The sequence below is a fragment of the Protomyctophum bolini genome (assembly GCF_963924005.1).
Source record: "Protomyctophum bolini genome assembly, chromosome: 10".
Taxonomy (NCBI): domain Eukaryota; kingdom Metazoa; phylum Chordata; class Actinopteri; order Myctophiformes; family Myctophidae; genus Protomyctophum; species Protomyctophum bolini.
This window is the reverse complement of record NC_137871.1, coordinates 6532209-6670923: the sequence shown is the minus strand read 5'-3', so window position 1 is coordinate 6670923 and position 138715 is coordinate 6532209. Positions and strand designations below refer to the sequence as shown.

Genomic DNA, 138715 nt, shown 5'->3' with positions numbered 1-138715 from the left:
ACACACACACACACACACACACACACCGACCGACAGTCAACTGACTCAAGGAGCTCCGTAACAAAACAATTTCAATAGGCCTGCCGCCTACTGCAGGCATTACTACACTAAACAATGTTGGATTCGTAGTGCAGAATGCAGATAAGCCTATGTGTTCTTATTATAATTGTGAGTTTGTTTTTTAACATGCGCGAGAGCCGATCTACAAGCTCACAACCGTTGCACTGCGAGTAGAAAGCTGTCAAGTGAGAAGCGCAATCGCGCATGCTATAGTAATATCCTAATGAATAAATAAAAAGGTGTCGGGCTTGCAGGGGCAGTTTCTGTATGGGGAAATGCATGCATTTAGGCATACAACTGCACTCAGCTTTTATTATATAGGCTATCATTTATTTTGTGCTGATCGACCAATATGTCATGGGGACACATGCCTACATATTTTATCTGAGATTTGGGAACAATTTATTGATTCAGCATGAAGACTAAAGCCTTCTGAATAAATCTCACGTGTATGCTTCCGCAAATGTCTCCCGTCTGGGCCGTCTCCGCCACCTAAAGACGTCCCGTGGGAATTGACGGAGTTTCCGACCAACGTACGTGAGCGTCAAGTTCACGGCCATTTCCATGAATTCCAAATTAATGTGGGAAATCCACGTAAATGCCTTTCCGCTAGCTTCACGTCATGTTATCACCGTAAACGCCGTTGTGAATCAGGCCCTAGTTGCGGGCCATTGTCCGAAACCAACTCTTCTGGTAGGCCATAAGCAGCAAACAGGCCCCTCAGAACCACAATGGTGTTTTGAGAGGTTGTGGAGGACATTGGGAAAACTTCCAACCACTTGGAGTGGCTATCTATGACAATTAGAAAATGCTGCTTGTCTTTCTCAGCAAAATCAATGTGAATCCTCTGCCACACTCTTTCTGGCCATCTCCAATGGTGCAGCGGCGCCACCGCTGGCATCTTCTGCACTGCTTGGCATACTGAGCACCCTTGCACAAGTTCTTGGATATCAGCATCACAGCCTGGCCACCAAAGATAACTGCGGGCAAGAGCCTTCATACGACAGATACCTGGGTGCTCATGGTGAAGGTCTTCCAGTACTCTCCGTCGATGAACTGGGGGTATGACGACTCTTTGGCCCCAGAGAATGCAGCCTTGCTCCGCTGACAACTCCTGTCTGTGCATGAAGTACGGTCTCAGTGCTTCATCCTGCACATGATTAGGCCAGCCATTCATTGTGTAGCTCCACACCTTGCTAAGAACAGGATCCTTCATTGTAGCATTCTCAATGTCGTTTGCACTGATTGGTAATTCCTCCACATGAGAGAAATAGAATATACCTTCCTCCTCTGCTGTGTTGTCACCCGAGGCTTGGGGAAGGCGTGACAAAGCATCAGCATTTGCATGATCAGCTGATTTCTTGTATTCAATGACGTAATTGTACGCCATGAGAATGAGAGCCCAACGTTGCATCCTCAAAGCTGCCAATGTTGGAACGGCTGTTTTCGGCCCCAGGATTGCCAATAATGGCTTGTGGTCTGTCAGGAGAGTGAACTTTCTCCTATACAAATATTTGTGGAATTTCTTTACTCCAAAAATGATGGCAAGCGCCTCCTTTTCAATCTGGGCATACTTCTTTTCAGCATCGGTCAGAGTCCTCGATGCAAAAGCCACAGGCCGTTCCTCTCCATTTTCCATCACATGGGAGATCACAGCACCAACTCCATAAGGCGATGCATCACATGCAAGTTTCAGCGGCATGCGAGTGTCGTAGTGCACCAACACTGTATTCTGCTTCAACAGTTGTTTAGCATCCTCAAACGCTTTAGCACATTCAGCAGTCCAAACCCACTTCACATCTTTTTTTAGCAGGTTATGCAGAGGCTTTAGAGCGGTAGACGGGTTTTCCAAAAAACGGGAATAGTAATTGAGAAGCCCCAAGAACGACTTCAATTCTGTGACATTTGTTGGTGCTGGTGCCTTCGTTATGGCTGCCACTTTGTCATCCGTGGGGTGAAGACCCTCTTTGTCAATACGATGTCCCAGATACACAACACTGCTCTGAAAAAAATGGCACTTGGACAGTTTCACTCTGACCCCATGTTTCTCCAGACGTGTGAGCACTTCATCCAGCCTCTTTAAATGTTCCTCCTCCGAGGATGCAGTGATGAGGATATCATCCAAAAAGCATGTCACACGCTCCAGCCCTTGCAGCATCTGGTCCATGACTGACTGAAAAATTGCAGGTGCACTGGAAACACCATAGCTAAGGCGGTGGTATTTGTACAGTCCCTTGTGAGTGTTAACGGTCAAATATTTTTCTGACCTTTCATCCAACTGCAGCTGCTGGTAGGCATGTGATAGATCTAGTTTGAGGTCAGCATAATCCATCCCACTTGGCACATTAGGAGATACTAGGTTCTTCAGCAGCTTGTAAGTGTCCGCCCCAATCACGGAAAGAAACACGGGCACCCTTTTGTCATCAGCAATGTCATTTGCCAACATCCACTGCTCCAGACGCTCAACATACGACTCAAAATCCTCCTTCGAGTCATCGTAGACATCCACATGACCGATGCGTCCAGCCATGGCAACGTGCAGGAGAAGAAAATAAATGTACCTGGTTCCTTGACAAAAAACAATGTCCTTTATACGACCAGTGTACAGGATTTAAACAAGTCCTTCACGCAGAGACGTTCAAAAACATCCTCGTCGCCACTGTAATATTCTGGGACTTGGAAATAACACACTTGGAGAGCATTCAACATAGGTCTTTACTTCACGACTCTTAATGCAGAACTGAACACACACAGCACATTTAGAGGCTACCACAGGCTGCAGGGGATCTTGCTAATCAGCACAAATCAGTGGCATGAAGACACTCTATTACAGGGGCCATATTAGAAAATATTAAAACACCCAAGGGCCAACCTTACTATATCTCCTGACATAATGTAGCGTCGGACTAGTCTATAACAAAGTCACATAATGTAGCGTCGGACTAGTCTATAACAAAGTCACATATACACATTTAAATGATTCTATTGAACTCATCATATCATCGTCAATATTTCAAATCAATGGTCTTTTATCGGGTGTGTGCTATGAACAAAAAGTATCTCTCAGCCTTTTTTCAGCCATATGTCACATTACCAAATGTAACCAGAGGAGCAACGTAAAAATAATAATACAAGGAAGAAGGAACAAGGAACACTTGAAAATTATATTCTGGGAAATGCCCAGGTTAAAAAATTTGAATGCCTCCCCCTAGCCAGCCGGGGCGCCTGATGGAGGGGAAAGGAACTGGTTCCTCCCACGCACTACGTCCAACCATGGGGAAACTCCCCCTGTCAGGTGTAAAGGAGCAACTTGGACACTCAGGCATGAAGGAAGCATGAGTTAAAGTCTGTTGCTCTCCCCTTGTCCCCCATATATGGGGACTAGGTTGGTGGAGGCTGTGTAGAGCCAAGGATCACATTAAATAATTGACACACGGGTGAAAAATGGGTTACAAAATCACGGGATAAATAAAAAAAAATACTGTACTGTTGGGCAGGGCCGTTCATAATACAATTGAGGTATGAAGCTGCGGGCCGCATGACATTTATCCCAGGGCCGCATTTGGCCCGCGGGCCACACTTTGGACACCCCTGGTTTATTCTATTGGCTGATCGCCACAAGTTGACTGAAACTTCTTCACGCACACATGCAATAGATGTTGCAACTATTCATGTATTATCACCCCTGACACACATTAGCTGAGAGTCACACGCATAGAAATATGAATTCATTGTTACCTGTTGATTGTTTAGCCTACCTTGCTAGACCAGTTCATTGTGTTATAGGGCATAGCGGTGGCAGCCATTTTGTGGTGTAAAAAAGGTCATTGAGATTAAGATGGCAAAAAAAAGAAATAAATGCGTATGTTTAACTGAATCTAATGTATCATGGTCATGATTCACCCGGATCCTGGATGGCTTGAATACTTGTGTATGAATGTTGCAATATTAGCCTCCATGAAAGAACCAATTTCCTTCTTAATTGAGAGTGCCATAACTTAAGGACTCGGTATCCAGTCTCTGGTTTCCTATTATTCCTATGATAGGATCTATGCACAATACTTAGGCCTATACTATAAAATTTGGAATGTACATTATATGATAAGTTAATAATAACGTAAAAAAAAGTACTTAGTGTTGAAGTAAGCTAATACAATTTATAGCCGAATTAGTAAGTAAGTAAGTACATTTTATTTATAAAGCACCTTTCTTAACAAGTTTACAAAGTAAACAATAAAATCAATCAAAATTAAAACAGGTCAAATAACATCAGGAATATGTTTCTGAAATAAAAACGTTTTCAGCAAACTTTAAAAAATATTGACAGACTCAGCATTTTTTTAAGTGCAACTACTGCAAAAGCACGGTCACCCTTTGTCTTTTGCTTAGTCCCGGAACCATTAGGAGGCCTTTGTCAGAAGATCGCAGGGATCTCACATTGACCTTGGGGGGCAGAAGATCACAAATATACAGTGGGGCCAGTCCATGTACAGTAGGGCTTTAAAAGTAGTTAAAAGGATTTTAAAATCTATTCTAGCCTTGATGGGCAGCCAATGGAGTGTGGCTAAGACCGGGGTGATGTGTGCTCGACGGTTGGTGTTGGTGAGAATTCTGGCTGCTGTGTTCTGTACAAGTTGAAGTTTGGATAATGAGGAGCTGCTTAGAGTGGTATAGAGTCCGTTGCAATAGTCAAGGCGGGATGAAACAAATGGGTGCATATTTTTTTCTAGGTCAGTGGGAGTGAGAATAGATTTTATTTTAGAAATGTTGCGTAATTGAAAAAAGCATGCCTCATGGGTAACTTTTTTGACATGGGGCTCAAGGGTCATCCTACTGTCAAAAAGGTACACCCAGGTTTTTGGCTGTTGATTTGACATTTGCTGCCAGTGGGCCAATAGTCCAGTAATAATGTCACTTGACCTGCTCTAACTAATTGCAAAAAAAACCAAACTCAACTGATTTTGTATCCTAAATGTGTCCTGAATGAGAGGAAAAAAGTTGCCTGTAATTGCATGGGGGGAAATTAGTTTTAATTCAAAATGGCCGCCAACTACACTATTATTACATAATGCTATTACATATCTTGAAAGCCGAACACTGTATGAAGTCGACATTTGACAGGTGTGTTGCTGAGGACCCATGGAAATGCAGTATCAAATTTGAACTTGTTTGGATGAGCGGTTCTTCAGAAAACTGCAATTACAGTAAGTGGCCCATTCAAAACAAGCATATTATGTCCAACGGACACCGGTTTCATTCAGATTGAATGTAACAACAAAGGTTTACTGTCTGAGGCAAAGATCAGGTATGTGACAAAGGTATAAATATATCCTACTACTGTTAATTTTTGCCTTGATATTGATCCACTTTAGGATTGGTTAAATTATGCGCACACACACACATTATGACAATAATGACACTACAAAATGTCATTTTCATCCTCGTCGTCATTGTGCATCTGAATTGAGTTAGTGCAGCTGCACCCTCTGCAGTGTCCACATGCCGGAGTGCACTCGATATTGTTCTTTTTGCACGTGCATCTCAGGGTGCTGCAGTCAGACTGGCAGTTGCACTTGATGACCCGCAGAAGCTTTTCTGGAGCAGGTGGTAGGGTTGTCTGAATTGGCACAAACCCTTCATCACATTTCTGCCATCCCCACTCTGTAGGATTTGGTCCTTCTGTAGATCCCTGTGCATGTTCACTGTGTGCAAGCTTATGCTGCATGAGGTCAATTAGATAATTTATGGTGATCTGCTCATCATCATTTTCTTCAATATACTTAGCAACCTCATAGAATGCTGCTATCCTCTCATCAACTTGAGGCCGGCCAGCCTTCACCCTCTTGGACTCTTGTGTGTTTATGTCATGCGCTAATGGTATCTGTTTATTAGTGCGGAAATTCACATTGCAAGTCTGGTGGTAGACTGCATCTGCTGCGTGTAGGTCATGCACATGCAGAGTCCGTGCCTTCACAGTCTCTGACCTGCAATCGTCACCTCGTTCGTGACAGATTTTCAAAAGTGTACCCTTGGTTTCAATTGTCTTGACTTCGAGAACACCATATTTCTTTTTCTTGTTTACAAGCTGAACTGGTGTACCACAAAAGAGGCAATGAGTTTTGTAAGAGAACCCCGTTGAACTCGATCTTAGTGTATGACTTTCACTGCTTGTACTTGATTCTGACTCTTGTTGCCTCCTTAGGGTTAGGACTGGCTAACCCTTTTTTAGGTGAATGTATTTTAAGCGACATCCTTTGTGTACCTTCTCTCCAGGTACAGTATGGATATTGTCTCCCCTTGTTTTACTGGCCTGGTTTATAGAATAACTTCCCTTCTCTCCAAGTGTTGATATTGATGGCCCTCCTCCATCCACACTTTTCTTGCAAATTACACACTTTTCAATTACCTCCATTTGTGCAAATGTAAAACATAGAAGTGGGGTGTGTGGGGGGATGACTCAGAATGCAGACAAAATGGGGACCGTACCCAAGTTCCCTCAGCCCTATGTTCCCTCATTCCAAAACAGACAGGGGGGGGGGGGGGGGGGGGCTGTAAGGCAACCCTGCAGCAACAGAACACATTACAGATACCAAGTTACAGCAATGACACTACTACATGGGGTCTAGTCTATCTACTTTGCTCCACAACAACACAGTGAAACAGTGAAACATTCCTTTAAATCTCATCATGTACTTAATTATCTGTTTTGAATCTCAGGTATGTTTCCGTTGCAATTGTCTCATCAACCTAGAGTACACAACTTAATGAACTGACACCAACTATTTAAGCTACGATGACAAACAAAACTAGTTTAGCCTGTAGAACTTCCTGTCTCCTCATGTCCCCAAGTAACACTGTCCTCTGAAAGGCCATCTGCAATAACCTAATATGAAGTATAATGCACACCCATTCACCTTTGCAGCTAAGGGTCCTTTTCTCGGACTGCAACTGTACTTACTGTATAAGACCCATTTATTGAAATCCCAAACATGGAATATACTTGGACCATGCATTATGCCACATATAATGCCTTTCTCAGGATGCCACCTGCCAGTATACAGTGGATAACTTCCCAGTCTTGCTGGGTAAGTTAGTTGGGTAACTATATATCTGACTACTTTAACCCTGACATCCTGATTTTGGGCATGTCATTATAGGCTAAGAAGAAAGGACAATTGCTGATCTACAAGGTAACAACATGACGTAATGTGTTGTGGCTTTTCCCCAAAAATAAGTTTTGATAAGTGACTTATTTTAAAATGTGTAGCGCAGTGGAATAGAGTATAGACAATATATGACACGTCAAGAGTATTAGTACTGTAGGCTATACATTTGTGTTCTGGTAATATCATTGATCACTTGTTTTGCATGTCCGTGGCAAAAATAAAACATTAATGCAAATGTCGATCACATGCACAAGCTGGCATAGTGATGCAGATAGCTGCTGTACTATCATGGTTATTGGTGGTGAAGGCAATACTAATAATGTTAGTCTGGATATATCAAATCCTGTGTTGAGGATCACACAAGAATAGCATGCACTTTATGAACAAAATAACACCCAAACCAGACAATTAATTAAAAGGTTTCATAATTACAGTCTGCTTGAGGTGTAATGCAGCTTTAAACAAAATGGCACTGGTGGCACTGGTGGCACTGGTACATATCTGAACTCATCTTCTCCTCCTACAGTGCGTGTCAACCAAATTAATCCCCATAGCCGACACTGGCATGGCCCTTCTCAGCTTCAACAATGTTTTTCATACCAATTGTTGCATAGAAGCAGCATGGTTTTGTTATGCGTACACACCCATGGTACTGTGCCAAGAGAACTCACGAATCAAGATAAACACACGCACACGCAGTCAAGTTGTCTACCGATGTTAACCATCTTAAACCCTCACCCTAACCTAACCTCCCACGGGACAGCACACCTAAACCTAACCTAACCCTTAACGCACCCCTCACCAACCTCAATCCGGTCGTCTTAACGCACCCCTCACCAACCTCAATCCGGTCGTCTTAACGCACCCCTCACCAACATTACAGTATGTCTAACCAAAGGATGTGTCCTGTAAGGGATTGAGTGACATGGTTAGGGTTGCTAGACGGACCCGAATGTATGTAACACCACTCTGCTTCCGCCCAACCTAAAGTAAACAGTTAACTACAACAGCTCTCTCCGTCTCTTATTATATGTGAACTATAATAGCCTAAGGCTTACACAACATGGTGTCAGAAGCTCGGAATGAATTTAGAAGAACGCACGGAAAGAAGAAAATAAAATAAATAAAAAAAGGAAATAAAAAGACGACAGGATGGCAGACGCAGCACCCTCGCTACCACAGTTGGCTCCGCTAGGCAAGTTTGATTTCAGCAACATTAATGACTGGCCGAGATGGATGAAGCGATTTGACCGCTATAGAATAGCGTCGGGATTGGATAGACAATCAGAAGAATTCCAAGTAAATGCCTTCATGTATGCAGCGGGGGACGACGCCGAAGACATATTAAGTGTGTTGCCGCTCACGGATGCACAGAAACAAAAATACAAGGACGTCACGGACGCTTTCACTGCACATTGTGTCGGTAAGAGGAACGTCATATATGAGAGGGCACGTTTCAACAGACGGGACCAAGAACCAGGTGAGAGTGTTGAGTCCTTTCTCACTGCTGCACACACATTCGCTGAACATTGTCAGTTTGGAGCCTTAAGAGAAGAATTGATTAGGGACAGAATTGTAGTAGGCATAAGAGATGCCAAGCTATCAGAAAGCCTGCAAATGGATGCGGATTTAACTCTGGAAAAGGCAATGACCAGAGTGAGGCAGAGTGCAGCAATAAAGAAACAACAGCCCACCTTAAGAGGCACTGAGCACCAGGCAGCAGCACAGGTAGAGGCGATACAAAAAAACAAGTGGCAGAAAGCACCATACAAGTCTGACACACAGTCTTCAGGATGTGGCAGATGTGGAAATATGAGGAAACATACGTGGAAGGAATGCCCTGCTCGTGATGCCGAGTGTAGAGTGTGTCATAAAAAAGGACATTTCGCAAAGTCATGCAGATCAGGAAAAGGAGTCCATGATATCACACTGGCACACACAGAGTCTTCTTATGACGAAGAGGAGGAGGCCTTTGCATTCCTGAATGTAGTGAACCTAGAGGAACCAGAAGATGAATGGCTGGAACTGCTGGAGCTGAATGGACAGGAGGCTATATTCAAACTGGATACAGGTGCCCAAGTCACAGCTGTACCGAGCAGCATGCACTCGGTTGAAAAACATGGAAATCTACAGCCACCACGCAAAGTACTGTATGGACCTGGAAAATACAAGTTGAATACAATAGGGTGCTTCGGGGGTGAGCTGACCATTAGAAAGAAAACAACAGAACAATTAATTTATGTTGTTGAAGAGCTGACCAGGCCCCTCCTAGGCCTTCCTGCGATAGAGGCGCTTGGACTCATCAAACGGCTGCACACGGTTGCAGTCCAGCAAGAGGATGTCAGAGTTCAATACCCCACAGTGTTCTCGGGCTTAGGGAAGTTAAAGGAGCCCTACAAGATTGAGCTGGAGCCCGATGCTGTCCCATACGCCCTGTCGACTCCACGTCGCGTGCCCTTGCCCTTACGAGAAACAGTGAGAGCAGAACTAGAACGGATGGAGAAGATGGGGGTGGTTACTAAAGTGACACGCCCCACACCATGGTGTGCAGGCATAGTCGTGGTTCCCAAGCCAAAAGGGAAAATACGGCTGTGCGTGGACATGACACCGTTGAACAAGTATGTCAGACGTGAGAGACACATTCTTCCGGCGGTAGATGAGACACTTGCTATGCTTGAAGGGGCGAAGATATTCACAAAGTTGGATGCTACTGCTGGCTTCTGGCAAATCCCATTGTCGGAAGAAAGCAGACTACTCACAACCTTCATCACCCCGTTCGGGCGGTATGCATTCAATCGCCTCCCGTTCGGGATTTCGTCGGCACCAGAGCATTTTCAACGCTGTATGTCACAAATGTTGGAAGGCTGTACAGGTGTCCAGTGTCATGCTGATGACATACTGGTGTATGGAAAGGACATACAGGAGCATAATGAGAGGCTGCACAAAGTCCTAAAGACACTGCAAGCAGAAGGCCTGACACTGAACAGGGAAAAATGTGAGTTTGCAAAAAACAGCATCATGTTCTTAGGGCACCGCATAACGGCAGACGGAGTGGCCCCGGATCCAGCTAAGGTCAGAGCAATCTTGGAGATGCCTGAGCCTACCGACGTCGAGGGAGTGAAGAGACTTATGGGGATGGCCCAATATATAGGGAAGTTCTTACCTCATCTGGCCACGTACACTCGTCCGATCAAAGACCTGCTGTGCGGAAATAATGAATGGGTCTGGGAAGCTCCACAAAAGGAAGTTTTTCATAGACTGAAGGCAGAGCTGATTTCTCCGAGGGTGTTAGCCCCGTACTCACCTACAGCTGAGACCTGCGTATCTGCTGATGCCTCGTCCTACGGTATCGGAGGCGTTCTGACACAGCAGCAGGAGGATGGAGCGTGGAAGCCGGTCATGTTCATTTCTAGAAGCCTGTCGAGCGCGGAGAAGAATTACGCACAAATAGAGAAGGAGGCGTTAGCGGCCACATGGACATGTGAGCGGTTGTCATCCTATCTTCTGGGACTCAAGTTCAGACTAGAGACTGATCATAAGCCGCTGGTGCCGTTGCTGAGTTTCAAAGCACTGGATGAGCTCCCACCCAGAGTCCTGAGGTTTCGGCTGAGACTGATGAGATTCACATACGAGGTTGTGCATGTGCCCGGTAAGCATCTGATAACGGCAGACACATTGTCAAGAGCTCCTGTCGAACACACTTTCACACAAGAGGAGTTGGACAGAGAGACAGAAGTTAAAGTGTTCGTGGATGCAGTTGTACAAGGCCTCCCAGCCACGGAAGCCAGGCTGAGGAGCATTCAGGAAAAGCAGAGAGTTGACCCTGTCTGTGCAAAGCTCATCAGGTACTGTCAGACACGTTGGCCGGAGAAGCGTGACCTCCCACCAGAGTTGGGAGCATACTGGCCAGAAAGGGAGAACCTCACTCTGGCGGGTGAGCTACTGCTGCGTGGTCAGAGGATTGTGATTCCCCAAGGTGAAAGACAGGAAGTGCTGAAGGATCTACACACTGGACATCAAGGAATCGTCAAGTGCAGAGCAAGAGCACGCCAGTCAGTCTGGTGGCCCGGACTGTCAGTTCATATCAATCAGCTAGTGGACAAGTGTGACACATGTTCACAACACAGGGCAGACCACAGAGAGCCCTTGGTCCCTACACCAGTGCAAGAACGGCCCTGGCAGAGGGTTGCTACAGACTTATTTTTCTGGGAGAAACAGATTTATATTGTGATAGTGGATTTTTTCTCGCGCTACATAGAGGTTGCACACCTCAAGGTGGCTACAGCGGAGACTGTTGTGGCAGCACTGGTGGACGTATTCAGTCGTCACGGGGCCCCTCAGACCGTGGTCTCGGATAACGGCGTCCAATACAGTGGGTCGTCCTTCCAGAACTTTGCTCGCGAGTATGGGTTCACCCATGTGACCAGCAGTCCACGGTATCCGCAGGCTAACGGTGAGGCTGAGCGGGCCGTGGCTACAGTGAAGGGGCTGTGGAAAGGTGGGGGCGACAAGGCAAAGGCGCTGATGGCGTACCGTGCAACACCCCTGGAGAGTGGTTATTCCCCTGCACAACTGCTCATGGGGAGACAGATTCGCTCCAACATACCACAGCACCCAAAGGCCCTGCTTCCTCGCTGGCCAAACATCAGAGAGTTCAGGAAGTCAGAGATGCAGGCAAAGGAGGATCAACGTCGTCGCTACAACCTGCATCACAGAGCCCGTCCCTTACCTACGCTGCAGTGTGGCCAAAAGGTGTGGCTCCCCAGGGAGAAGAGAGAAGGAACGGTCATACAGCAGGCGACAACGCCCAGGTCATACGTCGTGGAGACGGACGACGGACAGTTGAGGAGAAACCGCGCCCATCTGCGCACTCTTCAGCAACCTGCTCCGCTGACGACGACACCTGTGGTACCTGGGACAACCGTGGAACATGGTAACACAGAGACACACGCATGCCAACCAGCTCAGAGTGACAGAGATACTAGGCATGACGGACATTCTGATAACACCAACGCACCCTATGTGACCTCCTCTGGTAGAGTGTCACGCCCTCCGGCTAGACTGGACATGTGAGAGACTGGGGGGGAGGTTTAAAAAAAAAAAAAGAATGTGATGGTTTGATTATGTGTTTTGAGAATGTGAATTGTTTTTTCTGAAAGAAGAGAAAAAGAAAAAAGAGAAGTGATACAGAGGGAAGGGGAAAAGAGTGATGTGAATTGTATGTGTTTTTTGGGAACTGCAATTGTTTGCTATTTTGGTTTAATACTGGTTTGTTATATTTCTTACTAAAAGGGGAAGGTGTCCTGTAAGGGATTGAGTGACATGGTTAGGGTTGCTAGACGGACCCGAATGTATGTAACACCACTCTGCTTCCGCCCAACCTAAAGTAAACAGTTAACTACAACAGCTCTCTCCGTCTCTTATTATATGTGAACTATAATAGCCTAAGGCTTACACAACAGGATGCCTCCCGAGCCACTTCCAATGTGATTGAACTATAGGCTCTGGGGCTGACAAATATCAGACCCAATGTTGAGTAAATCAACAAAGGTGTGGCAGCACCAGGAGAGTGTGACCCAACTTAATGTGTTTTAAGAGTCTGTTTAATTTAAAAAATCGTTTTATGAAGGTTTACAATTAATACTGCGTATTAATACGGCTTTTATCAAATTGTTATATGGGTTTTCCCTGTTACTTCCGCCCATGTGTCAAATATGCTAATTATCTAATTAATTATGCACAATACAAAAATGTCCATTGCAGAAATGGATTCTACAGGAAAACATACACAATACATCAACTGAGAAAAGTTTGGTAAACCCTTTTATCAAATTGTTATAGGGTTTAGCATAGTGGAATCTATCAGAAAGGGTCATACTTTACAGGCCATTTTCAAAACTTTCCCCTCAGACAATTCCAGGCAACTTTTTGTATGTTATTCAGGACATATTATGTAAGATACAAAATCAGCTGAGTTTGTTTTTTTTGCAATTAGTTGGAGGTTGACCCCTTTTTTCCCATATAATGCCTGTACAAGGGACTGTCAAATGGTGTGTGAACTAGCCTCTGGGCCAAGGATGAGGATTTCCGTTTTGTCTGCGTTGAGCTGTAGAAAGTTTTGTGCCATCCAGTTGTTGATAGCGGACAGGCAGTCGTGCATAATTGAGATTTTACCGAGGTCGTCTGGCTTGAATGAGAGATTCAATTAGGCTAACATCTTTAGGACTCGATATTATCAGGACAAAATATCAATTACACATTATTGCATTCATGTCTTGTTTACATGCCGAGTTCAACTTTGTCATTTGAGTGAAATGTAGCCTGAAATTGCAGGATTACTAAAAAGATCCAGCGTCACCCTCTATCTATTTTGCGCCTAGAGGTGTGATCATCCCCTAAATTGCTATTTTGGTCACACACATTTGGGAAAGTGATAGTCAGACAATTGCTCCAAACCGAGTCCCAAGCGAGTAGCAAGTCATTTGGTCCAAGTCTCAAGTTTTTCTGTTGTGGGCAAGTCAATGTCAAGTCAAGTCGGGTCGAGTCAAAAGGTTGTCCAGTCCAGTCCAGTCACAAGGTTATGTCAAGTCAAGTCGAGTCAAGTCACAATGTTGTCAAGTCAAGTCGGGTCGAGTCACAATTGGGTTGTCGAGTCGAGTCAAGTCGAGTCACAAGGTAGTCAAGTCGAGTCAAGTCACAAGGTTGTCAAGTCAAGTCACAGATTATATCTCAGGTGTATATCTTGGAGGAAGCTTATTTTCCTAAAGTCAATGTCAAAAATACCATGCAGACTAGTCTGCAACTCTGCATGCATTAAACCAGCATCAAGCTTAAAAGCTATACATTTATCCGTTACATGTTTGATCATTTCGGCCTAGGTAGATGGGAAAGGCTACATTCCATTAAAGAAATGGCATGTTTGACACAAAAATGTTTATTTTGAACATTTTGCAACAACATTTAAATTGTAGGGTATCATTATTATCATTTTTACATTTGAGGTAGCTATACCTTTACAAAGGCAAAATGATCAGTGCAAACAAGGTGCTTAATCTGCTTTGTAAACTAAACAGCAGTGCTTACAAACATAACTTAAAATAAATAACCATCCATTCACTATCAAGGACCACCAATGGAAACGTGTGACGGCCGACGGACGCGACGGACAGCTTCACGGACGCGCTCTCGGGCGCGGAGGTGGAGCTTCTTTTCCATGATCCACCAGCTGTCTAAAAAACCCACGAAGAAGAAAACTTCAGCTACTTCTGACCTTCAGTTCTGACGCGTCCAGTGTGCCCACGGGGACACTGGTTCCCAGCTCCACTATGTCACGCAGTGACACTAAAATAAAGTTTCAGTACATTGATTCCTTTGTCAAGTGAAATGACACTACGAGTCCGACAGTTTTCTCTGACTTGTGATCTGTTAAATCTGTAATGTCATTTTTGTAATTCTGACAATCCAAGTCAAACACAGATATTATTGCACTATAAAAAAGAAATGGATCTATACTATCCATAGATTACTTTTCATTAATGGAATAATCAAGATAATATATTTATATATATATGGTATATATATTTCACTCTTTCATAACAAGTGTCATGCAAAAATAGTGAAGGTACGCAATCTACAAAAACACATCAAGTGGGGTGTAGATCAGTGATACTCAACCTCAGGCCCGCGGGCCACATCAGGCCCGCGGGACCATTATGACTGGCCCACCAATGAAAATCTAAAAAAAAGAAGAAAAATAAATCTGGAAAATGAAATAAAAATAAATAAATCTGAATGAAGTTATCTTTAATTACATTATTATAAGTAATACTATTAGAGTTGTACTATTACTCGAACGAAAATAAAAGCTTGGGGGGGGGGGGGGGGGGGGAGATGCAATGCAAATGAAAGACATATACTGTGTATCCCTATTCCCTGACATAATTTTATAGCTAAACGGACAGAATTCTATTTTTTTTGAATGATGAAACCCAGCTGCCATTAATAGTTGGAAATGGAAATGGAAATTGCGGAAATTGTAATTGCGGAAATGGTGGAAATGGAAATTGCGGAAATTGCGGAAATGCGGAAATGGAAATTGAGGAAATTGCGGAAATGGTAATTGCGGAAATTGCAGGCAGGCAGACAGCTACTCAGACAGGCAGACAGACAGCTACTCATGGACAATTGGACAGGCAGGCAGGCAGGCAGACAGACAGCTACTCATAGACAGGCAGGCAGACAGCTACTCATAGACAGGCAGACAGTAAGACAGCTACTCATTGACAGACAGACAAATAACTACTCATGGACAGACAGACAGACAGGCAGGCAGGCAGGCAGGCAAAGAGCTACTCATGTTATGTTATTATAACAGCTACTCATGTTATGTGCAATAATTTGTGCAGTTATGGAAACAGCTCTTTGTGTTTATGCAAGAAAATGTAACACATTTATTTATTTACATATTGTGTGCATGCACATTGTACTTTGATACATTTTGCGAAAATAAAGCAATTGAAAGAGAGAAGTTATCAAGTATCATTAATGTCGTAATTTTATATACTGGCCCCTGGCCCCTTGCCATTTTTGTAATGTGGCCCACAGGTAAATCTATTTGAGTATCCCTGGTGTAGATTGTAGCTTTGGCTCTTCATTTGTTTGTTTCTTTCATGTTTTATTATGAATGTATTATTTTATTGAAATATCAAGTTTTTAAATAATCGATTATGTCGGCTTTGAAGAAGCACGTTGTTGGAGCCAGTTTTATGTTTTCTTTATTTGTTGAGAATGTTATAATTTGGATTATTAGAAGCCTCCACCTCAAATTAGATTCCCTGGTATGTCATGTTAATTTAGTGAGCTCCTTCGCACTTCCTGTATAATTCCGGAAACGGTACATTTTTTTGCATTGACCCCAGTAGAAGGGCTCCAGCTGTGAATTTTACACCTCTCCCGCTTAGCGGAGACTGGGGTGTGGTACAGGACATCTCCCCGAACGCGTGGGTATGTCCAGATAGTTGCCTCGCGGAGCCGTCTTTTGTCCAGTGTCCATTCTGGGTCCGGAAACGGTAAAAAAAATTGCATTGACCCCAGTAGAAGGGCTCCAGCTGTGAATTTTACACCTCTCCCGCTTAGCGGAGAGTGGGGTGTGGTAGAGGACATCTCCCCGAACGCGTGGGTATGTCCAGATAGTTGCCTCGCGGAGCCGTCTTTTGTCCAGTGTCCATTCTGGGTCCGGAAACGGTATTTATTTTTGCATTGACCCCAGTAGAAGGGCTCCAGCTGTGAATTTTACGCGTGGGTATGTCCAGATAGTTGCCTCGCGGAGCCGTCTTTTGTCCAGTGTCCACTTTATAAAGTCCATGCACTCCAGTGATGAGCATTTATGCATTTAGATAACTTTATTATTACTATTATTATTATTTAATTACTTATTTTTACACAGAAACATAATGTGTGTCTTCTAGCATCATATAGCATCATTTAAATGCTTAATTTGTAGTTTTAATGTGCAAATGAAACTTTTTTTTCATACTCTAGAGGATACTCTTATTTTGAAGAGATCGTCCACCGGAAGTCTTAAATCTGTTCATTAGATCTGTTCACTAGACGCTGCCAAAGGTCACTTGACAGGCATTTAGAGAACAATAGAAAATGTTTGGTGAGGCCGGGAAGGCATACAGTTTTTGACCGCACTTGCTTACTTATTTCATATACTTATTATTTCATGTTTTGTTTGTAGATATTTGGAGTTAATAAATATTCTTCAGTTGAGCCACACTTCTTCTCTGCACCTTTTTTCTGTTGGATGGAGTACGAGTCAAAACACCCCAGGGCCGTCACCATGTGGAGTTAGAGGTTTGGATATCGAATGCCTCTACACACGTATTGCTGTGCTTGATTTGTAATAATAATGAACAGTAAGCCACAATGCATTAAAAGTGACATTTATTTAACATGAAGCTTTTCTTTTACAATAAAACAATATCATAACATTAAAACCCCAAGGTCGCAGCTCTACGGCAAACAGAATAAAATATATGGTTTTGCATTGAAGCTCTGGTTGTTGTACCAATCAGAAGAGAAGCAACTCTGGACTGGAACGATGCAGATATAGAACTTACAGCGTTCAACCTTCTGTGGTACAACCAACCAACTAAACACAAAACTGTAGCAGGTTAGCTAATAAGTTGGATTTTGTCATGAATAACAGACTAATAATGTTACAAGCTCAGTACAAAACAGAACCAACTCAATGAACCGCTTCAGTCTGACACTCACGTATGTAGGTCAGTAATTATGAACTCGTCTCATTTCAAAGACCCCCAGTTTGATATGCATTAAGCCTGCATTTGATAAAACAAAATTACAATTCTTTGTCTTATTATAACTCTGAGTGTACAAATGGGACCAAATGGACTGTTATCGGTCCATTTGGTCCCACTTGATAAAATCAGAGTGGGTTCCATATGTATGAGTTACAGACCTGTAAGGGTCCACATGGTTCCATTTGTTCACTCTCAATAGTTACAGACCACCTGGGGGGACCCCTGGGCGTCACAGGAGCCCATGTTAAGATTGAGAACCACTGATGTAGGGAGAAGCCTGTGGGTTTTAATTGGTTATGTTTCTAAAAGTGCACCCGTTTACAACAATCTTTGATATCATAGTTTTAACACCGACTAAATTACTCTTAACATACATACTATGCAATAAGTCACTTTATTAATCCCCCGCAAACTGAAAAAATAAACATCTTCCCCTAAACATCCCATCAGAGACAATTCAATCTTTGTGTAAAAATCCACCCTAAAACAGATTAAAAACAATCTATCTCTAAAATTATGAACTTTTACTTAATTGTATTTTTTTTTAAATCTTGAGGGCATTGTAAGAATAAGAAATTGTATGCTGACTGAAGTTTTCTCAAGTATTTAGTGTACATCAAAAAGAACCTTTTCAATCATTTTAGCGGCAAATGTATAAAGCAGGAAATGTTCCCATCGGTGCAAACACCATTCACAAAGGTCAGATCAGGATGGAAAACTTAACAGTGAAACACATTATGCTCTAGAGTGGACTTTCCCCTGATTTAATGCACTAATTTCTGATGCGTGGATGCAATTTCATTTTTCATGTTCTTTCCATATTTTACTTGGGTGTATTGTACATGAATTGCATGCATGAATGTTTGTATTATGACATGTCTCTTTATGAATAGTTTCTAAAATAAAAAATAAAATAAAAAAGAAGAAAACATTAACCGGTTGGAGACACTGGCTCCGATAAGGACACCACTATACTTAAAGCCAACAGGTGAGTGAGAGATATAAACAACCGAATGATAAATGTGGTCAATTGAAGACATCTTATAATAGTCAACACATAACGGTGACAAAACATATTGCATGCTCATGGGAAGTGTCTCTAAATTAGCCTGGCATGGCCGGACTAATATCACTGCGTAGATATTAAATCTGGATTTATTTCCGAACAGATTCCAACATCACAACAAAAAAAGTCTCACTTTGAACTTTGAGTGGGCCTGATTGGTCACCCACAACTCTGGGGTGAGCGAAATGTAATTCAAACTGAGGAGTGCCAGACCAATTTCAACAGGATATATGTATATAGATTCATCCATTCATCCCTCATTCCAGGCGATCTCAATCAAAATTACACGAAAAAAAATACCTGTTGGCTTTCAGCAAAGTGTCATCAATGCAACACTGATCCCTAGTGGCGGGAGGGGCAGATGCATGCTAGTACAACTACCATCAAAAATGATATCATAAGGCATTATTATTATTATTATTACTCATACATTACAGATGTGAAAGTGAATAGCACTTAACATTCGCCACTAATGAGCACAGAACTACTACTGTTTCAGTTTTTCCGTTAATAAAGTTTCAAACATGACAGAACACACATTGTGACATGGTTCCTGAACGTTAATGCATGCTGTCATCGGTTGCAACTCGTACGCTAACCTTCCCCCGGCGGACCCGGCGATGACGTGATGGCTTCCGTTTAGTTTGAAACGTTTAGAAGAGTCGTTGGCTCTGATGGTATATTCATCTGCATCCAATGTTCCTAAATCCACGTTATGGAAAGTTCTGCCCCATTTGAAGAGAAACACAACAAGTCAAACCTGGTTATGGATGAAATGGACTAAATCTTCACATTGCATTAAAACATTATGCCATGATAAAAATGAACTGTGTGTTGGTAAGATCAAACTATGGTCACTATGATCAAACTTCGTTTGTCTTTAGATGTCTCGATGAATTGAATACACAGGACCCTAACGGAAACAAGCTCTGAGAGCTTATCTGGGTTATCCTTTCAGCATTCTTTTGCCACCGTGCAATTGTGTTTGTGACATTGAAACATATACTGTAAATTAAATTCTGTTCACCTTTTACACAAACATAGTTTGTAGATCTGCTATTTACGCTACTAAGATGTATGAACAATTTGTCAACAGATGGATTTATAATGGCTAAATTATTTGATTATCTCAAATAATTGCATTCAGGCAATGATATCATGTCATAACTGTGATAGACCTACAGTATGTGTTGGGCGTTTAAATGAGATATTAGTGTGTACTGTGGCCATTAGGCATGTAACGATATATCGTATATAGCAATATATCGATATTATATCCCGACGATATGTATAGATTTATTTATTTTTAAATCGATTAAAAAAAAAGGGGGAAAAAAGAAGGGGGGCTAGTGTGTGATAAGAAATGTCAGCTGTAATCATATTCACATGATTTTGGAGAGAAATGAGACAGTAGAGGCCTGGAGAGGGGAGCTGTATATATGTGTCTGTGACTGTGCCCAGGTGATGGTCGTTATTGATGCTCATTAATACATCAAGGAAGGCAATTATCTTTGCATTGTAGTTAAATAAAGATTGTGAAAAAAGCTTTGGGGGGGGGGAAGATAAATCATTAAAAAAAAAAAAGGTAATTTGTCTGGAAAATCATTGTGTTGAAAATATCGTGAAAAATCGTATCGTGAACCTCATATCGTGATACGTATCGTGAGTTGAGTGTATCGTTACATGCCTAGTGGCCATTCAACAACATAGTGTACCGGTATCTGACCTTTAGTAGATAAACAGCACCCTTGTCCGGGGGAGGGTGGCGTACGCAGGGTCCGCCAGTTTACGAACTCTGGAATAGTTGACGAACCCTCGGATGAACAGCATGAAGCCTGCAATTAAAAACACACGGGACATATTAACAATATTTGAACCAGGGCTTGAAAAAGGTTCAAAGAACGAAAGTGGAATTTGGAAATAGTTTCCCAAAACGTTCTTGTTTGTAACTTCACATGCAACGTACCGGTAATACACATTTTATGTTAATATTATCTTATCTCCATGCTGATGCACTTCCTGCGTACGTGCAAAATTGTCTGAAAAAATTAACCCATGTTCCAATGGAACTTATGTAGATAATATTTGGTCAATAAGCGACTTGTTCATGTTTTTTCATTGGTTAAATATTTATAAACCCCACAGACTGAAACCTCTATAATGTTTGTTTGTCACATTTATTTATTTAATTTCTATAAAAATCTCTCCTTTACATCACTGGTTACATAATGTGACCTAAATAAGGAGGAGCAGGATATTTAATGGTGGGTAAAATTACAGTTTTCATGCAGGTCTGCTCTAGGTTATTTTTGTAGTAGAGATTGGTATGCTGCTTCCACACAACAGCTACATGAACATTCAAAAGATATTTCTTAAGACAGGAGGAACTGAAACATGTTAAATATGTCATAGAAATGAAACACCCTACTTTAAATGTAGTAGTATGTGAGCATATTTTAAAGATTATAATATCAGTGGACAGTGGTACACACAGGGACAATGTGACTCAAGGTTTTACAGGGTGGTTTAAAGGTAGGGTAAGTGATATTATTGGGTTAAAACAAAAAGGTTTTTGTTGAAAGATAAACAACACTAAGAATATAGTGATTTAAATATTGTATCTTGCATTGCTTGCACTTGTACAGATTGTTCTTCTTACACATTACCGCATATGTATACTTGGTTCTTTCTTCCATACTCATTGTTTACTATTTATTTATTTATTTATTATTACGTGTATATTACTGTACATAAAACAAATAAGTAGTTATCCTCATTACTGTATTGCACTTCTGGCTTCTAGTAGACACCACACCACACTACCAGTGTCTACACAGTAGACACTGTGTGGGCAGTGACAATACATTGAATCTAATTATGATGGTAATCGTTGCTAGAGTGTTTGTTCAATAACAGGAGTCTCCCTGTCTCTCCAGCTCTTTAACACATTCTGACCTGATCAGATTAAAAAAAATGACCGTTTTCTGAAAAAGCTATGTTTCTATGTCAGTCGTTCTTCGATTTTTCCAAAATAGCAGACCTACAAGCTCGTAGCGCGCCGCTCGTAGCGCGCCACTCGGTGGCGCGCTATGAGCTTGTAGATCTGCTATTTTTCAATAGCTAAACACCAAAAGGGGTTTCCGCCCAAAATGGGTTAACACATTCAGACTGTAGGACGTGTGGAAACGTCATATGAAATACAACCGCTGGATCCAGTGGACGTGTACACACACGTCATAGCGCTTAAGCTTTTTCATTGATATCAAACAAAATGAAAATGCTAAAAATTGCTGTTTCACGCATGCGTGCTGCCATTCACTTCCTTGTTTACGGCTCCGAAAGAATGGCTCGTATCTCCTAATCTAGGGAGCTCTCCAGATGGGCATACTTCTGTCTTCATTTCTGACTTCAACATGCCTCTCGTTTAGCATATTAATGCTTCTAGAGACTTTATCGGAATCATCGCGAGGTAAGCAAGCAACATTATGCCTCCAGGTGAAAACATTTCAGCCAATCAGGAGATTGTAGCTATTTTCTTTTTATAGTGTTCCAGTTCCAATGTTGTCTGCTCATTTAATTGTGTAACTTGTTTAATCTGTATCCTGCGTTCTCTATCCTGATTGGATAAAATCTCGACCTGACAATGCATTTTCTGTTAAAAAAGCTAGAGACATGAAGACTTCTGTTACTGAACAAACACTTTAGTATACAGTATAGCAATGAGCTATAACCACAGAAAACCACTTACACCAACTTTAATAACAATAATAATGTTTTATATAGTGCTTTTCGAGGTATCCAAAGTCGGTTTGAACTCACCCAGTGCCAGGAACACCCACCACAGCCAGTACTGACCATCAAAGTAGCCGGGGAAGTAAGTGGAGAACTGCAATGTTTGTAAGAGAGAACCGATTAGGAGCAATGCATTGATTCTTAATTATAAGGTTGTTACACAGGCATACGATAAGAAAATCACCAGTTATTTGTATCCCTTTTTTATTTTTCCCAGTGGTGGATTTTTAACCCCTACACTCTACCATGGTTATGGTGGGCAGGTACTGTACTCCTGCGCCATCCGAGCAAGTGTATGTATATGTATACACACACACACACACACACACACACACACACACACACAGTATACATATATACAGTATACAGTACGTACAGACTAGCGCTGTTCTATACGGCTCAAAAAGGCTCTTACCCGGACAATGAGAACCCATTTGATGAGCGACAGGCCGAACCCTGAAATGGCGCCGTATCGTCCGGCTGCCGACGTGGTCAGACAGAATGACAGGAAGAAACCAATCCAGTTGAAGAGGAATGCCACTGGAAACACACCAGGAGACAATCATTCATCAGGTCACAGCAAAGAGCAAACGCGCCAGCTTCATTTAGCTAACCCATTTTGGGCGCGAAGCCCTTTTGGTGTTTTAAACATTATGTTATAATTTAGCTATTGAAAAAAAGCAAGATCTACAAGCTCATAGCGCGCCACCGAGTGGTGCGCTACGAGCGTGTAGGGTCTGCTATTTTTGAAAAATCGTGAAAATGTGCCTGAAATCTTTGAATATATATTCTTTCAGAGCGAGTCTTTAACTCAAATCTTTGCTACTGAGAGGGTCCCTGGACCTACATATTTTCAGACGGGGGACAGCGGCCAATGTCATATATATTTGGGGTTCCTTGACATGAATATGTTTGAGAACAACTGACATAGAAACATGGGTTTTTTATAAAACCGTCAGGATTTAGAAGACTGGGTTAAACACTAATTATGTTTGGCAGCTCAGAGTAATACTATGGAGTCCACTGTGCAAAGAATATAATATATAATTAAGAGGAGGTCCACACTCTACAGTAAAATTTCACCTAATTGTTTCTTCTATATTCCATATTTAACAACTAGAAGTAGGACTAATAACTCATGCTTCCACCACACGCTTTAATCATTAAAACCCTATCCTATATATGTAATTAATATGCGTTCCGTAGGGTTCTATAATAACAGGTGAACTCCTTTGCGGGGTTGTGGGCTTGTAGATTGGCTATATTTTGTGAAATGTTTACTCTAGAATAGTGATGCTAGCACAGTGCACGCACACACACACACACACACACACACACACACACACACACACACACACACACACACACACACACACACACACACACACACACACACACACACACACACACACACACACACACACACACACACACACACACACACACACACACACACACACACACACCTGTAAAGCAGATTTCTTTACATAATGTGAAACGTATCAGCATTCAGAATGCTACTAATCACATCTCACGCTAACAGAAACTTGAACTTACTGAAGAACGTCAGCATGAAGATTCCATCGTTTCCTATCCTCAGCTGGTCAGCATCTTCAAAGTCGTCCCGTGCCACAAAATCGTCCTCCTTTATCAGGAACAAAGAATGAAGAAAAAGATTACATTAATTATGTTTTAATGTTTTCCCTTATTAATGTTGTGTGTTTCAAAAAAAGATTCTACATCTTTAACCCACGATTTTTGTAGGGGGGGGGGGGGGGGGGTTTCCCCCGGTGGCCGGTTGGACGCATGGAAGGAACAGATTATTCCAACCAGTTCCTTAAAATTAGGGACTTTTCGTAGTCACCAATGATATTACAATAATATTTAGTATAAAAAAATACATTGTACAGTATACACTAATTTAGCGTATACCTTCATATTCCCCTGACAGTGTAAAAGCAACAAGTCATCAATTCTGCTGAGAATATTGGAGCAATAATAATAATATTACATCAAACATATCATATGTCACTTTTCTAAACACTGATGTTTTACAGTGGATAAAAAGAAAACCAACAAACCCAATGAGTACAAGGGAATAATATAACATTGATATTATGTAAGAACATATAGATACGTACCGTCACTCTCCCAGTGACCAGAGGGACGGCAGCCTCAACTTTGCTTCTCTCCGCTTCGTCGTAGGAGGGGAGCGTCGTGGCCACATTGTACGACGGGGGGTTGGGGAATCTGCTTCCATCTTCTTTGTACTCAAAAAAAGCTACAAAGGCCAAAGAGGGAAAATGGCTTCTGGTCTGAGTGAGAATGAACCACTCCAACATATGAACAAACTCTTGAACAGAACTAAACTGATTGGACTAAAGTTGCAGCCAGGCTTCTCCACGGGCACTCCCTATGGACACAGATCTCTATAGCAACAACTGAAGTAAATATAGACTTCACATCTCTCTGTGTGGGTTTATAATCACTAATTATGTGCGGCTCTGGGCCAGCAAAGGCATAGCTACGTACAAATAACCTGACAAAATGTACAAATTAACCACATGAAGCCTATAGCACCCTAATTTTGGGGTTCAAATTCACCAAAAATAGCCCATCTACCAGCTCACAACGTGTCGCTACGCTTTGTGAGCTGGTACATCGGTCATTTTTGGCAAAGATATTTGGTCTAGACTAGGGGGGGGAATGGGAGTGGTCCGATGGAGTTGTGCATAACAGGAAGTAGAAGACTCTGGGTTTGTTGATGTCTTTCCGAAGCCATGAGGCAAAGCTTTGACTGTTGGGAGTCTCCTGAAAGAGACGGCTTGCAGCTCACCTGCATTCGCGGCAGAGATGCTGCTGTAGGGTGGGGGAGCGTCCTGGACGGGGGGCTCCTCCTGGGACGTCTGGGCGGGCTCCTCCTCGTTCACCAGCTGAGGAGATGTTGAGACAAACACAGCCATGTCTCACACTCGAATCGCAACAATGTCCTCGTGGCAACGTTCAACGCCATACGGGGTGCAAATAATGTCAATGATACAGCATTTTTTTACCAGCTTGCAAGCTGGTCTATATTCACTTTATTCAGTCGCTGACTTTTATTAGTACTTTTTTTCATTGGCTGTCCTTTAAGCGAATGGGGAGTCCACAATCAATGTCTCCCGTACTCTGAACGGCATTGTTGCATCATCGGCGCACTGACGGAATCATCCATTACATCCATGAGCGCTCGGGTTCTATTATCAGTGTGATGCTGTCTGATATATTGATCTTTGTGATTGATGAATGGCCGAAACAACACGGTTCACAGAGAGCACCCCTCCCCCGGGTCCCCCTAGGCTCTGACAACATTATCAGCGCTCTGTCTGAAAACAACAGCCTAGTTACATTATTAGATCATTACACCTCATCTGCACAGGCAAGGAGCGAGTGTACCGATGGTGAAATCGCACGAAAAACTGTCCTGATATGGATCGTCGGCCATTGCGTTGCGTCGTAGCCTGAACCAATCAAATAACCAATAAATAGCAGTGTGTGGATCTCAACCAAGTTTGTATTAGAAGCCTAGTAGTTATTTTGGTATGTTTAGCCTACAGTTTGTTGGCTTGTTTCAGTTTGTGCCGTGCATGAATACATCCACTAGTGAGCTTTACATGTGAAAGGCACCTTCATTTAACTCTTGAGTTTAATAAATATAATGTTTAGTAAGAGTCATGACAGTACGTTTTAAGGGGTTTGCTTTAGCTGATATAATATGACTGACAGTGTACAGTTACAGTGGTTCTCAAAGTGGGGTCGGGGGACCCCCAGGGGTCCTTGGTGGGGGTTCCAGAAAATCCCCAGCAAAATGAAAAACCGTATAACCACTTATAAGCACTATTTGGCATGAAGATCTGCTATTCATTTTTGAACATTTATGCTCAAAATATGAACATGGGGCTGAAAGTGGTTAATTTCACTATAATTTCACCAGGTAGAAGGTGAAATGACCTCTACATGAGAATCGTACGTTTCTCTCTCCCCACCTACACAGGTTGTAGAACTCTGTACTAAATCTTAATCTAAGAACTAATCTGTGGGGGTCTCCGGCCGGGGCCTCTGTCTCCACGGGGTGCGAGCGAGGGCTGGATGCAGGCCGGGCCTGTGACTAATAAGGTCATATACTGTATCTCCTGCTCTTTTCCTGCCTAGCCTTACACTCAAATTTGAAATATGTTGTACTGTAGTTATGTCAAGCTGTTTTTCTGTTAACCTTTGTGTGCGTTTTTCTTATGTTTTGTTTGTTCTTCTGTTTTTGTTTTCTTGGATTCAAATGTTGTTCATTTATTCATCTTTTTATTTTTAAATAAAAACAAAGAAAAAAAAGAAAAAAATAACTAATCTGGATCTTCTCTTATGGGGTTCCTGGACACAAATGTTTGAGAAATTACCACAGGACTAGAGAGCGTAAGCAGGCGCGACCACACAGTGCATGTGCATGTCTAACAGACCACATGTTTACCGTCACATGGTTCTATACACAACATGAGGCATGTAAACAGGGGAAACACAGAAACATAGTCTGGTGGTCATAGTGCTGGTCAATCAACAGAAAATAAATTGATATAAGGGTGATTTATAACCGAATAAACGAGAAGCAAGTTTTTATTTTATTTTAAAATTAATTTTCATTCTCCTGGCTGCTATTTTGTCGCTCCCCCTGAATATATATATATATATATATAATCAATTAAAACCACTTAAATCCTGTATTATACTTTGTGTTTTGGTGTACAGAAATATCACCTTTTTATGTTAATTAATCGTAATCGAGGCAAAAGAATGGTGAAATTAAGTTTCAGGTCAAGTCATATCACTGACTCAGCCCTACTTCAAGGACACAAGCCTGCCTGCCAAATGAGGCAGGCTTATCTGAAGACAGTAACCTTTGATAAAGCAGTAATCATTCACGCTGTAACTAACCAATGGACCAGGGTTGTTAGGCTATCATGATTTAATTTACTATTACAATGACAATAAAAAGGGGTTGACACTAACAGTTGCCTGGCTGCCTGTGGCATGTAAAGAAAATGTTTGAGCAAGTGGAGTTTGCTTTCCAGTTGCCCGACGGGCAAGAGTGTTTGAAAGGGGAAGCAACCGTATAATACGGTTGTTTAATGAATAACCAATATTTTTTAATGAATACGGTCCGTATTCATTAAATATTATTGGTTATTCATTAAACAATGATGCTGCTAACATTTTACAAGTATAGCAGTTGCGCTCATTCAGACTTTCAAAGTGACTGTCACCACTCACCACCCGGGGTTATCGATCCAATGGGCATGGCGGTGCACTGACTGACTGGGTGTGTTTGTTTACAAATTAATATTTATACTAGACTAGAACAACACTGGGAGGAATACCTGTTATACCATACTTAGGCCAGTAGGAGGCACTGGATGCTTTTAAACTGAAACGTGTCAAATATAATTACTTGTATTATGTTACATAACATAACATGATCTTATTGAGTTAACTAATTATCAGTCCACTTGGCGATTATCACTTTGATACAAACACATTTGATTTAATATAATGAAACAAGATATTTTCTTTTCCACGGACTGGAGGATTTGACTGATTAAAGTGCTTTTATTATGCTTTTATTTATTTGTTTAAATAGCAGATCCACAAGCTCACAACGCGTCGCATCGCGAAACGTTGTGAGCTTTTAGATCTGCTATCTTCGGCGAGCGACACCGTCATGCGACAAAAATACAAATGAGGCGTTTTCAGCCGTGAATGTAGCTGTGAAATGTCGTATTTACGTACCTCTTGGTATCTGACGTTGCTGTTTTGCTCCGCCATTGTATTCAGATCGCTGTAATGATGTAGAAACGTCCACTTCAAGCTTGAAGATGCGTTAGTATTGTTGTATGAAACAGATCTTCGTATTAGCTGAGATAACGTTGACTTCAATACAAGTCGGCCATCTCCTTTTCCCCCGCCCGTCCCAGTCAATACGCTCAGCGTTACACCAAAACTAGTGACCAATCGAACTCAATTGAATCCATGGGTCGCCTAATTACCAAAATGTTAAATGCCTGACTGTAAAGCATACAGAATGAGAATGTTATCAGTTTCCATCAACAGCCATCAAGATTTATAATTATCAATTAAAATTAAATTATCATGTGGACAGTGGCACAGTGCCAGTGGCCGTATTCCGTAAACTGAAGTAAACCATAGACCGTAAAAAAAGACAGATCCACAGTGAGTCACACTATTGTGTAGGTCACACATATCAGTGTAGCGCATGTTTCCCTGTCGTTATGGTCGTTCCATGTCATGTGACACAAGAAGAAAACAGACAGCATGAAGCAAAGCACCCGTTCTCCAGTGGTGGAATTAGTACTACTGTAATCCGACATTTTTTTAAATTTAAATTAAAAGTGAAAGTTGACATACCGGTGTAGTGTGTTACAACTGTAAACGTGCAGTATTATGATCAAAATAGACTTAAAACACCAACATTTAAACTATTATAAAGAATAAAGCAGCATTGGTCTATTTCATAATGTTACTTTATAATATAACATAAATAGGGCCTACATATATAATTATACAATAGTCTTTATTACATAATTATTGATCAGGAGGGACTTCACCCATTTTCAAATGATCTTAATAGATATTAAAGCCTAATGTATTTATTATATTTCATATTGTTAATCTCAATCTGCAAAGTAACTGAAGCAAAGGTATCAAATACAGAAAGTCATTGTACTTCCGTAAAATATTGCACAAATGTACTAAGTTTCCACCGCTGCCATTCTCAAGCAATACACTAGTACAGTAGTACTTAGAAAAGTGGAAATTAAATCATGTTTTATTAAAAGGATTGCAAAGAAAGACAATACAAATGTCAAGGACCCCTGTAATGCCCGCTCATCAGTCATTAGATTTAGCTTCTGTCAGCTAACACATAACTATCACATAACTATTTCACAATATCTGTATAGTCTGGAACTACACCTCCTGAAATCGGAGTAATCCGTTTGTCATTTCAGTTTTATTTTTTATTTCCAAATTTATATTAGGATAAATTTGTACGGCTGTAAAGACAAAACGGAAGTGGGGAGGCTTCACTTCCGCTTCATACTTTACTCATGATCAGAGCTTCCGCGCTCCAGACTGTATGACGGAAGCATTTGAAAATTGCGAGAGGCACAGTCTGGCCACGCGAGACTAGTTAACGATTAGTTCTGTTGTTCACACTGTAGAAAACAAACATAATGTCCAAGCGTGGCTCATTTTCCCTTAACGAGGTTTCTCCACCAGGAGACAAAGGAATCAACTGAAGTTCAAGATGAAAGCGGACATCTTTCAATTCTTCTTGCCCATGCAGGGCAGTGGGTCCACCAGCTTGTTGTGTACATGCATCATACCTGAACAAAACAATCAGACAAACCAGCGTCAACACAGGAATGCTGTGAACAGTGGAAAAACCTCAATGTTCCTTTAATGACATGACCCTATTCTGCGATGAATATCCTCTGCAAAAATAGCAGATCTACAAGCTCACAGTGCGGTGCAATGGCATGTATTACAAGCTTGTAGTTTGGCAATGTTTGTGTGACAATCTCACACTGTGGATTTTACTATGGATATCATTATCATTGTATTATTAATACAAAGGATATCTTGAAAGCTGGAAAGGAAAGCAGGCAGACATCCTCTGGATGCTTTCTTAAGCAGTCGGTGCTCAGCAAAAGAAGACTTTTGGGATGGGTAGGAAGTTAGGAACCAGACTATGGTGGGAAAATGGCAGCACTCCGAAGATGGTATCCGTCCGAGTGGAATAGTAAGAGTGGCGACACGCTTTGAACTTGCCGCAAAGCGGGTGCCTATGGGCTATAGTTCCAAACATTGGAACTATCCCATTGAGATAGAATGAGCACTTCCGCATTCCATGAGTGAGTCAATGCTAGTGTCATCACTCTCATACTATTCCACTCGGGTATCCGTTTCCCTGATAATTATGTACTCTATGATTGTCATGTGACTAAAAGCTTCAGTATCTGTGATATTGTCAACTGATTGTTGATTGATTGATTCATTGTAAGCAAGGGCATGTAACCTACAAAAGAGGGCTGTGAACTTCCTCCGTTTACCTTTGAATCTGCTCTGGTGGCCGAAAAATGTTAGCCTAAAATAAAGAGAATGCATGACCGAGCCTTTGTCCTGCATCCGTTATTTTGGAGTGCCGCCATTTTCCCACCGTAGTGCAGTTCCTTTCTTCAGTGTATCTCCTAATCATCATTAGTATCCTAATCCAGATATAGCTTCATATATCTTTTACTTTCAATCTTGCACTAATCAGCACATCATTCAATCATGATAGTTTATTATTCCCGTTTACGTGGCGATGATCTGGGGCATAAACAGAACTGGAGGCAGCCTTGAGCGGCCTGGCACGACCATAAAACAATGATTGAATGAGTCATGGAGTCTTTAATGACCCAGCCTCACCCTTAAAGTACTTCACAGTTTTGACACGCAGCTCCAGAGTGGCGTCCTCGTCACAGACGAACACCGTCTGCGGGTGCTGCTGGAACGCAGACACCGTCCACATGTGATTGACGCCCTCCTCGATGGCCTTATAAAGAGCAAAGGACTTGTGTGCTCCGGTGATCAGGATCATGACCTGGAGGAGAGAATGAATGTTATTCGTAATATAATAAGCTCAGTCAGTGTAATCATCTTTGGACCACAAGGTTATGGGTTCAATCCTGGACCCCGCCAGTGTAGGAGTAGCACGGCTTGGGTGCGGCAAGTCGTGCGGCAACTACTGGTAACTGATGCTAGGTGTTGCACTACATCTCAGCAAGGAGTCTAGCACATTGAAACCGGGATAGACTCCAACGTTCTCTTCTGGTACAGAAAATAGCCTCTCACACTCTACTTACTTACATAATAATAAAGTCACAGATACATATGCAAGCAATACCTGTATGTATCAAGAGCCATTCTACCAGACTATGGAGCCATTTCCACCTGTCAAGGCCGTTGACACAAGCTGCCACAAGCTTGTGTCAACAGCACTAGTCACATTATGGCATTTGTTATGTATATATGACCTTGAATACACGTTTATATCTGCTGCTAAATGCGTCATCTATATTTGCACAATAGACTGACATTCTACCTAAATTATATTTCTATTTTGACCAGGTTATCTTTCACATTGTCGTGTTATCTGGCTGTTAGACAATTCAGTCAAGCTGCAAAGCAGTGGGAGCATTTACAAAAAAAAGTTAATAATAAATATGTCTGTGTTTTAATTGTTGTTGGGTACATTTTCATGTACTGTATGTGGAATTGCTCGTCTGCATTTAACCCATCCTGACTATTAGGAGCAGTGGGTAAATGCTGTAAATACTACTATATGTTAAAAAAAAGAACCATAAAATGTTTTCAATTGCAGAAATTGCCTCAATCAGGTTAATAAAATAACATACCATTATCAATGAACACCAATAATGCAGCTTTTCAACTCTTTTCATATCAAGTAATGTAATGTTTAACAATAATGTAACTCTTGAGAGTTAATAAGGGTCCATTTGGTTACTAACTCTCCATCTTTTAGATGAGGACCACTGGTTGAAAACCATTGGTTTAAAACAGAAAAGACTGGCAGTGGCCTAGTGTTGAGCCAACTGATTGCCATGGCAACCCCTGAGCTTGTAGATTGGCTATTTTCACACATTTCCTGACATTTTTTAATCTCGTCCATGTTGTGGACTGATGTGTTTTTTGGCAATTGTCTGAAAGTACCGTGACACTAAAACTAGTCTAAACCAAACTAAAAGCCTTTTCACAAAACTAAACTGAAAGCAAAAAGTCAGAATGAAATAAAAATAAAAACTAACTAATAATAAACTATAATAACCTGGAGCACTGGGTATGGGAAGAAACACACGTTTCGGAAGCTGAACAAAAATAGGTTTTACCCTTATGTACCTGTACACAAGATGTGACAATAAAGCACAACCTTGAACGTGCCCCAGTGTGTTCAAACCCAGAGCAGTGCGAACTACTCAGCAACAGTACGTCCCAGTACTGAGACTGTTTGTCAGGTGAAACCTGACATACAACAGCATAGATATTAAAAATATATAGATGCCTCATTGGCCGCTGCAGTTTGTTGGAGTCAAGCGGAATCTTGAAGGCACGCGCCTCTGATTGGCCCCTTCCATTCTTCCGTTTTGCTTCCGCTATGCTTCGCAAGGAATCTCGGCAAAGCTTGCCAATGCAATCACGCATCGCCATCGCCTCCCGTTGCCTCCATGTTGCCTTCCGTTGAGATACAGACGCCCCAGAGCCTGTTGTACATAGACCTTTAAATGTCTATGTTTTTATTGGCGACCTAGGACTGCACCCTAAACCAATGGGAGTCTGACCCCATACTGCCTAAGCCAATGGGAGTCTGAACCACTCGTGAAGCCAATCGCGTAGTAGCAACCTAGTCATGACTGGCTGTCTCCTAAGACCTAAGCTATGACACGCACACCTCGGAAGTCTCTCCACCCAGTTATGAGCCAACTGTAGAGAAGGAAAGCCATAACAAATAACACAGTGATTTAACCAAAAAAAAAAAAGAACGTTGCAAACGAACGAAAGCAATTCATGAATGTGACAAATGTACCTTTCATGCAGAGAATGAGGAACAGGAAATAAATAACAAAAAGGAGTGCACATGAATGGGTTTCAAATCTAATCTCCTGACCTCTTTGGCATCCATGACAGTGCCCACGCCTACAGTCAGTGCCATGGTGGGCACCTTGGAGAGGTTGTCATCAAAGAAGCGAGCGTTAGCCATGATGGTGTCTTTGGCCAACGTCTTCACCCTGGTCCTGGAGACCAGACTGGAGCCCGGCTCATTAAAGGCGATGTGTCCATCTGGCCCGATACCTGCCATGGAAGTATACATAATGTGCGTATTATATCATCGCAGGCGGGCAGAAACCTCCTATCTCCATATTCTAACTTTTTGCGTTTTCTAGTAAATTAACATCCTGTCTACTTGATCCAACACAAAAGCATCATAAGTAAAGCGACGCGTTTGTGAGCTTGTCGATCTGCTATTTTTAAATTAGTTTAGGACATATAAGGTTTCCGCCCAACAGACAATTATTTATAATAATTGTGTTAACTTATACGATTGGTTAATACTTCAAATGACCGAACCATTTGACCTCCTCACCGCCAACGAAGAGTTCAATTCCTCCAGCAGCTGTTATCTTCTCCTCGAAGGCTTCACACTCTACTTGAAGATCAGGAGCATTGCCGTCCAGGATGTGGGTGTTTTCTGCTTTTATGTCAATGTGCTTAAAGAAGTTGTTCCACATGAAGGAATGGTAGCTTTCTGGGTGATCCCTGGGAAGTCCTATGTAATTTTACCACAAAGTGTTACAAAAGTCACACTTCACATGTTTCAATTTCAGAACTAAAATGATTTATGCCTTGAAAATGGTCAGTCAGTACATACCTACGTACTCATCCATGTTGAAGGTTTTTACATACTGGAAAGAGATATCTCCGTTTTTGAAATACTCTATGAGTTTCTTGTAACAACCCAGAGGAGTGCTTCCTACAGAGCACAATATACATATTATGTGAATACAGAGAATAAACATATTGATGTATTTGTATTAATAATTTGTATTATTATATAACAATTACACTAGAAGAAAAATAAAATGAAGTGGGAACAGAGTGACAGAGAAATGCAAATCCATGTCAAAGTGCAGGCCTATTCTTCAAAATTCTAATTTTCACCAACACATGATGTTGTGCAATTTCCCCAGTTTCTGCCCAAATATCCCCAAGTATCCCCTAGTAGGTCAGTTCTCCTTCAAATAGTGCCCAGTCTGGCAGTCTTCCCAATAAATAAAAAGGTGCCCATGCCCATTTCAAGTGCCTTCTGCATACTAGACACTAAATAGAAAATATGCAAAATCTGCTTACCAGTGGGAAGTCCCAAAGTAAAGTATCTTTCTGGTCCAGGACTGAACTTTAAAATCTTATTTCTAATGTACTTGGCAGCCCACTCGCTCGCCTGGTCGTAGTCGTTTAGGATGATGAGCTTCATGGTCCCTCAAGAACAGCAACTGTGTCTGTTAGGAGCTGGAACAAATGAATCAAAGCAACACACCGAAAAGAGACTTTAGACTCATAAAGAACATTGATCAACACCATGATGATCCAACAGGGAGGAGCGAATTAAGGGGAATATAAAAAGGGTGTCAGAAGGAATACAACTATTGTAACTATTGCAGTGTAAAATGTTGATTGCTGTGGAAAAGTTGTTATACATTAAAAGTGAATATGATGAATTGCAGTGCATCTCTACGGCAGTAGCCTACCTGCTGTTTATCCAACGCTGTGCCTCTTGAATGTGCTCCGAAAAAAGCAGCACGGAAGAACCAGATCAAGTCATATGACTGGAGTCGGATGCAAAACAACGCTCATTCGGAGGATTCCGGAGGGAGGCGGGCCAAACGCCTTCCTTCCTTGAGGTGAATCACTGGTTCTCAAGGTGGGGCCCGGGGACCCCCACATGGCAGGTTCCAATTTACTGTTCAGAGCTCAGATCCCGTCTACTGTATCCGGTGAGCAAAGAGTGTGTGCGCACGCACACACACACTCTCTCTCACTCACACACACACACACACACACACACACGCACACTTTCTAGACCGGATATGTAAACTGCGAAGCGATTTTGATCCTTCAGAGGCAACAGTCTGGCTCGCGAGACTAACCTTCAGCAAACACTCGATTTGGGACTAATCGTGGGAAATTATTCTGATTCCAGCCGGCACAACATGGCCTCAAACATAAGCATATTGTACAAAGGCAATGTTTAGAAAATATGTAGCTAATCTTTTACCCCAGCACTTTCACTCGTGCCTGGTTTATACCACGAGGGGGCGTCCGGGGAAATAATGTCATGGATGGAGGAGCATTTATACACATTTCTTCACCATAAAACAGTAACAGTTGAGTTATCAAATTAAATTAACATAGTGTACATGTATTGTAGTACCTTTTATAGTGGGGAACTCTATCTAAAGGACCTATCATTAATAGGGTTAGTTCAGAGCTTATCACTGAGACTCAGCCATTTCCATAGCTCCAGTCTAACCTCTCCATCAAACAAGGACAGGTCCCCAGAGATTTTAAACTGGCCAAAGTAACCCCCCTGTACAAAAAAGGGAGTAAATTAGAACCCGGCAACTACCGCCCTATTTCTATTCTAAGCTCCATCTCGAAAGTGATGGAAAAAATAGTCTATGAACAGGTTGAAAAGTATCTTGCCACTAATACATTGTTGTACGAGTTCCAATCTGGTTTCAGAACATCCCACTCCACTGACACATGCCTTCTCTATTTGAGCGACCACATCAAACACGAGGTGGATGCTGGAAAATACTGCGGCATGGTCATGCTGGACCTCCAAAAGGCTTTTGACACCGTGAACCACTCCATACTGGTTAACAAGCTTAAAGCTATTGGTTTTGATAGCACATCAGTGAGCTGGATGCAATCCTACCTGGAGGGGAGAGAACAGATGGTGGAAGTGAACGGAACACTGTCCCCCCCCCTCCCAGTGAGCTGTGGCGTCCCACAAGGAAGCATACTAGGGCCTTTACTGTTCCTAATATATGTAAACGACATGACTTCAGCTTGTGACTGCAACTTGTTCCTGTTCGCAGACGACTCAGCACTGCTGGTCTCGGACAGGAACAAACTGCAGGTTGAAAAGACCCTCAGCTCTGAACTCGGTAGAATCTGCACCTGGCTCGCTGATAACAAACTATCCTTACACCTGGGAAAAACTGAATCCATTCTCTTCGGATCAAATAGTAATCTCAAAAAGGCAGATGGCTTCTTGGTTAGAGTTGGTGATGATATTATCACACGGAAGGATCAAATTACCTACCTAGGTTCCATCCTGGAGGAAAATCTTTCCGGTGATAAGATGGCCACCAACGTAATCAAAAAAGTCAATCAAAGAACAAGATTCCTCTACAGGATCTCCTCACTGGTCGACAAAAACACCTTGAAGACCTTAACAGGAGCCCTCGTACAAGGTTTCTTTGACTATGCATCCACCTCCTGGTACCACAGCACCTCAAAGGCCCTTAAAACAAGGCTCCAGACCTCCCAAAACAAACTGGTCAGGCTCCTACTTGGCCTCACCCCCCGAACCCACCTCACCCCTGCCCACTTTGACAGGCTGGGATGGCTTAGGGTCGACGACAGAGTACAGCATCTTGCAATGGGTCTGGTCCACAAGATTAGATACACCACCAAGATACCCATGTACCTGTCTAAATACTTCCTTAATGTAAACGAAGTCCACACCCACAACACCAGAGGGAGTGCAACAAACCATGTACAACCCAGATTCGGCACAAACAAGGGGCTAAATTATTTTCGCTCCTATGCGACCAAAATGTGGAACGCCCTACCAACATGTAGGTGAATCCCTTGGCTCCTTCAAAACTGCTCTCAAAGGGCACCTACGGATGGCTGCAATTCGAAACTGGCCTCTGTAAAAACTGAATTTTTATCTGGATTGTACTATGTTTTTGTATGGACGTGGTGTTGGGTGCCTGCACATATGCACACATGGCATAAACGCATGGTGTTGTGTGCAGGCGCCCTACACTCCGTCTTTGTACTATGGATTGTACTATGTTTTTGTATGGACGTGGTGTTGGGTGCCTGCACATATGCACACATGGCATCAACGCATGGTGTTGTGTGCAGGCGCCCTACACTCTGTCTTTCGTTTTCTTTTATCCCCCTGTTCCCCTCACTGTATATATATTTTTTTCCCTTTTCGCTTCCTATATGATGAATTCCTGTTCTGTTCTTAACTACATAGAAGTGTCTATTTGTTTGTCTCTAAATGTTTTGATGAATTGAACAATGTGGACCCTGTTGTAAACAAGTGTAAGGCTTAATTGGGTCGTCCACTCACAGTTAACAGTCTTTGTATTGAGTTTGTGCTTGAAATGTACTGTAATTCTGCAAACTGTTAATAAAGATTTCAATCAATCAATCAATATCAGTGAATGGAGAGCAGGTATAATACAAAGAGAACGTTGAAGTGATTTTCAATAACTTTATTAAAACCATAATGTGACACAGACCAGAACAGATATAATAGGGCACACAACAGAAATAAATACCATCATGTGTAGCGCTCATTTGTCAGTCAACAGGCTTATTGCGATTGGCTTTTCAATGTTATTTCAGCGGAAATGGATAAAGTACATGCCGTGGTAGCAGACACCAAGAATCGGGGTCAAATGCATTACTAATGTTCCGCCATACCACAGTGTCGCACAGCGAAAATACGGAAAAAATGTACCTGCTCATGCCGCTCGACACCATTGTACAACAAAGTGGATAATTCAGGCCAAGTGCTGAAAACATACGCCTGCATTTTACTCTTAATTACTGCAAGTTTACAGACACTCTTACGCAGCTCTGATCCATCTGGTCCATAACTCAATCAGAAAGAATTAACTCCCTTTTGCTCCGGCATAATTACTTTTAATATTTGACTCACAGAAGAACTCTTTTGAACAGTTCCACAGATGCAACAGTATTATTTGTTTGGCCGTCTAATATGTCAATACAGCAAGCTCTCCGCATAGTACATAACTGTAGTCCCAGGTTTCTAGAAAGTGGCATACACTGTTCCAGTTCAGTTTCCCATAGGTTTACATACACTGTTCCAGTTCAGTTTCCCATAGGTTTGCTTGGTTGGCAGGGGATTTGAAGTGGAAAAAACACATGACATCTAAAATCTGCTGAAGCAATCAAATTAAGCTATGGAAACATTAACCTGAACAGGAATTGGGTAGGACACCTTCTAGGAAACCTGAGACTACAATACAGAGACAATTTCCATTGAATAGCTTTTATTTCTCTCCATCAGTGATGTCAACTTCTGGTGTGGGAAAAGCTTGTAGATGATGGGCAGCTGGTGAAGAAAAACGTACACGTTGCTTCAGGGTGAGGCACGGGCCTAGCTAAGCCAGGGCTGGAAGAGGTCGTCATTTTTGTTGTTGAATGGCCTTCTCAGTCAAGGTCCATGTCTGGTTTGCTTTCTGTGGATTGTGAGGCTGCGTCTCCTGTGTTTTCTGCCGCCGCCGCTGCTGCTCCCTGGTCTGTGGCGTTGTCCTGGCCAGCACCGCCCACGGGTCCGTTCTGCTCTGCAGGCTTATCGTCTTCCTTGGGAAGCTCCACCTTGGGTTTGGGCTTGGTCACGGTGGGGTTACAAGCAGAGTACAGCTCCTGGGAAACCAGAGCAAGAAGAAAACAATGCAAGAGACATTTGTCAATGGAATAAACAGAAATATGTGAAAATAAAAAGGAGAAGAATATAGCAGCAACCATATGACGTGATGTGACGTTTGTTCCTCGCACATGAAAGTGCACATGTATGGTTCCTACTTCTAAAGTGTCATGAGAGATTGAATATCCATTATTGTAATAAAATCGTTCAACCAGGCCTCCCCGTTTGTCGAATTTGGAGTATGTACGTACGAGATGTCATAGATTGACTGACTGCCGTCACAGCCTTGTCATATCAAGTCCGAGATCAATATTGGGAGGCGGAGCCATTCAGTTTCTACATGGATCCACATCATTTCCTAGTTTTCAAAATGCTTTGCCGTCAAGTAAATCCACTCACCCTGGTTTTGGCCTGGATTTCTTTAACTTTGACAGGAGGTTCTACTGATAGACTGTGTTTACTCTGTTGGTTCATGGCACTGTTCATCCACATCATGGCTTCACTGGACAGTTTGTCAACTTTGTTGACATCCGCTTCGTCCAGATGGTCATACTGTTCCTCCTGACACACACACACACACACACACACACAGAGAATCATCAACACCACACTGAGCTCTTAAAATATCAAATAGCGTACTGATCTTTGGAATTAAAGGATGCTAAAATAAATAAACAGATTGGTATTAGTCAGACCAGACAACTTAGTGACTTTGGGGAAACATTAATGCAGATTATGTGGTTTGACCAGTAGAGGGCCCAATTGAGCCAGATATAGGGCAGAATTTGACAGAGTTGTGTTGAGCATAAAAATCAATCAATTGATAAAAATAAAAATAAACTAGTTGGCGTGTTGTCCCCTTTAAAAAGGTTCTGCAAGTGATATGTTCTATTCTAATAGTAATTATTGCTATTCAGTAACACGTCTCCCTGTCTCTCCAACTCTTTAGTACATTTTCAGGTGTTTATTATTAGGGCTAATGTGAAACTGGTTTAACTCATTCACCACAGACACCCCCCCATCTGGTGTCTGAATTGTATACTCCAGGGCCGCCAGCCAGTCATTTAATACAGCAAGACCTTTAGTTTGAAAGCCATTTCACTCGGAAGCCGAGAGCCAGGAAGTCAAAAATCGCGATTTAACGGGTTCTGTTATTTAATTCACCCAAAACATAAATTTGTAACCGGGGATCATTTTGTTTAGACTTTAGAGAAATGAGGCGCAAATCAAGCTTTTTCTCAGCCAAAAGAAAGAATCTGCGATATTACAATAAAAAACTGCGTTCCCATAGACGGCATAAGCCAGCGGAACTTTCATTTCATTTTTTTTTAAAATCGCACCCTTACGGAGTCTTACGTTACAGTTATGAACCGTAATCAATTTATATTAAAATAGGCACCAAAAGGCGAACTCAGTGCAGAGGGCGTTTGGACCAGGAGGCATCAAAAGGCGATCAACGTTAAATGAGTAAATAAGAAATCACGTCAACTTTGTTTATATCAATGCCATATCAGCCAGTCACTCCATTACTGCATCTCCTGTTCTCCAGGAGCTTTTGGTTCGCACCTTGGTTTTATATGCTTCCACTATTTTCATGTACTGCTGGATCTGTTTCCCCAAGTCCTCGAAGGCTTTGGGCCTCTCCTCCGCTTCCATGAACCTCTCCTGGATGGGCTGGCCCAGTTTCTAAGAATACAACCGCCATTATAGAACATCAAAACTTCAATAACAAGCAACCTCCAGAGAAAACTAGTGTTAATGGTAGATGAATGACAGATGCATGTTGGTTACTTGTTCACAAATGCTATGCATATTCTTAAGATGCACATCTACTGATTTCTTGTCAACAAATGTTGTTACATGGATTTAGTTAGTATGTTCATACAGATGCTAGGTTTGACGTTTACCTGGTAACCTAGTTTCTTTTGAGAACTTCACTGGATTAAGAGTATCTGATAAATGTTTAAATTGAAGACTTACCTTTAATTCTAGCAGCTTGTCGATGTAAACCTGCTTTTGTTGGTCCTCTCCGTCTTCATAAAGCCAGTTCTCAGTGTCTTCCAGTTTTAAAGACAATATATCTCGATCCTGAGACCACATGAACACGGGCATCAAACACACATGGATTAAAGGGCATCTGCCATTTAAACTATTTAGAGAAAGCCAATAGTTAACCAAGACAAACTGTGTTTGAGTACAACATATGTTGGACTCTACACAGCATCAAAGAGACTTAAATTCAGTCATGGGTAACTTTAATCCATAAACATAATGCACCATTACTTTCATTTTGTTCCCCTCAGCCATTGTGGCATTAATCAAACTGCACCACCGATAGGATGTTTCTGTATACAGTGGGCACTGGCGATGTTTTGTATCGTTTTGGCGATATGTTTTCTGTGCCATGTGTCGTTTTGTTGTGGGTGTGTTGAACAGACTGAAGAATGAATATCCTTCGGGACATTAAAGATTATTATTATTTAATTAGCCAGGAAGGTCACAATATAACACAATATCTCTTCTTTCAGCTAAACAATGCTATGGGGGAGACCAGTGAGAACAATTCCCCCCGTTTGTGAAGGACGCAGCCACACCGATGACTCACCGACTCACTGACAAACTTCTCCAGCATCCCGTGGAGCTTATCCCTCATGTCATAGACATACTCCTCTACATAGTTCTTGGCGTCGTTCCTCTCCTTCTCCAGCTTATCCTGCATGATCATCTTACCCTGTGTACCACACAGAGAGAGACAACACTTAGACCAGTGGTTCACAAACTTTTTCCTGTCAAGGACCCCCAAATCAACATTTATTAGGCCACGGATCCCCCCCCCCCCCCCCCCCATTTGAAAACATATGCCAGTGACCCCGATAAGGGAGGAGTTTCACGGCTCTAGCAGTGATTCTGAAACATTAATTTCATGGACCCCCCCCCCCCCCCCAGTTTCAAACGCATTATGCTACGGACACTCGATTTAATGGCATTTCTATCTCTGGTATCTCTAGGTTTTACAATTTATATTGTAAAACCACTGTTCATTTAACTCTGAGAGTGTACAAACATGTATACACTCTGAGTTACAGACCCATAAGGGTCCATTTGGTTCCTAACTGTCTCCAATTGAGCTAGATACCCCCTGGAACTCCCTCAAGTACCCCCAGGGGTCCCCGGTCCCCACTTTGGGAACCCATGACTTACACAGTAAATGCATACAACACTGTAGACTACATCCACATACAGTTTCAATAATGGACACAAAAATATATATATATTGACCACTTTCTACCTGGCATCAATATTTTGGGGAGAATTCAACAAATAGAAGATCTACAAACTCACAATGTGTAGCGATTCAATGCATTGTGAGCTTATAGTTGTGAGCTTGTAGTTTGTTTTGTGCAAAACTGGCTATAACAATATCAAATACAAAGTGAAAATCAAACAATAAACAGATGGATGGAAGTGTGCATTTGTGTGTGTGTGTGTGTGTGTGTGTGTGTGTGTGTGTGTTACCTCATTCTCTACAAACAGATTGAGCATGTCATTGGCCAGCTGCCACTGTGGACAGTTCTCAATGGGAAGCTCTAGGACTTTTGTCTTCACTTTGGCTTTCTTGGCTTGAGGAGGTAGGTCAGATTTCTTCTCCGTTTTACCCTCCTCCGCCGAGGTCTGATGGAAACAAAGAAGCAACAAAAATATTGATTACATGTCCAACACCACGTCTCACTTTACACACCGGGGGTGTGGTGAATACAAAAAATACAAAGTATAAAATGCTTAAAACACCAAAAGGGGTTCCCGTCCTGAATGGGTTAAATACTCTGCGTGAATATTCTTCATTAAAACATACAGTTGATGACTTTCATACAGGCCAACAAAAAATGTCTATAAATAAATAAATCCAATTATTACACTATCGATGCATAATATTTAGAGATGCACGATATTGAAATTATGACCGATCCAATCTCAATAATCTCAGATTATTTGCAGGGTCATAATTTGCTATATATACATTTATTACTATATTATATTGAGCTCATTGCTGACATTTTTATTTTGCTAGTGAGTAAGTTGATGGCGCCAATTATATCACGTATCCTTAATAATATTTGCTTATGACGACACAACACTAGGGTTCATGTGGTTAAGAGTGGTGGAGTGGGGAACCAACCATGTCCACATCTTCAGGTTCTGCTGTGTTCTTCTCCTCTGGGTCTTTCTGCGTTTCCCCCTGAGGCTTCTGCTCATCCTGCTCCACTTGCATTTTCCCCTACAAAGAACAAACCACAACAGTTCTACGGTCATGATCATACAAGTCTGGAAATGCAAGACGGGACACATCATCCGACGCGGTTTCTCCTTTCACCTCGGCTTCTTTTTCGCTACTCTGTTCCGTTTCCATGGGCTCCTCCGTCTCGTCGGACTTCTGTACTTCTACCAGCGAGGCGCTGGACACGCTGAAGACTCCGTGGACGTTAACGCGGACCTTCACCTTCACCTTGGAGCTCTCCCCAGAAGCCTGCGGAACCACCTTCTGGATCACGAATTGACCTGGAAGGATACAGGACAGAGTTATGCTCCGCGATGAATCTCAAAACACAGGCCTGTTGAAAGCAGTTAATACTGTGAAGACGGAATAACATTACAAAAAAAGTCTGGTCATCCGAGTGCAGATCTCCACACCAGGCTACGTCAATCGTGGCCAATCATAATACTTGAGTACGAAATAATGTGTACCAATTTGGGCGAGTTTTCGGCAAACTGTAGTATAGTAGCAATGGTGGAAAATCTTGCCAGGTGTAAAACGGGCGTGGGCTATATCGTGGAGAGTTGCATCATGGGATTTAATTTTTACTGTATGACCTACGGTTCAAGAGTCATCAGCCAAAATGAGAAGCGACCCGTTATAGCATCACCATGATATGAAAGGTCGGGAAAGAGGTTCTTCCTTGACCTACAGGGAGTGTGTGTGTGTGTGTGTGTGTGTGTGTGTGTGTGTGTGTGTGTGTGTGTGCGCGCAAACTAGTCCCATGACGTACTGGGAGTGTGTGTGCAAAGTTTCACTCCCATATCGGGCTAGCAATGCTGGAGATTAGCTGTTCACAGACAGACAGACACACACACAAACAGACAGATAGCCGTCTGTCAGTGTGGGCTCTCATGTACATTCAGCAACTTTCTTTCACACCTTCCAATAGACTTCATTCGATTTCCAGTCTGTAGTAATCTGTAGTGTAAGGCAGGCAATACTTTAAATAACAATCATTATTATGATTATTTTTAAGTTGTTAACATGCATAATACCAATAGTGGGATCCGGATAAGGCAGTTCTGCAGGGCAGCTGTAATAGGCCTCCAAAGAGAAGGGTTCTCTCCGGTAGAACGTCAGAACTTTGGAGAAAGGCGCCGCGTGGTTCTTTGGGAACACCTCACAATCACTGCAGTGGAAAAACACTAGTTCAGAACCAAAGTATACGAGGCAATTGAGACCAATTCACTCATTCTAGGCCAAGTACTTATTTAACTTATTTTTCACAAAGTGACTCCAGGCCAGGTCCCTTTTTGAAGGGACCTTTTTTTCTTTTTTTTTCCTAAAAAAAAAATAGAACAAATCTATGTTGGCCTGTGCTGAACTATTGCTACTGCCATTTATCGGTGGATGAGTTAAAACCAAAAACATATGAGACAATTAAAGTCTAACCAAAAACAGCTCCTAAAAGCCAACATATTTAACAGGTCTAATACAAAGATAAAACAAGCAGAAGAGGCATTTTACCTGCAACCCTCCTCTGCAGCAGAGGTCCACTTCAGAGAGATGTTGTATGGAACGACGTCTGTGATGGAGAACTCGCGCACTTTGAAGGCAGGGGACAGTATCGCACACTGCAGAGACAAGCAGTTATTATTCTTTTTTAACCCATTTAGACCGTTTTCTGAAATGGTGGTGCTCAATATTTCATGTCAAGGATCCCCGGAATTATCTGAATTTGGCCATGGAACCCCATCTGAAAAGATGTTGTCCCCAGAAGCAACGATTTAAGTAAAAAACGTTTTTCCAAAAATAGCAGCGGCACTCTGTGCCACGCTATGAGCTTGTAGATCTGCTATTTCTCAATAGCTAAAGTGTAACATAATGCTTAAAACACCAAAAGGGGTTCCTGCCCAAAATGGGTTAATTATCACACACAAACGTGATGTGACTTGGTTCTCGCCCACACCAAGCACTGGCAGCACATAAACCCCACCCTGACCCACCTGCAACTTGCTACCGGTTCAATTCCACATCACATACTACCAACTCCTTCTCCTTACTTACATTGTCCCCCGGTACCCGTATAATCTCTTGCAAAGGCACTATGCATACTTTGGTGGAAAGTAATCATCAATATTAAATAATAACCTGCAGGGCACATCCTCTGGCTACAGCCTCATCGGCGTTCAGGGTGGTGCTCAGCTCCTTCCCAAAGAACCTGCTAATTCGCTCCTTGAGGGCAGGAATCCTGGAGGCTCCGCCCACTATCTCCACCGCATAGATGTCCTCCTTCTTCATCTCTGATTGGACGATAAGACAACAACTGTTTCATGTAATCAATTCCCAACAGATCTCCAAACCCATTGTTTTGGAGAGCGCTGGTCTCATTTCATTCATCCTTCTCTTGTGTGTTGGCTAGTGAGATGCACCCTAGGAGACATTTATACTTCAAAGCGCAACAGTGTTGCGCGCAGAGAACAGCTGATATACAAGCTCACGTCGCATCACAGATGCGACTGTTGTGAGCGTAGAGGTCTGCGTGCGCGACACCATCGCGGGACGAAGCATGAATTATACTTGATGGGCTGCAGGTGCGCGTGCAGCCGTGCACAAATAGGCTCTGTCTGCCGCGATCATGAGCGACTGGAGGTGTGGTTTTGAGGACAACTGCTTTGAATTGCTATTATTGTTCAAACAACAGAAACCAATGGATTATATATTTCAAGGGCGAGAGATCACAATAAAAATCCTAATCATTCTTCCTCCACGCTGGGAGAAAAATAGCATCTGAAAGTTTGATGGGGCATTTTTTACACGCGAGTGCAGTTAGAACTTTTCCATTGCATCTTATGAGAGGTGGTGTTCTTGTGCTGCCGCTATGCATGCGCATCCCGTTTCTTATCAGTGTGACGTTGTCTGTTAAGGCGGTTTCAAATAGGTCAAACGATATGTGACTCATGTGGAACCGATATCGGACCGATCAAATAAATTATACTGCCATGACCATGTTTTTCCAACGTCACAGCTGAAATGAAAGATATAGCTATGAAACAACTATGATGGTAGTCTAATCAGAATGAACCATTGATGTTTTCCTGAGTATTCCAAAAGGATGCATAAAAATGTACAGCAGAAAATATGAAACAACTCGGCTGTCTTTAGTTTGACATCCATTACTGACGGATTAACCCATTTAGACCCGACGTCGACATTTAAAAGATGTCTTCTAAATGCTGACAGTTTTCTGAAACACCCGAGTTTCTACATCAGTGGTGCTCCATATTTCAAATCTGAAAATATGTTATTCCAGGAACCCCTCAGAAGCAAAGATTTAAGTTAAAACCGTTCAATCTAAAAGAATATATATTTTCATGATTTAAAAAAAAATAGCAGACCTACAAGCTCTGCGCTATGAGCTTGTAGATCTGCTATTTTTCAATAGCCATAGTATAACATAATGCTTAAAACACCAAAGGGGGTTCCCGCCCAAAATGGGTTAAAAAAAAACCTAGAAACATATATATATTTAAAGCTTCATATGTGCCATCCAATGCATGGATGAGGATCATATTTTAGGACACATGAATGCTAATGTAAAAGGTGTAGTAAATACTTACTGGTGCTGTCCAACAGGTTCTGCAGGGGGGCTTCAACTCTGGCCAAAACGTCAGCACACATCTCTTCAAACTGACCCCTACAACAAAACAACATAGCATAGATTTATCACACCCAAGTCAAAACAAAATATGTAACCAATTTAACACACCAACATCCCACTTTTGGGTATATCGTTATAGGTTGAAAACACCCTTGGCTTATATGCTTAATTTATACATTCGTACGGCAGTGTTGCACAGCAAAAATAGCTTGTTGTAATATAATATATCAGCTATTCTGTTGTATGATGGTGTCAGGCTTAAATGATTAAAAATAATAATCTCTCGCCTGTTGAGTTTTCCAGTGACGTCGATGTCGTTCATGAAACACTCGATGTTGAGGGGCAGGTCAGACATGTTGGCACTCATCAACTTTTTGAGCTTCTCACACTCCTGGTAGAGACGGACCAGAGCCCTGGGCTTAGACCGGACGTCCAGCTTGTACTTCTTGGAGAACTCCTCGCAGAAATGTTTCACCAGCATCTCGTCAAAGTCCTTCCCTCCCAGTTCCGAGTCGCAGGCCGTGGCCAGCATCTGTAGAGAACAGGTAGGTTGAGTCCATAAACAAGGATGCCACATTGACAGGGGCACGCCATTCCTCCTAACGCATGCATGTATGCAGCATGTCTATTGGAACAGGACATCTCTCCACAATTAAAAAAAAACAAACCTCCATGGTGTTTACCAACCTTGAGTTTGCCTTTATTGAAGGCACATATGGAGGTTTGGTATCCAGAATGGCCTATATCCACAAACACCACTGTCCTGGGTTTCTCTTCAGGAGCAGGAAGGTCCTGTTTGTAGATCCCATATGCCAACGCCACTGAGGAACATTGAAGTGTTTCAAAAAAGTGCATCCACTGACATAAACGGTATACGATTATTGAATTATTATTAATTTAATTCAAATGTCAATGCCTGTCTTTGTTCCACATTGTGCTAGGTAAACATTTATTCTATTCTTCAGCCAAGACAACCATATATACCTGCAGTAGTTTCATTCATGAGCCTCAGACAGTTTAGTCCAGCGATCTGAGCTGCGTCCACCACTGACCTCCTCTCAGCATCAGTGTAGTAGCAGGGAACCTGGCAACAAAACACATGCAATCAACCACATACAATTCCCCCACGTAATGATGATTTACTGTACTTTTTTATTTGCAAAACTTTACACACACACACACACATATAATATGATAGTACACAAACTGCTACTATAGGTAGAGTCTGAACCTGTTAACCACTTTCACACTAGCATGTCATTAAAAAGAAAAGAGCAGATCAAGAAGCTCACAAGGCATTGGGTTGTTTTAACCCATTCTGAACGGGAACCCATTTTGGTGTTATAGCATCATGTTATGCTTTAGCTATTGAAAAATAGCAGATCTACAAGCTCATAGCGCGCCACCGAGTGGCGCGCTACGAGCTTGTAGGTCTGCTATTTTTGAAAAATCGAAGAGCGACTGACATTTTTAGAATCTGATCTCAGGTCAGAATGGGTTCATCAGACCAGTGTGTGTCCAGTGGAAACCTTCGTATGAATCTGATCTCAGGTCAGAATGGGTTAACCAGTCCTCATACGAGAAAGTACTAGAACTATATAGGGCTGAAAGGACCACGTCACCTATTTTCAACCTATCTTCATATAATTAGGTCCACACTAATAGTCATGATTTAAAAAAAAAAAAATCTACTCAGTCTGTGTCTCATAGGAGGGCTGTGGGCAGTTCAGAAACCCGTCCACCAGTGACGTCGTAAGGCAGATTTTGTTTTTAACAATTTATTTTCGCAAAAATGTTTCGATTTTTTTATAATCGTGAGAACGATGGCTTCCATTTTCGCATTGCCACTTTTCAGGACTAGAATAGAAAAGCCTGCCGTTTCTATAGACACCTTAACAGACGACGTCACACTGATAAGCACCAGCATGCCGGCAGCACGAGAACACCACCTCTCATAAGATGCAATGGAAAAGTTCTAACTGCACTCACAGTGTACAAAATGCACCATCAAACTTTCAGACCCCTTTTCCACCAGTTGGTTCCCATTGGGAACCGGTTCAGCTCTTTTTGGTTTTTAGTCCATGAGACAGAGCTCCAAAATTGGTGGGCAAACTATACCCTATATTAAATTGTTTATAGGATTAATACAAGTAAATGAATACATGATAACCCTTCCACAGTAGTAGCTATTTCATATTATGGATTATTTAGCATATTTTCCTACATAATGCCTCATTTGCATATTTCAACATGTAAAATGTGTAATACAATAAATCATTGTCTTCGTGTAAGTACTCAATTGGGGAAGTTTCATGGTGATAACAATCTAATATGGGTATGGTTTTGTCCACTCAATTCATAATTAACGTTTCAATTTTGGAGCTCTGGCTCATGGACTAAAAACCAAAAAGAACTGAACCGGTTCCCATTGGGAACCAACCGGTGGAAAAGGGGCCCCAGTGTGGAGGGAAGAATGATGGACTTTTATTGTATTCTCTCACTCTTGAAATATATATAATCCATTGATTTCTGTTGTGTGTGAAGAATAATAGCAAAGCAGTTGTCCTCAAAACCACAGTCGCTGTCATAAGAACGGGAGGTGCGCACCTGCAGCCCATCAAGTGTATAATGTATGCTTTGTCCCGCGCACGCAGACCTCTACGCTCACAACAGTCACATCCACGATGCAAGATTGTATATCAGCTGTTCTGAGTGCAACACTGTTGAGCTTTGAAGTATAAATGTCTCCTAGGGTGCACCTCACTCGCCGACACACAAGAGGAGGTTGAATGGACTGAAACCAGCGCTCCCCAAAACAACAGGTTTGGAGATCGGTTGGGAATCGATTACATGAAACAGTCACTGCCCAGCCCCAATGTTTGTCAACAAATAATTGGTCTATTAGCTTGGATTCCCCATCGATGACGTTACTGGTGGACGGGTTTCTGACCTGCCCACAGCCCTCCTATGAACACAGACACGAGTAGAAAAAAGATGGTGCCATTTTATCATGATTATTAGTGAGAACCTAGTATATGAAGATAGGTTGAAAAGTGGTCCTTTAAAGTGGTTCTTGCGCACACACACACACACACACACACACACACACCGAACAACTGCAATGACTGTTGCTCTTCACTGTCCGGTCTTAGTACAGCAGACACAGCCTGCAAATAACATTAACCCATTTTGGGGGCGGGAACCCATTTTGGTGTTAGCATCATGTCGTGCTTTAGCTATTGAAAAATAGCAGATCTACAAACTCATAGCGCGCCACCGAGTGGCACGCTACGAGCTTGTAGGTCTGCTATTTTAGAAAAATCGACTGAACAACGACTGACATTTTTAGAATCTGATCTCAGGTCAGAATGGGTTCATCAGACCAGTGTGTGTCCAGTGGAAACCTCGTATGAATCTGATCTCAGGTCAGAATGGCTTCAAGATGATCGTCGTGCGCCTGGTACTCACAGACACCACGCAGTCGACCACAGGTTTCTTCAGGGAGCTCTCTGCCGTCTCTTTCAGCTTGGTGAGCAACATGGCCGTGACCTGCTCGATGCTGAAAACCTTCTCTTCCTCCATGTACATCACCTGTCATTAGATGGTTCATTTTACTGATATATACCCGTGTTGAATCCTGCTAAATAGTTGTCCAATCAATCACACTACTGATCATTTGGCGGAAAGATGAGAAGACAATACATTCATAACGGAACTGCAGTGCCTTGCCATTTATTTATCAACATCAATGAATAAAGTTGGCAATAATATTTTTGACCAATTGAAGAAACCGTTTTGTATGTTCACACACTGGTGTCGTTTGTCTGTACTCTATTCATTGAGCTACAGTATATAAGAGTACTAGCCTACTTGCTTTTAAGAATGAAACGAGATGTTGCACATTTGATGTCATTGGTAGTAGGGTAGGCTAAATCAGATCTACAAAGTAACGTGTCACATTGTGTCTGTGAGTTAGCTTGTAGATCTGTTCTTTTTTGAGTGGTGCAACCACTCCATTAACAGGTTCCGTCCATCCGACGTGATAGGGAATCCAATCGACGCATAGGCATAGGACGTCCTAGCGCATCCTCAATGATATCAGGCGAGAGAATAATATTCTGAATTCTGAATATTTTTGAGTGAGCCTCCAAAGCCACCGTACGCTCCTCCGCTCTTCATTCATATTAGCGTCCCGTTCACTTAGCCGTTAGCGCGGCAGAACGAATGCCTCGTATCTGCTAATCCGGGGCGCTCTCCATGGTTTTGATCTGATGGATATACTAAGCGCTTCATTTCGGACTTCTCATCCACCTCTCGTTCGAAATATGAACGCTTTGGAGATTTTAGCGATGGGGGGGGGGGGGGGGGGGGGGGGTGATTTTTTACCCATTGATGCCTGAGGCCGAATCTGGGAACGCCTTCTAGGGCCTGACCTAAGGTTTCTGAAAACCTTCAAATTCTGATGATTGTTTTTTTAAATAGTTATGTTGCTACATGTATAGCAATAGCTGATGAGACACAGAGAGCGCCGGCATCAAGGGTAGAACAACATATACGTTGCACCAGGCGTCAATGGGTTAATGCAACACGACACCGTCATACTACAGTGTATACTTTCTGAAGTGCAACGTTGAGGTTGATTTGATATTGACAGTGTGCTCAACTTGATTCAAAACGTTATTAGACAATGAACCGTTTGTACAGAAGTGATTTATTTTAATTGACATGACTCGTCTCTTGACACATAACGGCACTTGATGGACCCACTAGACTATGAGAGAATGAAGGAAAAAAAACTATTGATTTCCGGTTCTCAATAACTTCGGAACAGGTTCTTGATCCCCATCTCTACCATGTCAGCGACACATCAAACTTCATTACACTGTCTTCCCAAACAAGGCCTAGCTTGTTTCCTTAGCGGAAACAAGTGAGGCCAAAAACAACCTGACAAGAGAACTGTGACATCAGAACTGAAAACAGCAACCCCAACTTGGGGCGAGGTACAAATTGCTGCACAGGATAGGACCAGATGGAAGCAGATAGTCACAGCCTTAAGCATCCCAAAATCTGTTAACCTAAATGTTTGGTTAAAATAGGTGCTCTACACACATGCGTCGTGCACAACTCGTTGCAAAGATCAGCCTTTTTCTGCAAAGATATTTAATGTAGCGGGATACCTCTATTAAATATGGGGCTGAGCTGATACTGTACCATATATAAATACACATAGATGGACATTGATATTTGACTGAGATACTTCATGTAGATATGTACGTCAGCGTCACACTAGCAAAATAAATGTATATACCACTGGATGCACATGAAAGTCATGTTAATGTCTTACCTTGATCCCAGTGGTGCCTGAAGGCATTTGTGCAAGGTCATAAACCAGGCTCGATTTAATACGTTGGACAAACGGATCTGAAAACGCTCTGCCATGAAATTTCTTGAACCCTTGGACTGTGTTCTTGCAATTCGTAACAACCTGTTTCACACAGACAGGAAAACAATGCAAAGTCACTCTCCATGCGTGTCTAGATAATAATTATTATACATATTCTCTTTATTCTCCATCTTCCACCTACTGTGGACAGTCTTAAATTATCTTTTTGTTATAGTTCTTATTGCTACTGACAATGTTCAGTACAACTTGTGTACCGATGTTTTAACATATTGTGGAAGGAACTTCTCATTGGCAGTGCCTACTTTCTGTTTTGTACGCCCGATTGGTTTACACTCTACCATACAGATTGGACAACATTTTAATTTAAAGTTTTACATAGTGTTGCTTTAAGTGACGCATCTGAATAAATTACACATCCCATCAAAATGTAAATAAAGACAAATCAAATCAATCACTTCACATAATAAAACCATACCTGGCTTTTGGCAGCATTGCCAATCGATCGATTGCGAGGTCCAAAAGAAACACATGACCTGTAAGAACAAAACATAAAGTCCAACTGAAGCTTTGCAACTCAAAATAATTACCGTAAGCGTAAATGAAGCAAATTAATTTGGGACGGTCATGATGTAGTATATATAATATATAATTATATACTAGTGTAGTGTAGTGTCTGGTTCTCAACGTGTGCAGGCCGAGGGACCACAAGGGTTCTTCCAAATGGACCATCTGTAATTTTCAGATGGGTCCATTTTGTTCCCAGATTTGTGCACTCAAGTGTAAAAAGAAAAAAAAAAAAAGACAGACAGAATTACTGGCGTGAGTGTGTAGTGGTTCTTGTCATGTACACTTGATTGAATACTTGATTATTGTAAACAGCACGAGGTACAGTCAAGAGCTGTCAGACATTTAGGTTAAAGGATAACACACAAAGAAAGCCCCGGGGACTTGTTTCCATTGTGGTCCTATGTATTCAATTCATCAACCACTCTCGGAGCTAAATTAACAGGATTTGGCTGTGTAGATGGTCGTCCCAGAGATTTAAAAAAAAATTGTGACTGTGTAATGTAAAAGGTTGAGATTGAGAATCACTGCCTGTGTGTGGGGTGTAGTGACTTGTGACAGCAGTGTGGCCTCCTCCCATCATGAAACCCCATCATTAACACCTCTATGGACAAACAAGGTGCTGTCTAATGGGGCTCATCCTTACCATAGATTATTTTGTGCCACAATACGTGGTCTGTGAGAAGAAATCGGACAGCTACATGATCACGTCATAACAGTTTCGATTATCATTGGTATTTTTTTTTACTCTCATCTTTTAATCAAACGGGCTTGGCTGGTTCTGTTAGCAGTTAGCATTAGCATTCACGTGCTAGCCCATTTCCTGTGTTGAAATTCGTTGATGGCTAGCTAGGTAGCTAGCTAGTTAGCTAGCCGGCTAAATGGGCTGTCAAGCGTTAGCCTAGCTAGGCCATAAATACATTAATATTTACATGATGAAGTCAATAACAGCAGTCCCGTTTAATTAATCAGAGAAACATGTGTCACTCACGGTGTACTTCTGTCGCTGTATTCATTGGCGACGGTCTCAATCCCTCCGGCTCGTGCCACCGCTACATAGCAGCTCATAAACCCGACGTCAAACCCGACCACCGACATCCTACACAAACGGTTGCTTACTGGGACAGTAACTATGACAAATCAGTGCTAATTAAAAACGCGAGATAATAATGACAGTAACTACAGGTCGTGCGTTAAATTCATGGATGTGTGTGAACTCTCCATGAAGGTGCTGCTGTGCTGAAGCCGGTCGCCGTCACCGCCGTGTGTGTCTGCTGGTCTTAACCTCGCGTCATCCCCAGGCGTGTAAGGTTTCTATTGCATGCTCAGTGCTCGTATCAGGTCTAAACCCCGCCTACTGTATCCGCTCCTTTCAACCATCACACACATACAAGTGTCTGTATCCTCTCTGAAGCGGATATGGAAACTGAGAAAGCAATTTGACCCCCGTCTCGTTTTGTCTAGAGCCCATAGTCTGGAAGGACTGTCCCCTGTGATTGGATAAACAGTGGACAGGCAAACCCGTAACCGAGGCAACGCGTGAGCGAATCTACCTCCCTGTGTGTGGTAAAGAAAATAAATTGAACCAGTTGTGAACTTTTGAAAAGTATGGAAAATACTAAAACTACTCAGTGGTGGAAAATGTATTGTTTTAAGTAAAGGTGTCAATAGTGCAATGTGGAAATGGAGAGGACGAGGACCATAGATAGAATAATTTTTTTAACATCTGTCCGCTCGGACAACACTAAAACTAATTTGCACTGTTACAGGTATAAAGTTATGGAATTCACAAAGCCAGGAGTTGAAGAGTTTACAACAGTGTTTCAGCTTGAGAAAGTGTTTAAAAAGGGAAAAATAATAAACTACGAATTTCAGGGTCGAATTTCATTCTTGCTTTTATTCTCTAATTTTTGTTTTTTGTTCTCTTTGTTTGTTTGTTTGTTTGTTTGTTTGTTTGTTTTTATCTCTCCTTATTATTTAGATGTAATCATGGTTAAGCCAGGTAATTGGCTGGTAGCAGTGCATCAATTATTCGATTTTTTTAAAATCATAGATAGGGGAAGGTATTAATAAGATTGATCTTCTTCCTGCTCCTTTTCTTTCTTTTATGGAATATGTAAAAAGTAGTAAAGTAAAGTAAACTAAAGTAGTAATACCAGTAAGATGCCTGGGGCGAGAAGCGACCTCGCCTAGGTGACGGCAGACTGCTGGGCGAGCGCTGGTGTTTTGGCATGGGGGGTCAGAGCGACATATGGAATTAATTCTGTACTGCCCATATATGGAGCATGTCTTGAGTGTACAGGGTTTGATGTGGTCAGATCAACATAATGGAATGTCAGAACAGGTCAGCTCCATATATGGAGAATGAGATCTGGAGCTGCCGGGTGTGGCTGCACTAATAATAACTTTGGGGCAGGCCTGACTAGAGTTTACTTTAGTTTAAATGGACAGGTATCAGTCAAAGAGGAAGGATGGATGGGAAGGATCAACATACTGCATTATGGACGTAAGAACAGGTCAGCTCCATGTATAGAGATCTAAGGGTTTGAGGTAAAAGTAGGCTAAAATTATTGACATAAAATGATACGTAAAGTACTCCAAACTTGGATAATATTTCTTTCATTTTTGAGAGGCGCTAGAAATATTAGCGGCTAGCCCCTCCTATACACAGGTATAATGTTGCTTGTCTTAGTTCAAAGTTTGTTTAGTAAACGCATTGACAATGAAGGGAAGTTTTACATCATAATGTGTCGTTTACGTCATATTGTCTCTTTATTGTTAATGGCGTTTAATGTTTGTGTTGGCACCGTTTGTTTTACTTCACCATTACATCACCTGAATCAACATGAGTTAGACTTTAATATATTAGCGCCCCTCACTTCACACAGGTGTGATATATATTTATTATTTATTTTTTTATTTTGTGTAACTATTTCAGTGTGCAAAATACATACAGATCTCGAAAACCACCTGCATTATATAATGAGTGATTCGTACCATTTTCCATTCTATTATCTGCTCATTGGAGTCCTAGGGCTGTATTCTACTTTATACTCCTACAGACAGCAATCATCATACCAATATCGGACAACATTGTTCCATTATAAAAAGCCCCTTCAGAGTGGAAGCCTTTCTGAACAGAGATGATGATGGTCAGCTCAAACACACAATGCAATGCAATTCATTCTAATAATTTTGTTTAATAAAGAAAATGGTGATCCATGAGTAAACATCGTGATATCAACCCCAAATCACTGTAGGCCATGGGTTTTCAACTGGTGGTCCGTGGACCACTGGTGGTCCGTGAAGGTATATGGCATGTGGTCCCTGATCATGCATGTTCATTTGAGGGACAGAAGTATGTCTTGTGTGGGACAAGTGGGATGGGGGGGACAGGACCCCATCCCCCCCATTCCACTTGTCCCACACAAGACATACTGGAGTATGCCGTTTGCGTACTCAACGTACTACTTGAGTTGCTATTAAATGCCTTGATGTCATATTCGATCATAGGCCTATTGGCTATCATATTATAAACTCCTCTGGTGTCTCACATTTTGTTTTAAAAGCATGCTTTATTTTTATTTGTATGCTATTTTAACAGGCTTAAAAAAACATCTTGCAGGAAGAGACAATGAGAGAGCTTTACAACAGACGGCCTACTATTAGGGGACTAAACTATTAGGGCATTTGAACACTGATGCAATTGCCTGCCAGTCACAATGTGGGACAGGGTCTCAATTTCTGGGACGCCTGAAAAGTATTGGAAATGAGGTACTGTCCCACGCAAAGAGGGCCATCTGGTCACCCTAACGATGACGCATAAATGTTGTCAGTTACTGGGAAGTCGGACACCAAGAACTTCCACAGAAAAGGGAGTTAGAATTTCAAGGAAAAGTAGGTATACCGGATTGCCATGGTTGAGTCAACATTATAAAGAAATATGCCCATACTCAATGTAATGTCTGCTCACTGCTCGTCATGCATAAATTGCAATGAACAGCATCATGAGTTTAAGGTTAATTCCCCCCAACACCCCCACGCCCATATCCCCCTCCTCCCAACACAACAGTGGTCCCCAGGTTGATTCTCAGTCAGGGTGGTGGTCCCTGGTTCATAATCAGTTGAAAACCCCTGCTGTAGGCCTATCAGTTAGACAGAGACGTACTGGTCACCAGTACTCAACTCTGGGTTTTACTGAATGTGTCATTAACTACTCTGCTGGCTCCAGGATATGACAGGGGGGCAGTTGAAACTGACGAGGGGAAACATCATTTTTGAGGGGCGCTAGACCCTCCCATGTCCAGCTTTGAGGGTGCATGTAAACATTGTCCTAACAGAAACATTGAATTGAGTGTATGTCCCAACACAAACATTAAATGCATTGAAAATTAATGGCCATTTTAAACAAACATTACATAAAAACAAATATTGAAGACAAAAGTGAGTATGCAAATTGTGATTGGCCGGAATGAGATGATGTATGATGATCCATCCATCCATCCATCCATCCATCCATCCATCTTCAACCGCTTATCCGTAGTCGGGTCGCGGGGCGACCCCTACAAATATATAAAAATACAAATTAAACTATTTTTGGCACATCTGCTACTTAAATTTAGGTAACTTGATTGATTGACATCAAAAGGGGCATGTCAGCTCAAACCCACAATGCAATACTTGCACACAGTCACAAACATTCAGTAGCATTTAGGTTATTTAAAAAAACAGAAAAACCCTACCAATTCCATTTCCCCCTATGCACTCTATTTCCCATCCCAAGTGCGTTTGTCTCGTATGTACTGTAACAACAGCGTCGTTATTTGAAAGCCCCCTCAGGTTAAACTGTTTTGGTGGGTAGATCTTTTTGAGCTGGTCAGATTGAGAGTAGCTCTCAAGTAATAAAAAGTGTGGGCACGCCTGGGCTATATCAGGATGGACATAGTGTTGGGTGCTTGCACATATGCACACATGGCATCAACGCATGGTGTTGTGTGCAGGGCAGGCACACTACACTTTGTCTTTCTTTTATCATTCATTTTTTAAGAGCCATGCCCAGGGACTACAGATGAAATTTAGCTTTCGGCTAACTCTGGCCGCATTTACATTGATGTGAAAACTGACATGGTTGATTAATGAGCTTTGTCCCTGTCAAATAAATAAATAAAATAAATATACTGTATAACATTCATGTCCTGTAAAATCCAACACCTTTAAATTAGTTTATTGGATTTGGACTTAAGAGTGCATTCATGTCCGTGTAACCCTCAAAACTGGATGTGAGAATTTGACCTAAATTGTTAAAACTTAGGCCCAAACCACACCAGCTGCAACTCCTTGCAACTACTCGCAACTCCTTGCAACACACCAATGAAACTCCTCGCAACTGCCATTGGGAATAATGGTTGCAAGCAGTTGCAAATAGTTGCATAGCGACCCTCCTGTGTGGTTAAAACTATACCACCACTAGGCCTAGCCACCTAGTACTGCTTGCAATAATAATAATAACTAGAATTGTTTTGAAAAATTGCAAAGTGTGGTTGCCGCAGTCGCTTACATAGGCCCCTCCCACTAATATTGTTAGCCAATTACAGGTGTATTTAATACCTTTTCATACAAGGTTATTGATCCTAAGCCACTGATTGCATTGTATGGTGTAGTGAAGTCCTACAGGAGTCACCAATAACAACTCCAAGCCGACGCATTTACTATGTAATGTATTTCTTTTTTTATGATCAGTACTTTATTTCGATTTTTTTTACAAACACAGAAAACAGAAAATACAAACACAAGCAACAACAACAACACAATACGTATTCATGGACAATATGAAATGAACACAGAAACATAATATAAAACAAGGATAAAGAACAAGATAAACAAATAAAGATAAAAATAAATAAAATTAAAAGTTAAAATTAGTTTACACGACCAAACACGCAGCATCATCAACCGTATCATGTGTAATACAATAAACAAGCAAAAGGTCATTGCCTGACCATGGATCACACCAAAGGACCTGCAACATGACTGAGGAACACGTTCGCATGTACTATGTAATGTAGACCTTTATTAATCCCACAGGGTAAATTCTGTGCCATTCGCGAGATATATCTTGTGTTTAGAGCTTTACCACAGTGTGCCAAACACGAGATTATTATTTTATTTTATTTTTATGTCTTTTTATGTCTTTATAAACGATTGTAAAACATAGATTGGTTACGTAACCAACAACAGCCAATTAGCTGCTACAAAGCATGCTTTATGCAAAGCTCGGCCAATCACAGCGGACGTTCGAAAAAGAAAAAGAAAAAGAAAAAGAAAGAAGTGTCACAATAACTATAGTCTGGGCAACCACACTAATAAGCAGAAGGGCGCTTGGACAGTTTTAAAGTATTTTATTCAGGTTCTATTAAGAATTGACTGACGTTTTGGTCTTTCGATCTTCCTAATAATAATAAGTCCCATTAGATAGACTTTGGTAATATAACTTCGGGCCATGCTAATGTCTGGCTGGACTACAGTTATAGTGACAAATCAACATTTATTATTTCCCCAATATGGGTAGAGTGGGGAGGTTGAGTGCCTTGCAGTAGTTTGAGGATTCTTTGCTTAACAGGAGCTATAGTGGAGGTCATGGAGAACTGGTGGTACGTACCTAGCTGTGTTCTGAACATAATGGAGTATATTGAGAACTTTTAATATGCTGTTGCAGTAATCAAGCCAGGATATAATGGATTATGGATGCATGAATCAGTGTTTCTGCAGCACCTTAGGGAGACTAAGGTGGAAGAAGTCATATCGTTTTACGAATCGTGCTTAGTCAGAAAGTTCCACTGCTCTTTTTTTTATATTTGATGGCAGATAGGCCTTATTTGGGCATCAAAAAGACCATGACGTGAATTTCAAATCTCAGCCTTCATCAGGATAGTGGAGTGTCAGCATTATATAAGCAAGTATTTGACAGTGTATGTTAGTAAGCTTTCCATCTCAACTTGACACCTGCTGTGCCTTGAAGCCATGAAGACTCTCTGTATCCTCTCACTGACATTCATGATGGTCTACACAGCACATATTCATCACAGCCAAAACCATAATCATAAGCCTGTTATTAATGAAAAGAACCTGAAGAAGGAAATTGAGATGGCAGTAAACATCTTAACACACAATCACACGGTAAGCTATGTTGTGTTGCAGAATTCTGTTTTATTTAAATAATTATGATTAATCCAAATTGGGAAATCAAATGTATCTTTTCAATCATATTTAATCTCTAAACAGAAGCTATTGAAAGAGTTAGTCTACACAACACCAGAGGAAGATGCAACCAATCCATGCGTGGTATGTTCCCATCTCTAACCAACTGTTCTTAACATAGTTTTATATTGTTATTACTATAATCTCCAGTTAGATGTTTTCATGAAAGATCCAGTGTTGTTATAAACTGCAGCATCATGTTGCACGGTGTGATGGAGCTTCACTCCTGACTCCTGTCTATTACAAGTCAGACAGACACTAAAATGTTGGCTATTGTAACTTATTCTGTAATGTGTTCTGTCTTCTTCCCAGGATCAATTCTACTGTTTGGCTGAGAGGAGTCTTACTATATTTCCGCCACATTCCTCTCTGAATGATGGCACAGCATTGAAAAAACTTCACAATCTCCTGAGGAACTTCAACAACAACGTAAGCAATTCTCTAAGTCAGGGGTTTTCAAAGTGGGGTCCACGGACCATCAGGGGTTCCAAATAGGTGTACTGTGTATAAGGTTCCATTTGTAGAATCAATTTTATTTCAGTTTGAGAATCTGCTCTGTTATCACGAATCCTATAGCCTACCTATGCTGTACAGTATAAAGTAACTTTCATTCACAACTTGTTTTAAGTTGCCATTGTGCACACTTCAAAAATATTATATAACTGGATGTGAATGTTTCTCGGAAGTTTTGTTTATTTGTGGGGAGGGTCACATGTGCATGCTATTGTCATATGCAGTTGTTATTTTGTTTCTGATGCAGGTTACCAAGTGTAAGTGTGAGCTGAAAAACACCAAAAAACACACACTGGGCAAACTTCTGAAACACATCACCAACTGTATCAGTGCTAACACAATCGTGTGTTGACAGTGAACAGATATTTCATTGTATTGCGGCTCTGAAGGAGGATAGCATAGTCGTCTATGAATGTTGTTCTGTGTGTGTGTGACCGCTGGATCAATCAGTGCCAATTGTCTTGTGTATGCTTCTAGGCTAACAAAGTACCTTCACACATTCTTTCACATGTGTTTTATACTTTTTGAAACATTTAAATTATTTAAAACTGTATATTTTTATATTTTATATTCTGTATCGTTGTTTGTTGCAGTTTGTCCAGCTGTTTGAGTGAATTAAGAAGGATATTATCAAGATATCTTTTTATTTAAGGAGGTGTTCTCAGATATTGGCTCCAAAGTCAAATATCATGTTATCTACATGTGGTTTTTCACATTACATGTCAACCATCCTCAAACAAGAATGTAATGTAATGTAATGTAATAACATGTCTCATTGACCACAAATAATAATAATACAGTGGCTCCCTGATCAGCCTTTCATTCACAATGAACATAACATTATGTTAATAGTAACATTATGGGTTGCAGATTCACTACAGGATAGATTTGATCACAGCTTGTGGCTTCACAGATCCTTTCCTGTTTGGAGATATGGTGCATGATAAACAACTCATTTCTCAGAATAGCAGGATACCATTATAACATCTATGACATATGTCACTTCATATCAAAACACGATAAACAAATATACTTTATATTAATATGCTTGTCAATGTGTTAGAGAAGAGCAAGCCTTTGCACATGGAATAATGTAATTTTATTTTTGCATGAGTGGTAACTTGTGATGAAGTGTTCATCCTCAAGAGGATTTCAGTGTAGTCAATTACCTTTTGTCCTATGAATGACAGATGAACTGAATCTATTTTTCCCCTGTATTTTCTGTCTTTTTAAAATGGTGACCCTGCGAAGCTGAGCTCCAAGATGTCCAGTGCATTTGTGAAAATGGCAAATAAAGTCTATTCTCCTTTCTATTCTCTTAGCCATACAACTATATTGTGATGGGGCCATTTTTGAAAACGTGTCCTCCAGAAAGGCAATAACCTTTCATACACTTTGCCAACACTTTGAAGATGTATTTGCACAACTTTTGTATGGTAGTAACCTGACTCCACCAGTTTGGGGCGGTTAATATATGGTAGAGTGCTGGCACAAAATGTTTTTATACATATATGGGGGGGGGGGGGGGGGTCTGCAACCAAATAGCCTATACAAAATATCATTTTTTGAATTGTCATGTTGGTTCATTCTCGGTTAAATGAAATGGAAAAGTTTCCTGAAAGTCCATGGGCTGGGCTTCCTTGGAAGCATGACACTTTAGGCTGCATTATTCCTGCACTAAGCTACACTCATTTTATCCCCGTTTCTCCACTATGCTCAAAATGTAACACAACAGAGGGCTTTTCTTTTTTTTGGAGTGACATCTTTAAGTTTTTCTCAGACGTGTATGACTGTGTTATCAACCCATACCCCTACTGTGCTATTCTGGGTGGATTTCAAGACCTGTCATTTCTACCTCATCACATCCAATTTGGTATTATATTTAACACTTATTTCATTAACAAATATCACTTACAGTACCTTTAACCGTATGAACCCTAGCCTCGCTATTCCGTGGCAACTTTGGCAAAGCTAGCACATCTACGAGCTTGTAGATCTGCTAGCTTTGCTATTTGTCGTCGTACAACAAAGCATACAGTGCATGCCATAAGGCAGCAGTTAAAGCGCTTTTGTGGAATTCAGATTCTTCAATCAAAACTCATTGACATAAATATTTGATCTTTAATGGTCAAACATACAGAGTTGGAATAAACAGAATTTGGAGACAGTTCAGAAGAGTAGAAGGCAGATCATTCGTCATTCTCATAGTCGGCAGGATTCTTCCTCTTGCCCTGCATATGGACGTTGTTTCCCCAGGTGTATGTCAGGTACATCAACGTCACCTCTGCAAAACAGTTAGCACAGAAACACATCTGATGAAAAAACTATTGGTGTGAGTTTATAGGTCTGCGAAGGTTAATCAATATTGAAGAATTATCCTTTTTTTCTCCTTTTAAACAAATCGATTTTGTAGGAATTTCATGTTTTTTTATAGCAAATCTACAAGCTCGGCATTGTGAGCTTAAGTGGTAAATCAGACAAATCCATGTATTTGATTATTTAAAAAAAAAAATCATACTAATAACATTATTTATAAAGCCAAATGTTTCATGATACAAAATCTATACAGATATGAATACTTACGGGGAGACCATCTGAAGAAAGAAGACGTAAACCGTCTCCATACATTGGGGATTCCTTTAGAGAAGTAGTTGGGGAAAGCCCTCTGTTCAAATGGGGAGATAGTGAAGGAAATGATGTGTCTGACCTTGGCCAGGTTTCCGAAGTGGCGACCCATGATGTTCACAGAGCTGAAGTGAAATAAATTGTACAATCTTAGATAAACCAAACATCAAAAGACACGAACAACAGTACCACTCGATTGCACTGGAAAAGCATGGGTACTACTTTAAAAAAACATGATCCCAATAGATTTTAAAAGGCTAAAGTAAATCCCTGCATACTGAAACTTTTATTATGCAAGTGAAAAGTAACACATTTCACATAAACATTCAACATAATGTAAATCCCAAAACTAATCACTGTTGGGCAGAAATCTATCTCCATATTTAATCTTAAAAAACAAAACAATAATGGCCTATGTTATGCTGTCATAAGACCCCGTCATACAAAAGTAGACAATCTAATAATCAATGTATGGATTTTCAAAGATTCCACTCATTCCAGGAAGGAAATATATGAACACTCTGGTCCACAGTACACTATATATATATATATATATATATATATATATATATATATATATATATATATATATATAATATATATATATATATATATAAATAAATGGAACACAGGTTATTTTTTAATTTCCTGAGAAGTAACCGTTTCGTCATTAAGCCACGCGAATCCCTTGACTCCTTCAAAACCGCTCTCAAAGGGCACCTACGGACGGCTGAAATTCGAAACCGGCCCCCGTAAAATCTGAATCCCCCACTCACCTGTTTCCCCCACACTGTGATGATTTCCTGTTTTTGGCTATATACATACACAAGTGTATATTTGTACGTATCAATCAATCGGACATACAAGGTTTCCACCCTTTAATAGTGATGATGAATTTCGCAGGCTGTTTGACTATTTGGACATCCGTTTATTTGGAAAAGCCCATGATGCATGTGACTGCATTAGCGTTCACATTTGACAAGCCAAAGGTAAACAAAGGGCAAGGAGATTAGCTAGTAAGCTAACTAAGGCTAACTAGCTTACAGAGTCCTCGAATATTTAGCTTTTTACCTTCGTCAACACAGTTGTTTAATAGAACTATAGCAAACTATATCAAACCCGTTACACAAAAATGGAGGACTATCTTAAATATATTTGTTATTGTAGGTAAATATACAGTGTCACATTTATGACATTGAGTCTCACCGTTCAGCTGCTGCTCGAGATTAAGGAAGCCTTGACCGCTGACCGGATGCTGTCTTTCGTATTTCCGTTGCATCATTGGGTAACTGCGAAACGTCGACTTTGCAGTTTGCACCTGTTTAAGAGTAATTAATTAATATACTCTAAGGTATGCACACAACTTTATATACTGTTAATCGAATAATAAAAAGGGAATACTTTTTTCCTAAATAGCATTTATTAAACCAATGTTATGTCCATGGTGGTCCAGAGCCTATGTGAAGCATATTTTGACTTTATTTTATGAGATTTATGTATGAATTATTTGTGCTAAAAAAACCTAAATATAATCCCCACTCCCCACTGTTCGTTTACAGGCTTTTATTTGCGTTTGCATTCCGATTGGCTTTGTTGATAGGCCACGAGGTCTCGGGTTCGCTTCCACCGGCCACTAGCAACATATATATGTGTATGTCTCTATAGCCAAATTCCAAATCCAATACCCAAAATCTCACTCGCTCACTCCAGCATAGTGGTGTTACGATGAAATTGGTTACCTGCCGAAATATGTGACCATCTTGTGGACTAAACACTATTTACGTGGAGGTCTTTAAATACGTTGCCTAAATACCGCTAGAGTGAACTCTGGTAATAAACAAACCACAATGATTTCCGTTCGGACCTTAGAGTATATATACTCTAAGGTTCGGTTCGGACACTGAGATTATGTGAAGTCCACATGATTGTCAGTCATATATTTCAGCAAGTCACCTGGAGTGAGCGAGTGGCCGAGATTTGGGGTATCGGAATTTGGTTTATGGGTAGAAATACATTTAAAATAGTTTATTTTATGCATTTAAATGTCCCGATGAATATTGAGAATACACAGGATCAGTTTACTTTAAACAACCCACTCGTGATCCTTTCATAGACTAAACCTTTCCAGTTTCCATTGGCATTTTAGACGCTACTGCCATCATGTGGTGAAGCAGAGAAAATAAATAGCTGGCAGTACCACATCAAGTAGAATTAGTAGATCGTTTCATTGTCATAAAACCATTGCCAAGAAATACATTTATTCCATCCATGGGATGTTATGAATGTATTCCATTTTTCTTTACTATATGTTTATTGGAAATTGACATTACCAATTCAGTATAGAGCAACTGAGAACAGACACCACAATCTCTGCATGCTAACTTTTTTTTTTTTAATTTATATTCCTTTTTTTCAAAGTTTCTCATAATGTGAACAGTCATCCATCAGATGAACACAGACATAGTACATACATTCAATTTACATAAATAGACATGACACGCATTTAGAGTTAGACAGAATTGTCAGTACAAATTCATAAGTATGCTGTCATGTGATGACCAGAGGTAATAAATAGACACTATTTTGATAGATTTCCATTAGGGAAAACAGTTGTCAGACAATCATCTGTAATCCCAAGGGATAAAAAGGAATGTAAAAGGTATGACATATTACCGTGTTAAATAATAGACAGACCACCCACCACCTAAAATAAATTAAGAAAAACTTTAAATAACAAATTATACATTTTCTTCGTCAAGTGCATCAAATTCTCTGTTAAAGAAACACCCCCACCCATTAATTAAATAATAGAAAACAAATCAAAGAAAAATAAATTACAAATTTATTCATTTTCATTGGAATAAAACAGCTCACATCAACGTTTTACAACTCCTAACAGACATCATTGAGCCTAGGCAGGTTATGTAATGGTCAACATCTAGTGAATTAATCCACTGCTAAGAAGGGTTTATGGTCGATACGCTGTCCAGCTTGTACTTTATTCAAATACATAATGTAGAAGTGGACTTAGCGACAAGTGCACCTGGTGGCCACCATATTGCTTAAATCCTTAAAGACATAGGATCCATCCTTATCGAATATCATGACACTCAGAGGTTTGTAATGGGAGGGGACGCACGAAGGTCTCGGCACAGAGGAGTCCAACTTCTCATAGATTATGTTCTGTACCATGGTATGGTAGATGGATCCGTAGAAGAAGCCCATTGGACTGGGACACTGGCCCCTGCAGTACCTGGGGTTATACTTGGGAGGGAAAACGATCCAGTGGTCTAGTTTGAGCTGACTGAATCTAACTCTGAAGTCATACAAGTCACAGTCGTTTGTTTTGAACTCAGAGCTGGGACGAAGGTCCGGTAGCTGAGTCTCCAGGCTCTGCTCACCTCTTTTGCTCTTTGGAGATTCCCTCCTGATTCTACTCCTGCCGCCAATCCTTCGTTTGGGTTTGAACTCCTCCCGGTCAAGTTGGTTCGCTGAAGTAACAAGTCTCTGAGCTGCTTTCCCAGGCGACCACTGATGGGCATGCTTGCTGGGGTCATTGAGATAGAGGAGGAGAGATAGAGACCGCATAGCGGGTTCTATTGGAGTTTTGTTCTTGTCCCCTGCACAGCTCAGCTTGATGAGCAGATGCAGGTTCTTCCTCTGAAACCTCAAGATTGGGAGGAGAAATGTGCTGATATCAACCTCCACCCAGTTCTCCCTGCGACGTCCGTTTCCACTTACTGTGAAGTTGGTAGAGTGGAAGCCGGGGCAAAGCATACACTGGTTCAAATCCTTCTGCTGCTCTTTGACCTTCAGGTAGCACACAGCAGAGAGAGGCACTTCTTGGTGTTGGTCAAAAGAAAGCAATAGAATGGATTTCAAGAGCTGCTCATTGTCTCTCAATTGATCCAGGTTGTAGAAGACATCCTCCATAAATAACTCTGTGGGGGATGAAATCATTCATCATTCAGTACAGTACACTATACACTGTCAGTCAATCACAAAAATAGGTACAAAAAGAAAACCTTAATTGAGGATCAACATACACCAACATTACTTAAAGCACCTCAAGTGCTAGGCTATTCATTGTTGACATTATGATTACATGTGAATGATTTGAATCAAATGAGAAAGTTTTATACCATTATATAAATAAAATATATGCCGGTATATATTTTCTTGACAGCATGGTAAACCCTGACAATATTCCATGATTGAAGCGTTGTATGGACACTTCATAAGTCATAATAATCACTTAAATGTTTAGCATGGGTCCCCATTCCCAGCATGTAGAAACTGCCAGATGCCAACTTGTATATGTTGAGCAATTTTAATAATTGTGATCAACAACCAATAAGGGAAAAAAAGCTAAATTTCATCATGCTTTAAGTAGTGTGTCAAACTAGGGGGTTTTCATGATGCTGAATCAATTCAAAGTATTAGTTTTGCACAGTTTTTTTTTTGCTAAACTAATGCTTTGAATGGATTCAGATTCATCATGAAAACTCCTAGCCCCTCTCGGAACCCTCCATAAAGCTTTTATGAAATTTGGATGTCGCTTTATGTAGGGTCCCTGTCCGTTACTTTATTTTCGAATGCGGATCTTGGAACGCGGACATAAACAAACTCCACGTTAAGTCGATCGGCGGACTCTGACGATTTTCTTTCTTGTGATGGCTTCTGAATGTGCGAACTATAAGTACCTATACATACCTCTGAGAATATCTCCTGTGTCGCGGAAGCCGTTAAGTATTTTGAATCCATGTTTGATTAAAAATGTCGCTTTGATTCTTCTTGTTTATTTACCGTTTATTGTACCGCCTCCCGATGTGCGGTTGGCTTGTGCCGGCTACGTCATAGCTATAGCGCCACTAGCTAGCCAGATAGGCGGTACAATGAGGTGTCAATAAACAAGGTAGGAAGAAGCGACATGTTTAATCAAACATAGATAAAAAATACTTAACGGCTTCCGCGACACAGGAGATATTCTCAGAGGTATGTATAGGTACTTGTAGTTCGCACATTCAGAAGCCATCACAGGAAAAAAACGTCGTAAAACTGCACCGATTCATTTATCCGAACGTGTTTACATTGTATTTATGTGTGCGTACCTGGTGGCAGCCCGACGGTAGACCAGGACCCAATGGTGTAAAGTCTTAAAAATGTCAGAAACTTTACTACCATTGGGTTCTGCTTGTGGGGCTAGAAAACTCCCTAGTTTGACACGTCACATGTTACATAAAGCATGATGAAATTTAGATTTTCTTGCTTTCTGTAGGTTGTTAATGGTATGGTCACATTATGCGAATTATGAAAATTGCTCAACATTATGCAAGTTAGCATCCGGCAGTTTCTACATGCTGGGGACCCATAGGCCACTCAACATCAAGTGACTTACTTAGGCCTACTGTACTTAATCCTCTTATCATCAAGTATAATGTGTAAACAACAACATTTTTGATTTGCACAACAGTGATGGAATGTCAAACGAATCTACGAATCAACAAAAAAGTTGAAGACCCATAGCTACAGAGTTCAGTTGCCGTAACAGTCCCTCTGTCTCTCCAGCAGAGTCTAGCTCTTTTAATAGTAAACAGAAGATCATGAAGATGTATTTTCAGGTCAGGATAGCCAACCAATTTTGTCCTATCAGGAGAGAAACTCAAAAGCCGATATAGTAGGCTATATCATTCATCATTCATGAAATTACACAAAGAAGTAAAACCTACTGGACACACACACACACACACACACACACACACACACACACACTTTGTCTTTGTATTGAGTTTGTGCTTGAAATGTAGGCTACTGTAATTCTGCAAACTGCATAATAAATATTTCAATCAACAACAACAAAAAACACACGCACACACGCTTACCTTTGCTTGGGTCCAGACATTCACCTCGAGGCTTTATCAGTCGAATTGTGTTGATTTGGTTGTTGTCCCAGTTCCCCCCATTCAAACTCCTGCGCTCCCTCGACAGCTTCTTATGAACATCTCTCATGTATCTTATATATCTGTAGTCGGGTTTCATCAACATGTCTTCTTTTAGATCTGTGGTTCCGTGCTCCGACATGGCTTTGAACAATGAGGAGAAGATGCGTGCATGAGGGATCAGGTCAACATCTAGAGATTTCACCAGGAGGCCACAAGGTCCACTACTGACGAGAAACACTAGAACAAATGCACGGACATAATGGAGTAAAACTGACATCAGCGTTTGTGTCTCCATTACAAAATAAAACATAAAAAAGGGGAAAAGAAAGGGGAGAGTTCAGGTCATCTGAACCACACGCTGAGTGCCACTAAACCCCAGTAGGTGTTTCCAATCAATCATCATCAGTAAAAACTGACGGGGATGGATGATTGACCCAGCTGTGATTGACTTGTTCATTAAATAGCCTACGTACTGCCGTGGTTCAAAAACACAAATTGATATTTATATTTTATTAGGCAGCGAACCAGACCCTGATTGAAATAGCATGTCTAGACCACCTCCAATATGTATGTCCCAGACATATGCATTTGTATGTCCCAGACAAATGCATCTTAATTGAAACTAACTGTTGAAACAGAAGTAGATTTTTAATGGAACCTTTAATCTTTAATGGATTTAACCGATTTGTTCTTTTCAGAATCAGAAAGACTTTATTGTCACACCTTATACCAAAATAACGGTAAAATAAGGGGGAAATTAATGTGCCGAATTTCATGGCTCTATGATATCACAATATAAAAGACCAACACATAATAAAAAACTACGGCGCTAAAATGTATGTATGCATGCTTTTGTAAACAATAATTACAAATATGAGTAAACATACAACTATCTCTATACTCTTCCAACTCCCTGGCATCTCCCTCACTGCTCTTGTCATATTCTAGCTTGTTGTTCTTGTAAAATTTGCCATGGCAGTTACCACAAGCAGAAATGCACTGTGCATTAAAATGCAGTGTGTACTGCACTCCCCCTTGCAACTGACTAACCTCAGAAGATAGTCTGGTGTGATGGCCTGGGGTCTGTTCATTGACGGTAGAGACTCATAGCCTTTGTCACCGCAAGCTTCCATCCATGCTCCAGTACATTACGGATGGAGATTATGGATGGAAGCTTGGTGGTGGTACCCTGGATGTACTGCACATCCAGTGATGGACTTTGCAGCAGCAGCCAATCTCTGGTCTGGAATCTGGATATAAACTCGGAGGGAGCTGCGCCTCCTGTTGTTAGGGGCAGTTTTTCTGGTTTGATACTCCCAGTAGCGGTATAGTAGTTCTGCAAGACTGAAGTGGAGAGAGGGCTATGGAAGTTTTGGACATCCAAGCCAACAAGGAGGAGGACCTCATCACAGCCAGCTGTGAACTATTCAAGTTCATGTTCCAATGGGAAATCGCACGAAAGTTTTGGGGACTGGAGATTTGACATCTTCAGCTACTGGGAGTATCAAAACTGAAAAACTCCCCCCCCCCAACAACACGAGCAGCAGCACAGCACTCTCTCCGAGATTATATCCAGACCAGAGATTGGCAGCTTCCATTCATAGTCACATACTGGAGAGTGGAGAATGGATGGAAGCTTGGTGACAAAGGTGACATATTAGTTATTACGCATGTTTGGGACATAACAAAAGAAAGTAATTTTTACTGAAAGGTAATGGCTGGAACAGATTCAGCACCCCAAAAGAAACCTATTTACACACCTCAGAAGCTCATAATGTCCTGCATTTATCCTAGGCCCTCCGTGTACCCCAACTTTGATTGGCTCCCACAAAGTTTCCCAAGGGAGTTGGCTTGGAACAATTTTTCTGTGATAGTAGACACCTTTATGAACACATCTGTGAAGAAAGCTAGTGGTAAGCATTTTTTCCCCAGATTTGCCACAACTTAAGCTAATCTTCCCTAACTATAATGGGACTGATCAAGGGTAGCTACTGGGATGTAAGTCAGGACTTGATAACCCAGGCTGGGTCGCCTGAGTGAGGGGTATGCTGTTCGAGAGACCCGAAACCCTGATGACCTTGGGATACATAACTGAGGATACGTCCCAGGTGCATCCATGCGATGTTTGTTGTTATAGTATGTCATTTTAATCATTAAATATACAAATGTAATAAACACTATAACATATACTAAACACAACCTATTGCTAAGATAGTGTATAGCATAGCATTACATGATTTACTATAACACTAATAGTATGGCATGTTTTAGTAATGACATCTTGTAATATTGTTTGTGCACAAGACAGTGAAAGAATGGTAAGGTCACAGGAGTCAGAATGAGATTTAAACTGGTTGAGGAATGAGCCTGGCCAGCTCCTTTTCAACCAATACAATACACAGTATAATTGCTCCAAAGATCAAACGTGAAAATAATTCCTTCCCCAAGGTTTGCACCTTGAACTTGAACTCAACTGAGATTTGAACTCAAATGAAAGTTTCCCCATTAGCTTTTAAGTGTCCCTATAGGTGGACAGAGTACTAGACCACAGTACTAGTAAGAGTACAAATACGACCTGGTCAAAAGTAGCCAAACATGACTTGCTTTTAAATCTACTTAAGTATTCAAGAGTAGATGCTTTTAAATAGTTACAAGTACATTTCTTATTTTTCACATCAACAATTTGCTGTACTTTTTCACAATTCAGTTATAGGACACAACTAGTGTGAGAGCAGAAGAGGGGAAATATTTGTCTTGGAAATGTACTTGAGTAAGAATAAAGTATAAAAAATTTAAAATAGTCAAGTAGAGATCCTCAGAATATGTACTTAAGTACAGTACTCAAGTACATTTACTCAGTTACTGTCCACCTCTTGGTCGCAGTTGTCAGAACTGATAAATCCCCTCATCTATCATTCAGAATGTGACACAAGGAACACAAAATGCCTGACAGAAAAGGCATTATTAACTCAAAATAGATGGTTTGAGAATTCCCACCCAACTCCCTTCAGTCAGTAGATTTTGACTGTCAATGAAACAAGCACTGTGATGGAAAAGCTCATTTATTTAATGAACAAGTGCTTGCTGTGACCATTAAAAGCTTACCGTTTCCATTTTTCAGAATCAAGTTAATATCATGTCATACATCGCATACAGTTCCATGTTTTGAGAAGTACCACACAACAAAGACATAGTTCAACATTTAATCAATGGAGGAAAAGATCAACAGGAATTCACACTAGAGAAATAATACAGAGGATATAGAAAAACTATTATTTTGAGACAAATACACCACATTTTTTTTACAATGGATTATATGTACATAATTGAAACTTTAAGCAAAAACAAAGCTTTAAAGAAAGCATATACCAGTGAACGTGATCCGCCCTTAATTTCTCAAAAGTTAATGTCTGCATATATTTTATACAAAATAGATTTTCAAACAATATTTGGGTAGTGCAAATTTTTTCTTTTCTTTTTTTAGATTCAAGCTGGTTGATTACTTTCACAAACAGTTTGTGTGGAAAACTAAACAAAACAAAAAACGGACTATTTTCCTATTCACAGTATTACACAATTTGACCAAAGCCGTCAAGATAGAATACAAAATGTGTTACAAAACAAAGTGCTGTACACTTGTCCTCTAAGAGCTAGAGTTATGTTGAAATATGCTGAAAGTTTGACTGTTATTTGCTTTGGTCACCTTGTATTCAAACTTCAAATAGGCTTTCCATTGTGTGCAGTCTGCCTGAATAGTCTACTGACACAAGCATACATCTTTTCCTGAAAATCTGTCCTGCAGAGATAAAGGATAAGTGTTCAAACTCATCTGAGTGAATAGCTTATATTTTAAAGTAAGAACAATACATCAAAGGAAGCAGTTAAATGTCTTTTCATGCAATAATGAAATAGTATGTTTATCTGGCATTTCCTTTGCATATTCGGTTGTCCTCGTAAAACGTCTACAACAGGAAGGTGACCGTAGCCTATATACGTCTGAGGAGAGAGGCAAGTGTGTTTTTTTGTATATCTGTTAAAAAAAAAAGAGGTTCTGAACAACAGCAGCAGCAGCAGCAGAGTTGTGAAGACGCACTGGATGTGAAAGTAACCGTTCTGCAGTTTAAAAAGGAAGGTTTTCACAACTATCTATTGAATCACCCAAAAGGAAAACACAATCATTCATTTTGGGACATGGGGGAGGAGTTGAACGGCTGGGAGGATGACACTTGTGATGACATAAGCCTGATTTATTCTTTGTCGCGCGACGGCGGCGTCGCCGCGTCCGGAAATAGCCCATCCATGAGCTCACAGCGCGTCACATTTGCAACGTGTCGTGAGCTTGTAGAATGGCTATTTTCAGCATAAATGAGGCAATCAGCATGGCAGCACATACACACCCGGAAAAACTTACCTGATCAGTCTTAAAACAACACAAAACACACAAGCACACCATGTGGGGGGAGTCCAAAATAAAAACATAGTTTTTGTTTTGTTTTACAGTCTACCAGTGAACATGGGTGACCACAAACACTTTCACCAAACTTCAACCAATGGTGACCTGAGCACGGGAGTTATTAAGTAATGAGTATCACCCCAGTAGCTTCACATTGGATGTTGGCATTAGAGTACTGTATCTATGGTTGTGTGCGAGAATGACATTTACTGTACTGCTCGATTTCTGTTCCAATAGGTTATCTATGAACAGAAAATGCAGTTCTCTCTTAATAATCATAACAATATCTCAAAATTATATAGCGCTTTTCTGAGTACCCAAAGACTCTTGACATCCAATCATCTAAAATATGGACAGCGTGCCACCTTTTTTTGTTAAGAAAAAGAGCAATATGCGTTTTTTCTTTAGAGGAGTAGAACAATTTCGGCTTTAAGATTCAAATTCATTAGTGAATTTTGTGCTTTCAAACACAAAAACATAATAACAGGGGTATTAAAGACAGCCATGACAAACTAAGCAGACAAACCCAAATGGCGCTATAATGACAAAAAAATAAAAAATAAATGACAATATCAACATATTTCAAACTCCCATTTACTTTCATAACACAATGAGTTACTGGTAGACCTATGTTATACTATGTAATTATACAATTAACGAGTGAATCTCTTGCAGTAGAACATAAAGCTGAAATAAATTGATCTTTGTGATAATTTTGTTTATGTAGTGAGTGTTAAAAAAGATTCTATTTAAAAAACAAGTTTACTTTCACAAGCTTTACTGTTGGGATACATGTTTCTCCTCGGATACAGTATAAACACTGACTTCTGATCAAAATGATTTAAAACAGGCAGAAAAACAAGAGTTTGGCACTGAAATCTTTCCCAGAGAATGTAGGATGGAATCTGCCTGCTATGAGCTGAGCGGTCAAGGTGGAGTCACATACTAGACAGAGTGCTTTCAAACATTGGGGTTTGTCTATGTATTAACGCACACGCACACACACACACACACACACACGCTGCAAATATATGCGTTTATGCGGCTTGCACACGTGCGCGTGCACACATCATACACACAATAAGAAGCGCTTAACATTTATCACAAGGTGCCTAAGTAAAAAGGTCTCTAAAAGAGGTGCAGGGGGTGCCTGGATGGTCGATCTGAGGTTCTCAACAGCCGTGTGTGAGGTTTTACCAGATTACATGCCGGCCACTGGTGGTCCTTAATCACTTAAACCCTATATACTTAGTTAACCAGACGACGCTAAATATCTTCTGTGGAAAAAAAGCCGTTCTACAAGCTCACGACGCTTTGCGCTGTGAATTTATTAGATCGGCATATTTTTTGCAGATTGTTTTGCCCCCAAATAGGGACACTAGGGTTCAGTGTTTTATAAAAAAGGACTCAAGTGAGGGATCATGTTTGGCAAAAATTGGGACTGCATGTGAGGTTTCTATTTGTCCATCGTGACTTGTAGCTCCCTAAGAAAAACGAAATAAATGATGTCCACTTTCCCATCATTCCGAGCCACGGTTGAACCACAGACACCAGCCAGCCTGGAACATGACATATGTACGATTCTAGTACATAAAAGCCTAACATCTGATTGGCCGACGCAGATTTCTCTTACATTCCAGTCACATCACATAATTTGGGGGGGGGGGGTCTTGACAAACAGACAAACGATACACCATCATCCTTCCAAAAGCCATATTCTTCTGTACAGAGATCAGTCCAGCCTCTCAGAAAGCCTTCCTTCACAGTCTTTTTAAAGCCTTTAAGTAAAGGGGTGTTAAGTGCTCAAACGTGTGCCGAGGGAGGGAGTTCACGGCAGGAAGTTTTCCACTCCCGTTTAAAGATCACTTATTTTTCTGTTGTGATATAAACGCAGAGGATGACAAAGCTGCCACTTCGGTAGATGAAAGTAGTTTCAACAGGAAAAAAGTGTAGACACTTGTTTCATTGGAAGATGATCCTTTTTTCTTTTGTCACCGAAGCATAAATCAGGCTTAAGATTGCCACGGAGGAGGGGAAAATATGAAACTGCATGTCTTTCAAAAATACAATCAGGTATGATGAGGGACTGTGATGAATGGATGAAGGGACTCTCACACAGGTACAAACTGAACAGCTAAAAAGCAAAATTGAAGCGAAAAGGCACATCATCTCCGTTTCCCTTTTATAAACAGACGTGTAAACCTGGAAGAGGTTAGCTTGTGTGAATTGTACACATCCTCATAAAAACAAAACAAAAGTAATTATCCAACTAAATTCCATGTTATGTCCCAACAATATTGAAGCGATAACGTTAAGCTTTTGAAATGACTGTTTGGAAAACAGCGGTCGCTTTCCTGTGACTGTTAGATCACGCCGTTCCTGTTTGTGAATCCCTAAAAACGAGTCTACAAGCCTGTTCATTTAAAAGCACAAGTTCTACTTTGTCATCTTCTCATGTAACGAGGACCTGGACAAACTGTATAAAGTGTGATATTTGAAAAATGTAGAAAATAGCCTGTACATAGATATCTGTCTTATCTACTGCGGATACTGTTGTTTTTTTTTTCCAAGGATAAGAAACCTGAGATGACATGAATGGTTAGCCTATTTCACTCCATGATTATCTCATATCATAATCTTACAAAACAAAATAACAATCCTACTTGTTATTATATACTGTATCTCAGACCGTTCGACAAAACTAAAATCTCTGCGTTCATTCTCCCGTTAACTACATAAATGTCTCTCACTCACTCTCTCTCTCTCTCTCTCTCTCGCCCCGTGAAACCACCACAAGTTGCATACTCGCTCCCCGAAACATCCGTCGCTCCCTCTTGTCTCTCTCTCTCTCTCTTTAGAGCATCTCCATCTCTCCAGGTTTCCCGTCCACTAACGGGGTTCCTTTTCTCCGTCCAGTCCGTGCGTCTAGGGATCCTGGGTTGGGCGTGGTGGGCTTTTAAGGCATTGTATCTCAGAGAGGGAGGGGTAGGTGGTGGTGGTGGGTAGGTGGTATCGGACACACAGTCATCTCTGGTGGAAGAGGAGCGGCTTGACGCTCCCGGCTTTGAATTTTGGTAACTGGTTGCTGATGATCTCGGCCAACATCTCCGGGAACTCCACGCTCAGGGATTTATTCACAAAGGTGTAGAAGCAGAAGTTGAGCAGGCCGCCGACCATCTAGAGACAACAGCACCACCATCATCATCACTACTCAGCCATGCATCAGAACTTTATAGAGACACAGCACCACCATCATCATCACTACTCAGCCATGCATCACAACTTTATAGAGACACAGCATCACCATCATCATCACTACTCAGCCATGCATCAGAACTTTATAGAGACACAGCACCACCATCATCATCACTACTCAGCCATGCATCAGAACTTTATAGGGGTCGACTGTAAGAGCTGCCGAATGACTGAATGATTAAAAAGGGGAATATTCATTCGCCAGTGTATAAAGCATCTTATGAACGTTTATTCAGAAGTGAATAAAATCTATTTGTTTTAAAAATCTCCCAGTCTCTCTTTCTGCCCATGGAGAAAACAAGCCGTTTTGGTGTTGGGTTGCCAAGGAAATCATATTTAGACACTTTTGTTTTTACGTATACACAGCTCTGATTAGCTGCCAGACTGGGACAGCCAATAGAGCGTCGCAGTCCCGCCACCCTTTCATGACAACGCCAGGCCCAGGAAATAATTCCCAATGCATTTTTCCCCATAGAGTATTTATTTAAAGACCTTTGAAGCGTCGTACAAAGCCAACTGGAGTTGTGACAAATCATGACAACAAACAATGTTTTGGGGCCGATCAAATCATTTGTAAGAAGAAAAACAAAAATTTGTTGTATCCTGCCGTTTTTTTCCCCCCTTCAAATGATTTGATCGGCCCCAAAAGGGCCAAAACATTGTGTTTATCGTCATGATGTGTCACAACTCGAGTTGGCTTTGTCCGCGGCGTAAACGTCTTTAAATAAATACTTTTTTTGAAAAGTCTGAGGAAAATGAAAATGCGACGCTCCATTGCTATTTAGCATTGGCAATTGGCTGGAAATAAACTAGGCATTTTACTAGGCATCACAGCATATTCTGGAAGGCCATGTACACATTTAGGAACGGCGCATTTGACATCGAAGTGCTACTTATTTAACCCATTCTGACCTGAGATCAGATTCATACGAGGTTTCCACTGTGGACACACACTGGTCTGATGAACCCATTCTGACCTGAGATCAGATTCTAGAAATGTCAGTCGTTCTTCGATTTTTCAAAAATAGCAGACCTACAAGCTCGTAGCGCGCCACTCGGTGGCGCGCTATGAGCTTGTAGATCTGCTGTTTTTCAATAGCTAAAGCATAACATGATGCTGAACACCAAAACGGGTTCCCGGTCAGAATGGGTTAATATTGATTAAATATCTATGTCAAATCTATCAACAGGGACTAACTGAGCCCCATCCAAGGTATGGTATTCAAACAGATGGTTGAAGATGACCGGGTGGGACCAGACGGAGAGAAGGGGGGGGTCTTCCCAGCCGCGCCATCACGACTCTCCAGACGGCCATGTAAAAAAACAACACAAGTACATGCTCGTTGAAGAAGAGGGGGGGTCTATTCGATAAGACGGTATTTCCATACCTCGTGCATGGAGTCCAGCAGCTTGGTGAGCTGGTAGAAGCGCTGCCAGTTCTGACTGGAGTTCTCCTCTCGCTTCACGATGGCTTTGCCCAGCTCTTTGATGTAGGACATCCGGATCTCGTCGAACACCGCCTGGCTCTTCAGCCCGTCCTTTGGCACTGCGACGAAAAGAGAGGCAAACGTCTGAGTTTTAGCGTCCGAGCGAAAGTTTGTGAAAGTGTGTGACGTGACTAAAAGAATCTTAAATGCCTGGTTTGTACAGCGTTAAGAGTTATTGGGTTTCGGGCACAGGAATCAATAATGAGCACAGAGAGAGAGAGAGAGAGAGAGAGAGGTTAGAATGGGTTCAGAGCATTGAACTGCAATTGGACAGAACGGATGTTACACCGTCCGTCAAGCGAACTCAGCTAGAACGCCATTAAATGGGAATTGTGGAATAGCTACAGTTACAAAGCATGAACACAACATGAACCATGTTATTGTTCAGTTCTGTGGTTAGAGTCAATGTTCAGTGACACCAAGCAGCTCCGTTTACATAACCAACACATGCACGTCTTAACTCTATAATGACTTATGTAGCTTGACCTCCCATTAGAGCAGAGGTGCAGTATGTGTGATGTTCACTATATTTAGATACGGTACAGAATGGACAAGAAAAACCTGGATTAATCCCCAAAACTGTGACTTAAACCAATTTTGGGGGGCGGGAACCCCCTTGTTGGTGTTTTAAGCATTCTGTTATACTTTGGCTATTGACAAATAGCAGATCTACAAGCTCATACGAGCTTGTAGGTCTGCTATTTTTTTTTTAAAGTCGTGAAAAAGGGGCGCAAATCTTTGAATATATATTTCAGAGCGAACATTTTTAACTAAAATATGGGGGGGGGGGGGGAAACAACATATTTTCCGTGGCACAATAGAGATAATTCTGTGGGTCCTTGACATGAAAAAGGTTAAGCACCACTGACATAGAAACATGTTTTTTTTTTAGAAAAAAATTAGGATTTAGAAGCCAAAATCCAAAGTCCAAAATGGGTTTAACTTTTTGACTTACTTAATTTTGCCAAATTTAACTTAGAAGACAGTGAGTGTCTGCTTGCAAAAAGAATTGCCAACTCAGTAGTAGTAATGGTTTATACAGAAGCTAGTCCGGAATGGCCACCCCTAAACCGTCCTGGAATGCAGACTTAAATAGTTCTTCTAGTTCTGTGCTGGCAAGTTAAAGGAGGACGGATGTTTGTGGTGGAGGGTGAAGTACAGTAGAGCTCTAAGTAGAAGACAAAGTGTGAGTTTGACTAGACAGACCTGTGCTGAGCAGCAACAACACCTTCATACAAAGGTATTCGTCGTGGGAAACCTGCAGTCGGACGAACTCACTGGAGATCTTCAGCATCTGGTTACACTGGTCAGACATGTAGGGCAACTTCATGCGGTCTCTGGGACAAACATGGCACAAACCACAAAGTTATTCAAAGCACATAATGTTATTTACAGAATGTACGGTAAGTATTCCCATATATTCTATTTTGGATTTTATTTATTTGGTAAATCTATATACAGTAGGGCTAGGCGCAATAACCGCAATACTGCGGTTGTGACGGCATACCGTGGTATCGAGTTCATAACCACAATTATCATTTTTTGTATTTAAACATTTTGCCCACGATTTTGTAACCCATTTTTCACCCGGTGACAATTGCCTAAAAGCTGTAATCCTCTCCCTCTGCCAACCTGGGGAGAAATGGGTTCAATTGCACTGTAGGTCAAAACAGACTCACACAGTCACTCACAGACACACAGGAGCTAAACAACAGACTCACACGGTCACTCACAGACACACAGGAGCTAAACAACAGACTCACACGGTCACTCACAGACACACAGGAGCTAAACAACAGACTCACACAGACACACAGGAGCTAAACAACAGACTCACACGGTCACTCACAGACACACAGGAGTTAAACAACAGACTCACACGGTCACTCACAGACACACAGGAGCTAAACAACAGACTCTCACGGTCACTCACAGACACACAGGAGCTAAACAACAGACTCACACGGTCACTCACAGACACACAGGAGCTAAACAACAGACTCACACGGTCACTCACAGACACACAGGAGTTAACAACAGACTCTCACGGTCACTCACAGACACACAGGAGCTAAACAATCTCCGCCTTCCGGAGATAACAACATTTGCCACTTACAAACATTGCTGACTCTTTGCTAGACACAATGGAATAGGTATATATGATATATTAAGCCCCTATTTTTGGCTAATATTGCCCCCAGAATATGATTGCTGGGGTGCAAGCAGTTGGCAAAAGTGGTATTTTAAGAGTTTTAATAATAATAATATCATTAATATGCCATGCCAGTAACAGACCAACGGTACACTACCCTACATCATGAGTTCTGGTCTATAGAGGATTGCAAAACATACTCGTTGATGACGAGATCTGGAGCGAAGCAGAGCATGTTGCCGTTACACTGCTGGTACGACCTCCAGCCCAGGCCGAAGGACATGAGGAAGAGCCAGGAACATTGCAGCAAAGTCATCTGGTCATCCAGGTGCAGGTTCCTAAAGCCTAATGCACAGCAACATACATACACTTTCAAACTGACAACAATGGCAACCATTCTATGTCATCATGTGTGTACTTCTGTTCCGTTTTGGCTTGTCCCCTACATAGCAAAAAACGAGAACATGTTTGTCTCTAGCTTTAGATGAAACTGGCAATTTGAACTCCCGTCACCAAAACCTCATACACACATACAGTCACAAGATGAGTGATAGAGAAGACCGCTTTGTTGTGTTCATGCCAGTTCAAATGAATTATGAGCTTAACTTCCTCGGTGAATCAAACAAGACAGAATCCAACAACAACAACAACAAACCCATTCTTTTTGAGCACAAAAACAGAATGACATTTAAAAAAAAACCCAGTCTTACCTGGAAGAGCCTTGGCCCACTTGACGGCGGAGATAACCTGCCGCCCTCCCAGCCGGTTGAGGGTCGTCATGAGACGGGTGGAGGTGTCGGGCAGGGTGCTGTCGTAGCCGGCGTAGATGGTCTCCGGCTCGATGGCCTTGAGCAGCGACAGCATGGTGGGGATGAGCTGCGGCATGGACTTGGGGACCAGGGAGCGAACCTCGGGAGGAGGCGGAGGGGTCAGCTCTATCTGGTTGCTCTGCTGGACGCCCTTTAAGCGGTTCAGTTTTTTGGTTTTACGAGCTACGGCGAAGAGGAGAACAAGACGGAGAGAACAAATCAACCTTTGCGTTCATCGAGCAGTTGCAACGTGTATGACTGAGATTGCCGTCGAGCCACTGGCTCTAAACCACTAGAGATCTAGCGTCCATATTCTGGGGGTAACATTCACCGGCGTACATGGCAGATCCACAAGCTCATGACGTGTCGCAAAATGTGCAACGACGATGCATTGCGAGCTTGTAGATCGGCTATTTCCGGCAAAGACATTTGGTGTAGTAGAGGGGGGGGGGGGGGGGGGGAAAGGCCCACCAAGTACAGCGCCAACTTAGGTCACTTTTATTAAGTACAGAGGGTTTGAGTGGTTAAGACTTGTCATTCGATATTATATTTATAATACAATATATTACACACACACACACACACACACACACACACACACACACACACACACACACTATATGGTCGGTTCGTACCTTCTAGGTTCATTCCCGCCATCAGACACTTGCGGAAGCGACAAGCCGGGCAGTTTTTCCGTCTGATCTTGTCTATGATGCAGTCGTTCCTCCCAGCACACAGGTAATTATGTTGCCCTGAGGGACACAAGGGGGAGGAACGGTTGGTCTGTATTAATACTGACATGGCAAAAAGCAACGGCTGCAAGGGAAATGGCACATTAGCGTTGGACTCCAACCAAGAGTGTACTTCGGAGTTATAAATCACATAGCGACTGGTGCGGAAAACTGCAGAGATATAAATGCAAGATGCACTTCTTCTTCCGAGACGGCATGGAGATTGGAGAAGTGGCCACAATGTGCAATTTGGGAATGTTTCTCCTCACAAAAACGTTGTACCGTCGTCAATGTGAGGAGGAATGCCTGGACACGCCGAAGTATTTGCAGCTTTCGACCACGAAAGTCCGGCGAAAAATAGTCCTTTGGTTTGTTGTTGATCGAAAGCACCAGCGGCCATGACAATGCGAAACGAAACCATGGTTTTCCGGTTTCGTCGTCATAACGCGACGGATTCGTCACCGGGTCCGGGACAAATCCGCTGTTCCTTTTTAATTATTTTTAAAACGGCGAATTAAACAAATAGCGGGTTTAGCGTATTATGAGCTTTTGAACTCATCTTCATATAATTGGTCCTCACTAATGTTCATGCTAAAATACACACACACACACACACACACACACACACACTAGGGTGACCAGATCCCATCTCACCAGATGTGGGACAAAGAGTGTGTTTGTGTGGGACAATGTTGGGACACATGCAGGGTTTTTGTCACACGCGTGAATGTTGTTAACATGAAAACTAAAATGACATTTCTATTCCTAAATTAGACATTTCTATTCTTCCACCGGCCGTCACATACTGTAGCATCACTATGCTTTGCCATCCGTTTCATTCAGTAGTGCATAATAGGACTATGATGACATGTAGCCCGTTGACAGCAGGCCACAGACTCAACCATCTTGTGGGCACGTTTCTCCCTACAGCATGATACTCCTCCTCCACAAAAGGCAAACACTGCTTTCAATGCTTCTGTACGGTGTGCAGATACTGAAAAGTGACTAAATATTTCGTTCACTACAGAGTCAATGTCAATATTCAGCCTGTCTGCAGCATGCTTTGCACAGTTGTGTACTATGTGAGCCATGCAATTTGCCTCGATGATGCCACTGTTGTCTTTAGCTTCTGGAACACTGAATTGTTTTTCCCATAGTTTACACTAGCATTATCAGCACTGTATGCTGAAATCATGTCCAGTTGCAGGCCATTTTCTTCCAACTTGCTTGCAATCTGGCGGTGTATGGTAGCAGATGTCTCATCACTATCCTCATAAAAGTCAAGTATCTTGATTTTCAAACCCAGCTCTGGTGTCCAATATCTCAGTGACAATGGGAAGAGCTTTGTTGTGCCATGATTAGAAGCATCTGAAGCAACTGAAAAGAATGGAGTGTGGGCAGTTTTGTCACATGGGAGTTCATGAACCACTGGTGTTTTTAGCTCTCTCAAGATATTCTCTACACTGGCAGGTGCAAGCACGTCTGTAACTATGGATGCTGCCTTAGTACGGCCACATGACATTTTCTTTGCGATACCACTGTCTGAAAACATGACTGATGCCAGCTTATTGCCACAGTCTTCAGATCGGTATGACTGGGCGTGTTGCACTGTGTGGTAAACACTGGTTATTTCAGCTGCTGTTACCTTATCTGCGTTTGAATCTTGCTTTGGTTTTAAAACAAACGTGTCCATGCACCGTGAAGTTGCTACATTTTTCGCATTGTCTGTGTCGCTTCACTGTCATATTCACCTCCGTGTGTCACTGCGAAACTACTTTTACAGACATCACAGAAGACTATCAGAATCCCCTTTCACTGGCTTGACCCACAGGTAAATAGTTTCCCAATCTTTGTTATAGCAGCATTTCCTTTTCTTCGCTGTCTTTGTTTCTTTCCCATTATCCTCCTCCATGTTTCTTGTTGTTTCTCGTTTCGCTAATGCCGCTGCTGTTTCGTTGTGCGGTGTTTTTTTTTTTGGGTGGGCGTTCACCCCACGCTGTGACCGGCTGTTTGATTGACAACCATTCCTACACACACACACACCCACAGCCCGCCCCCTCCCCCTGTGTCACACACTCTGTGGCGACAGCCTCCGCTGCTCACTGCCAGTTGATAAAAGCAAGATTTTAAGCGCACATATGAAAAACTGGAGCCTGTCAATCAGAATGCGCTCAAAGCGGGACGACGTCTCAATTTGCGGGACGCATGAAAAGGTCACCCTAACACACACACACTTTCCCAATGGATTCAACAGCAAGCCGGCTGGGAAGGCCGTTTAATGGTGCGGTCAGGGTGTTGTACATTTGAAGACATTTTCAACAGGACTGAGAGTTTTAAATGTTTTTGTGGGGTCACCCGTCTCTCCTCTGCAGTGCTGGCAAACCTATTGATTGGAATGGGCCAAGCACGGGTGCGTTCTTGTGTTTATATAGTTTTTTGGCTTTATTATCTGTGAATGATTTGGCGCCTGGGGAAACATTATGGAATATATTTGTAACTTCAATACGTCCTGATGTAGCGTTGAAGAGTGTTGTTTTGGCCAGCGTTTCATTTTGAACTATTATTTTGCCCGGGCTACACACTGAATTAACCTGCACTTTGGAGAGGCAAAAAAAAAAAAAAAAAAAAAAAACCTGCCTTGGTGGACTTGTCATCTTTTTGGAGCCTTGGTCATTCAAGCATTTCCAGTGTTAGTGTTTGGGTCCGCACCACCGGAGGGAAATAAAATAATAAAATGGGTGCGCGGCCGAGGGGCCTCTCCAACTCCATTTCCCAGGCGCAGCACGTCCCTGGTATGGAACGACGTGTCGTGACCCTGCTCTTTCGCTTGGCATTTCCTCACTCCCCCTATCCTCGCCTGAACCGGAAGTTCAAGTTGGTTCGCCATTTTGACGGTCATGCCATGTCTCCTACTCCTGCCCCAAGGAGCAAGGATTAGGAGGCATCTCTGAGGAGTTATCAGCGAGGAAATTTGAGGGCATCCTTCCAGAAGACTTTCCAAGCTTAAAGTTAAAGACTCCACCCCTACAGCTGGCAATGATATAGTATTTGTGAGTTGGTGTCGCGCGTGCCAATTTGAAACTGTAGCAGAGCAAGTTAAACTGTGACATAATGGGCAGCTGCCTTGGGTAGAGTCTGGTAATAACTAATAAGACTGCCTCTGAGGCTCTGTATTAATACTGTGTTAAAGGCAGAGGACAACTTTCACGTATGTGGGAAAATGTACCAACAAAACAAAAACAAAAAATGTTGAGTCATTATTATCGTTAAACTATTCAAAACGGTTCTGTTCATTGCAATTTGCAATCATTGTTTTTGTTTTCTGAGACCGTCTAAACAGAGTCACAGAATCATACAATTGAGCAGTTGAGACGAATAACAGTCCAAGTCCACACTGATGTATACCTGTACCTTCCACTGCTCTCTTGAAGAACACCTTGCAGCTTCCACAGGTGAGAACTCCATAGTGGCAGCCTGAGGCCTCGTCGGAGCACACCAGGCAGATCTTATGAGTGGTTCCGCTGGCCTTTCCCTGGGTTGTGGCTGGAGCAGTGCCCCCTTCTTGCCTGGAGGGGGACAGACAATGTCCAGTTACAATCAATAAACTCTGTAGAAGAATGTGCATTTCTCAGCTAATAGTTACCTTTTCCTTTGTTGTATATATATTTTGTTTACTGTAGTTCTTAAATCTAATATTTATTTTGCTTTGCTTTAATGAGGTTCTTTGTTATGGAATGCATATTTAAATGCCAGGACAAGTGCTATAAGTCTGACATTATTATTAAGAAGTTGGAAGTTAAGTATTAACCCATTTTCCTCAAATTCTAGATTCAGTTGATTTCAAGCACTGATGTCATGAAACTGTGCACAGATATTTAAATGCTTTTTTTGTTACATAATTATCTCCTCTTTGTACATGGTCTGTCCTTTTCAACTCAATGCCCAAAAGTGGAAAATGAGGGCGCAACCTATCTTACAATCCAGAATCCAGCAAGCATGACTTTACTTGCTAAATAGATACTCAAATTATTGAACTTCAAAATTATTCAGTGTTTATTGAATACTGTCTGTTTAACCTGCGAAAATGCTGAAAGCATAGAACCAATACAATTTGCATTTCTCCACAGGCAACTAACACATTAACAAATAACAATGTATGTCCACACAAAGGACATTGCATACAGGACATAAATAGTTTACGTGACGTGCAGCAAAGTCACATCCACAAAATCAAGGCATATATGTCCACACACCACACATTTTGTTTCATATACTTTGTAAACGGTGTACTTTCAACTCCTACAGACAGAGTCTGATAAGATGCGTGTGATAGCAAGCAATGTCCAGTAGCGTAAAGAAGGATATGAAATGAGTATCTTATTTAATGAGTCTAATATATATATATAGGCCTAATAATGTGTGCATGAACATCCTTTTATTTACACACTACAAGCAGCATACCTTGCTGAACCGGCTAGCAAAGATACTTCCGCACAGAGTGCACTCGCCAACTCATTTGGCAGGCTTCAGTCTCAAAGTGCAACATCTTAAAGTTGTAAAAGTTTGGATAGCTTATAACCTTTACACAGCAAATGTTGACCAGTATTTTTAGATGCGGAGTGGTTTGGTACTGTATTATGGCCACATAATATATGACCAAACAATCTCTGGGATCTTGACTTGTAACCTATAGTTACTGTACAATAGAGCAAGAATGTTGACTCTGCATCTTTGTTCTCCTCAGGCTTGGAAGCTAAGACAATGCTTCGGGCAAACAAACAAAAAGGTCTAAAATAGTTACATATTTTGACAAACTTTTTACTACAAAAAGGGATGATATTTGTTTGGATTTTAACCACTTTATAATTTTGGCTATTTGAAATAGTATGTGTGTTAATGTGTAATTAATTTAACTGATAAGTGCGCTCTGCTGTCTCAGCCACTCAATTTGTTCCATCCTGGCTTCCTTCACCTACCTACTGTCTCCTACCTACCGAGAATATATATAAACTGATAATGTGCAAAACTATAAATCTATGTAAGGAGCTGCAGAGAGACACAAATAGTTAAGCTCTTCTCCTGGAAATATCTTCTCGGTTTCCACAAGTCTAACTTTAGTTCACACACACACACACACACACACACACATTTACGTGTGCCTGGTCCCGTTTACAAACAAGCTGCGCTGGAGCACCTCCCAACAGAGAATGCAGCCTCTGTTGTGTTCATTACCCCAACTTAGCATCAAGTCCCAACATCTTAAGAAGAGGGCGAGTCCCAATGTGGCTTCCTTTTAAAAAAAGACTAAATGATCCTGGCGGGGTCTGCTCATCATGCCAGCGGTTGTCATGAAGGACCTCGGGCCCTTTGATTTGAGAGTAACTGCTCTCATTCAGCCAGAGCGCAATGGGGCTGGTTTGAAATGCGCCCTTGCTCAAGACCACCACTAGAGGGCTCCTGGCTTTGCGGCATTCATTCTGCGCCAGAGGTCCCCACCCCCTTTCTGAGTCTGGCCACAGCCAACAACACCCACACTCAGAGGATATGGAAGTCTGAGCGAGGCAAACAAACACGTCTGTCTGTCCGTCCGTGTGTCAGGACGTCTGCCACCACAGCAAAAACAAACAGCTACATTTGATAGCAGATTAATTAGAATTAAAATTAAGTGACCCATCAGACATGCACCTAGACCGTTATACATACTGGCACCGCAAAGATGTTCACATGTACAAGATTTAGTTATTAGATAGAGAGAGAGAGAGAGAGAGAGAGAGAGAGAGAGAGAGAGAGAAGGCCAGGACCTGACAGTCAGTGGGTGTTATTGACCACATTGACCGGCTGCATTAGACTTCAAAGAACTAGACTCCAGGAGCACTCGGCAGCATGATAAACACCCATCAAGTAGTCCGCCCTACGGACATGACAGGTCTGCCCTCAGTGCTGCTGGATGACACCGCAATGTGGTCAATAGCGATGCCTGGTCAAGTGCCCCTTTTACCTTCGGCAGAGATGTGGTCAACGGTATTGTTCTGTACTGGTTCGTGAACTTTTAATTTCCTGCATCTTCAAAGTGCTTTTGCATCTGCCTTCATTGGTGCGCCCGAGCAGAGCCCCGAGGGCAGGGGTGGGTACGATTTCCCCAGTATTCGACAAGCAGGCAACGGTCAAACCATCGACCATCTGCTCCGCCGAGACTGGACGGTCCAGGGTTGTTTTTGTTCGGTTCGTCATCTGACAAGAATGCAACGCAAGTCAAGACAGAGAAGACATTCACACCCGGCCTGTGGTCATTGATCCGTTTGGCCTCTCGCTATAGACATAAAAGAATACCGTTGTGCTACAACAGGTTGTATGTTCTAATTGCACACTACCCGTTCTTCTGAAGTTGTGACCTATGCGATACAGTGCGCCTGAAGTACCATTCATTCCCAGACAGGATTGCACTTATCCCATTGCCGTCCACTTCACAGAACATGGACGTAAATGTAATGACAGTAGAATTGATAGAACTTCCAAAGTGAGGTGGGGATTAAACTGAGACACGTTCCGTCCACATTTTGGTACCCCTGATGGCCAGAGAACAGCAAACTTATCACGCTTGCTTTATTTAAACTATAATACCTTTGGTCCTCTTGACTAAATGTCTTTTGCATGATCCATTTCTTACAGTTCAGACAGTAACAATTTATTTATTGTTTTCACCTTTGTCCGAGTCCTCATGTGATCTGTCATTTCCCTTTCTCCACGTAGATGTTGACATGTCAGCATTGTGACACTGCTTGAGGAAGCTTGAAATGTACTGCATTTTTGAGTAGTTTGCATTCCAAGCCACTTTTTGTGTAGTGTGCTTTTTGGACACACTCTTTGTCTAGTGCTGCTATACCAAGCAAATCAAAGATCATGTGCATTCAAGTGGCTTCCTAAACCTCGTCTTCGCTCTAGAAGGATTCTCTCCATTAGTGCATAAAATGCCACTGAATGACTTCAACCTTGACCTGCATGGGCAGCGGGCACAGCGCAAACCATCCCAGTTTTCATGGATCGGCATTCGGCTTTCTTCCTGCATTCTTATCAGCCCTTAACCCATTTAATCCTGACCTCAATTATTATTATTTTTTTAATCTCTTGAAATAAATATTCTCACGATAAAAAAAAAAAGAAATAGCGGACGTACAAGCTCATAGCGTGCCACCGAGTGGCGCGCAATGAGCTTGTAGATCTGCTAACACCAAAAAGGGGTTCCCGCCGAAAATGGGTTAAATGCCACAAAGAAGGGCAACTCATGTCGGATGCTGACAAATATATATATATATATATTCAGTATATTCACATACTGAATCCGGCGACCGGCTACAGCTATTCTATTCACTGAGAACTTGCGGGGCGCTGTGGTCACGCTAATGACTGATGCATCAGTTCTCTAGTCTTTGAATGAGGGGCATGCATCACTTTAATGTGCTGGTGTGAATAGAGGAGGGCTACAGATGGAGCAGTTACTGGTTGGACTATAAGAGGAGAGATGCTGCCACTGTCCTCTGTGCGCAATGCCCTGCAATTCCTTATGTCATCAACATTAAGCCCATATATATCTGAATGCCCACATATGGAGATCCCTGGAGTCATCAATATTGACCAGCAACTCTACATCTGAACCTCAAAATCCCTTAGATCTCCATATATGGAGCTGACCTGTTCCGACATTCCATATGTGGATCCTTCCACCATCCATCCTTCCTCTTCGATGTCTCACAAGAGTTCTAATCGGAAATTAAGGCCCGGCCCTAACTGGGAACTCATCAAACCCTGTACACTCAAGACACTTCCCCCGCTGCCACCCTTAGATCTCCATATATGGAGCTGACCTGTTCTGACATTCCATATGTTGATCTGACCACATCAAACCCTGTACACTCAAGACACGCTCCATACATGGCCTGTACAGAATTCATGTTGATCCGAGTTGCAGCGTGCCTCTTTAGGGGGAGGTTGCTTCACACTCTCAGGCGTCTTACTGGTGTATATAGATATATGTATACACTACATTATAATTATATATATATATATATATATATACACACAGTGTTACACACATATATAGTGTATATGTACGCAAACTATAACACAGCTGTGCGGGTGCTGTGATGCTACCAACATGCCATCTGTTTAATCACATGACTTCACTGGACAGTAGAAGGCATTTTCTCTCACACACACACACACACAGTCACTGCAGGGTGATGTCACAGGGGGGAGTGGTTGCAGCCAGGCCGTTCCTCATTGGTCGGCTGAGATCAGGGCTAAAGGTATGAGCAGGACAGCTTTATGTGGAAAGACTTTAGCGCTGCCTACTAGGCTAAATCCAATTACTATGGTATTGAGCTTGTTATTCCACTTTACTCCAAACAACTAATTAGACCCAGAGTGACTGCTTGCTTTGCCCCAACACATGTCTGTGCGAACAGGCACGGCCCTATTCGTTGTACAGAGCAAAGAACGTCTCCTCCAATGTATATCCAGAGACCCATTTGGCATTTAGAACCGTCCCCGGGCCCGCCCTTGCCGTGATAAAAAGGTCAAAAAAGCTGTTTTATCTGTTGTGCATTTCACAGAGGCACGCCAATCACGGGTGCATGACGAGGCGGGGAGACAGAACTTCCTCTTTTTGAAGCCATATGGCCGACTTTGAGTGCCAGGAAGCTTGTCTGCCGGAAGCGCTCACATTTCTCCCAGAGTAGGTCTGAGCACAGAGGCAGGGGCCGTCGTGCACAGAGAGAGGGGGGGCTGAAGCTATACGGGGGGGCTGTGTGTGCACCGTGACTCGCACTGCTACTGCTGCGCATGTGAACGCGCGCCGCAGGCTGCGCATGGGGACTCATGCGGTGCACGGGGGAACCGCGCTACAGGCTGTGAATGGGGATCACAGCCAACTTTCACTCGCCTCGAGCGAGAGAGAGAGAGAGAGAAGTGCAGTAACCCGGTGTGATCACATCAGCGCAGGTTTAAATAAGGTACTTAGCCCGTGTCTCACCACTGTTCTGCTTGACGAGTCCTAATCCCATGGTTAGCCGTCAGGCTGGCAGATCAGAGCCACCTCCCATCTAACATCTTCATCTTTTCAGGTGACACACGTGTGTGTGTGTGTGTGTGTGTGTGTGTGTGTGTGTGTGTGTGTCCGTCCAACTCCGCACGGCCACATTTGTCCCACTTAGAGCCTGCATCATCCTCATTAACCTACTTTTGCCCCGTCAACCACACACACTGACACAAACAGGAACACGATCCGCATTGCTTTGGGACGTGTGTGGGGCCCGACTGTGTTAAGGACAAGGGCACACCCCTAAACAAACCAACAGCCCGGAGAGAGAGAGAGGGTCAGCATTGCAAGGCAGTGCTGGGTAGAGTTTGGCTGTGTGTTGGCTTGGCACTGCCGGGTGGTCCTCGATGGTTGTGGGTGGTGCCGAGTGGTCTAGGGTGGTGTTGGTGTGAATGGGAATGTGAAATAAACAGATGGGCCTAACAATTATCTCACCATTTCTCATCTATCTGGCTCACATAAGCCAACCTCATTACACACCACGACTTATCTTAAACTACCTCACACGCACTCTCTCACTTAAATACTCTCTCTCTCTCTCTCTCTCTCTCTGTGTCTCTCTCTCTTAAATTCTCTCTCTCTCTCCCGCCCTCCCGCCCTCAGATGGAACCACTCCTTCCCTGAGGGTAAGAGTCACCAAAATAGACAGAGGAACTGGTCCCTTCACTCTGAATCATGCTCACACGACAAACAAAAGCATAAGGCTTTGTTTGGTCTGGCCGAAGCCTGGCAAAGCTTACAGGAGATTCTGCCCCTACCCTGCCTGCCTCCCCACAGCAACAAGGACTAATTCTCATCTGATGACGTAGCTAATTAATTATTTTTACGCGACACCGGGTTGCCGCGCGGGTCTGTGGGATATTGGCGTGATGCAAGCCGTCAGAAGAGAATTAACTGCAAATCTGCAATAACTACCACACAGTGTATACTATTCGGTCAGCTCTTCTTGGGAGCAGCATGCTACTAGTGGCACAGGGAGGCGGGTTTTCATTGGTCACACTTTGATTATATTTGCGATACACTAGCGGAGGAAGCCCTCACACTTGGTATCTCTAAACTGATCCGTCTCCATTCTTTCACTCCTCTATCCTGCCACTTCCACGAAGGCCCTAGAAATGCTCACAGCTTACAGATGAGATGTTTATTTCCAATGTGCAACACAAGTAACCCTAATCAAGTATAAACCGGGCATTATTCACATAGTTCTGTAGCCAGAAGCAGTCAGCCACCATTTGGCTTCACACATCAGAAAGGAATACTGAACCTAACCCTTGACTCCACACAAGGAGAAAGAAAAAAAAAGGTTTCCAAATAAGTTTCCATATTAAGCACAGCAGGGACTGCGTGGCTTACTGGGCTGTGAAAGTGAATTGGAGGCTACTAGGGTAGCTACTACTGTTGCTGGAATGCATACCGCTGTATGTGGGAGGAACTCCTTCAGAGAAAGTTTCAATCTGCTGACTCGACAGCAAACGACTGTGCAGCAGCGAAGCGATCAGGATGTGTTTTTATCAAACTGAAAATACAGGATTTCTAGAACCACGTTAAAAAACAAGGCAACAATAACAAAAAGAAGATGTGGTTAAGAGGAGGAGGAAGAGAATGTGTGCAGTAATGAGAGAAACGCAACTGGAATGGCAGGCATTTGATCCGGAGTGTTTACCCTGCGCCAGCTGTGGGACGCAAAAAAGGGAAAAGTAGGTCAGGAGAGTGGAGGAGCGCTACACAGCACAGCTCTGTGGTCTGCCTGCCTGCTAGCCACAGCGCTAATCACACACCCACACGCACTCACGCATGCGCACATTCACCTACACACTCATGCATACTTGTGTGTAGGTGTGGGACAATTTCTCACTCGCGTGTATACGCATTCATGCACACGCACACAGCTGCATAAAAAAAAAGTGATTTATGTTAGATCATAGCTTTCCGCCGACTGTCAAGGTATCTGCCCTTGTCTACAGGAAACTGAAGCACCAAAGAGGACAATAGCAGTAAAAAGGAGAATACGAGAGAGAGAGAGAGAGAGAAAGAGAGGGCCAGAGGGCGTGTCACAGACCTTAAGACTGAATAGAGACCCTGTTCCAACGCTTGCTCTCAAAACACTATGTGAAGACGGGAGGCCTGAGACTATTCCCGTGGCCTAATAAGATGTGAAAACAGTTGATGACTAAAACACACACACACACACACTGACCCAACTGTTGGGCAGACTCCAGTTCAGCTGTGCGACTGTGCCCCACCTTCCCGGGTTAACGCTTGTCCCTGTGCTGAACCAGGCACGCCAGCGGGTCAGAGACACTTCCATGAATACTAATTATGTTGCATCTCCGTGCCCTCATAAGAGCCCCCGGCCTCTGCGCGTATGGGGACCTGGAACTTGGATTTATTGTGGTTTGATTGGGCTCAGGTTTTAAAGTTGGGAATAATTTGCTAAAAAAAAAAGTAATGCGAGAGGATATATCAGCAGATCTGGTTACAAATCCTAGTCAACAACAGGGGCCATTCAAGCACAGCTCAGAACAGCATTGCTGAAAATCTCAAGATGTTTCCTCATCAGACACTGGTAACTACAACAGACATGAATCGCCATGCTAACTTTGTGCACATAAATATTTATATGTTATTTATGTTTGCATGTGTCTAAGAGAGTCACGGGGCAGTGGTTGGAAATGATCCATATTGAAATTTAACAGCTATACCAATGTTATTTATGAACGAAAACATGTCTTTTGACAAGCGGTTTCGATATTTATAGTCCTCTTTGCTTTACGAACCTCAACCAACGGAGTCAGTGGCTACCCACAGCTTATGAATTACAACAAGAAGCACAGGGAAAGTGTCCATTTAATGTCCCCAATCACACACACTGACGCAGCTGTTCCATCATACAGGCCAAGTGCTTTTAGGCTCTCGTCATATGAATATATATATATGGCCCACTGAGTTATAAACAAACAAACAAATGGGTAGAAAAATATTGAATATTGAATTGTTGTTTATTCTATTGATAGATGAACTAACAGACTAGATTATAATTTGTTGGTAGTGGTACCGTTTGTTATATGTGGGTCTGTCGACACACACACACACACACACACATATATATTTGGATTCATGGGGATATTACTCCAATATGTTAAATCAATCCTAGATAGGGCCTTTTGTCAATCATCGTTATAATTGCATTAAATGAAACGTGCCCAGCTGAGAGACAGACGTAAGAAAGAGTTTACTGGTGTGACAAACTAATCTCTCTACGTTATGATTTATGATCCACACGTGGATCTAAAAGCACAGTGCAGGAAACGAGGGCGGGAAAGCGGCAAGCCCGAGTGAAAACCAACGCCTTGCATTCATCTGAAAGCCTAAATGACACTTTGAAAACATGCACATAATCGGTAATAAAGGACTTCATTCTGGAACACACAGAACATGCCTTTGTGTAACAATTTGTTGATTATAAATCACCAGCTTGGTGATTATATTATCAACACATCTTTTCATGGAACCCCAACGCTGTGTTCTTTACTTCCACACACGATTTGGCAGCAATCCACTAACCTATACGAGACATTGTGAAATATGGAGCAGAATGTCACTTATTTCAGCAAGCAGCCATCTCTAATGTGATAAACAAGAGCGAGGCTGTTCTGAAGTCAACGGCAGCATATGTGCTAATTCTGCATATTATGCTTGTTTCCATACAACATGCGATCTAACTTCTGTGGCATGTCACTGACAGGCCTCATAGAGGAAATACCACAGGGGAGGGGGGGGGGGGGGGGGGAACTTTATGTTACATAAGACAGACTGCTGGGTTAGTGGGTTATCATTCTACACGATACCCATCCTGCGACATATTTTCATGCAGCTAAGCTTACAGGTAAACCCTTAACCCATTCAAGTGATAGGTCACGGTGACATGAAAAGAAATGGTGAACAAAAACGTCGAGGGTGTGGGCTTCCAATTCAAACAACGAGAGAAAACAAAGCGGACCATTATAAAGACATTGTGAGAACTGGTCCTTGAGTTAGGTATAGGTAAATGGTGATGCATGAACGCAAACTTGAGCAGAGGAGAAGGCATGGAAGAAAAATAAACCTTTGGCCGAGGAGGGAGGGAGGGAGGGAGGCAGGCACACTGGCATGTTATTCCACCTTTTCTATGACCAATAATGACAGCGGGGGGTGCAGAGTACAGATCCTCAAAAGGGGAGGGGCAAGGGGGAGACATTTCCCCCCCCACCCCACCAGTGGGGCTCACACAGAGCTTCAACTTCAGCGGTGTCGCTGCATGCTAATTCAGAGATTCGTCTTTGGCGAGAGGAGTCTCTCTCACCTTAACCCCCTGAAATCCAGGGAGAGGAGATGCCATGTGCAACCCCCCCCCCCCCCCTCCCCGGATCTCCCTGGCCTGTAAAAATGGAGGTAGACTAGACTAGACAGACAGATACCTCACAAAACTATGTCCAACTATACAGCAACTACCGGTCCACGCAGCACATGGAAACACAGCCACGTCATATGACCTCTCACATGCACCAAACTACTGGGTGCTAGCACAAAGACCGTGCTTGACAAAGTATGACCTCCTGTATACTCCTCAGTCACAACGCGTCGCAAACCTGTTTTCGCTACTTGTAGATCTGCCAATATGAGATTAGATTAGCAGAGATTTTTTGAATAACTTCGCCTATAATAGAGCACCGAAGTCTGACGTCACTTTCAGTAGAGGGCGTCAGTCCCCAGGTTCATGTATTTGTTTAGTTGCATTGAAATCGCCATAGGAGGATTTTTAGATTGCTTCATATAACAACTGTGTTTGAAAAATAAACATGTCACCCCGGCCGCTTCACTCATATGGATATGAAGAATCAACTGACTGAGAGAAAACGCTAATGTTACTGCTGCTGAATTAGTTATATTTTCGCTAGAAGCAGACTGTATCATATTTGAGTGACTGACTGTTGCAAACGATACAGAGACACCTCCCTAACAATAACGCCGAGACAGCTTGTTTATTTTTGGACCACAACGCTTATAGTAGACGATATTAAGATCACCCCATGTTATTCTCCATAGAGAAATTACTTCCGCGAACCAGGGGAATCGTCGGGATGAGCGAGTTACGTCAGGACTTCGGTGCTCTATCACATGCCCAAAATAGGCACGCACGGGTGAAAGTGGCAATACTTGAAATAAAGATGTGGCATCATCTTGTCACGGCCACATCTGTTCCCAATCATCGCCATCAACGCCAGGGCTCCACCGGGCGCGTTGCGTTCAATTTGAATGGTGACGGAGATGCGACGCAACGCGGGCAGTGGAGCCACCCTTCATCGATTAAAAAGGGAACATTCTGTGACGGTGACGCGACGCGAACTCGCCCGGTGGAGCCCTGGCGTCACTCTGCTTTAAAGGAATCCATGACGTCTCATGACAGAAGGCGTTGTCCACTCAATATTATTATTCTGCCAGTGCCAATGTCAACTCAGGTCAAAGAAAATCATTTGGGCAAAATGATTTTTCATAAAGAAAAACAAGCTGGGGTGTACTCCTGTTTGGAATGAGACTCTTCTGCATGTCATGTTTTTTTTTTTTTTTTTTTTTTTTAAGACATCACCTCCCTTGAAGCTCTGAATCAGACAGGTGTGATGAACACGCGTCGACGGCGATTAACACCGAGAGGAACCCGAGAGCTGCTTCATTCTTAAGACGTGTCAGTGTCAGCTACCGGGCCTCGGGCCCCATGGCCAACTTTACAGGAAAGCCTGTAAAAATCTACACAGGCAGCAAACAAATAAGTGGACAAAAGATACATTGTGGGGTCTCACGCAACACCAGTAACACGATGGAACAATTTCTGCACTCACTGTAAATGGCTACGAGCCTAAATGAAGTCAGAAGGCAGCTCTCTAGATCTCTACAGGAGTCACAACGTGGACAACTCATACTGCCCCACTTTTTCCTCCTTTCTGTTATTCCATATTGAAAGAGCTTCCTCTTACAGAACAATTGGCTGTAGCATTCCATAGATGATACATATATGGTACAATCCCATTCATAGCATTTGTTGAATGAACCCACTGACCTGCTCCGAGTCTTTGGGAGGGAAGGGGGGGTGGGTTCTTGGATCGCCCAGATACTGCACACACCGTGGATTTATTTTTGGCACTGTGCAGCTGGAGGATTTAATGAATATGCCTAAAATGACTTAACCAAGCGAGTGGGTCATTCTGTAAACTGTACATCTGTTGAGATTAGCTGGAGCTGCTCAGCAGCACAGCAGGACAACAAACTTAAGTCGTTAAAAAAAATGCTGGGTGGTTCTTAAAATGAACAATGACAAATGTTACGGTCGCGGTGGTAGGGGGGGGGGGGGGGGGGGTCAGCCTGCTGAAGAAGCAGTGAAACTGACGCAGGCTTGTTTTGCAGTTGAACGTTTGAGACTTCAGGGAAGTGGAATTCCCCTGGCGTTTAGCAATGGGGCCTGTTTTCACCACAACACAATTCTGAGCCCCATTATTGCAACGGCGTGTCGGCCGCGTCATCGCTGAACATTAAATGCTGTGAGATCCACACATTTCCCCAGCCTGCCATGAGACAGCACTTGTCGCTCCTTTCAGTGTACTATTACTAAAGGCCAAAAGCACTGTTGGTAAGATAAGGAATGACAGCGGAAACGCCTGGAATTTAAACATTTCTCTCTAGTCTCTACACACATAGACCACACGCAGAGAAAGCAAACGGATGCATGCTGATGCAAGCCTCCATGATGCAATAAACAAAACGTTGAGTTACATTGAAATAGCTAATCTTTACAAAACAAATTTCCCGGTACCTAATTTCAGAAATTATGTTCAGTTTGATACAACATGGGGCATAGTTATATTAAATAGGATTGCAACAGTTACTCAAACTAATTGATTTAATGTTTAAATCAATTTGTTTGATTACATTTTAATACATTATTTTAAAAAATCACACCCGTGTTGAGAAATGACAGTTACCGTGTGGGGGTCCCCTCTACTGTACTGTACTGTACTGGCACACCCGAAATCACCATATATACAGTTAATATGTGTGTGTGTGTTATAGGTTGCGCACAGGTGGTGAAAAACAACCATGCTGTTTTCGTGCTCAGATCAGACGCACCCACCCACCCAGCCACACAAAGGGAGTGGTTGCACCACTCAAAAATACTTTTTTTATGAAACAATCAGAAAATACTGTTGCTCAAAACGCATCATGGTGCATTTTTAGCTTATACAAGGGCTAGTTTCAAGTATAGAAGAGGGATTAACCCATTTTGGGCGGGAACCCATTTTGGTGTTAGCATTGTGTCGTGCTTTAGCTATTGAAAAATAGCAGATCTACAAGCTTGTAGGTCTGCTATTTTTTTAAGAATCGAAAGAGCGACCAACATAGAAGACATTTTTTTAATCTGATCTCATGTCAGAATGGGTTAATAATTAAACTGTCAGGATGTAATAAGACATTTTTAGAATCTGATCTCAGGTCAGAAACTCAGAATGGATTAAGTGGTTCATCCATCCCACTACCAGAATCAGAGACAACGCCGCTGTGTGCGCGTCAGCTCATCACAGGCTGACCAGCACTCCACCTACCTCCGAATTTGCCACAGACTCCATCACTTCGCGTCCATGATTCTACTTCTAGGCTTATTATTATCCCACCATCAATGTCTTAACATATTATACAGTTAACACCCGAACCCAAACGCCCAGGGTTATTTCATGTCAGGTCTAGCCAACACCAACTCAGGACTCCTGAATCACTGCCCTCTACAAATATAATGCACTTTTCGATTAATTGAAAAAATAAATCGATAGAATAACTGCAACGAGAAAAAAAACTGATTGAGTTTGCTGCCCTAATATTAAATACAGTAACATAACATCCAAAAATGCACCTATGAAATCATACTCATTCCAAGAGTAATGCGTAATGCCGTCTGTGTGTGTGTGTGTGTGTGTGTACAGGAGTTCATTCCACTCATGGATCTAAACATAACTCTGACACAGGCCTCTCCGACAGACACACATTCCTTACCTGGAGTAGCTGGCAGTGGAGAAAGTCTCGCTGGCCCTCTGCATTCCCGCCGCGTCTCCGGCTCCCTGGCCCCGGTTCCAGGAATCGCCGATGGTCGTCAGCTGCTGGTACACGCTGAACACAGACTTCTGCTCCTTCTGCTGCGGAGAGGAGGCGCCGCCGCCGCCGCCGCCGCCACTGCCAGAGGTCACGCTGGTGCTGCCGGAAGAGTTGACCCCGAAGCGGTAGCTCTGGCCACCCGAAGTGCTGACCCCGCAGATGGAGATGGTGGCGGCGGGGCTCGTGGGGATGTCCGACGAGGACGGCGTGCCGCCGCCGCTCACCTGGCAGTAGCTCCGCCCCGCCGATGACTTCTCCTGCTTGATGACGCCGGGGGTGCAGAGCTGAATGAAGCCGGCGTCCTTCTCCTTTTTGACCACCACGGTCAGGGAGGCGCTGGTGGCCGTGGGCGCCGCCACGGGGGTGGTAGGGGTAGGGGTGTTGGACGCACTGGAGCTGGACTCGTCCTGCGTGCTGAGGCTGCTGCCGCCGCCGTTGAGAGTAGCGACGCCGGCGTTGGCGGTCCCGCCCAGGGAGGACTTGCCGTCCTTCTCCGAGGTAACGTCCCCGAGCAGAGAGTCGTCCGCCAGCGTGGACAGGAAGGCGTCGTCCCCGACGTAGAAGTCTGAGGGCGAGCCGGTGAGCTCGAAGTCCTGGAGCAGGTCCAGGGTGTTGTCGTTGAACAACTTCTGGTTCATGTCCATGTCTCTCCCGATGTGCCCGAAGGCAACGTGATCCAGGTCCATAGGGTCCTGGTCTCCCTTATCAATGGAAAAGTCCTCCGTCTTCATGGGGAAAAGGTTGGGGTCCGAGCCCCCTATGAGAGAGTCCATGGAGGGGGAGTGGGTCAGGTCTGCGATGCTGCTCTCCAGGCGGGAGAAGCAATGGGTCTGAGCCTGGAGCCTCTGGTCCTTGGTGTTCCCTTTGGGCTCCGGGTCCTCCAGGAAGAGGCCTATAGAGGCGGAGGTGAGCTCCTCTGGGAGAGAGATGTCGCTGAGGCTGCTGGGGACGTCGCCGGGCTGCATCAACGGGCTGGACGGTAGGATGACAGAGGAGGCGATGGACATGGCACTGTGGGGGGCGATCTTCAACGGGGCTCCCTCCTCTGGACTTTCGGTGTAGACCAGCTTACTCAAATGATCATCTCTGGTGTATCTGATCTTCTTCACTCCACCTTGATCCATCTTTCGATCCTTTGGAGAGTCAAGACAGGCAGGCACAGGGAGAGAATGGCGGAACAAACAACCTATCAAATCAGGAGTGCACTAGCAAGAGGGACATCACAACAGTGTATGGAAGTTGAATGAAAATTATGGCAGCCCTCGTCACTCAAATTAGTTAAATTATTACAAGATATGAATTATCCCAAACTAGTACGTTTAAATATAAATATGCAGTATGTTTTTTTTTCTTTTTTGCAATTTCAACTTTCAAGTCCCATTTATGTGACCGTCTGCAACAACTGTATATTTCTAACACTAATATCACGTTGACTTGTGCACTGTAGGAAGAAGTCCCACCAGTTACTTGATAGATTACTTTTGTGTTCACGTTACACGGGGAGAAGTTGCCACGCGCGCCGGTGTGGTCCCCCCTTCTCTGCGGGCAAGCGCGCGCCCTCGACAGTTAAACCTTTCAGCTAATAAACTGCTCATACACACGTCATAAAGTTTACGCTACAATATCACCGAATGCGATACATTTGTAGGGGGGGAAAAAACTAATTCTAAAACCCCATATAGTAAACACAAAACACCACGGTTGGGATTTATTTAGCTCACAGTGCATGGAAGTTAAGTCCGAGAAGCTAGGCTAACGTTAGCTCAGTGCTGCTGGCCATTAGCCTGACATTCGCCCCTCTAAAATGTCGTTAGCCAACTAGCTAGCTAGCTTAGCCACCTAGCTAACATAAACCTCCCGTTAATCCCCTCTGTTTGCAAACATACCCTGCGGCAATAATATCACCACTCAACGACAAACAACAACACGCAACGAAACAACGGGTGCATATTTACCCTTTAAACGTTTGATAGCTGGTGCGTTTCCATAGGTCATCTGACAGCATTGTTTTGGTTGCTGCAAGTTGCTATGAGATCAACAGACACCAAGACCAAGCTGGATGTTTACCTCCACCAGCTAACCGTAGCCACCGAGCTACATGCTAACGCCAACTAATGTGGATAATAATCGCGCACGGGCTTTCTTCTCTCTGCGTGTGGACTTCGATGAAGCGCTGGGACGGTTCGCGGAGGAACGCGTGAAACGGGGGGGCCAGCGACGGAGGAGTCAGCACCTTAAGCCATGGAGAAAGTAGGCGCTAACCTCCTGAAAAACATACAAAATGGAGAACCGACAAGAACCTGTTTACAACACGCACCGCCACCTGCTGGACGCGATGGAATATGGCACATTGTTGTCAACAAACGGCACCGTCGATAGCCTACTAATTGACACAATTAATTGGATTATTATTCTGGCTGAATATGATTTCCTCCCCTCCTTATTTTACATAATATGAATACACTTAGATATGTGGAGCGTGGATTAAAAATAAACATGTATCTGGGAAAGGCTGGCCCTTTGGGCATTGACAAATATTGTTTTAGACGGCAGCCATATGCACTCAGCACGGGTTCAATTTACTCTTTCTTGCAGTTATTCGCTGCAGGCCTACAGTAGTGTACCCGGCCCGCGTGCTCGACGCACGCACGTACGCATAGCACAAATGAATGATGAGCAGGAGACACTGCGGTGCAGAGGGGAAATGTGACCATGTGTGTAAATAACGCGATAATAAACATGATAAAACGTCACATCATTTCTCCATAATAGACGATAGACGTTTCTCTAAAGAACAATAGAGCGAGAGAGGCGGGGCGGGGCGGGGAGGGGAGGGGGGGGGGGCGAATGGAGAATCTAGTGTGAATTCATTCATCCATGACGTTATGGCCTTTGTCTGGTCACTCTGGTGACTGACTGGTCTGTCGATGATTGCCGCGACTTGTTATTTTAGCATAGTATTTTGATGATCGACTGCAGCATTGTATACTATTTATTTATTTATTTGAGTAATTACTAGGCCTACTACAATAAGTTCGCCTATTGGTCCATATGGACCAGAGCTATAGTATATGGGCAGAGTCAGAGATGGCAGAGAGGGAAAACACTGTCACTGCCTCACTGGGCTTTTCTGTCTTCCTCCACATAAAGTTCCATCCATCCATCTATCTTCAACTGCTTATCCGGGGTCGCGGGGGCAACAGCTCCACCACCAGAGTGTTCCAGACTTCCCTCCAGAGCGACATTAGTGACTTCCTCCTGGGGGATCCAGAGATGTCCCTAAATTTCCTCCAACTGCGCCTTGGTCTGCCCAGTGGGACCCACATAAAGTTGAGTGATATTGTTATATATATTTTTGTTAGGCCTGCTATATTGCTCTTTTTGGAAGGGGGGGGGGGGGGGGGGGCATGGTGGCTGACAACTAAATTGAATTGGGCACAGGTGCAGAGGCTTAATCTGGGAATTAAGCACAGGTAGGGGACCAGAGACCTATTGATGTTGGGATTTATGATGTCTCTCCCTTTTTGAACAGGACAGTTGTTCCTGGACACAGAAACTTGTTGACCTCCTTCCTGCAGTGGAGAAAGGACCCACAGGTGAGGTCTGGAATTTCATTATTTTAAGGGCAATATACGTATACCTGACCATCGGTGTTGTACATTTTTTGAGGATACAAAGGCCAAATGAAATGATTTGAAACAACTAATATAATTGTACACATCAGTGAAATAAATGTCAAATAAGCTGTTTATTGAAAATACATCAAATAAAAATAATCAATATTTATAATTTATCATAAACCCTCAGCCCTTGTAGTTAAAATGGGGATGTGGATTGAGGAGTCGGGGCTTTAAGAATTCAATAAAATTAATGACACTGGTCTAAGACCAAACTGAGATTGACATTGAAAAGGGAAGTACGGTACGTATAGAATCAGAATCATCCTCATTATCACACAGTTTTACTGTAAAAAAGTGGGTGAAATTTCGTTTTTGTGCATATCCCATCATGTTATGGGGGGAGGGGTGGGGGGGAGTATGAAGACAAGAAGATAAATAAGAAAATACACACAGCACACTCGTATGGTCTCTTTTAGCTATTTATTTATATATACGTATCCTCCGTGATGTATCCCAAGGTCATCGGGGTTTCGGGTCTCTCGAACATCATACCCCTCACTCAGGTGACCCAGCCGGGGTGATCAAGTCCCAACTTACGTCCCAGTAGCTACCCTCGATCAGACCCACTAGGTCGCACGTTGGAACCACTCCGGACCTGTGCGTTGCACCAGACTCCCAGCACCAGACACTTCATTCAGGAATCAGGAGTGGTGGATTCTTTTGGTTTTTTGCAGGACATTATTCAAGTGCACTTGAACTATAGAAGACATTAATGTTTTGAAAAGAGTATCTTTGAAAGACAAAGATACCCTTGCCCGCAAACACGTCAGACAATTGCCCCCCAAAAATTGCTCTTTATTGGGTCGACGTTTCGGTCGCTTAGACCTTCATCAGGACAGACAACATTGAACTAATTACTCTGACCCTATACAGTTTTTAACGTCTCTCAAGTCTCAACCCCGGACTGGACTGTTTTGAGAGATCACCCTAGAAGTCATTAGGTACAAAGGCCTTGCTTCTCTTTCTCCATACACATACATGCAACACTGCCCTCTAGGGGCCCCGGTGAACATTCCTGTGAACTGAAATGGCCACAACCCAAATCAGCAGATTTATGAGGTCAACACAATTAGCCCAGCCTTGTTTTCAGTCCAAACAATGAGCAACTGTTGGCAAACACTGAGCCTAACTGCTGGGTTATGATGAAACCTACCGTCTCTTTGGTACACTTGTGTAAAAGAAACAACATTTGAAGTTGTTAGGAACTACAATTATCTTATAAACTAAGATATATCAACAACACTAAATAGTGAATAATCAATGCTCTCTTGTCTCTTTTGTCTAGATATTATTACCTTGGGTGCTGAGTAGTCCAGCAAAACACATTAACACAAAATTAAAGCAATAACAATGCTCCAATAAATGTAGTTCAGTGTTAAAAGGTTTTATCGGCTTGCTTTATAGGAACAATACCCAACAATACCCAAACAATTTACTGTTTGGGTATTACAGCTAGAGTAGACGCAGGGGCATTAAACTTCACAGAGTCACACAAGTCAATTATAGATGCTTTGTTTGCAGCATAATCTCATGGCAAAATCAGTTGTATTCTATATTAAATATATGAAAATAGCTGATCTACAAGTTGACAATGTGTCGCATTGTGAGCTTGTAGATCTGCTATTTTCATTTGGTGTCGAGGGACCTAGTAGAGCTCTGGCGGACGGTCAATATGGTGTTTAAGTGGTTATACTTGAAAAATAGCAGATCTACAAGTTCATAGCGCTGCACCGAGTGCCGCGCTACGAGCTTGTAGATCTGCTGTTTTTGAAAAATCTTGAATATGTGGTGCAAATCTTTGAATATATATTCTTTCAGAGCAAACATTTTGAACTAAATATTTGCTTCTGGGGGGTCCCTGGTCCCTGGAACTATATATTTTCAGATGAGGGTCGGCGGCCAATTACATATATTCTTGGGGGTCCTTGACCTGAAAATGTTTGAGAACGACTGATATAGAAACAGGGTTTTCCTCTAAAACCAACCCAGTGGTGGGAGGAATAATCAGATGATCTACTTAAGTAAAAGTAGAAATACCAGAATGTAGAAATTGCTCTGTTGCAAATTAAAGTCCTGTATTCAAAATTGCACTTGTGTAAAAGTAAAGTATTGGCATGAAAATATATACAGCACATACAGTAAAAACATAAACTGTAATTAGTTAATCCATCAATGTGTCTGTCACTTTAATGTTGCAGCTGGTATAGGTTTGTAATGTGATTGGTTGGGTGTAATACAGTGGTGGAAAGTAAGTACTGTACTTAAGTACAGTCTTGAGGTATTTGTACTTTACTTGAGTATTTCCAATTTCCAATACTTTTACTTCTACTCCACTTCATCTCTGAGCCAAAATAATTACTTTTACTTCAGTACAATTATTTGAAAACTTTAGTTACTAGTTACGGCCATTTGAAAATAGCAGATCTACACGCTCACAATGCGTCGCAACTAATACTACTAATCTAAATCTACAAAGTAACTAATAACTGAACATGTCAAATAATTAGGGCAGTAAAAAAATGTCTTCAGAGATGTGGTAGTATAGTGTTTTTTCTGTGGACAAAAATAGCCGATTTGCTCGTTCATATATGACGTAAAATCTCCATTCATCGTCAACGGTAATGTTTGTGTAAGACGAAAATCTACACTAGAGCGTCGCACTCCGACGCCAGGCCCGGAAGAGAATTCCCCATAAATGTTTCCCTTTTAAGCCTCGGACAAAGGCAACTCTTGTTGTGACAAATCATGATAACAAACACAACGTTTTGGGCCGATCAAATAATTAGAAAGAAGAAAAAATCACACCCCTTTGAACTGAGTGGTGCAACTCCGTGCGGGGGTCCCCGGAACATCCAGACCCACAGGAACGCACCCAGGGTGCCAGCCCAGTCCCGGTGAGCCGCCCCGCGTCCGAAACAGTGGAGAAATGAAATTTGAAACATCTATGGGGAAAATGACTGGGGAATTCTCTTTCCCGGGCCTGTCGTCGTCATGAGAGGGGCGGAACTGCCATGCTCTATAGCTGAATATAGGAGGGCTCAAAAATAGCAGATAAATCCACAGACATGGGTCGTTGTGAGATTATTATGTAGATTATTTATTTGTGCTATTTTCCCCACAAATCCCTGCAGGGTTTAAGCGGTTCAGAATTTAGTAGGCCTATTATGTTTTAGCCTGAACAAGAAGAGTGTATATAATAATATAATCCATGGTACAGTTATGTTTCTTACTTCACACTCAGCTGGGATGCATTCATATTGTCTTACATTATTCAAGCTGAAGTTGCATGAAACTCACACCGTATAGAACCTGGAGTATTATTGCAAAACTGCAAATAAAGCGACATGAGTGACAAAGAGAAAATAGTTCCAATAGGACGATGAGCGAGAGAAAATTCTCTAGACTTTTTTTGTTTGTTTGGTAAGCAGTGAGCACCTATAAGCAAATATCCCTCAAGTCCTGACGTCACTGTCAGTAGAGGGCGCCATTCCACAGGTTCGTGTACTTTTTATTTGCATTGAAATCCCCATAGGGGTATTTCAGATCTCTTCATATAAGAACTGTGTTTGAAAAATAAACCGATCACCCCGGCCTTTTCACTCATATGGATGTGAAGCATCGACTGAAGGTGGAAATGTACAAATAGAGTAACACAATAAGCGCTAGAAACGAGTCATACAACCCAGAGACTACATTTTCGGGTATAGGTGGGGTGGCTGCAGCTGCCCGTCGCACAACAGAAACTGTTAATTATGTTTATATAATTATATAAATTATTTATATTTAATGTTTCGTGGTTACTACGAGTCGAGTCACTGCCAGCTGAGCTTACGTCAACGAGGAATCTCAGGAACGCAATGTGTTGACAGCTGGGCGTGACGTATATTAGCAGCGACATTGCTTTCATACCCTTGTAGTTTCAAGGCTTTTGTGGTCACATTAATTCCTCTCTCCCATTTTCTCCAGAAACTGTCTGTATCAAATATTAATACAGCTATCATTATTGAGCTTCAACGGGAGAGAAATGGGGGAAGACATGCAGTAAAGGCCGTGTCGGGCTCGGGAGTCGAACCCGCGGCACGCTGCGACTGGATTACCAGTCGGGTGCCCAGACGGTTACGCCACCGCCTGGGCCAAATATTGTACTTTTATGCCACAATTCTTTTAATTTTTTTTATGTTGCCACTACTGTTGGAGCAGCCATAAACTACACAGGTTCATCCCGATGTTCTGGGCATCTTTGTAATGTTAGTGTTAGATAATCTATGTCTTATCAGTTTACAAACTAATGCCCAGTGGTCAATGCATGTCCCATATCCTCCTGAACTTTGGCCCATGCCGTATAGGTCATTCATATTGTCACCTTACTCTTCAGTCTTCATATCATCATTTTACTCTTAGCCTACTGCCTGTTTACTCCGGGTTGTTCTCCTTATCATCATAAATGTCATGTCATTCATGTTTATGGCCAAAATATGTTTTCATCTGTCCCATTTAATATCTTGTTCAGTCGCCATACTGTCTCTTCTCAGTCACCAAGTTATGGTAGGCGCTGTTTTTTAATGCAACATGCAGCTGCCGTGTTATCAGTCTAGTTTGACCGTGGCCTAGTAACTTAGCACAGTGCAGGGAAAGTTATCTACAGGTTGCCTGCTTTCCCGGTCTATGGCCATCAATGACTGAACCAAGGAAGATGAATTTGACGTCGCTACGCCATCCTCATCATCAATGCATTGGACTAATGAGAGACCGCCAACCCTGGTCTTGTCATCTGACATTGCGGACATGAATCATCTCCAACCAATGAACTTTATATCAACAAATCTGACGTGATCTGCAGTATTTAGCCTGGAACAATACTGTGAAGAGGAGGTTCAGTTCAGTGGTCTTGGAACAATTGATTATTCTAAATTATATTGATGTATTAGTATTATACTATCATATTCTGAACCATGTATAGCACATTCTCTATGTAAATTGACTTTATACCAACTAAAAAACCTTTTCTCAGAATTTTATTTCATCTGCCTCCAAATAATTTTTTAAGTTATCTTTCTATTTGTTGGTACAGTGACTGTCTTCTCACTGTCTAGGGCTACTCACTCATTTTTAAGGTAAATACAGCACGGTATTTGGTCTCCCTGCTGGGTTATTTGAAGGTATTTATTTACAGTCCTTTCTTATTATCATCACAAATTTTATTTTGATCTATTAAAGGAGAATTCCATACTAAAAGGCTTTCTTACCTTTCTTTGTAGTTGTTACGTCCCCACCAAAGAGGTCCAGGTGTTATTTTGTGCAAAAGCTCCTTATTGGCTGTTTCCCCTACCATAAGCCCTAAATGAATTGCATTGAATTGAATGGGGCTATGGGGTGTTGTGCTAATTCGCTTATTTCCATCGCTCAAAATTATAATTTCTTTGTATATATCCTCTCTTCATAATGTAAATAATATCCCAAGCGGCACACTTTACTACTTCTTTCGATGGAAATAAGCAAATTAGCATAACACCCCATAGCCCCATTCAATTCCCATTCAATGCAATGTAATTCATTGAGGGCTTATGGTAGGGAAAATAGCCAATAAGGAGTTTTTGCACAAAAAAACTCCTGGACCTCTTTGGTGGGGACGTAACAACTACAAAGAAAGGTAAGAAAGATAAGAAAGCATTCTAGCATGAAATTCTCCTTTAATTGATCCTTGGGTCACCGGATTTTATTTCCATTAATAGGTATCTTTAATGTATTTCTATTAGTTAGTGTTAGTAAAAAGCAGGTAAAAGAGTAACGTTTGAGGCAGACTAACATCAGTCACTTTTCCATTCACTGTAGTAGAAGGAGGTGCGGGGAAACCGCAGATATGTCGTCTCCGGCCTACAGGAAATACGTTGCCTGTGACCATGAGACCCGTTTCTGAATCGGTCTATACCAGACACAGGAGTCTACATTTCTCAATGGAAGAGTATAGGGAGACCAGACCACCTCCAACAACATCTGCACATGTAGCCTACTACTTATTGTATACCTTTGGTTAGTCCCGGATTACAGTTGAAACATAGTTTTGGGGACACACAACGGTGCACGGTACATAGGCCATGAAACATGAAAACATTCTATAGTGCAGTGGTTCCCAAAGTGGGGTCCGTGGACTCCCAGGGGTCCTTGAGGGAGTTCCAGGGGGTCCCCAGCTAAATGATAGTTTGGAACCAAATGGACCCTTATGGGTCTGTAACTCTGAGTGTATACAAATCCATTTGGTTCCATTTGTACATTCTCAGAGTTAAATTAACATTGATTTTACAATTTAAATCGGGGGGTCCCAGAGATAGAAATGCCATTAAATGGGTGTCCGTATAGACTCGTAGAGCATAGAATTCATGTCAAACTGCAGGGGGTCCTTGAAATTAAACGAGTTGAGAATCACTGCTAGAGCCGTAAAAATCTTCTCTTATGGGGGTCCCTGCATGGCATATGTTTTCAAATGGGGGTCCGCGGGCTAATTGGTGTCAACTTTGGGGTCCTTGACATGGAAAAGGGAGCCACTATAGACCTGGCTGGCTCCATATGGCATATTCACAGCTCTGAATCCCCACTGTTTTGAATCCCACTCAAGGCCCCATCGTGGCTGCTATAGCAACCCCTACATCCACAGCATACTATAGGCTATTCTGAATGATCAGGGTTTTAGTGTGACCACCACTGCCTGCTCAAAACCATGTGTCAAGGGTCCTTTCATCACCAACCAACGCCTTCTTGCTATATACGCGAGAATAATAAAAGGCCTCAGAGCGTTTATTTCACCACTGTTTTCTGTTTTATAGGTTCAGCAAATGAACATGCAGAAAAGCAAAGGAAAAGTACAATGTTTTGTTTTCAATAACACTGCAATAAATTAATAAATTAATTAATAAAAGGCTAAGCCTGAATATACTGTATACACAATACACACATGCGTGCACACGCGTGTGTGCACAATACACACGCGTGTGTGCACAATACACACACACACACACACACACACACACACACACACACACACACACACACACACACACACACACACACACACACACACAATACACAATACACACACACACACACACACACACACACACACACACACACACACACACACACACACACACAATACACAATACACACACACACACACACACACACACACACACACACACACACACACACACACACACACACACACACAATACACAATACACACACACACACACACACACACACACACACACACACACACACACACACACACACACACACACACAATACGCAATACACACACACACACACACACACACACACACACACACACATACACACACACACACACACACACACACACACACACACACACACACACACATTCTGAATTCCATCTCTTGTTGTGACCTCACTGATAGTCTCTGGATTGTTGTGTTGTTGCATTGTCGTCCTATATATGTCCTGAAAATGAACAAAAATAACTCAAGGTTAAAAAGATCCTGCATCAGCTGAACAATCAATTATCACCACTACCCCATTCAATGACATCAACATCTAAATAGACTGTATCATACAATTTCACAACAATGAACTCATTCTACGTCGACCGTTCGGCAGCCTAAATGTAATTTGCCTTTAAGATGATGTAAGACATTACTTCATGGGACGTCCCCCCCCCCCTCTTACCCAGCTTGGACTGGAGCAACATCATCTTGTGTGCTCTGCTGTGCCGCGCTGTGCACGCACGACGCGGCTAGCTCCGTAGCCTACCTATGCTGCACGTTTGGAGAGATGGGTGCGCACAGGGCTCCAAATCCCACCGCCTTTCCCAGTCTCAATTCCATGCACCACATTTTATGACAGGCGACGCACAAGGGGCGCAGATTTCCAATTACGGTGGACTAATTAGATGAGGACCCAGACACGTGAAGGTGAACCTTTTCCTTAAAAAACAAACAAAAACAAAGGAAACTCTGAGATATATATAATTTTTATTTTTTTTGAACTTTTCCCTCGTCGTGGAAAATGTCTGTGTGAAGAGAGGATTACAGTTATAGCCTATGAAGTTACAGCCATGACTCGTGGTGGTGGTAGCAGATGTGTGTAAGTGTAACATGATGCGTTCTGTAGTTGTAAATAATCGATTCCGTGCAAAAGGGAGGCACCGCGGATAGGCACGTTTACGCATGGGGTTAAACAGTACATGGGCAGTTTGGGCACAGCTCGAGGGTTGATTATCGTGGACATTTGTGAGGCATGATTTGCAGCTTGGATCAGTGCTGATATGTGGGTGTGGGGGAAATCGAGAGGCAGCATGCATTTGCATCCCATATGCTGCTGAACTTCTGGAACATTTGCGCCGCTCCGTGATTGAAGCTCCTGTTTCCGAGCAATAAGAACGGATTCTGAACATGGCATTGAGTGAAAACTGCAAAACCCAGCCTGCGAAAGAGGAAGGGTCAGTCCAGAACCCACCGTCAGATGTCATTGAACTAAATGTAGGTGGACAGGTTTACTACACCCGGCACACCACCTTGACGAGCATCCCGAATTCTTTACTTGGAAAGCTGTTTTCTAATAAGAAGGGCTCTTCAAATGACTTGTCGCGGGACCTTAGAGGACGATACTTCATCGACAGAGATGGTTTTCTGTTTAGGTATGTATTGGATTACCTCCGAGACAAGCAGATTGTCCTGCCTGACCACTTCCCCGAGAAAGGCAGGTTGAAACGAGAGGCGGAATACTTCCAGCTGCCCGAATTGGGCAAACTTTTGTCCTTCGACGAATCCAAACTAGTTCCAGATGATTGCTACTACAGCGACTTTGATGAGCCGTCACAGGGCAGCGACCAGAGGTTCTATTCCTCCTACTCCCTAGACCGGAGGTACGGCTACATCACGGTCGGTTACAAGGGGACTTGCACCACGGGGGGCAGGGAGAGTAACGTCGATGCCAAAGCGCCCAGAAAAGTACCCAGGATTTTCATCAGCGGCAGAATCGGTTTGGCCAAAGAGGTCTTCGGTGACACCTTGAGCGAGAACCGCGAGTCGGACAGGCCACCGGACCGCTACACGTGCAGGGTCTACCTCAAATTCAGACACCTGGAGAGAGCCTTTGATATGCTTTCTGAGGGCGGCTTTCACATCGTCGCCTGCAATTCGTCGCTGACCGCGTCCCCCATCACTCATTACGCGGACGACAGAGTCTGGTCCAATTACACGCAGTATGTCTTTTACCGTAAGTGTATATTTTTGTTACATAATATGCATTGCTTTTGGGAGGCATATAGCCCGTTTGTTTGCACGATGGTCCAGGGCAGGCTCACACCGCCAGGAGGCATGATTGGGTCGGTTCTTACTTCTTAGTAGGCCTACCCTTGACTCTCATTTAGCATCTTTTACCAGAGGATGACTTTTAATCTGCCCGACATTAGCGGCAACCCTGACCTCTGGTTTCAGGGGATGTGAGCCACTCTACAGTATGTCTGGATCCCCTGTGGCTATGCATATACACTGTACTTAAACATGGATGACTGCCCGGATGCGGGCAGCTTAAGGGGGCACATATGTTATACATAATTTAATACCATTTGGCCCGCAAAACTCCTCATTCAGTGCTGCTGCTGTATCCTCACACACACAAAATGACAACGTTTGGCAATAACTAGTAACGACACCATCATTACAGCCACTCACTCCTCACTCATTCCTTTATTTGAGGTGAGAGAAGTTGGACCATATGGCCAATTAAAAAGCACTTTGTTCATTATTCCAAATGGCTCCCTTTGGAAACCTGAAGCAAATCAAGCTGCTATACAGAATACAGTAGGTCAAGGTTGGTGGTGGGGGGTGGATTGAGCAACATAAAGGCATATGGTTTGCTAATGAAGTGCATGCCCATGTTAAATGAAAACACAGAGACACGCTTTGACCTCACTATTCATATAGGATTTTATAGCCAAGCCATCACTCCACCATTACATTCTATAGTCACTCAAATGAAAATTCAAATGGGCTTTATTGGTATATGATAAATAGGTTTAATTGGTTATGGAAGAGGGAAGAGTATAGCCTAGGTTGGCGTTTGCCTATACCCGGTTGGGAGAAACGGTGCATGAAGCATTTTAGAGAACAGAGCAAAGAGGAGAGAGGAACAGAGACCTAGGCCTACTGTAAGGATAATTTATACTTAGTGCACTAAGAAGGGAGAGCAGATGGACGGATGAGTGATTGAGTGGGAGTGAGAGTAAAAGTTGCATGAGAGCTGACGAGAGAGAGAGAGCATGTACTCAGAGTCAGGGTGAGAGATGGGCTGAGAGAGAGAGGGAGAAAGAGAAAAGAGAGAGAGAGAGAGAGAGAGAGAGAGAGAGACAGGGAGGGAGGGAGCCAAAAGGGAGAGCGAGAGGAGGGGGCAAGAGAGCAAAAATAGAAAAAGTAAGTAAAGGAGAAGGTGAGTTTGGGAGAGAGAGAATTAGCTCAGTAAGACAGCAGAGGAATTGAAGGAGAGCAGACAAGGTTGAGGCTGAGGGGAAGCAGATAGAGAGAGTTAAGAGACAGGTGGGCTTATCGCAATGATGGACTGGCTTGACAGGACAGTCCTCACTCCTGGCCGGTCTCCCCTGATCAGAGCAATACTGTAACCCGATTCGGAATGTGGGGCGCAGCCTGCAGACCTGGGTCAGGTAGACTTGAACCAATGACTGAATGGAGACAAGCGCGCCGTTGTTGGGAGCACTCAAAACAGACGTGTTTTATTTTCAGCAGCATGTGCTGCCTTGCCTGGTGCTGCTGCAAGCTCCCACTTGGCTTCTACGGAGCGAAAGGCTGGGACTGTGGATTTCTGTGTTTGTTCCGATGGGTTTGGGTCGGAAAGGCAGTGCAGTGCAGTAAACAAATTGGGTAGTTACTCTCCCAGACCGATGGGTTCCTCAATGTCAGTCACACAGTCCTTCCTTCCTGTCAAATAGCACCAGTTGTCTCCTGCAGGCTTCACTAACTCCTTTCAGCATCATGACACCCAACAGGGCCCAAGCAGACATTCGCTGATTCACTGCTTGGCCCCGGGGGCTGAGTGCAGGCTGATAATGGCTCATCTGTTGCGACAGTGGGGTGGACTCTGTCCCTTTTTGACGTAAAGACATCGTACGTACTGTCAATTTATTATTTGTAGTCCTGCCAAGTATAGGGAATACACGTTTGGTGTCTCCTTTCTGTCTCAGAGAAAAAAAAAAACACTGATGCTTTCAATTAATCAACAAGGAGACGGCAATGTCAATGCATGAAGCACTTACTGTATTATTCCATTCATATGATGGAAATGGCCAATCTACAAGCTCATAATGCGTAACGATGCGATGCATTACTGTATGTAGATCTGCTATTTTTGCTGCACCACACCAGTGGACGACGTGTTAAATTAAGCAGGCAGGCCTAGGCTATGTTTGAGAATTTCCGTGGCATCAACAAAATAGGGACTCCAGGGATATTGAGGTTAAGTATATGGTTGGTTAGAGTTGGTATAGCACCTTTTATATTGGATAGGAATGACACTTTACATTTGCATTTAAAGTGTTATGAGAGAGAGAGTGCATTTTCCATGTGTGTCAGAATGAACAGGATTTGTAGTGGTGGCTCAAGTGATTAAGAAGCTTTGGAATCATCTTGTCGTGATCATGGGTTCATTGCTTTCCGCTGGGAGAAGCTGACTGTCAAGCATATACAAGAGAGGCTTTCACTGTGGCAATCATGAAGTTTATTTGTTGAGCTGCTTGAAATGTAGGTCATTTATTATGATGAGGACGTTTAGGTTGTAGATTATTAGTGACAACATTATTGCCATGGTGATAAATGGCTCTAACCTCCTATTTGCATTGGGACCAGGCTCCATGATGCTAATTATCTCTGGGGGATGGGAAGAATGTTGCCTAATTAAAAAGCAATCTGAGCTCTTACAACATTACCTTGTCTCTACTAAACCACTGGAGAGTTACAACTTATTATCAAAGACAAGCGCAATGTCCCATTTTAAATTGCCTGAGAGATTAAGCCAAATTGACAAGATGATTAAACACATTAGCCTTTAGTTTAATGTCTGTTTTAACATACTGCTTAACAATATGGCATATTATTTTCCATAGGGAGAAACTTTGTTTCGTCATCGTTTATGCTGAGGGAAATTCAGAATAGAAGATGAGGTGCTATTACTGTCGTGGCATAACATGGCCTCGGAACAGGCTTTGGCAATATTGCTTCCACATCACTGTGGCAGAGAACATAATCATTGTACAGCAGTGCAGGTAATGTCAGACACAATTTCATTTTCCCCTCTTCTGAAAGAGCTGTGAAATGGTGTCTGTCAAAACGAGAGGCACACACATAGATGGAGAATGATTGCGCTCTCCAGGTGTGCTCTGTTAATATAAATGTGCAGTCTTCTTTTGGCCTGCGAAATGGGATGATTTGTGGGCATAATGGCCTCTGAACAATGGCCACAAGACGACAGCAAGAGACGGGGAGGTAATCAATTGCCTGGGTGTAATGGAGGCTGAGATTGGGGCCGTCCCCAGCCTCCCAGAGAGCCTGGTTGCAGCCTGGATGGATCGGCGGTGCTTACGCGAGATGAATGGAGCTCCTATGAATAAAGTCACATCAGTCTAAAGAGGTCTGGAGTGAGGTATGGAGTCCATGGACGCGCAAGCCTCTGCCATTCTTCTCGCCGGAGCTGCTCGACCATGGATGCTCCATCATTCCGTCTAGACAAGTCTCCTCACCCTGGAGTATCCCCCCCCGCCCCCCGCCCGCCCCCCCCAGCCAGTATATTGAAAAGATCCAGAAGGAAATGGGGGAGAGTTTTTGTTTTGATATGTAATCAATCGTCATTATGGATTAGATTTGGTGACCCTCTTAAAACACGCACACACACACGCACGCACGCACGCACGTACGCACGCACACACACACACACACACACACACACACACACACGCACACACGCACGTACGCACGCACACACACACACGCACGCACACACACACACACACACACACACACACACACACACACACACACACACACACACACACACACAACGAAAGCATGTTTGTTGACTTGCTCAAATTCAAAGGAGGGCAAAAGAGGGCTCTGTTTTTCCTTAATTCTTTGCAGGTGGGTTCTCAGATTGTCATCCCAGAGACTCAAGGACACTGTCCTATCAGAGCTACCCGCGATGGAGCGTCTAGCCATATATGTCTGCGTGCAGGCCTATCGCAATTATTACACAATCGCCCCGATCGCAATTATTGGAGCTAATTGCAATTATTTTTGCATAAGTGCTGAATCGTCGTTTCCATTCATCTAATATAAAAGCGGGCTAAGCAGCTGGATTTCCATCATAATCATCATTATCCATGCTCTTTTATCCTATATCCTTTCAACCTGGCATCACTCTTTCGGCAAATATGGAGTCTATGCAGATGTCAGAATGATGTCAGAAGTCGGTGGGACAAATACGTCTTTAGGCAGATTTTAAAATCCTTTTAGCTACTTTTAAAGCACTACATGGATTTTAAATCTGTGATCTTCTGCCCCCCAAGGTCAATGTGAGATCCCTGCGATCCTCTGACAAAGGCCTCCTAATGGTTCCTGGGACTAAGCGAAAGACAAAGGGTGACCGTGCCTTTGCAGTAGTTGCACCTATGGAACGCCCTACCTTGCACTTTAAAAAAACGCTGAGTCTGTCAATATTTTTAAGAGTTTGTCGAAAACGTTTTTTTATTCCGGAAACATTTTCCCCCGATGTTATTTGACCTCGATTATACCGGTATGTTGTTCTTATTGCTTGTTGTACTCTTTGTAGAATGTCTCATTACACTGTCCTGTTTTAATTTTGATTGATTTTATTATGTTCACTGTATACAGCACTTTGTAACCTTGTTAACACATAGACTGCTACAGGTTCTAGCGGACCCTGGCTTACTGGTGCTGAAGGCTTAACATGGGCTTTTTGAACTTTTTGGGGGGCCCACAGCGAGGGGCCTCTTATAGCGAGAATCACAATCGCATAAATAAAAAGAAAGCCCAACTTGTCCACTTCAATTTAAAAAAAAAATTATGATTCTACCATCTTCCATTCTGGAGATATTGACCTTTTTCTAACACCTGCTTTTGCCTGCACGCTGCTTGTGAAAAAAAACAACAGAGATATGGAGGCCTGAAGTTGACAGACATTTCAGTTCAGTTTTTTTAGTTCAAAAGACCGATATAAAATTGAGCACAAATAATATCCTATACAAACCATATACCGAATGAAAGCCCTGAATGTCTACTTTTAGGAGGAAAACAGTACACATTGTACACATATACAGTTTGTCACTAATTGGCTATTGAATGCAGCTTGCGCCCACCAGAGAACTTTAGAGAAGGCATGGACCCGAAGAACTATTATTCACAAAATAAGGCCTATAGCGACATGTACATACTATATACCGTATGAAACAGTAGACTCTCTGCTTTCATAAGAAAAATACCACCCAGAAAAATCACACCCCTGTGAAGTGAGCAGTGCAATTGCACTGCTCACTTCACAGGGGTGTGATTTTTATTATTATTACAGTATTAGTATTTTTCTTATGAAAGCAGAGAGTCGACTGTTTCATACGGTATATAGTATGTACATGTCGCTATAGGCCTTATTTTGTGAATAATAGTTATTCAGGCCCATGCCATCTCTAAAGTTCTCTGAAAAAGATAATTTTAGAGAGCATGGACCTAACAACTAAATATTCACAAAATAAGGCCTATAGCGACATGTACATACTATATACCGTATGAAACAGAATACTCTCTGCTTTCATAAGAAAAATACTAATACTGTAATAATAATAGAAATCACACCCCAGTGAAGTGAGCAGTGCAATGTTGCACTGCTCACTTCACAACATTGCACTGCTCACTTCACAGGGGTGTGATTTTTATTATTACGAGTAAGACGCGCGAACGCGGAAGGCGAACGCAGATCGTAAATTGCAATAACAATTAGAATAAATTACAGACATGATCTGCAGGGTGTCATAGTTAGTGCTTGGACCACGCCAGCTCCATATATGGTCACAAAAGACGCCATCACACTCATGTCACCATGACTCAGCCATAATCATATAAGGAGTCCCCAAAGCAGGACCACGCCATCACACTCATGTCACCATGACTCACAAATCACTCAGCTCCATATATGGGCACAAAAGGGCCAGGTCCACATATACAGTAAGCGGGACAGACAGACACACACACACACACACACACACACACACAGACAGACAGACAGACAGACAGACAGACAGACGTGATCTGCTAGGTCTCATAGTAAGTGCTCATTGCATTCGCAATTACAGTATTAGTTTTTTTCTTATGAAAGCAGAGAGTCTTGATGCACATTATCTGATCATAAAACGGACTTGGAAACTTTCTTCAATCGTAGCCCCATATGTGCCCTCTCCCTACGCTCATTGAACTCATTCTGTGATTCGAGCTACAAACAATCGCAGTAACGGGGGGGGGGGGGGGCAACTAGGCTTTGAGGAAATGATCTTGCATAATCAACATTATTGTCGATTGTCGTGTGCCGCTCCAAACATGTCCAGACATACCACTAACCTCATCGATCCAGTCTCGCGTATCTATAAGGTGAGACGCGAGACTGGATCGGATTGTGTCTGGACATGTTTGGGAAAAAAAACAAGAAAAACAACGAGATGGATGCGGCAGCAGCAGCACGTCAACGTATTTGGAAGAAAAAAAACGAGAAAGCACCACCTGTCGTTGCAAGACAAACACCCGTATGTTGCTGATAGACAGATAATAATCGATCCGATTTTGTCCTGCCGTTCATTTTATCACATTAGGTGCAGGGCAGGCTGCTCGACGGTGAGTTTATAATAGCCTGTTGTAACGAGAAAGGGGGATGGATTGGATTGTTGGATGCGAGCAGCGCAGCAGCGCAGCAGCAGCAGCAGTACGGCTTGCGATCAGCGACCAACGTATCATGGCGGGCCCTCGATAATGATGTGCAATCTGTCCATGACTAACTCCACATGTGTCTGGCAAACGTTACGTTATGAAATCAAATGCCGATCGTTGCAGGTTTATATACGGGCAGAGAGCAAATCGCGTTGTATCTTGTTCCGAGAATGAGAGCGCAAGCCTTGCAGTTGAAAGCAGTGGGGACTCGGGAGTGGGGGGGGAACTGCCAATGCGATCCAAGAGGAAGAGACCCCCCCCCCCACCATTCTCCCTCGGGAGAAACCATGTAGAAACAGGAGGGGAGGGGGAATCGAGTGTATTCACACAAACAAGAGCATTGTCCCATCCATTTTAGATCCCCTGACATCTGCGTTGGTCTATGCCGGACGGCCGTATCCATTACGTCGTACGTCCTCGCATAGACCAACCAATAGGCGGTGCCAGACGCTTCTCAGACCAACACCTCTTTTCAGCAGGGGGGGGTTTTAACTCTTTTTAGAGCCGATCGGTGTTACATTATGAGTTGTCCGGGCGCAAATATAGTTGAACTATAGTAATCAATAAAAAAACGTTTTTTGGCCCATAAAACGTATAAAAACGTTATGCGCTTCTTGCGCTTGGCTATAATAAAACGTTTAAAAACGCTTTCAGCATTCTATGAGTTAAGAAAGGTGCTTTATAAATACAATTTACTTTACTTACTTACTAAATATGGAGTCTGGCCCGGGCAGAGGCCTTGTGATGTCAGCTGTGGCCCGGGTAGAGGCCTTGTGATGTCAGCTGTGGCCCGGGTAGAGGCCTTGTGATGTCAGCTGTGGCCCGGGTAGAGGCCTTGTGATGTCAGCTGTGGCCCGGGCAGAGGCCTTGTGATGTCAGCTGTGGCCCGGGTAGAGGCCTTGTGATGTCAGCTGTGGCCCGGGCAGAGGCCTTGTGATGTCAGCTGTGGCCCGGGTAGAGGCCTTGTGATGTCAGCTGTGGCCCGGGTAGAGGCCTTGTGATGTCAGCTGTGGCCCGGGCAGAGGCCTTGTGATGTCAGCTGTGGCCCGGGTAGAGGCCTTGTGATGTCAGCTGTGGCCCGGGTAGAGGCCTTGTGATGTCAGCTGTGGCCCGGGTAGAGGCCTTGTGATGTCAGCTGCGGCCCGGGCAGAGGCCTTTTGTGGCGGTCCTGCATGGTCCTCCGACCGGCTCGACACCACATCCCTGTGGGGGTGTGTATTAACGCGCATGTCAAATTTGAAGTATAGGTGGCGCGAACGGTTCTCGGGTTACGTGGATTACAGACGTACACACACACACACACACACAGTACACACTGTGAGACTGTGAGACTTGGTGCATTTATAGTTAGAAAAAATATGAATTTCGTATATATTTCAGTGATATAGGCTTTATATAAGCTATTCATTATCTGCCCTGCAGCATTCTTTGTTTACAAAGAAAGCCTAATAGGCTAAAACAAGACAAGTCATTTTTATTTATCAACTGAAATGCCATAGCTACAGTGCCTGGTGTTTGTATTATGCAGGAGGAATGCTGCGAGAAGGACCTCCTCCCCTCCCTCGGTATATAATATAAAGTGAAGTGAAGCACAAAGCCAGCTATAGCAAGAATCCCATCGACCCTGAATCTCATCCGCGCCAATTAGCAGTTGTGCCGCCTTGCGTGGCATTCTTGGCCCGCCGGTCGTTCTCTAACACTCGGTCTGACCTCTACCTCAGCCGTATCAGCTATATTTTACGAGACAACAATGGTTTAATTTGCATCATTGATCGCGTCCACGCCTCTTGAATGATGTCTTTGTATAAGGCAGTGATTGCATTGGCGTCTGTACACCTGCGTGTGCAAGGTGTAGCCAATTTGGAGAACAAAATGACAACACCGTTTAAAGGTCCCAGCGAGGATTCCTCCTCGTGGTGGGACCGAAGCGGTTGAGGGGCCACGTACTGCCACAGCAATGAACGGAAGAGCTGATGACGGAGGTCGGACTTTTACCCCCACCGTGTCTTTGAATGTTGTATCCTCTGCACTCACTGCACTGACAGGGAGAGAACTCCCCCCCCAACACACACACGCACGCACACACACACACACACACACACACCGCCTGCTGGGGAATAATTTATGTGATGACTAGAGCTCTCAATACTCTCCAAGACACACACTCTCCATCTTTCCTTCAATCTTCCCCTCCCTCGCTCTCTCCCTCATGCTCTCCCTGCTCTCTCCCCCACTCTCTCTCCATCTCTCTCTCTCTCTCCCTCACTCTCTCCCTCTCTCTCTCTCTCCCTCTCTCTCTCTCCCTCTCCCTCCCACCCTCACTCTCTTATTCTCTCTCTGTCTCTCTCGCTCTCTCTCCCTGCCTCATCTGACTCCATCAGTACTCGTTGATGGGAGGCTGGGGTATAGGAGTCAGGCCTGTGGGGAGGGAGAGTACACAAAACATTCCAATCTGTGAGCCTGGCTTGTTCATTTCTCTTGTCAGGGAGAGAGACTCAGAGCCTGGGGTTGTTCATTTCTCTGTCATGGGAGAGACTCAGAGCCTGGGGTTGTTCATTTCTCCGTCATGGGAGAGACTCAGCCAGTCACCCTTCTGACTCCGGGTTGGGACAACGCTCATGACTTAACTGCACCCTGTTTTTGGCGCTCGCTACATTTACAACTTTTACGTATATATAAACATTCAGATTTCAAATATAAAGTACTCACAATTTGTCCCACGGGTGTTAGTTAGTGGCAGCACCAGCGATTAGAATTGCTGCATCCCGCGTTGTTTAATAAAAAAGCATTTTTATCCGAGCGCCCCCGGCTACTTTTTTCAAACGGGGTTCGTTTGGGAAATCCACAGTTGCACACCGGGAGCGCACTCGCCTATTAGTTTGTATTGGCAGGGCGGTCAGCGTACCTATATCGAACACACCGAGGGCCACCCTCCTCCCGACCGATAGGGGCGCGTAGTTGAAAGCCAATGGCAAAATAACAGCTCGGATAAAAATGCTTTTTATTAAACGACGCGGGATGCGTCGCTGGTGCTGCAACTAACTAACACCCGTGGGACAAATTGTGAGTACTTTATATTTGAAATCTGAATGTTTATATACACGTAAAAGTTGTAAATGTAGCGAGCGCCAAAAACAGGCTGCAGTTAAGCCATGACTCTCGTATGAATACGAGAGTCATGAACCATGGCTAGGACAACGCCCTCTTGTCACCGTCAGTCAGCCGCAGTGGAATTCAATTGTAACTTGGTTCAGGCACCGGACTGCAGACAGCAAATACCCCGGGCAGCGTGAGCATCAGCGTGCCCTTGGGTTGTCACCATCAATCCTTCTTAGATGGACATCTTGCTGATGTCATTAGCTCTTCTTTTTTTTTTTCCATCATAAAAAATTTGATTAAAGGTTGCTTCAGGAGCGTGGTCTGAATGAGCCGAGGTAATTTGGAATCTGATATTCAAATGTATGCAAATATTATGGACATATACTGTATATTGTAATAGGTATAGCGAGGTGCTGACTGGGTCCGCTGGGCACAGGTCTGTGGATTGAGACCAAACCCGCACTGATCCGCAGTATAGAACAGTGAGCCGTTGCCTTGTGGCCAGATCTGGGATTGCAATCCTGATTGGTGCTCATTCTGCTCAAATACGGAAAAAGCGTACATCAGAGAGCTTTGTGTGCTGGCTTCAACCATAGACTGTAAAAAATATGGACAAAGCGTTCTCCCGGGTCTTATATGGACGTAAAATGAAGCCTGTCAGTCCTTGAACTGTATAAGTCGCCATCTTTGTAGATCCGTTTGGGGCCCAGCTGGCCCATTGGCTGGCCCAGACAACGAGGCGGGACTTTCCCCCTTCTTCTTCGTTGGTTTTTATTTTGACTCGAACGGGGGGGGGGGGGGGGGATCCCGATCATAGACTGTAACGGTAGCCACGCCCCTCAGAACATACTTTATGGACATTTTTTAAATAAATGGGACCATAGTTTTCCAAAAAGAATATTATGACATGAGAAATGAGACTTTAAACTATAGTGACTGGAAGCAGAAAGTATTCATGACCATGTTTATTAATATACAGTCTAGGTGAAGTTGGGCCCAAATACATGGACCTCTATGGACCCAATGACAGCGCCACAACAGGTCATTATATTAACTTTCAGGAAGTCCCGATTTTCTTAGTGGCTTCACAAAATATCTGTCTGACTGCCCCCCCTGGTCTCAACTTCATTGAAATGAATAGGTCGGGGCGGGGCAGTCCTTTCTCTATATTATATAAGTATAACTGATATGATTGAGACCTGTCACCTGCTGAAAGGTTGACACTCAAGGAGGTAATAATGGGTTCCCAGCAAGGACTGGCATTGGTCTTTTTCCACTGCAAGGACACTCTGGCCTAATTTGCGAGTTAACAAGCACATAAAAACAATGTTCATCCTCCTGAGGCAGTGGCAGGACGAAATCATTTGGGTAACTGGAGATGGGAAGCATATCAAAAATAGAACTGTATCTAGCATTTTACCTCTGCTTGCTTACATGATGCAGTGGTGGCCAAAGTACTCAGTCAAAGTATGGGTGCTCTTGGTCAAATATTACTCATCTCCAAGTGAAAGTTGCTCAGTCGAATTTGTACTTGAGTTAAAGTACTGGAGTATATGCAGTACTCAAGTAACTGTACTTTCAGGGCAGCTGTGGCTCAGGAGGTAGAGCAGGTCGCCCAATGATCCCTGGGTCGGCGGTTCTAATCCCGGCTCCTCCTCCTGTCCACATGTCGAAGTGTCCTTGGGCAAAGACACCGAACGCTTCATTGCCTCCAGTGAGTTGGTCGGTGTGAGCTCGCCACTATCAGTGTGTGAATGTGGGAAGTGAATGTGTGCCGTCGACTGTTCGCCGCTTCGCCACCCCAATGTATGAATGAATGAACCATCGTGAAGCGCTTTCAGCACTTGGAAAAGCGCTATGAAATGCAATTCATTACATTACACGATATGAGATTAACTCGATCTGCCTGGCTGTATAAATATGACAAGGTTTTGGGGTTTCACTAACAGCTTTGGTGCTTTGTGCTTTGTTTCTGTCTTTATTGTTTTGTATCAAAGGCTATAGAATATACAATGTGCTTGGACTAAAACCGTGCAAAATGATGTCATCACTCCAGTGTTTGAGAATGAAAGTGTCTTTTACTGGATTATATTCACACTGCTCAGCAGCGCAGGCTGTTATTGTGGGAAGACAGATGGCATACAGAAAAGGGATTTCAAACAAGCGAGCAAGTAAGCGAGCAAATAAACAAACAAACATCTTCCTGAAATTCAAAAGTTCAGCGAGATTTGGTCTGACTCATGCAGGCAGCAGCTTAGCTCTTGAAAGGTTGCTTTGTGCCCCAGTCCTATTTTTATCTGTTTGTATTGGGGCCACGGAGCATGTTACCGCTGAGATTGGATGCTTCATATTTGAGAGGCTGTCGGGTTCTGAAGCCACTGCATGCAATGGAGGATTGCTTGGATTGCTGTTACAGCTCGCTGACGTTGCACAATGCCTTAGAAGAAGAGTTCAACCCAGTGGGGTTTCCTCTGTCTGTCTGCCTTTGTTGCTGTCCTGATGGTCTTCTGACTCACATCTCTGTTAATGATGGATCAACAGTCAGTGTCTGTCTGTCCGTCTGTCCGTCCGTCCGTCCAGCTGTCTGTATAAACTACAATTCTTGAATTAAAATCGATCAATCATGGTGGAGAATTCAATTTGTTGCCATGCATCTGACAGATTCCATGATTACAAAAGGATCAGATGAATAGGTTGCTAAAAAGAAACACATCCTTCCACCCTTCCTCCATCACGAACACGAATGAGTCAATATAGACAACAGAGACAAAACAAACAGTATAATTCGGAAATAAATCCACTGACATTTGCATGCAAGCTGTTTGTGTCACAGAACACTGCATTCAATCCCCAACTCCTACAGTACATCCACACATTCACTGACTGAATTGTTTTTGTTTGTGTTTGTGTTCAAATGAAGAAAATAAATATTCAGACATGCAAACCAGCGATAGCTCCGGAAAGTTGTGACTGGGAGGACTATGGGGGGGGGGGGGAGCAACTTAATTTTGGTTTACATTGAAGTCAGTCAATTGGGTTTGTGGGGAGGGGGGCTTAGGGGGCCTGAGCCTTCACCAGAGGGCGCTGAAGCCCCCACAGCCCACCTGGAGCCGTCCCTGATGCAAACATTGAATTTCCATAAAGTTGCGAGATTTAAGTTAAGAGAGATGAAGTAGTTTAAAATATCCTTGTAACATGTCTCTCTCTCTCTCTCTCTCTCTCTCTCTCTCTCTCTCTCTCTCTCTCTCTCTCTCTGTATATGTCTCTTTCTCTGTCTTCCCCTCTCTCTTTCCTCTCTCTCCCTCTCTCTTGCTCTCTGTCACCCGCCCCATCCAGTGCCATAAAAAAAAAATAGTAGGTGGTGTGACGACTGCAGGGACAACTTTGGCACATATACCAGTTAATGGCCAAATATAGGCGAGGTAGTAAAGGAAGGCTGTCAATGCCTATTGGGTCAGTTTTGGCACATGCCAAGGTAGGACTGGAAGCACTTTTTGCACCATCAAGTGCTTTGGAGAATAAATTACATTTATTTGAAAAAGCGGAAAGTGGAGACGACAGCACATGTCCAGTGTATGTGACTAACTGCCCAAATCTGTGTGCTAAAATAAAAAAATCACACCCGTGTGAACTGAGTGGTGCAACTCCGTGTGGGGGTCCCCGGTGGGTATACCCGGAACTTCCAGACCCACAGGAACGCGCCCAGGGTGCCGGCCCAGTTCCGGTGAGCCGCCCCGCGTCCGAAACGGTCGAGAAATGACAGAGTTACTGTGTGGGGGAATTAGCAGACAACACACACACACACACACACACACACACACACACACACACACACACACACACACACACTCTCTCGCTCTCTCTCTCTCTCTCTCTCCCTCTCTCTCTCTCTCTCTCATGGCACAATGGTTAGATAAGCAACCTGTGAACCTGAAGGTCAGTGGTTTGAATACTGTCCCCGATGATGTGTTGAGGTATCGCTGCGCAGAAAGAGCTTTCTTTTAGCTTATTTCAAATGTTAGGCTTAAAGGCAATGATGAATATGATGCCAACTAACCACATCGCTATGGTGATACAATACAAACGCCTAAATAGAATACGTCTTTGCGTTGTCTAGAATGATGGAGGACAGAAATCTGCAAAATTTTGTCATAATGACTGGATTTCTGACTCGAGTTTAAAATCTGCATTATAAGCAACATGTTACAGAGATACATTACAATCCCTCAGCGCTCTGCTCAGCTGTTTAGAATGGTCATTTGTTAATTTCACGGTCTTTCTCTCATAAATATTGCCTGTACTAGGGTCAGTTTCGAACCAGGGTCAGAACTTGGACCCTATATAACCTTATTGTGGCATGTATATGCTCTTACTCACTGTGTCACTGGGGGTGCTCCTCAGTTGGTAAATGTTTTGTGTGACCAAATGATCAGTTCGTGGCACCAGTTGTGTGCAACTAACCGGTTGCCACTGACAGCAGTGGCAGCGCTGCCTTGCACCAACGTAAAACGCGCCCTCTCTCTCCCTGTCCTTCCACTGTGCAGATAACAACAGACAGCCTACATCTCTCTGTCTTATTCATGACTTATAAGTTAGTTATGCACACTCACACACACAGCCACAGAAGTGAAGCCCCAGTCTTTTAATGGGGCCTGGAATATGATCTGTTGTGCAGGCTCTATAGATCTGAAGAAAAGCACATTAAAAATCAATGGCTTCCCTGAAAAGATACCATAGTAATACGCACCCACTTGTTTAAATACTGCGTGCCTGCTGTGACTACGCCGTTTCCTGGCAAGATTTATTACAGAGTCCTGTCTTAATGACCATCAAATGTAAAGACGTCAACGCTGCTACTTTAAAAGCCACATTTGACACATGACAGGTCACCACCAATCCTTATTGGGGTTTTTTGCATGCATGTTCAAGATGCCGTATACGTATACCAGACCTTCAGGGTTGGATTCGGAGGGGGAAATGGATGACTCTGCTTTTGACTCTGGTTGGGAATTGGGATATATATATGTGACAGTCTGATGTTTGAAAATTGATTTATATTTTATAATATCACAATTTCACAATTCAATGACAAAATAATGTTGACCACTATTATCGGTACATCCATATCGGACGATATTTCAGAAAAATATTGGTATCGAACTGAACTGATGTCAAAATAATTCCTTTACTTTTCACAGATCTTGACCGATATTTCACAGATATTGATGCAATAATAATGTGACTGTTAATGGCTCTTAAAATCAAAACGATTCAGCAATCAGCTCAATATAAATATAATATTTAATAATGTAATATATCGGTATTGGCCGATTGGAACCTGTATATTATCAGATATCGATATCGGCCAAATTGTCTATGTCGTGCTATCGTGCTCTATTGACCACATTAACCCCCTACTTTGGGCACATTTTCTAAATGTATCAAAATCAATTTTGTAGCAAAAAGTACAAAATAGCAGCTCATATACAAGCTCACAGTGTGTTGCAACGATGTGTTTTGAGCCTGTAAATGTGCTATTTTTCATATACAAACAAGTAGGCCTAAGCGATTAAGAAAATGTCTCCCCCCCCCCCCTCTGTTTTTTGCGGTTACAAATCAAACCCTGATGTTTTAGACGACCCAAAGTGCGAGAGCCGGCTCCTCCCTGCCTGTGAGTGGTTAACTTACTGTACATTACAATTAATTTCCCTGCACTGGCCTGAACATTAATGATGCTATTATTGGTCGCTGGCCGGAATCCTATAGACATACAGTACAGGCAGACCCTCTGGACTCGCATCCATCCATTTAGAAGTAACATTTAAGTATGTTTACTCAAGTATACTACACGTACAAGTATACAATTTCGAGGTTAATTTTGTTTTCGCTTGAGTATTTCCATTTCGTGATAGGGCCTACTTTAAAACGTAACTTAACTTTAACATCCGAGAACCAAATATTGTACTTTTTTACTCCACTACAAGTACTAGCTACTTAGTTACTTTGTAGATAAAAATAATTAAAATGCATTAACCCCCTAAACCCCAGGGCGGTCCAGGGGGGAAAATACGCAACATCGGAGTTGGAACCGGAGACCAACTGTTCAGAGGTTCTGAGCCGCTGCCCCCGCCGGTGGGGGGCAATGAGGAACACTCAAGCCTTATTTTTATACTTCAGCAATTTGAGAATAGCCGATCTACAAGCTCACAACGTGTTGTGTCGTATTGCATTGTGAGCCTGTATATATAGGTTGGCTATTATATCTTCTCATTTTTAGTACTCTTATACTTACTAAGCACAGTTTGACGGCGATACGTTTAGTGCATTATGCTCAAGTAACATTTTGAACAGGGTATTCTATATACCATATTATTAGTATCTCTTCCACCACTGGAAATAATATGCTTGCGGTCTCCTCCCTTTCCGGTTGTTTCACTGCTGAAACATCGGCCTCCATTTCGTTGCTGTCAGGCAGAAACCTTTTATGTCCATATGTCTACTTTCTACCTATATATTCTCCCCACCCTAGTTCTAATTATTCTAATTTGTTAAAGGGACACTTCACCCTTTTTGCAAAAAAATATATGTTAATGACGTTTAGAAGCTTTAGATCACTTTCCTGGGGGTATTTATGTGTGTAATATGTGTTTTTAGATATTTTAGATTGTAGCAGTGAGCCTGTTGTCTCTGATGTCATGGACACTGGTCTCACTACCTTCCCTGGACTACAATTCCCATAATTCTTTGGTGCACTGCTCCTCCTTGTGGATAGGGGGGAGAGCTGTCTTACTGAGACAACATGTCGTCCAGGAAGGAAGTGAGCCCAGTGTCCATGACATCAGAGACAACAGGCTCACTGCTACAATCTAAAATATCTAAAACCACATATTACACACATAAAGACCCCCAGGAAAGTGTTCTAAAGCTTCTAAACGTCATTAACATATATTTTTTTGCAAAAAGGGTGAAGTGTCCCTTTAATAACAATACAAAGGAAGATTTTTTTTTTGACAAATGAGGTTTTCACACCGACAGCGACGATTTGCATGCGGTTTCAAGGGGGGGGGGGGCACATTTTCTGTGGGTGGAAATTGGTGTTCTGATTGGTCTCTTTGCTCATGGATTAGCCATTAAAAAGCTGTTAGGGTGTCTCCCACTATCAGCCCAACGCAATCATAGCACTGGCGATAAGGTCATTACTATACTACAGTGAACATAGAGGGGTTAAAATCCCTCTTGAACTCCTGCTCGATATAAATTGGTATGCAGTGGAAGGAGCTATAATGGCTGAATTATTTCTCCCACTGAGATATCATTGCTATTGAGTTTACAGCATTACATCGGAAAAGCTATTAGTGAGTGTTTTTTTTTTTCCCTTCCCCAAGCCTATATGCCAGAGTCCATTTGTTTCCTATACACATTGCTGTTTCATAGCGATCAAACCATATTTCTACTCTGCACAGTGTTGTCTCTCTCTGTGTGTGTGTGGTGTGTGTGTGTGTGTGTGTGTGTGTGTGTGTGTGTGTGTGTGTGTGTGTGTGTGTGTGTGTGTGTCAGGGGGGCAGTCAGACAGATATTTTGTGAAGCCACTAAGGAAATGAAAGTTCATATAATGGCCTGTTGTGGCGCTATCACTGGACCCAGAAAAACCCATAGCCCCATAGAAGTCCATGTATTTTGGCCCAACTTCACCTAGACTGTATTACCTTAATAAACATGGTCATGAATACTTTTTGCTTCCAGTCACTAGTTTAAAGTCTCATTTCTAATGTCATAATATTCTTTTTGGAAAATTATGGTCCCATGTATAATTTTTTTTACCATAAAGTCGCGCATGTTCTGAGGGGCGTGGCTACCGTTAGAGTCTATGAACGGGATCCCCCACCCACTCGAGTCAAAATAAAAACCAACGAAGAAGAAGGGGGAAGTCCCGCCTCGTTGTCTGGGCCAGCCAATGGGCCAGCTGGGCCTGGGCCCGGATATAGAAAGATGGCTGCCTCCATGGCAAGGACTGATACATAGAGAGAGGCTTCATTTTACATTCATGTTAGACCCGCGGAACGCTTTGTCCATATTTTTTACAGTCTATGGTGTGTGTGTGTGTGTGTGTGTGTGTGTGTGTGTGTGTGTGTGTGTGTGTGTGTGCGCGCGTGTGTGCGTGTGTGTGTGTGCGTGTGTTTCAGTGCCTTCAAATGAAATGTAGTTCTAGGACTTTTCATAATGTAGAATGAAAGGTATTGGTTTTGTCAACTTAAATGAAACCCTGATACTGCACCGACGTGCACCGTCCCTCTCCAGACACACACACACACACACACACACACACACACACACACACACCCCACAGCAATGCCTTTTGACAATCTATTATAAAAACTGTGTAGTTGACGAGCACAATACAGAAACCTGGTTCCTTCTATACAGAAAACTATAGACCAGACAGCCAGCAGTAATGTGTTCTCATGTTTCTATAAACTGCAGGAGGAAGATAAGTGAGTAGGAGGAAAAGTTCTGTTATACTTATTATTAGACATGAGTTGGTTCGATGTGGTGTGTCATTTGCTCCATGCACTGCACAGGTATGGAGATATAATGTCTGTCTGTCTGTATCGTCCGTCCATTTTATTATCCATGTATACTTAGGTATTAGATAACAGCTAAAGGTCTGGTTAATGTTCTCTCACGCACACACAAAAATAAACCTGCCTAATGGTGATGTCACTAGTAGGCATGGTGGTGTCCACAGTCCTCCTGTGAGACACAGACCTGTGAGACACAGACCAAGTAGGAAAAAAAAAACGATACCATTTTATCATGAGCTTCAGAGGGAACCAATTACATGAAGATATTCTGAAAATGGGGTGAAATTAAGTCGTCCTTTAACTATCAGTCATTCATATTTTAAGGGGACCCCCGCCTGGAACCCTCCTCAAGGACCTCTGGGGGGGGGGGGGTCACATGAGCTTCATATCTCCATATATGGTGTGTGACAGTAAGGTCATGACAACAGGGCGCCCACGGTGGTCTCCTGGTACCGGCCCACACTGCTCACTGACCCCATTCTGTTGCTATACGGCTCCGCCAGCGCCAGAGATGACTTATTATTATGATGTCTTCTTGGGTTTATTCTGCCGACGTCGCTATGCTGCAACCCCATCTGACCGTGCAGCATGCATGCAGGATCTCCTGCGAAAACCTTGTATGTCCAAAAATTGCTCACTCACTGTTATAAATAACCACGCGTTCGCGTTGGATCCAATGTAGTTATTATTTAGTCACAAGCTCTTGCTATTGTTTTTTACAAAAAATGAAACCCACCAGACTAGACTTTAACGACTTTCACCTCAGAAATATATCAAAGGTTTTGACAATAGCAAAATCTATACGAGTCGAGGTCATAATGGCGGCGCGGTGCCAACACGTGATGTTCTAAGAGTGGCTATTTTCGCTATACTTTTGCACACACTCTTGTAAATCAAAAGTAGAGCATTCAATTATAATAAAAAAAAAAACATATTGAGATATGAGGTTTCTGCCCCGACATGCAGCGCCGAAACAATACACTGCGGCTTCTTTATTACGGGGTGGCACAGGTTATGGTTTTAATGAGACGTTGCGAGGATGAGCTGATTGCTTTGGCTACCGCGGGACCCCCAGAGCTCAGTGGAGCGCTCTTTGGGGGTCTTCTTCTTCTCTGACAGAGCAAATATGCATATAGCATGGACCACTGCTATACCCCAAAGCTCAGTAATTAAAGGTCATGGTCAAGAACCTACACACCTTCTTATATCGTTGCTGTCGAGCAAAAAAAACGTCGTATCTCCATATTTCACCTTTTCTTTTGTCTTTCCTCGTGAATGAATGCCTTATACTTACTGCGATGGATGCGGTCACATAGAATGCAGAGAGACCCTGTATGAGACCGTAGGATCCTCGTCCAAGGTAAACTAGTGTCACTCTAACATTTTCAAACAACATTCTGTATACATTGAAACCGGCATAAACAATGTTTAAATCATATCCCATTATACAGTATTTTGGAAGACGTTTCAAATGGCCGTGGACATTTTGTCAGGTTGTGTTTGATCGCCATACATAATCTGTTCCCTTTCATTACTGCTGGAGTGTGTACTCCACATCTTTACTGTATATACATCTGCTGTGATGTATATGCTTATGACAACTGACGTGTGTGTGTGTGTGTGTGTGTGTGTGTGTGTGCGTGTGTGTGTGTGTGTGTGTGTGTGTGTGTGTGTGTGTGTGTGTGTGCGTGTGTGCGTGTGTGTGTGTGTGCGTGTGTGTGTGTGTGTGTGTGTGTGCGCGTGTGTGTGTGTGTGTGCGTGTGTGCGTGCGTGTGTGCGTGTGCTTGTATTGCTATCCTTGTGAGGACTTTCAATTCGGAAAAGATTCAGGTTGGAGTTATAGGGTTAGGATTAGCGGTTCGATTTAGGGGTTGGGGTTGGAGTTATGCTCTTATACTTGAGCATAGATGACCTGAGATCAGATTCTAAAAAATGTCTTCTACGTCCTGACAGCTTTCTGAAAAAGCTATGTTTCTATGTCAGTCATTCTTCGATTAAAAAAAAATAGCAGACCTATACAAGAAAAAGGGGCCCAAAATGGGTTCATTGCACGCCAGTGTCAAGGTCAAGGTCACGCTGATCTCGCAGATCTGGTATTTTCGGCCTTTATGAGGGGGGCTGGGGCACTAATAAGTATATAATAAGCCAATGAGTGGAGAAAAAAAAGGGTGGTGGCGGGCGAAGGGGGCGATTGCATTTATAAAATAAAATCACCGGTCCGTCCTATAAAACGTCAAACATCCTCACACAAGTATAGTAACTGAAACGTGTGTGTGTGTGTGTGTGTGTGTGTGTCTGTGTCTGTGTGTGTCTGTGTGTGTGTGTGTGTGTGTTGTGTGTGTATATATATAGGCGGCCCCTCCAGGTGGTCCTCGTCCCACTGCGACTGCTGCTGCAAGAGCCACAAGAGCGAGCGGGGGGAGGGCGGCGGCGAGAGCGGCACGTCCCTCAACGAGTTGTCCACGTCCTGCTCCGAGACGCAGTCGGAGGCCACCAGCTCCCCACAGGGCACCGTCATCTGCGGGCCGGTGACGCGCCAGCAGCAGCAGCGCCCGCCCGGAGCGCCGCCCCCCAACAACATGATGCGCCACAACAGCAACGTCCAGACGCTGGACCGGGCCACGACGATGATGAAGAAGGGGGCTGCCGCGCACATGGCGCTGCAGCAGGCCGAGATGCAGCGACGCAAGACGGACGGGCTGCGCGTGCGCACCTTCGGCGGCCACCCGCGGGACCACCGCGAGGCGGCGGCGGCGGCCGCGGCGAAGAGGAAGCACATGGCCAACAAGGAGAAGTCGATGATGACGCCGGAGCAGGAGCTGGATAAGTGCATCCAGGACTTCCGCCGCATTAGGATCCCGGAGCACTTTCCGGAGCGGAAGTACACGTGGCAATCGGAGCTCCTGAGAAAGTACCGTCTCTAAAGTGTGTGTGTGTGCGCACGTGTGTGTGTGTGTGTGTGTGTGTGTGTGTGTGTGTGTGTGTGTGTGTGTGTGCGCGTGCGTGCGCTCGTGCGTGCGTTTTGAGTTTGAGCGAGAGACAGGGAGGAGGTGAGGGAGATATAGAGCGAGAGAGATGTGAGACGAGGCACCTGCTGTGATCACATCACTTCCCATTGCAGGGTAACGGAGGAGAGGTTTCACTTAAAGAGAAAAAAAAAGACAAACTGTAACTGTATAGAAGACAACGATGGACACTTTATCGCCAGCATGACAGCAGAACTCGCACACACACACACACACACACACACACACACACACACACACACATACATACACTCACACACAGGCACACACACACACTCACGGGCACGGGCACACACACACACACACACACACACACACACATACATACACTCACACACAGGCACACACACACACTCACACACACGGGCACACACACACACACACGCACGCACGCACACACACATACACACACACACACACACACACACACACACCATCCAGGGCCATGTGACGTGAGTCACATCTTTTGTAATGTATGCACAAGTGTTGTTTGTTAATATGCACCAGATGTGTACATCAGGTTACTCCTGCAGGGGCTATAATTACTGCTACCCCCCCCCCCCCCCCCCTCCTCCCAACTGACCCTGCTCTCTCCCCAGGAGGGGCGTGGCTGTCAGCCCTGCAGGCATGGTAAAAGTTCAAGCAACAAAAGCAACCTCAGGGGCGACACATTATAGCCACGATTAGCTTAGCATCAATCTTTATTAACACGCACGCACACACACACACACACACACACACACGCACAAATGGACGCAAAGTCGCAAACACACACACACACACACACACACACACACACACACACACACACACACACACACACACACACACACACGTGCAGTTACCACAGTTTTATTTTCTATGGATGTAGACAGATGATGCTGTGCTTTAATGACAAGATATCAAATTCCCCACAGATGATAGTATAGGCTATATGATAACGGCACTGCATGTCATTTCACCCTCTCTAGCGTATATGAAACTCGAGAAGAGAAGAAAATGTTGATTTTGTCGCCATCAGGCAGAAACCTTGTATGTCCAAAACTTTTACTTTTCAGGAAATGGAAATGAGAACCTGTAAGTCCAATGTAGTTGTATAGGTATACAACCCATATAGATCACACTTTCACCCAAATTGTTATGAAATAGCTAAAATAGCAGATCACTTCGCAATGCGATGGGTTGTGAGCTTGCAGATCGGTTATTTTCACTCATTTTGTTTGACACTGTTGTTCGATAAAATAGAACAGAATAGAATTAATTTACAATATATGAAAACTAAATGAGGACATACAAGTTTTCCACCCGACAGGAGTCGATTTGTTTTGTGTGGCGGATTTTACTCCGGCGTGTCAACATGACTGAAACTTACATGAGGAAAGCACTGCCCAGATTTCCCTGTTTGCTATTGCAAAAGTTGATTTATATATTTTTTTTGTCCAATGTTGTCATTATGTGTAGTAGGCCTACAGATACTGTTGTGTAGTTAGTTAGAGTATATAATGCCAATGGATATTTTATGAATCCCCCTGATTGTATAAGTATGTGCATTTGTGCAATAAGCTATTAAAATGGGTTGAAAAGTGTTCTGGTTAAGTTGCGTGAGATCTTCAGTTATGCTTAATTCATTGAGCTTGTAGATTCTTCGGCATGCGTACGCTGCCGTACAACGGAGTATAATAAATTAGGCATTAGACCCACAGATATACTCTGGAGTCCTTTCCCCAGTAATATGTTCCATTTCTTTTGTCAGAGTTGTCAGAATTGAATATCAACCCCGGATGGTGAACAAATAGGCAAATAGGATTTGGGTTTTTTTTTTTGAACAATAGCTGGGTTTGAGATGCCTCCCTGAATTTATGCGGATTTTCTCAGTAAGTCGCTCCACTGGACTGAAATCAACACGCTCACTCCTTGGCTTACCAAGTGCCCCAGCCCCCATGAGTGCACTGTGCACTGCACGCACGCACGCACGCACGCACACACACACACACACACACACACGCACGCACGCACACCCGCACGCGCACACACACACACACACACACACACACACACACACAGACACACACAAATTGGCTTTATTTAAGAGGCGAAATGTATCCGTGCTTGTTGACATTTTAATGTGCGCCTCTTCCTCCTCGAGATGGTTTGAAGGAAATAGGAAGAGGAACCAAAGCCGTGCATCTCACGAGCAGCCGTTTATAGACGCCACTATTTTTAGACACAGATCTGCAGTGTCGCAACATAACATTGCATCTATATAGAATGAACAAAGCAACACCCCGAACTAAAACACATAAAAAATATATGTATATCAGCCTGTGTGGTGTGATGATGATATTATATAGATGACAAACAGCATTCCTCCTGGGACGTTTTTGTGTCCTCTAACTGAGGTTCAGTATAGGAAAAGCTCGGTTATATAGGGCCTCGCGGGAGAGATGTCAGAGACTGTCGTGTCGGTAATGCGATTTGCACCGCAGGCAGTGAGTCGATGAGGAGACGTTAGGACCATATCGCAGCCTCGTAGCCTGTCTACCTTTAGTCAGCTAATGCAAGGTTCCATTGAAAAGAGGTCATTGACACGGGCAGTAAGGGATGAAGCAAATAATAATAATAATAATAACCCCCCCCCCCCCCACACACACACACACACACACACCATACACCACACCATGTGAAAATCTAAAAAAATAAAAATCTAAAAAAACAACACACTAGTGCTCTAAAGAAACATTGCATCCCATAGTCTCTAAAAGCCATGCAAAATGTCAACATTTGCAAAAGCTTCAAATCGGCTATAGTGAAAATAACACTATAGTACAATATCTATACTGTATAGCTCACAACATTATGCTATCTCAATAGGTTGAGAGCTTTTAGAAATGCTATTTTTTTTGACGATGTATATATTATGGGGCATACTGGGAATGTGATAATAAATAAATGATACAAGGAAGATTGTATATCCGCTATTTTCAGCTAAAATATTTGGTGTACTAGAGAAATGGATGAGAAAAGGAAGAGTATAGTACAGACCCCTGCGGGAGACTCTGGTCAACAAAGTATAATGGAGTTTAAGTGGTTATGTGGTGACATTTCTACGTTGAGCTTTGGTCTTGTATGGAGATATACTGTATAGGTATGGATGTGAATACATTTCCAGTGACTAATATAGCAAAAGGGCATTATTATTATTATTATAGAGCAAAGAACGCAACTCCATTCGCCCTGGACGGCGACTGCAATATAACGAATTTGTCAGGGACACGGTGGCTTCTCCGTCTGCATATATCTCTTTACCCTCCATTCAATAGCATGCACAGCGTGAGACCCTCTCTCAGTATGGAATCCAATGCCTCGCCCCACAGAATCTTTGAAAAACACAAGATCCGTTTCGGATGGCATTTCACATAACCTCACGCGTCGGTGCGTGATCTGCATCTCTCATATATATACCTCCGCGGGAAATGAAATCGATGAATCTAATTCTTTGCATATCAAATGTACCTCTCGACATCACAGACGAGGCCCCGGCCGGCGTGTGTCCTCTTGGCCCGGTTGACACCGGGTGGCCTATCCCACAGACCTTATAGCTGACCCCCAACCAGGGTCGCCCCCCTCCTCCACAGGGTCTATTACCCCAGCGGATCAATAGCCAGGGATATGCTGGGACCTGTGGGCCTGAAGACACAGCCTCCCGGTCTTCTGTAAACGGTCGATAAACCAACATCCTCCTGGAGGATGCAGAGTAACATTAAATCTTAAATCACCAAAACATCGCTGCCTGCCACGGCCAACCGCCCTCAATTATGACCGGGGCAGAGAGAGGGCCGGCCTATAGCTGCAGGCCTCGCATTTCCTGCAACGCTTTCCATGCAATATGAGATGCGAGCCGGCTTTGACAGAATGATTACAAAGTAGAACATTTCATTTTTTTTAATCACAAACGCTGCAAAGCTTGTGTGATGTAAAAGAACAGGCGTACTATATGACAATCAGCTATATTTAGACTTCAAAACAAAGCCATGTTCACGTATGGAATGATAGAAGTCAAAGTAAAAGCAAAAGGAGGTGTAACTATAGTGTCCAATATGATCCGTCTGCTTCAAATAACTACTTCGACATCGTGACATTAGGTGTCCTATATACCTGACAGTAGGGTTACAATGTACTTGTTATCGAGTAGCCTAACATACCATATCGGTTATATTTTTATTTTATAAATTAAAATAAGTCCTGGATTGTATGTAAAGAGCAGACTGAGTGGTAGGGACTGAGGAGTCTTTGCAGTAAATTCCTCCGTGTTATTTTCACTTTTACTGCATATAACCCTTCACCTTCTATTAAAGTTGTCATTGTTTATGAGTCAGAGGCTGCGCCTAATGTGAGAGTAACTGTACCAAACCATAAATCACGACGGGTACTTAATAACTTTCGCCAAGATGTAAAGTAAATTCCTTTCTTGGTGTGAAAAACATGTGAAGCATTACCAGGAGACACCATGGCAGCCTGCAGGAGGTCTCCACCTACAGTATCCAAGGACAACATGGTTTTGTGCTCAATCATCTCATTTTAGATGACTGACAAGCGCTGGCCTGCAGTGATATGTGTGGATGTTAATGTGTATGTAGATGACTGACACAAAGGTACAAGACCTTCCCTATATAGAAGACATGAGCATCTTTGTTATTCATGCTTTCATTTTGTCATGAAAAACAACAGCATTTTGAGTTGACATTTTATGTTTTGGCATTTTGAGTCATAACATTTTATCTATGTTCTTATTTCAAATGTGTAGTACCAGTAAGACGCGCAAACGCGGGAAGCGAACGCAGCTGAGACCCTGCAGATCATGTCTGTCTGTCTGTCTGTCTGTCTGTCTGTCTGTCTGTGTCTGTCCCGCTGTTACTGTATATGTGGACCTGGCCCCTTTTGTGCCCATATATGGAGCTGAGTGGACCTGGCCCCTTTTGTGCCCATATATGGAGCTGAGTGATTGCTGATGCAACACACTCCATATTTGGATAGCGGGACAGACACACACACAGACACACAGACAGACAGACAGACATGATCTGCTAGGTCTCATAGTAAGTGCTCACTGCATTCGCAATGATATTATTAAGAAAATGTAACCTCTTA

General features: G+C 42.8%; 6 protein-coding genes across 7 annotated transcripts; 1 reads left to right on the top strand and 5 right to left on the bottom strand.

Annotated features, from left to right (window-relative positions):
* Positions 1-17157: 17157 nt before the first annotated feature.
* LOC308322034 (NEDD4 family-interacting protein 1-like) lies at positions 17158-28405 on the bottom strand. The gene is made up of 8 exons (XM_080773215.1): positions 28227-28405; positions 25249-25345; positions 24554-24693; positions 23970-24057; positions 22828-22952; positions 22440-22506; positions 20347-20455; positions 17158-19345 (listed from the first exon to the last, which is right to left on the bottom strand). The coding sequence occupies exons 1-7, from the start codon at positions 28260-28262 to the stop codon at positions 20349-20351; spliced, it is 660 nt and encodes a 219-aa protein (XP_080629341.1). The 5' UTR covers positions 28263-28405; the 3' UTR covers positions 17158-19345; positions 20347-20348.
* An 830-nt stretch (positions 28406-29235) lies between these two features.
* Positions 29236-34940, bottom strand: LOC308322032 (glucosamine-6-phosphate deaminase 1). Its single transcript, XM_080773213.1, has 7 exons — positions 34823-34940; positions 34425-34583; positions 33946-34047; positions 33661-33843; positions 33184-33368; positions 30927-31101; positions 29236-29842 (listed from the first exon to the last, which is right to left on the bottom strand). The coding sequence occupies exons 2-7, from the start codon at positions 34546-34548 to the stop codon at positions 29781-29783; spliced, it is 831 nt and encodes a 276-aa protein (XP_080629339.1). The 5' UTR covers positions 34549-34583; positions 34823-34940; the 3' UTR covers positions 29236-29780.
* A 2639-nt stretch (positions 34941-37579) lies between these two features.
* Positions 37580-53922, bottom strand: LOC308322026 (heat shock 70 kDa protein 4-like). The gene is made up of 19 exons (XM_080773205.1): positions 53651-53922; positions 52571-52628; positions 52036-52176; positions 50160-50282; positions 47676-47775; positions 47379-47512; positions 46979-47223; positions 46651-46727; positions 45182-45333; positions 44558-44664; positions 44086-44219; positions 43148-43332; positions 42953-43051; positions 42292-42447; positions 41381-41506; positions 40756-40863; positions 40342-40461; positions 39175-39336; positions 37580-38774 (listed from the first exon to the last, which is right to left on the bottom strand). The coding sequence occupies exons 1-19, from the start codon at positions 53755-53757 to the stop codon at positions 38559-38561; spliced, it is 2550 nt and encodes an 849-aa protein (XP_080629331.1). The 5' UTR covers positions 53758-53922; the 3' UTR covers positions 37580-38558.
* Positions 53923-62536: 8614 nt separating this feature from the next.
* Positions 62537-64338, bottom strand: LOC308322036 (cytochrome b-c1 complex subunit 8-like). Its single transcript, XM_080773218.1, has 3 exons — positions 64261-64338; positions 63013-63179; positions 62537-62713 (listed from the first exon to the last, which is right to left on the bottom strand). The coding sequence occupies exons 2-3, from the start codon at positions 63164-63166 to the stop codon at positions 62619-62621; spliced, it is 249 nt and encodes an 82-aa protein (XP_080629344.1). The 5' UTR covers positions 63167-63179; positions 64261-64338; the 3' UTR covers positions 62537-62618.
* Positions 64339-72185: 7847 nt separating this feature from the next.
* On the bottom strand, positions 72186-101446 carry LOC308322028 (glucocorticoid receptor-like). Of its 2 annotated transcripts, none has more exons than XM_080773208.1 (9): positions 101108-101446; positions 99054-100285; positions 85289-85449; positions 81788-81904; positions 81054-81335; positions 80544-80688; positions 79398-79528; positions 78093-78250; positions 72186-76626 (listed from the first exon to the last, which is right to left on the bottom strand). In XM_080773208.1, the coding sequence occupies exons 2-9, from the start codon at positions 100274-100276 to the stop codon at positions 76474-76476; spliced, it is 2370 nt and encodes a 789-aa protein (XP_080629334.1). In that variant the 5' UTR covers positions 100277-100285; positions 101108-101446; the 3' UTR covers positions 72186-76473. The 2 variants fall into 2 exon arrangements, with proteins under 2 accessions (XP_080629334.1, XP_080629335.1); XM_080773209.1 differs by having other exon boundaries at positions 85295-85449.
* A 9812-nt stretch (positions 101447-111258) lies between these two features.
* Positions 111259-133465, top strand: LOC308322030 (BTB/POZ domain-containing protein KCTD16-like; the record flags this gene model as incomplete). The annotated part of the gene is made up of 2 exons (XM_080773211.1): positions 111259-112084; positions 132894-133465. The coding sequence occupies 2 exons, from the start codon at positions 111259-111261 to the stop codon at positions 133463-133465; spliced, it is 1398 nt and encodes a 465-aa protein (XP_080629337.1).
* Between the last annotated feature and the right edge of the window lie 5250 nt (positions 133466-138715).

Excerpts from the sequence above, each read along its gene's own strand:
- LOC308322034 (XM_080773215.1), bottom strand. The coding sequence starts at position 28,262 with ATGGCGGAGCAAAACAGCAACGTCAGATACCAAGAG. Across the intron at positions 24,058-24,553 it reads TGGTCACTGGGAGAGTGACG|GAGGACGATTTTGTGGCACG; the intron begins GTACGTATCTAT and ends TTCCTGATAAAG. Across the intron at positions 20,456-22,439 it reads GTGGGTGTTCCTGGCACTGG|GCTTCATGCTGTTCATCCGA; the intron begins GTGAGTTCAAAC and ends TTTTAATTGCAG.
- LOC308322036 (XM_080773218.1), bottom strand. The coding sequence starts at position 63,166 with ATGGGTCGCCACTTCGGAAACCTGGCCAAGGTCAGACACATCATTTCC. Across the intron at positions 62,714-63,012 it reads TTTCTTCAGATGGTCTCCCC|AGGTGACGTTGATGTACCTG; the intron begins GTAAGTATTCAT and ends ACTGTTTTGCAG.
- LOC308322026 (XM_080773205.1), bottom strand. The coding sequence starts at position 53,757 with ATGTCGGTGGTCGGGTTTGACGTCGGGTTTATGAGCTGCTATGTAGCG. Across the intron at positions 52,629-53,650 it reads TACAGCGACAGAAGTACACC|GTCATGTGTTTCTTTTGGAC; the intron begins GTGAGTGACACA and ends TTGTTCTTACAG. Across the intron at positions 47,224-47,378 it reads TCAATAAAGGCAAACTCAAG|ATGCTGGCCACGGCCTGCGA; the intron begins GTTGGTAAACAC and ends TGTTCTCTACAG.
- LOC308322028 (XM_080773208.1), bottom strand. The coding sequence starts at position 100,276 with ATGGATCAAGGTGGAGTGAAGAAGATCAGATACACCAGAGATGATCAT. Across the intron at positions 81,905-85,288 it reads GAGAGCAGTGGAAGGTACAG|GGCAACATAATTACCTGTGT; the intron begins GTATACATCAGT and ends TGTGTCCCTCAG. Across the intron at positions 81,336-81,787 it reads GGCGGGAATGAACCTAGAAG|CTCGTAAAACCAAAAAACTG; the intron begins GTACGAACCGAC and ends TCTTCGCCGTAG.
- LOC308322032 (XM_080773213.1), bottom strand. The coding sequence starts at position 34,548 with ATGAAGCTCATCATCCTAAACGACTACGACCAGGCGAGCGAGTGGGCT. Across the intron at positions 33,369-33,660 it reads AATTGAACTCTTCGTTGGCG|GTATCGGGCCAGATGGACAC; the intron begins GTGAGGAGGTCA and ends CTTCCATGGCAG. Across the intron at positions 29,843-30,926 it reads AACTGTGAAGTACTTTAAGG|GTATGATGCATGTACACAAC; the intron begins GTGAGGCTGGGT and ends TGTTTTGTTCAG.